The following is a 143,020-nucleotide window of genomic DNA, read 5'->3' as shown; positions in this document are numbered from 1 at the left end:
AGCTATGTTGTCTGTTTGTCTAAGGCAGAGGCAAAGCAGTAGGATACACACAAAGGAGGAGTGAGAATGCAATCATCCCCATCATTGAGGAGTGTCCCAGAGAAGTGATTTAAAACACTTAGGGAAGTTCGTCTGGGTCTTTGTTTCCCATTGGCCAAAGTTCTTATTTCATTTTGCACACCTGATCGGACCCAGGCCCTCCCCAATATGCATGCACATCTTTGGGTCAAGATGGATTCCTCACTGGCAGTAACATAGCCTAAGTTTTTATTGGCTGGTGACCCCTCCCTTTCTGACCCAGAGGAGTGTTTCTGTGCATGTGAAGTTGGTTCTCCTTCGCCCTAAGGATAGGAAGTGTGTGACCTCTTTATCTTTGACCCAAGCAGGGCTTAGGCCCTAAATGCCCATGATGTGTTCATTGCTTTAAGTGTCCAAAAAGGCCAATTCCACTTCTTTAACTTGTTCTTTGCATTTTTATCTTCAGGTATAAATAGGTGGCTGATAGGAAATGTTTATGCTCGATCCCATCTATCTCCTGACTCATGGAGAGGCTGATTTGGGAGGAAAGTGTCCTCCATACTCCCAGAGAGACACTGTGAATTCCCCTGTAAGGGATATGAGGCTTTATTATCTTCCCTCAGTAGAGCATTGGCATGAATCTACAAAGGCATAAGGCCATTGTCCTTAGTTACTATCCTCTTAGTTATTATTACCCAGGACTAAAGGATGACCTGGCCAGTGTCTGCACTTCATGGACAGTTACTGCTGAAGCACACCAGAGATTAGGAATACTCCATACAACATACCCATGGAGTCATCCTTGCTTGTGTGCTAAAAGGTGATCCATTTCTAGAATTGCATGTGTTTCTTAGGACTCTTCTCGTACCCAGTGCATTAGAGCAAGATCACCAGAAGCGAATCTTATAGATGGGGACACTTGGGAAAATCCTTGAAAATGTGCTCATGAACTGGGGACTGAGGAAAATAGGATAAGGCAGGGGAAGAAACAGAACCTTATCCTGGTCCTCAAGGGACCTCTCTCTGGAGCATGAAGAACACAGAGTTGGTCCCCCTGGAGATGAAAGGGCTCAATTTGACCCTACCCCCTGCCAGATACCAGTTTCTGCTGACAGCACAGGCTTGTGACTTCTTGAATAAGGAAGTATGTGCCTGGGTGTGGGTAATGCCCTGTGAAGGAAGCAGCTGTGAACCCTTAGCAACAACACTCAGCCACCAGGAAAGAGGCACCCCAGTGAAGGAAACCAGGTGCCACCAAGAGCCTCTGCCACAGACCTTTAAAGGGAAGGACAAAAACCATGGAGTTTGGAGTTCCCTCAGGCTCTGCAGGTTAAGGATCTGGTATTTTCACTGTTGTGGCCCTGGTTCCAGCTGTGGCCCTGGTTACAGCTGTTCAGGTTCAATCCCTAGCCTAGGAAATTCCGCATGCCATAAGAATGGAAAAAAAAAAGTGAAGGAAAGAAAGAAGAAAAAAAGTAAATTCCCATTGTGGTTAAGCTATAAGGAGCCAGACAGGTATCTATGAGGAGGTGGGTTCCACCCCTGGCCTCCCTCAGTAGGTAAAGGACCAGGCATTTCCATGAGCTATGGTGTAGGTCACAAAGGCAGCTTGGATCTGGCATTGCTGTGGCTGTGCTGTAGACCAGCAGCTGTACTTCTGATTCAACTCATAGCCCGAGAACTTCCATATGCAACAGGTCTGGCACTAAAAATAAAAATAAAGTAAAACAATGGAGCTCAAAAACTTAGAGGAAGGGCTAAGGGCAGGACTAGAAGGAGCAAGCACTGTCTCAAAGTTAGCTTAAGCCCCCCATTCTCAATCCCCACTGTGGGCCTGGACCTCTCATGCAAAGGAATGGTTCAGCCCCTGTAGCCATTGGAGTAAGAGATTCATGGTCTAAAAGCATAAATGAATACCCAATTCTTTCTCCAAAGCCTGCTATCCCCCCTTGTGGGAAACCCATGGGCCTCCTATATACTGGAGCTACATGTCCCTCTGTACCACCTCTTCTCCTCAGACCATTTCTTCAGAGGAGCCACGGAGGTAGGTGGCAGGGCAGGGTAGGTGCCATTCCTAACCCCCAGCCTCCCAAGAAGGAATAAAATGTGGCTTGGTGAGGAACCCAGAAACTTCCTACATAGACTGACCAGATAGACTGTTTATCCTGCCCTTGGCTGGGCACAGCCATAAACCAGGCATTACAGTGCCTCTAAAGGATTCTGCATATTTAACAGAAGAGTGTTGTTTCCTTTCATTCAACCATTTTAACAAAGAAGTTGACAGGGTTTTTGTTCCTTTGCTTGATTCCATATGGAAGACAATTATCACCACTTGCTTAGAAGAAAGAGATGCCACTTTCTCTTTGTATTGGCCCCAAAACACACCACACCACACATGCACAAGTATATACTAGCAAAGGGGTTCAAGTGCAGGTATACATGCATATAAGCGCACACACACACACACATCCCTTCCCTTTTAGCTCTGGCTCTGGGAGACATGACTAAAGCCAAGAGGCTTCATTGGAAACAGAGTGCCCCAGTCTCCATCTCCAGGTATTCCCAAGCTGCCCCCACCAAAGCTGGCCAAGGTCCACTCAAATTCTCCACAACTCCAGTTGAGGTACTAGAACCAGTGTTTCATCTGTTCTTCTGAAATCCATCCAGTCAAGATTTTCTAATTTCCCCAAACTACAAACTCTGCTTTTATTCCATGCAAATCCCCCTGTACCACCAAAGCCTTCAGGCCTGTGGAGATTGATCGTGCATGATCATTCAGGGCCCAAGGCAAAAGAAAGTGGCCAGTCCCAGACTGAGCACTGGGGCACTGGCTGAGGAGGCATGGCCTGAGCTGGATATAGGAGTGGGTATCCAGCTCCTTAGCCTGTGACTAGATGACTGGGGAGGGTTTGCCTGAGGTCCTGGGTCTGGGGGCTGGCACAGGGGCAAGACTCACAGGATGAGGCCAGTGATCACAGGGCTGGCAGTGGGGGAAGATGTCCTTCACTTGCGTTGTGGGAAGATGAGTGTGCAGCTTCTGGCTCTCATTTAGCTGTTGGAAGACTGAGGAAGTGTTGAGAATGAAGGCCATTTTAAGACATATCTCCCTTCACACAGGGCCAGCATTCAGAACAAAAACCCACTGATTCTTTTCATGTCTCCCAAGACAGCAAATACCATGGTGTTCTCAACAGTTGAGGGAATGAGTTATAGCAGTCTAAAAAAGGTGCTGAGAGGTGCGTGTTGGAAATGCCCTGGAAGGTTTTTCCTCCATCCTTAACAAGTATTTCCTAGAGGATTACATCCTCGGTTCTCGATCATGGCATGTGGACTAGGTAGAGAAACTCAGAGACACAGTCTAGGCCAGCAATCCCTTTAAGGATTTTGGTTTGTGGTGACCCCAGTCAATCTAAGATCCTCTCTTTTCTTTTCTTCCCTTTACAAATTATTGTAAATGGGAGAATTTCCAGGAGTCACATTGTGGCACAGCAAAAATGAAGCTGACTACTATCCATGAAGTTGTAAGTTCCATATATGGCCTTGCTCAGTGGGTCAGGAACTAATGTTGCCATGAGCTACTGTGTACGTCTCAGATGTGGTTTGGATCCTGCATGGCTGTGGCTATGGTATATGCCAACCTCTGTATCTCCAGCTCAACCCCCAGCCTGGAAGCTTCTATATGCCACAGGTGCAACCCTAAAATACAAAAGAAAAAGAAAAAGAAATAATATTTCCACCCAAAAAAAGCTCTTAAAGATATCAAATTTGCAGGCCTTGTTCCATTACACTGCTTTTTTTCACCCTAAGATGAGGAAAAATACTGTGAACTATAAGTGCAATATACCAGGCCTTGGCAGACGTACCTGACTCACCAAACATGAGATGTGTTTAATAAACACTACAAAAGTGGTCAGCAAAGTCCAATTAACCACGGGTTTTGTGAGTGGAGGTCTGTTGGACCACAGCCACACTTGATCTTTCTGTACTGTTTATGGCAGTTTTCACATACAACAGCCAAGGTGAGTGCTTGCAACACTGACAATAAAGACTACAACACCTAAAATGTTTACAATCGGGTCCTTTACAGAAAATTACTCCTCCCATCTGGGGAAAGACCCTAGCTACCAATACTAACAAGAAGAGCTTCCAGGAAACCCCTTCCTCCATTACCTCCTCGGCAAGCCATCCAGTAAACTTAGTTTGTGTCCTCCCTCCTCCCTTCCTCAGTGATTTCCTCTCTCTCTCTGTATATGTGTGTAGGTGTTGCTAGATCTAGAGGCTCCTGAGAAATGGCCCTGATAGTCATCCACAAGTGCTGGCCCTGCTGGACTTCCACTGGAACTGTGCAGGTCCTTTCAGTCTTGGTGTACAGATCTGGCCATCATGGGTCCCACCATGGCTGGTCTCTCAGCATTGAATGTGCTCTAGTTCAGCTCACTGAACTCTCAGGGAATTTCCTTGTTAAGCATGGCTGCCCACGTGTTCAGAACTCATGGCAGGTGTGTGCATTTCTGACCAGCAGGTTCCATACTTGGTTGTGATGCTAAGGTTCTGACAGCTGATCTTTCAGCATTTCACTCTTGTCTCCTTGTCTGTGATGTGATGGGAAGAGAAGAGCACCCACTGCCTTCCTCTTGGCTTGTTTTTATTCCCAGCTGGGTTACCAAAATCTAAGGTTAGCAAGAAACTACACATCATTGCAGACACCCTGTTCAGTGTCTTCTGTATTAAATATGGTGATGGGTTTAAATACAGCTAACACTGCCCTTCTGGGAGCCAAAGCTTCTAATCAGACTGTTCACTCCTCATCATTTTTGTCCTTACTTCACAGTGTGGCAAAGTTTAGCTAAAAGTGATTAAAAATGACAATATCCACTTTGGGAAACCCTAAACCTTAACACGGTTTTCCACATCCAGAAATTCCTCAATAAAAAGAGACATAAAAATAGTTTTCAGTTAATCATACCATTTTCCAGAATGTAGGAAAAAATCAATGTATAAACTCTGTTAAATAATCTAAAGCTGTTCTTGTACCAGTTGATATTTTCAAACCAATACGTACTTCAATAAATATACGTAATCTCAAATGTTCCAAACAAAAAGCAAAAAATATCCATGCCATTTGGCTCCTTAAAGACACATCTCCTTCTCTAGCTGCAATTGTAATTGTGAGGAACTGTATAGCAGTGAGTTAAATGAATGACCACAGCACTAGGTTACAATAAAATCAAGAATGCTGTGCATTCACTGCTGTAAAACACTTAAAAAATTTTAAGACTTGGTCTATAAAGGGAAACATTTTTAGTACTAGACAACTTTCATAATATATCTTCATGATTATATCATAGTGGAAAATATACTGAGCATAATATACGTTATAATAGATTCTGACCTATTTTCCCATGAAAAGCCTAATTAACCGAAATATATCAAATTTCCAACATATGTTTTTTTGCTCAGATAAAACAACAGCAAATTTAAGATAAAATGCAAATATGCCTTATAACTAATCAGAAAATCAGTGGTTCAGTGATTTGCAGTGAGTGGTACAAATCATATGACCTTATACAGCTTCTCTATAAACAGTGTATATGAATTCTAAAAGTGTGGCCTTAAAGATTTTAACATCAAAATTGACGTGTTGTTCTTTTTGAATTTGGAGATCCCTCTGTGGCACAATGGCTTCAGGATCTGGCATTGCCTCAGCAGGCATAGGTTTCCTAGGAAATTCTGTAAGCTGTGGGAGTAGCAAACATGTTTTTTTTTTAATTTAATATGAAAGGTTTTAATTGAAACCTTGAGAAATCCCTAATAATTGTATTTTAGCTAATGTTTCTTACGGAAATCAGAATTTTTAAATTTAGTAAACAAATATATGTAGTTGCCATGCAATCATTTTACTTCTATTCTTTCCTACAAATATCAGGGGTCAGCAAAAATGTTCTGTAAAATATTTTAGGCTTTAAAGACGATACCTTACCTGTCGCAAATAATCAACTCTGCTGTTGCAGCATGAAAGCAGGCACAGGCAACACCCAAACAAGTGTGACCATGTTACAGTAAAACTGTATGTACCAAAACAGATAGTGGGCCAGACTAGACCCACAGGCTGGCCTGTGCCAACCCCTATGTGCATCATCTTTTGTCTTTTTTTTTCTTGTCTTTTTGCCATTTCTTGGGCTGCTCTCATGGCATATGGAGTTTCCCAGGCTAGGGGTCCAATGAGAGCTATAGCCACCGGCCTACACCAGAGCCACAGCAACGTGGGATCCGAACCACATCTGTGACCTACACCATAGCTCAAGGCATTGCTGGATCCTTAACCCACTGAGCAAGGCCAGGGATCAAACCCACAACCTCACGTTTCCTAGGTGGATTCACTAACCACTGCGACACGATGGGAACTCCCATAATCTTTGTTCTTTAAAAGCTTAAATTCTGGAGTCCTACATTATCAATGCAGAATTTACATTTTCTTAATAAGTTTAAGTTTATTTATGATTAAAAATTAAAGTTTTACATATCTTACATCATTTATGCATGATTATAAATGCCTACATACACACATACACAGGAATGATGATAGAAGAAAAAAAAGGTGGCATATGAAAAAAGGAAGGACATGAATACTGTGACTTTGTGTATACTAGCTGTTCCCCATATGAAGAAATTAATACTGTTGGCTTTTGTACACTCAAGGAAAATAAGCTTAATTGTGGCTCACAGGCATACTTTCAATTTCCAGGAGTTGTTTTGGACTTTGATTCTGCCTGTAACCATATGCCTCAGAATTTGTGTTAGGTTTTCTAGCAGTATACTTTGCATTGGCTATGTTCCCAAGTTAAGAAGTACAGTTTCAGCAAGGTACAACTCTTGGCTCAGTTTTGCAGGATGAAGTCAGGAGTGACACAATGTCAAGATGATGAAAAACACCAAATTGGCTGAAGTTTATTGGAGCATCCTTACATCATACACATCTTCAAGAAATGCAACTGAGATTTGTTCTTGTGGAAATGGTAAGTAAGCCCACCACCTGTTGTGGTGGGGAGATCAGTGGTCCAAACACTCTGGCACCCAGCTCTTCAGTTACAGAGGATGTCCATGTGTCTTGGGGATTCCTCCAGGTGATGACCTCTCTGTCTGCTTCCAGCTAGCTGAGGTCTGTGTGCTCTTATCATAGCTTCAAACCCTCATTATATTCCAAAAGCCATACAGCTCTGATTCCAGTCTGTAACCCATGGATTGTGGAGACAGCTGATGTATGGAGAGAGCATTTAACTTGCTATCATCTAGCTGCACCCTTGTAATTTCCCTCAAGGGTAGGGATAATTCACACACTTGACAAAACTTGCAGCTACTACCACCTAATTCTTTTCATGATGTTTTTCACAAATCGAAGAACATGGGACTGAAAGAAAGGAAAAGAGGAGGGAGGGAGAGAGAGACCAAACTTATTAAGACCCTAGAATGTCAGTGCATCTCTATGCAGAGAGAGATAAAGCAGTGAGTGTTTCTGAAAGGGAAAGGAAAGAAAAAAGAGGGGGAAGGGCAGAAATATGAAGTGTATTGGTCAGGGTTCTCCAGAGAAGTTTCAACCAATAGAAATGTGTATAGGGATAGATATTGGTTCATTTTAAGGAACTGACTCATGAGATTTTGGAGGCACAGTTAACCCAAAATCTGATGGGGAGTCCAGCAGGCCTGCAGACTCAGGAAAGAATTTTGATGAGTCCAAAGGCTGTCTGCTGGCAAAATTCCTTTTTGCTCAGGGAAGATCATTCTTTGTTCTTTTACAGCCTTCAGCTGCTTTGATGAAACCCACCCATATCATAGAGGGTAATCTTTTTTACTTAAAGTGCCCAACCATTTAAATGTTAATCTCATCCAAAACATACCTTCACAGAAACATCCAGAACATCTGATCATGTATCTGGACACTGAGCCCCAGCCACATTGACACATAAATTAACCATCATATAAAGAGAACTCGTGGTGAGGAGAAAGGCATGTGCACAGAGAGAGATGAAGTATGTTTTTCTTCGTTTCTGGTTACTCTGTTCCATCATGTTGTAGCAGGAATACTTGAGTTCCAACTAACTCAAATACTGTAAAATTTACACAATGAAAATTTCCTGAAATATGTCATAAACTTTCTTTTCTAACCCTAAAGGGTTGGAAGATATGCAAGATCAAAGCAGGAGTCTCTATCTAGTTTTTGTACTTAAAATGTACCTTTCCTCTTTGAGAAATTTAAACTTAATTTTGAGATTGTTACATATCCACATACAATTGTAAGAAATTATAGCGCTCCTGTGTACCCTTCATGGTTTTCACCAGTGGCAACACCTTGCAAAATTATAGTACAAGAGTTTAACAAAATTATTCACGTTGATACAGTCCATCGATTATATTCAGGTTTCCAAGTTTCTCATATATGAATTTTGTGTGTGTATGTGTCTGTGTGTGTCTGTGCATGTATTTACCTCATGCAATTTTATCATATGGATGTATCCATGCATTCACCGCCAAAGTAAAGGCACAAAACAAGAGTTTCATTCCCATAAGGATCCCTCATGTTGCCCTTTTAGTCACACCCACTTTTCTTCTGTCCCCTTAACTTCATCTTTAATCAAAGGTAACCCTGACTATTTTCTTCTTAATTTTATCAGCTCGAGAGTATTATATAAGTGGAATCATACAGGATGTAACCTCTCGGGGTGGGCTTTTTCATTCAGTGTAACTTGCATGGTAATTTACCTAAGTTGTTATTTTTAGCAGCAGGGGCCTCTTTTTCATTGCCGAGTTCCTAATATTGAATCAACATTGCATATGAAGAATTAATTCTACTTGGTCATAAGGTATCATTCTATATATACATGATGGATTTAAAATGCTAAACTTTTTGAGAGAGCTTGTGTGTATCTTCATGAGAGATACTCATCTATACCTTTACAGTTTTGTACTTTCTTTGTCTGCTTTTGGTATCAAATTAGTACGGCCTCATAAAAGATTAGGAAAAGTTTCCTCTTCTAATTTCTGGAAGAGATGATGGACAGTTCTACTTCCAATGTTTTGTAGAATACTTCAGGGGAATCATCTGGACCAGGACATTTCTTTTTCAGAAAAATTTAAATTATGAATTTAGTTTCCTTAATGATTATGTAACTTTTCAGATTATCTATTTTATCAGGTATGTTGGTATCTGATTTTTGAGGGGTTGTTCCATTTTCTCTAGGACACAATCCATGAGAACAGTAAAACTGTTCATAGTAATCTCTCACTGGCATTTTAATGTCTACAGGATCTATCATGAGAGCCCATTTCCCGCCTGATATTAATGATTTGTATCATGTCTATTAGTTTTGTCATAATTACAACAGGTTAATGAATTGTATTTTACCATTTGAAGAATGAAATTTTTTCCATATTTGTTGTTTTTCTGTGTGAACTACATTGATTTCTGCTTTTATCTCTATTATTTCTATCCATCTCTTTTGAGTTGATTTTGCTCTTTCAATTTGCTTGAAGTACAAATTTAAACTACAGATTTGAAACATTTCTTAATTGCATAATGTGAGCATTTAGTGCTATAAATATTCCTCTCATCTTGGCTTCAGCAGGGTTCTACAAGTTTGATATGTTGCACTGTTTTCACTTAGTGCTATGTATTTTTTTGTTATTATCTTTGAAATGACTTCCTGCTTGACCCATCGTTTATGACTATGTGGTTAACTTTCAACGTTTTTAGAGGTTCTCCTGTTGTGTGTTATTTAAAAGTGTAGTTTGATTCCATTGTGGTTGAAGAATGTATTCTTCATGGTTTCATTTCTCTTGAATGGGTTGAAGTGTGTTTTATTGCTCAGGATAAGGCAGAAGATTCATGAGTACATTAAACAAAACATGTAGAAGTTCCTTCATGGCTCAGGAGGTGAGAGGATCTGGCATTGTCACTGTTAGTGTGTGTAGACATTCTATAATCATGCATAAATTATGTAAGCTATTTAAAGTTTACTTTTCAATCATAAATAAATTCCAACATAGGATATAAAGATAATGTAAATGCTACATTGATAATGTAAGATGCCAGAACTTAAGTTTTAAAAGACCAAGGATTGTGCATGTAGGGGGGAGTGAATACCAGCCTTTGTGTCCAGTCTGGCCAACAGCCTGTTTAGGTAAATACAGATTTGTTTTCACATGGTCACACTTAAAAATAAGTGTTGCCTGTGGCTGCTTTCATCCTACAACAGCAGAGTTGACAATTTAAAACAGATGAAGTATAGTCTTTAAAGCCTGAAAATATTTACATTGTGATCCTTTACAAGACATTTTCGCTGACCCCCAATATTTGCAGAAAAGAATAGAAGTAAAGTTACTGCATTGCAAATACGTACATTTGTTTACTAAAGCTAAAACTTGATTTCCACAAGAAACATTAGATAAAATATATTCAGATTTCACAAAGAATTGATCAAACACATTATGTATTAAATTAAAACCAATTTTTTCCCTCACTGACACTGTGGCATATGAAAGTTCCCAGGAAAAACCCTAGATCCTTAACCCTCTTCACTGAAATCAGAAAATAATCACTGGTTATATAAGGTCTTAGGACTTCTTTATCAAAAGCTACCTGGGGGTGGAAGCCAGTGGGCTGGTGAGGTTGGGACCACTGAGCTCAACATGATCTAAGTCTCCCCCAAATATATTAACGGGCCATGAAATCTGATTCACCCATTCCCCCCATTGTTTTGTCCTCACTGGGGTGAAGAGGCCGCTGCCTCCACCATTTAGCACATGGCAATAATCCCACCAAGACGATAGGATGGTCCCCCACCCACAAGGCACCAAAGCAGAAAGTCCTGTCCCTACAGGCAAGCCTTTTCCTCTCTGGACAGGCCACCCCCACGGGACACCCTGGAGGAGTGGAGGATCACCCCAGCCTGTCATGTGGCCACTTCAGAGAGGCAGAGAGAAACTCTCTAGAGGTAAGGGCTGCCTCCAGCCTCCATTCTCACGACTGGTGAGTGTCCAGAGGGCTGAACGGCACAAAAGCAGCTCTCTATCCCCAGAGTGTTCCGGGATGCAGCGCATGGAATCGATGCCCCAGAAGCCCCCTAGCCCAGCAGGCTGGAGAGACAGGGATGATGAGGCTGTCCCTGGGGCTAGTGAGAGCTGTGTACTCCCGGGAGCAGCCTGGGCATCCTTGTCTCTGTGGAGGAAAGACTTAGTCATTCACCTGTGGATCCAGACTGCCTGGGATCTCACACATGCTTCGTTCCTCTCAGATCCCCTCTCTGTCCTCAGACGACCCATGTCTGAGGACACAGGCACATGCAAGATGACAGTGGACCAAGTGCATTTCTCAACAGAATGATTTTATCCATGTTTTACATCCCCCATCGCAAAGGAGCTACTGTGCCCACCCACACACACCCAGACCCAAGTCCCCACCACCTACCCCACCCACCCCCACCCCCTCCTGGCTCTGGTCATTCTGTCCTTCCTCCCCACCCCTATGGCAGCCAGGATGGTTGCTAGGACCTGGAGGAGCCCAAGGCTTCCATGGGGGCTGCCCAGTTGGACTGGCCCTGGAGGGCTGGCCCACCGTTCCTTACTGGCTGCAGTGCCACTTCCTCCTCGTCCATGTGACACATGGGTCACACCTGCTCCTTTTGGGCTGGGAAGGGTCAACCAGCCCCAGAGCCAGGGTGTGCCTCCCAGAGCCTCACAGGTCAGCCCTAGGCCTGGCCAGGTCCTCAGCAGCAGCCAGGCCTCCACACCGAGCCTGCTTTCTAGACTTGGCAGCTTCCAGGGGGCCTGAGCTGAGGCCCATTCTCTGGGGAAAGGGGGCCTGGGAAGCTTTCTGGGCCCTCTGCCCTGCAGTGCAGACAAGACCCGAGGCAGGGACAGGGCTCTGTGGCAGCCCCCAGGGCAGCAGGCTGTGGTGAAGGCCCAAGAGGAAGGCCAGGCTGGGGAGCTCCTCCTCATCCTCACTGAACCCGTGACCCAGCCCTGGGGCTCCACTAAGAGGAGAGGCCTCCCTGAGAACCTTGCTGGCCCTGGGTCCTGATGGAGAGCCCGAGCGCTTGGTGCCCTGGCGAGGAAATGGCTGTGCTGTTCCCGCCTGAGTGGGCTCCTGATATCCTGGAGAGGGCACAGAGCCTTTGTGCCTGAACAGGCCCCTGTCTGTTTGGGGGTGCCTTAGATGGCCGTGGAAATCCATCTGGGGTGTACAGGTTTCATCTCTGACCCCAGGCTGTGGGCCTTGCTCGTTCCTCTGGGCATCGTGTTGGGCCACAGACTCTGAAGGTCTTGAGTCCAGGTGGGGTGCCCTGTGATTGGGAGTGGCTGGCACCCCGTCGTCCTCCTCCAAGTCCAGGACTTGTGTCTGCACCAGCTGGTGGGAGAGAGGTGGACAGTGACTGCTCTGCACCCTCCAGGGAGAGCCGGGGCTTATGGGCAGGGGGAGGTGACTTGGGACTCACATCCACAGACAGAGCCTGTGGCCCTCCTGCCTTCCTCCTGCACCTTCTCCCCAGCAGGGTCCTTGCCCTGTCCCCGGCTCCCCTCCTCTCCTTCCATTCCTCCTGCCCTGCACCCACCTGGGCAGCCTCCTGGGTGCAGGGCCTCTCTGTCAGGGGAGGGAGGGACAGAGCCTTCAGGGCCTCCTGCTCTAGGGCCCTCCCCGGCCCTGGCTGACCTGGGTCCTTTCCTCCTGGATTTCCAGGGTCACCTGGGTTCCCACCCTGCCCCCAGTCTCCCTAGTGTCAGTCCCTCCCCTGGCCACCTCTTCAGGGGAGAGTCCTTCCTCCTGCTGCAGCTCCTCAGCCAGGCCCGAGAGATCCAGCTCTGGTTCTGGGGAAAGCAACTCTGCCAGGAATCGGGGGTGAATGACCGCCTCCACCTGGAATGGAAGGAAGAGGCTGTGAACAACCTTGGCAGGAGTGCCCTGGGAGGCGGGAAGGCCTGGGAGAAATGTGACTAGCAGAGGCCAATCCAGAGCCCCCCTCACAAAGGGGGAGCTTTCAAACTCCCATAGGTATTGTCTACTCTCACATAAACACACACACACACTCACAAGCAGGTGCACATGCAGACACATGGGCTCCAAAGCACAAACACATAGGCACCGACACAGACACACAAAGGCCTACAAAGAGAGAGACACACACACACGTACAACTTTCACATCCACATATACACATCCTATGCACCAAAGTACACTCAGACACACAGGAAGACACACAGATGTCAGGGTCAAGGACCAGAGCCTAAATCCCATTATCCTGGGCCAAAGCCAGAACTGGGGTGCTAAGAGCATCTCGCCCTGGAATCCTGGAGTCTCAGACTCCAGGCCCAGCCCACCTTGGTGTCAAACTCCTCCTGGGAACACAGCTTGTCCACGTAGCTGAGGACACCCGGGTCTGGGAAGCAGCCGTCCTCATCCTGTGGCAGCTCATATCCATCCTCTCGACATTCCATATCTGACTCCCCTGTGGCTGAGGGGCCAGGACCCACCAGTGCCTGCGGGATGTCCCCATGCTCCCTGCGAGTCTCAGGGGGAATCTCCTTGGGGGCCTTGTTCTCCAGCAGCTGCCAGGCTCTGCGTGGCCTTGGGTGGGTGTGCTGGACCCTGGGGCCGTGTTTCCTTGGAGCACAGGCTGAGGCAGAGCAGGAGGAAGGGAAAGTGAGGGGACCCAGACCCAGTGCCCAGAAGCTGACCCCTGATCAACACAGGGGAGGGCATTGTTGTGGGGCAATGGATATGCCTGTGGGAAGGGGGAGGAGCAGCCAGAGCCTCAGGTTTTGTGGGAGGCCAGATTCAAGTCAGGGACAGGTAAAAGTCAGGTGTGAGAACGTGTGGAACATCTAATGATCAAGGGTCTCCCCACCAGCACACTTGTTAGGCAGATTTCACAGGGGCCCCTTAGACAGGGAGAAGGGTGATGAGGTTCTAAATGGACCAGGTCCACACCGCAGAGGGGTAAAGGGGGACTGAGACACCCTGGGGTCTATCCGTGTTGAAAGACCAATGCCCCCTTGAGGGAAAAGGACCAATCTGGGAACAGGGACCAGGCCTAGGCCTCTCTTACCTGTACCTTGACCTCCAGGGGGAAGGTGATTCACAGACTGAGTGCCCCTTTTGCGGGATGTGGGTTCCTGAGGAGCCAGCTTTGGTGGAGCTGGAGGAGGCATGCCCTGTGCCCACGTTGTGCAGGACACGTTCGCCATCCTGATCTCATCCTCTGCCTCAAATTGCATGAACCTGGGGGGTGTTGAGGGACAGGCCCCAGTGAGAAAACCACCTGGGCTCTGGAGCCCACCCAGGGCAGCAGGACCGAGGGGGTGAGGAGAGGGTGTCCTTAGGTCTGTCAGGGCCCTATGAGGTGCTGTCGCAGCAGGTAACTGCAGTGGCAGAGGTCCAAGATCTGGGCCTCCTCCTGCCTGACCATCCCTGGAGCTGGAGGGCATGGCCCAGCAGAGACCCAGGTCAATCTCTGGGACCAGGCTTAGGGACACATGGTGGGCATTGGGGGTCCCTGCTCATGTGCCCCCGGACCTTGTCTGACCCAAACAATGGAGATGGCCAGTGGCCTGGTCAGGCACGTATCTCCACAGAGCCGTTGCCTGAACCCAGAATCTGCGCCTGGGAGTGAGAGTGCCGGAAAGCACGCATGAGACAGGGCCCAGCACAGGCTGGAGTGGGGATCCTACCCTTAGAGGTGAGGCATCTCTTGCCACTGAGAGCTGGCTGCTCCTTTGGTTTTGTTTAGAAACTAGGAGGTTCACATGCAGAAATGACAGGGAGGGCCAGAGACCCATGGGCTTCCCCAGGGATGGCCGGTTGCCCATTCTAGCCACTGCTGATGAGGAGAGGCCTACCACACGCTAGGTCCGTGATGGCCAGGCACCCAGCATGAAGGGGTGCCACGCTGCCGGGTGGAGGCCTCATCCCTGCACAGCCCCCATGCCTTCAGGGGACCCCCTCCTGGGCTGCCGTGCTCCCCAAGGCCAACCTGAGGCCTCCCCACATCAGCATCACGGTAGGGCAGAGCTCCTGGGACAGGCAGGCTGGAAGAGCCAAGCTCTCCAGGTGGCAGACGGGATTCTGCAGGCCAATAGGATTTGGGGATTCAGGGAACAGGAGGTGTCAGGTGCCAGCCTCCTCTTGCATTCTCTCTGATTGCTAGCACCAGAGCCAGATCCTGCTCTGGGGCCTGCCCATCACCCACCACCCACCCCACCATGTCGCCCACGGCCCAGGACCCTGACTCACTTTGCTGCCATTTCATAAAAGGCCATCCTCTCAACGGTGCTCATGTGCTGCCATTCCTGCATGGCCTGCCGCATGCCCTCCTCCAGCGTCATGGTGGGCTTCAGGCGAGCCAGGGTGCGAAGCACTGGGCTGTAAGCCCTCAGGGTCAGTCTCTTGGTACAGCCCAGCCCCCAACTGCCCAACCCCACCCAGCTCCAAGGCCTCCATGGGCCCCAGCCCTGCCAAACCCAGGCTCAAGAGGGGGAGACGAGGGTGTCTGGAGAGCAAAGGCAAGCCTTCCTGGTGCCTGGTGCCACCACCTCCCACTCACCAGAGGATGCTTGTCCACTCCCTGGCTATAGCTGGGACACTCTGGCTGGGGGCGGGTTGCCATCTCATATAAAATGCAGCCCCATCAATGCGGGAGGGCAGGCGCCAGTCTACCAGCTAACAGGTCTGAGAAGCCCAAGGATTCTTCTGCCCAGGTCTCTGCACTAGATGGCCTAGTCCCACTTTTCGGAGGGACCTTCGGTCTAGGAGGGATGTTCCTGCCAGGTTCACAGCTCTAGGAGGATAGACCCTTGCCCTTAGGACAGCTCGACCACCTCCCCGTTCACAATGGACTTCTTCAGAACAACAAGGACTGGGCTTGTAGAAAGCTCCGTCCTGGGCCTGAATGTCCTAAGCCTTATCTGAAGTGATACCCACTGGCTGCCAGAGGCCCAGGTCCATGTTGAAAGGAGGTAGCACCAGAGAAGCAGGTCCCATTCAAACTCTGGCTCCTCACATCCGAGCAGGACCCTCTCAGACTGCTCTCCTGCACTCAATGTTATCATGGCAGTGCAGAAAGTGAGAGAACTGGTCTTGCATGGTGGTGGTAGCTGAGCTAAGGCACGGACGGGATGTCATGAACTGGACGTGGGACAGATCTGAGTGCAGACGTGCCTCCTCATAGCATGGACATTGCTGTCACCCCTCCTTCTCTCGAGGTGAAAGGATGCCTGGAAGCCTAAGCAGGGAGGCCATGCCAAGGTGCTGTATATGCGAAGGCTCCAGCTGAGCTAATGAGGGTCTGAGAGGTCACTTACATGAGAAAGCAGGAGAGAGCTTCCGCATCGGGGCTCTGGGGCAGGTGGCTGCGGGCCAGGGACTTGAAGCGCTGCCAGCGTCGGAAGTTCTGATAGATGCTCTTATGGTGAGAGGCGTCCTCCTGAGGGCCCGTGTGCTGGGAGGCATGCAGGCTGCCTGCCCCAGAGGTGCCATGTGGCCACGGCCCAGAGGTCCCTGGGGGCAGGATGAAGGCCATCTGGGCAGCTGGTGGTGCCGCTTGAGGAGGAAGGCCTGGGGCCAAGCCTCCCTTGCCAGCCTGAGCTGCTGCAATAGCTGGGGCAGCCACCCCGCTGTCCCCCACAGGGCTTGCTCTGCAAAGGGGTGCAGGACACAAAGCACTCCCCATGAGGGCCCTGGAAGCATTCCCATTGAGGGGGGCCTGAGGGCGCCCAAAGGCCTGAGACTGGTGGGGCAATGCTGACCTCCCTCCTGACCAGACTGGGACAGGGATGTTGCCAAGCCCTGGGGCAATGGGGCCATGGTCAGCAGGAGTCACCCGAGGTGTCATGGGGTGAGCTGGCTGCAATAGGGTGCTGCCAGGCAGGAGTAGTGGGGCCATGGGCGGTGGCAGGTGCTGCTCCCAAGCTGTCTGGGGTTGGGAGCCAGGAGTGGGGGGAGGATAGGAGCGTGAGGCCCCAGGGTGCATGACCACATCCGTGCCCAGCAGTGGAAATGCTGTGGAGAGAAAGGAAAGGGGTGAATGGAAGAGGAGAATGGGTGACATGGACAGAAGCTCTCTGGGGACTCAGAGGGCACACCTCAGTGGGAGAGGGCATTTGGCCCGAGGAAGCTGTGTGTTGTGCAGATATCGTGGAGGGATTTTCATGTTCTGACCTCAGTGAGAGAGGGCATTTGGCCCGAGGAACCTGTGTGTTGTGCAGATGTCGTGGCGGGATATTCATGGCCTTGACCCCTGCACCCAGTTCCCTGCCCCTGTCTACCGAGAAATGCTCAGCTCAGCAGCAGGGATTGGAGAGCCTCCCTGAGGAGCTCCCTGACACCTCGTCCTCACAGGCTGTCCCCACGTCCTGGACCTGAGAGGCCATCTACTCTGAGCATGCCCCTCAGCAAGGTCACTGGCAGGTAAGGGCCTTCTCCAAGGTCCTTCCAGGCACTGTGAGGCCTTTGATGGACCTCCACTGTCTAAAGTCGAAGGGCCTCACATCCTCCTCAACCCTTCCACTCGGGATGCTCAGCACACATCTGTTCTGTCTTTTTTTCCTGACCTCACACAACACCTCTCAAAGGCTGCAAAGATCGCTCTGCTCACAGAACCCTTAGACAAACACAGGACAGCCCCACCAAGCATGCACCTGCCTCTCCAAACCACCCAGAGTGGACACTTCACAAGGGCTAAGGTGTGCCACCCCATCCCGATGGCCCTGAATCCCTCCCACCATGCAGTTCTGCTCCTCAGAGAGAAGTCTGAGAAGTCGGTGTGTGTCCCCTGCATTTTTGCCACTTCCCATCCAGGGTTGGCTTCCAAAGATGAGCACGGGCCCAGGGTGGCTCATATGACAAGGGTCATGGGAGTAGAGGCTGCCTGGGGTCCTTCCCCTTCCAGCTGCCAATAATGGAAAGTGAGGACAAACTGAGAAGCAGGCAGGAGTCAGGTGCCATTGTGAGAAAACCGCCCATTCAGGAGAAGGAGGTACATACCACGAGGCACCGAATTGACCTCCATAGGTGTCCTTGGAGGTTTCAGAGTAGCAGACTAGATCATCTTCCTGCTTCTGTGCTACACTGCTTCACCCCCCCCCCTTTACAAAGGAAGCAGCCTTCCTAGGCATTCCACCTGCACCAGCCTCTCTCCACATGTAGTAGTAGTGACTTGAAATAGGAACACACTCTTCATCTCAAAGTCAGGCCTCAGCTTCTGCCGTGAGACACCTGACATGCTGCGCCATGTCTGCAGAGACGTATTTCCACAAAAGGGAAACCAATACAGAACACCTCAGGCCCACAAGTCCTAGCTTGGGTGAAGTCACCTGGTTGCCCATCCCTTGTGGGATCCAAGGCCACAGTTGCCTGACCTGAGAAGTGAGTTCTGGGCGGGATGGAGGGAAAGGTTCTGGGCCGTGGCAGTGAGAGTCACATCCTGCCCAGCTCAGAGCAGACCCTTTCCTGAGCATGTGGCCACAGACAACACCCACCAGCACTGAATCATTTTCTGACTATACCCTCCCATTCCACGCCCCCATTAGCCAGAGTATGCTCCAGTTCCAATCCCTTAGAGAGGTCTGGTGAGGCGAGCTTCAGATGCCTGAGGACCACAAGGCGGGGTAGGCTTTCCCCATGACCCACCCAGGGCCAGCCACAGGACACTGGCTCCACACACGTTCCAAGTGGCTTGTCTCCCTTCTAGAAACCGCCAACCTGCCTGCTGCCATCCTGTCTCCAAAGCCAGAGCAAGGCCTCTTGAACCACCTCCAAGCAGCTGTCCTCCCCAGGGCAGCCTCAGGGTTCTACAGGCTCCCCAGCTGAGATGTCCCTGGGGTGCAGTGCTCTCGCCTTCCTCTCCTTCAGTCCAACTCCATGTCCACAATGAAGGGTCCCAACGGAAACGCAGGCATTTGAGGGAGGCCCTTTCTCTTGGAAAACAGCCCCTGCCTAGGGGCTTACCGCCTTCTGAAGCCATTCCCACAGGCATGGGCCTGGACCACCACGGGCTGGTGGCCTCAACGTGGACAGTCAAGAGCAGGACCCAGCGAGGGACCTGCCCCAACAGATGCTGAGGACGCAAGTAAAGGAGCCCAAGTTTGAATCTCAACAGTAGAATGCGGGCCTCCAGTCATTCTGCAGTGGGGGAGGGGCCGAGGGCAGGTGAGCCTGGGTGGGGGTGGGGTGCCATTCCATGCTGGCCTCAGCAGGGAGGCAAGAACCAGACGTTTCTTCCACCTTATGCAGGGGCCAGACAATTGTTGAGTGCCTCCTCAGGCAATGTATGTGTTGGTTTTCAGAGTCACAGCACCAAGGTTTGTCTTGATGTTCCCTTTCCCTTTGTTATTCATCAACTTTTTATTGTCCTTCAACCCCCTCAGCTTCCGTCCTGCCTCCAGGCTCCCTTCCCCAGAGGCCACACTTTCTGAACAAAATTCACCTTTTATCATCTGATAACCACTTGGGTTTTCATGGCCACCTGGAACCCAATGTTTATGGTTTGGCTTCTCTCAGCAGACCCACCATGTGTGATTGGTGTGTGTCCGTCTTTCCTAAGGAAACCGTCCTTGTGTGCCAAGCAGCATCCAGCAGGACCCACCTTCCTCATGTTCCCTTGTGCTGGAAAGGCCCAGCCTATCCATAAAACCACTGCACAGCCCACGTGTCCAAGACCAGAGATCAGTCTGTGGTGTCTCCCATATGATGACATTGCTGGTAAGTCTTGGAGCTTTTCCCTGTTAAATGTTTGTGAATGTAACATTTTCCACAAATCCTCCCTTCTCAGGGATCACAGTCCACGTGTGCCGAATAGCATATGGAGTGCTGAGTCCTCCTCTCCCCTCTTTCCCCTGTCCACTCAGTCCTCGTTCCCACCAGGGATCAGAGATACCTGTTTCATTCACATCTTTTCAGAGATCTTTTGGGCAAGCAACTTTGAATGCCATCCGTTTGCCTTTGCAGGTAGTATTCCTTTGTCTCTGGTTGAAATGTACCATGTGCACAGGGAACTCCATCTTGGACTTGTGATGGAAATGGTTGGGGGATAATGCGAATACGTGATTACATATGCATCCTATATAGATATATATGTATCATATATCATATATACATACATCTGTCTGTACGACAGGGTCCTTTGGCTGCACAGCAGAAGTAGACCAAACATTGTAAATCAACTGCAGTGGAAAACCTAACCTCTTGTAAGATCAAAGAGTTCCTCTTGAGAAAAAGTAAAAAAGGAAACGAGAAAATTAAATTGCGTCCCCGTAGACCTGAGTATCTTTACTTTTGTTGCCTTCCTATTGATATCGTGGCTCTTCTGTTACTGGATGCATTTTTTACATGGGAGTTCCTCCATTCTCTTGAAATTCAATGTACTGAAAGGGCAGAGTGCTCAAAGCCAGGCAAAAACAATAGTAAATGTGCAGCTCCATTTGAGTTTTTCATTTCCCATACACAGTGCCTGCATTTAGCCCGACCTGTGTCCCGTGCACCATTTTGGACATATCTTTACTGCAAGCACTTTCCCTGTGTATCTGAAATTTACCTTTCCCTGGGAATCAGCATGCATCTGGCAAGACTCACCCATAAGGGTACCACATTAGGATACAGGGAGTGGGCAGTTCTTGAGGGGATGAGAACTTGGAGTGGAGACCAAAAGGTGCCTTTTGGTCCAACCCAAAAGAAAATGGCAAAGGGACCCCAAATCTGCAGGCTCTTTGGATGAAATGGCAATGGAAGAGCCAAGATATACTATTGCGTCTTTGAGCTTTATGTGGTTAAGGACAGAAGGGAGGAGAAGACAAAATCTTCTCTTTCCTTATGTGAAAGAACCAGATGTGTGTGTGTGGGGGGGGTCTCTTGGTTTAATTGCTTTCTCTTTGGGGGACACACGTGCTGCCTATGGATGTTCCTAGGCTAGGAGTCACATCAGACCTGCACGAGCAGGCCTCTGCCATAGCCAGAGCAATGTGGGATCCAAGCTGCATATGGGACCTAGAGCACAGCTCAGGGCAACCCCGGATCCTTATTCTACTGAAGGAGGCTGGCATGGAGTGTGCATCCTCACAGATCCTAGGGAGGTTGATGTCTGCTGAGCCATCATGGGAATTGCTGGCTTTTGTAGGTGTGAAAACAACGACTGCCCGTGATGTGGGTGTGCCCTTTGACACAGTGCCAGCTTTGTATCCACCAATGTCCAATCTCCACGTGTCCAAACCCACTCGCATCAACGTCTTCCTCAGCAAGCCCTGCTTAAAAGCTGGTGCATTTCCTGTCTGCATCCCATACCCTTGCTCTTGAGAATCGAGGCTCGTCCTTGCCTATAGTGCTGTCTGCATGGGAATCAACGTAGCATCCCTGACACAGCCAGAAACACACCTGAGGAAACGTTGAGATTGGGAGTTAAGGTCAGCTTTTCACGATGCAAATGATAGGAATGCGTATGTCCGTCTTGTGTGGTGAGAGGCAAGGTCTCGGGAACATCATCAAGGGAGGGGAGGGGTGAAAGCCTCCTAGGACTGCAAGCAAATCTCTTGGGAGGCAAGAGTCCCTGTGTGCAGTAGCAGAACTACAATTCCTCCTGCTATTAGGGTGTTGGGCAAGGAAGGAGAGGTTGAAAGGATTGTTGCAGATTGAGAAAAAGGACTTGTGTGGGTGCTTCCGAAGCTTCTTGCCCCTTGCAAAGGAACAAGGACTCCAAAGAGGGTGAGAAGCTGAGGCGAGAGGATCTCCTGCAATGCCATGGTGAGCTTTGTAGGAAGAAACTCTGGATGGGGCACTGCAAAACTGAGCACCATGGGAATAGGGCTCTCTATTGGAGCTTTTATACTGAAGAAACATTTCAAGAGTTTTCAAACAAGACCTTCATATGAGAAGATTGCTGAGGCACCCATTGTACCCAGGCATTCAGGAAGGCCAAGCTTCCTTGTTGCTTCCTCCCCTTCTTCAGCCACTCCTGCAATTTGTTACAAGATTCTCACGCATAGCTCAGATGTAGTATTTGTGGGGGTTTCTTGTTTGGTTGGTTTTGAATTGTTCTTCCCCCAAGACAATGGTTTTGCTACTGTACAGCATGGTGACCCAGGTACACACACATGTACACATTCTAGTCTCTCCCATGAGCATGCTCTATCACAAGTTCCCAGTGCTACACAGCAGGATCTCATTGCTAATCCACACCAAAGCCAATCCTTTGCATCCCTTCACCCCAAGCTCCCAATCTACCCCACTCCCTCCCCAGATGTCGTATTGGCATGAGTCTCCTCAAGGACACTGGTACAAAAGTTGCATTGTGGAAAGGAGGTGCTCCCAATTCTTCCATCCTTTTTGACTGACTTTGGACTTCTGAGGGCCGCATCCATGGCATCGGGAGATTGCCAGGCTAGGGGTCCAATCAGAGCTGTGGCCCCTGGCCTATGCCAGTGCCACAGCAATGCCAGATCCCAGACGTCATGGCAACCTACACCGCAGCTCACAACAATACCTGATCCTTAACCCACCGGGGAGGCCAGGGATGGAACCCACAACTTCATGGTTCCTAGTCAGATTCGGTTCTGATGCACCATGACATGAACTCCTTCTGTTCTTCATTATTTTATACTACCTCAGAACCCTACATCCCGACATCGGAGAGGCAGAGGTTGTCAAATCAGCGGCACTGTAATTAGGGAAGCCAGTCATGGAGGTGGGTGTCTCAACATCCTTTGGACCATGAGCTTTGATTGTTCCTGCAGAGAGCTTCGGGGCAGGCACTGGTGGCTGAGGAGAAACATCTCTGGAGATGGATCACTAGCATCAGGAGACAGTGAACCTTCCACTCCCACATGGAAATTGAAAGGCACCGAGAGATCCCAGGTTTGTGTCTTGTGGCTGTTTCAAGTCTGTGCCCTTGGGAGCTCTGGGTGTCATCAGAGAGATGTAAGGGTCTTGAGAGGTATCCTGTGGAGGAAGAAATGCTGTGATGTTGCCATGGACCAGAAGAGGGATCTGAGGGTTCAACTTTCTTTGGCGAGCATTCCCAAGTCAGGTGGGTATGTTGAATCTGCTGCTATTTCTTTGTGGGTGGATGGCCACCTGAACTTCCATGATGTCGTGCCAGACGTAGGGAGGGAGAGGAATAGTGTTCCCAAAGTACCTGCTGTCTTGTGACTGGCCAAGAGGGTCAAGTTCAGTTCACACACAGCCTATGGTACTGTGGCCCAAAGGGAATGAATGTCCTTGGCCCACTTTGAGGATTCTGTGCTTAGGCTGGATCTCTGCAAACTCTTGTATGCTGATCCTATCTAAATGCATGGGTTTCACCAATGCACTGCTGTCTTGTTACTGCCCAAGAGGGTCAAGTTTAGCTCACTAGCATAACCAGGACAACCAGAACCGTACAAAGGAGACACACCTGTGCACCAACCTTTATTGAACAAGCTCCATGTATTAAAGAAAGACATGAAGAACAAACATGCGTGGAGAATCGCGGCATTTGGAAATTCTCTAGGCATGGCGACAGGTGCACCATCTCTGAAGAGAGGTTCCCATATCTCCAATTGCGTGCTAGAATGGTTCTTTAAGGGATCCATCCAATTTGCAAGGGGAAAGACCCTTTTCTTTGTAGACAAGCAAATCCCAACCCAAAGAGTCCACACAGCCTAAGGTACTGTGGCCCAAAGGGCATGAATGTCCGTGGCCCACTTTGAGGATTCTGTGCTTAGGCTGGATCTCTGCAAACTCTTGTATGGGGATCCTATCTAAATGCATGGGTTTCACCGATGCAGTGTGACCGTGGGGGCTCATCTCCCAAGAGATAGGGTTTAAGAGGAGATGGGCACAGAAGCTCCCAGGGAGAAGACAGGAAGACAACCCCAGAGAGCTTTGCAGCGAATGCAAATCCTCCATGACATTCCTGTCTTGTAGGGAGCTCCTGGGCCAGCTCTTCTGATGCTTCCTTCCCTCCCTCCTCTTCCCACCTGTCCCCTGCTGACTGAGCTGTTGTGCACAGAGACTACCATCCCCCAACCGCTCCTAGTGTCTGTTGAGGAGGGTCCGCTTGGGTAGTCAGTAGCACACGTGGGAGAAAAGAGGGTGGTTTCCCAAGGGGTGGCCTGCCTGAGGGTGGGGCCCGTCCTGGTGGTCTTTAGCGTTCATTCCATGACAGCCCTGCTAAGGAATATAGGGAATCTTCAGCCATTGGGTGTGACCGCTCTGTGCTCTTGTGCACGCTGCAGACGCCTTGTGCCCTCCTCCATGTGGGTTCATGCCTGCATGGAGCGCAGGTCCGGAGCAGTGTTTCCAGCACAACTTTTAGCAGCACTGTGGATCAGGCTGCTGGGAGAATTGAGGGACTGTGCGGCCTATGGTGGCAGGGGACTAAAGTGTGTGAGTGATTAAAATGGGTGGCATTCCAGTGTGCCCGCCGTTCCAAAGCGTAGGAAAGCTCGAAGGAAGATTTCCAATTTGAAAACCCTCATGGGGTTCACAAGAAGTAGCTCAGGGCTCGGGAAAAGGAGTGAAGATGTACCATCCAGGCTGCTAGTTTCACTGGTGTCTTCCTTTTTCACATACCAATGTCGGTCAGCACTTCTGTTCAAAGGGCATGCTTGGGTCTCTGTTGGGGGCAGCCTAGCTGAATGTAGTGCTGACCACCTAGTTGTAGTCGGATGTAAATCGTGATGGATTTGCAAGCCTAGGGGGGATTGGTACATGGCCACCTGGATGTCGGGAATCTGGTAATCCATCAAATGTGAGGGTTGGTTGGGTTTTGTCTATGGATATGTGTGTAAGGGGAGATCATGCCTGTGTTTGGGTGAACGTTTGTCTTTTGAGGGTGCTGAGATGTAACAGAGGCATAGTCCAGGATCTGGCGTTTAGGTGTTCGTAAGTTGGTGTTCAGGGGCCTACTTTTCATGGATGTTTTCCGCCATGAAGTTGGGGATTGTGTGTCTCCTGGTGGACTTGGTAGGATTATCTGCCTAGGCCTTAGGGCAATGTTAGGGAAGTCCAGGGGCCGATCTGTGTGTGTGTCCCTTTGGGGCCTGTAGTGAAACTTCGTGGTTGGGACTTGACCCCAGCCAAAATTGAGAGTGGGACTGGAATCTACCTTGCCCTCAGCTTGGCACCTGAATCCAGGATCCCAGGTTCAGAGAAGATTCGAGCGCACAGACTTCTTCTTTTTGGTGGCATCTGCCCCATGTGGAGTTTCCCCATCCACGGACGGAGTGCCACAGCAGCAATCGGGACCACTGCAGTGAACACTCAGAATCCTTAGCCTTCCGTGCCACAAAGGAACGCCTCGACCTGCTCAAACCCACTATCTTGCACTGTCAGACCCCTCACTAGGTGTCAGGATTTGATGAAGCTCTGGTTCTTCTGCTTCGTGGCAGGAAGCATTTGGCATGAAGCGAAGCACCAGGTAAAGAGTGAGTTTAGGAGCATAAGACCCTGGGGGGAGATACACGCAAGCTGGCCAGGGAGCAGAGCAGCCCCAAGAATCAAGAGAGCTATATTTCTAGAATCCAAGGCCCAGTGGGGAGGGGAGAAGACTGCCTTCTTCCTCATTTGGGGGTGGATATCAAGGCTTCCATCTCCAGCTCCTCATTGTGCCCTATATGGATGGTGTGCCCTGAGCTGTCACAGTGCTTGTTCAAATCGGTGTGTATTGCCAGGAGTTTGGTCATATATCAACTGGGGTAATTCATCTCAGGTTTCCATCTCCTGTCCTCTTTTACCTAGGCGTGTCCCCTCTCCCCTGTGTTTCTGTCTGGGTGAGGTGCAGAAATGCTCCTTGTCCAGGACTCTTCTCTCCTTGACCTCATGCAGCAGGACTCGATCTCCACATCTGTTGTCTTGTGCTTGAAGTCTTGGGGGTTGTGTCTTGAGCGTGTCTGGCACTTCGATGCATCTGGTCTTCCTTCAAGTCGGGTAAGTCATGGCTGGGTTCCTTTTCTTGAGTGATCATCAGCTTTAGACCATTTTGAAGACCCCGTGAAAGCTTGTCTTTAACCCATCCCCCGTGGGCGGTTTCTGCTCTTTAAGGATCCTCCTCTGCCCTTCCCTTTAGGATGATTATTTGTGTGTTCATGGCCTGTCATATGGCTCTTTGCTTTTTTGTGTGTAGCACATGTTCCAGAGCCGTGCATGTGTCTTTTGATGTGTAGAGGGCAAGTCGGCCTATCTTCTGGGACAGGTGCATGCTATATAGGTCGGCGTGCCCTATTGGCATGCTTCTGGATTCTGCATGCTGGAAGAGTGCATGCCCTTGGATGGAGCCTTGGGGAGTGTGGGTTTATGGATATGCGGAGAGTGTGTTATATGCGTGTTTGGAGGAAAGGACGTAGGGTGCTAGGTTTGCAATTGTGTGGTGTACTGAGTAATTGCGGGTCTGCTTGGGTCTTTTGGAGAGTTGTGTGTAGAATGCGTTTGAGTGTGTATTCCAGGAGCATGGGCATTTGGAGGCATATTCGCTGGGGCTATGCACTTGTAGTTTTCAGGAGGGACATGTTAGGCTTATATATGTGGGGACGTGGGGAAGTGTGTGTCTGCTGGAGAGATGAGGTTCTGTGTTTCTACAGGGGCGTGGGAGATGTGCATTTCTTGGTGTGAGAAATATGTGCTGTGGTTATGTGTTACGAGTTTGCAGATGGATGAGCTGGGTCCTAGGATCATTGGATATGTGGAAGTCATTTCCTATGTGGTTTGCTGGCGATAGGTCCATGTGTCGTACGTGTGTCTACTCGTTTGTGTGTCTATCACCAGGTGCATGCATGACCAGGTTGTGTTCCTATGGTATGGAGGTGTTGGGAGCGTGCCACGTTGCTTCTTGGCAGAATGCCGAGGTGTTTCTACAGGTCCTAGGTACGAAGAGGTGGTGTGTCCACATTGAGGGTGAGGGCTGAAATACATATGCAGTTGACACCCACACAGGGGCAGTGTCCTGGCAGGGCGGTTGTCTTCTGGAGAGCACCATGTCTAGTGTTTGGGGCATCTGTATGTTCAAGGGTTGGGAATATTTGTCTGTGTGTGTCCATAGGTGTTTGAGACGTGTACATGTGTATTAGTACGTGTAGGCAGATTGTGGCTGTGTGTGTATTTGAGGTCCTGGGGCTTCTGTAGTATGTATTTGGAGGGATGTCAGAGGTAGGTGTGTGTGTTTGGAAACAAAGAAATCTCATAGGCGATGTGTGTGTGTTCTGGAATCCTGGCCTAGAAGTACTGTAGGGCTGTGGCCTTGCATATGGGCTGTGCGTGAGACGACTGTGTAGGAGCAGGTGGTAGTGAGCCTGTATACGTAGTAGTCATTGTGTACCACTGGTCGGTGATTTTGTTCAGGCCCCTGTTGGGTATGTGCATGTGAAGACCTCAGGTGGTATAGTTTTGTTTGTGGGGAAGTTGGTGGAGTGGGGGGGTTGGCCTTTTCTTGTCTTTTCAGGGCAGACCCATGGCATTTGGAAATGCCCTGGCTATGGTGGAATTGGCGCTGCAGCTGCAGCTGCCAGCCACGGCCACAGCAAAGCCACATCCGAGCTGCATATGGGACCTGCTCCATATCTGAAGGCAATCCTGGATCCAGGGATTGCACCTGCCTTCTCTCCTATACGGGTCAGGTTCATTCCAATGTAGCCACGACGGGAATGCCTGCTGGAAGTTTTTTCCTCACAACGTCATTTTCAGTTCTTGGCATCAGCGCAGTCATCTTTTCTAGATCATCGGAGTTTAGTCTTGGCAGATTGTACTTTGCTAGGGAGGTGTCCATTTCGTCTAGGAAGTCTGTTTTCTTGGCATAGAGTTGCTTTTAGTAGTCTCTTCTGATCCTCTGTATTCTGGGATGTCCATTGGAAGCTGGCGTGCATTTTGATGGTTATTGATTTGAGTCCACTCTTTTTTCCCTGATGAGTCTGGCTAAGGGTTTATCCATATGGTGGATGTATTCAAAGAAGCAGTTGTAGCTGCATTGATCTTTCCAATGGTTTTCTTCGTTGCTCTTTCCTTTCTGCTCTGATCATTAGGATGTCTTTCCTTGTGTTTGTCTTTCTCTGGTTGCTTTGGGCGTAAGGCCAGGTTGTTTGTTGGTGGTTTTCCTTGTTGGCTGAGGTAGGCTTGTATTGCTGGAAAGGTCCCTCTTCGATCTGCCTTTGCTGCATCCCATTGGCTTTGGATTGTTATGTCTTTGGTGTCACTTGCTCCTTGGGATCTTCAAATTTCCTCTTTGGTTTCTCCAGAACTCCCTTGTTTGTTGAGTAGCATGTTGTCGAGTTTCCGTGCGTTGGTGTTTGTTGCCATTGTTTCCTTGGTGGTTGATTTCGAGCCTCATAGCGTTGGGTTCATACAAGCTGTGGGATAGGATTTTAATTTCCATCCATGTACAGTGGCTTGCTTGGTGACGCAGCATGTGATCTGTCCTAGGGAATGTCGGGTGTGCCCTTGAGAGGAGTGTGTATGCTGCTTCATTGGGATGGAAAGCGCTCTACATATGGAGGAAGTGCCCTGTGGTCCAATGCATTATTGAAGGCCTGGGTTCCCTTGTTGATTTTATGTCTGGAGGACCGGTGCGTTGATGGGAGTCGGGTGTGAAGGCCCCCTGCTCTGACTGTGTTAGTGTCCATTTCTCCTTTTACGGTTGTAGCAGTTGCCTTCTACATTGCGGGGATCCTGTATTGGGTGCATATAGGTTTCCAATTCCCATCTCCTCTCCTTGGATTGATCCTTGACCGTTACGTAATGACCTTCTGTGTGTCTTATTAATATGCTTTATTTGAAGGTCTCTTTTGTCTGATGGGGGTGTTTCTACTCCGTCTCTCTTTTAATTCCCTCGTACGAGGAATATTTTCTGGCATCCTCTCACTTTCAATTTGTATATGTCCCTCAAACTGAAGGGGGTCTCTTGAAGACAGCAGGTCTACTTATCTGTCTATCCCTCTACCTATATGGATCGAGATCGAGATGGAGAACGAGACGGAGCTCTCGATCTAGACCCAGAGAGAAGGAGATGCGTCTTCTTTGTGTATGCATGCAGCCAGTCGATGTCTTTCGGTTGGGGCATTTTTTGCATTTCCATTGAAGGTGCTTCTTGATCTGTATGTTCTTATGGCCATGTTATTAGCTGTGTCAGATTGGGTTTTGTTGGTCTTTTCCCATCCTCCCTTGTTCTCTGCTCTTGTGGTTTGATGACTGCCTCTAGTGGGGTGTTTGTTGGGTGTTTTTTGATTGTTCTTTCCCCGAGACATTTTTTTCCACTGTCCAGCATTGTGACCCAGTTCCCCATACATGTATAATTCGTCTTTGTGCCATTATCATGCTCCAGCATAAGTGAGTCGACCTCGTTCTCAGTGCTACACAGCAGGATCTCCTTGCTAATCCCTTCCGAAAGCAGTCGTTTGCATCCAATAACCACAAGCTCCCCATCCATCCCACTCCCTCCCCTCGCTCTAGGAAACCACAAGTCTATTCTCCAAGTCCATGAGTTCCTTTAGGTGGAAAGGTTCCTTTGGGCTGTATATGAGACTCCTCATATGAGTGATGTCGTATGGTAGTCGTTCTTCTCTTTCGGACTTCCTTCCCTCAGGATGAGAGGGTCTCGTTCCATCCATGTTGCTGCAGATGGCATTAGGGTGCTCTATTTTATGGTGCAGGAGTATTGCATTGTGTGTATATACCGCTTCCTCTTTGGCTCTTAATTGTTATTTCCCCGATACAATCTTGTTTTCTACTGTACAACGTTGTGACCCAGTTACACATACCTGTAGGCATTCTATGTTCTCACATTATCATGCTCCGTCAAACGTGACTAGACATTTTACCCAGCGCTACACAGCAGGATCTCATTGCTAATCCATTCCCAAGGCAATAGTGGGCAGGCATTAACCCCAAGCTCCCCATCCACCCCACTCCCTCCCCCTCCCCTCCCTCTTGGCCACCACAAGTCTATTCTGCAAGTCCATGAGTTGCTTTTCTGTGGTATCCTCTTCTTGAATTGATCCCTTAACCGTGAACTAGTGTCCTTCTTTGCCTTTCTCGAAGGCCTTCGTTTTAAAGGCGATTTTGTTGGATATGAGCAGCGCTACTCCTGATCTCCTGTCTTGTCCATTGGCATGAAATATCTTTTCACATCTCCCTTTCAATCTATGCGTGTCCTTTGCCCTCGGGTGAGCTTCTCTAGGCAGCAGATTGAAGGTTTTTGCTTTGGTACCCAATCTGGCACTCTGTGTCTTTTGATGGCAGCATTTGGTCCTGGAACAATTCAGGTGGTCATTGATAGATGTTTCTTGATTGCCATTTGAAGCCCTGTTTTCCCGTTGAGTCTATGTTTCTCTTTTGCTCTTTCTTTTCCTTTGAGTGGATGGGTTCCGTTGATTCTCTGCTGGAGTCCTTTCCTTTTCCGATATTTGAATGCAGTTTTGGCTTTTGGTTTGTGGTTGCCCTGTTTTGTTGTTATGTTAACCCCTTCGTTTGTCTGCTCACTTTATCCTGACCATTACATAGGACCAAACGCATCACTGAACCAAGACAAAGGATCTACATTTTCTTCCATTCCTCGCCCTCATTGTATGATTTGATGTAGTTTATTTCATTTTATGTTTTTTACATCTTCGTGGTTAGATCTGTACGCTGGCTTCTCTAAGTCACTGCTTTCCAATGGTTTTTTTCTTTTTTCTTTTTTTGAATTGGAGAAGCCTTTGAGTATTTCTTTCAGAATGGGTTTTGTATTGCAGTACTCTTTCAGTGCTGGTTTGTCGGAGAAATTCTTGATTTCCCCTTCGATTTGAAATGATAGTCTCGCTGGATAGGGTATTTGGAGGAGGCAGATTATTTGTTCTTTCTTTCAGTGCTTTCAATGGGTCTCGCCACCCCCTTCTGGCCTGGAGTGTTTCTGTAGAGAAAACTGCTGATAACCTTATTGGGGTTCCCTCATCATGAATGCCTTGCTTTTCTCTTGCTGCCTTTGGCCTCCTCCCTTTCTGTTTACCTTTGGCCATATTTATCAGAATAGGTCTTGCTGCGTGCCTGTTTGGGTTCAACTTGTTTGGGGCTCTCTGTGCTTCCGGTATCTTGCTATCACTCTCCTGTAGTTGTTGCTTTAAAACCTCGATTGCAGGACTCCCTGTTGTGGTGCCCTGGAAAATGGCAATGGCCCCTGCCCCTCTCCCCCAGCCACAAGGACCAGACCCTCCCTTTGGCTGATGACATGAGGAGATTTCCCACCAGATGGCCCGGCCCTGAGCGCACTAACTCTAGGAAGTCCCAGCCACTCTGTTTCTAAGCCCCACTGACCCCCTGAGCAAGACCAGCTGCCTCCAACAGGCCTGGGTATGGGCATCTTCTGAAAAGGCTCAGCCAAGACCTTGAGAGAACACCAGATGTCTAAAGGAATGAGAAAGGAAGAGGGTCCCGGTTAGGGGTGTGCTGGTGCAGCCCAGGGCCTTGCCAGAGCTGAGGTCTGCAGGGGCTTGAGCTGGCCAGGCTCCACTCCCACACCAGCTCTCTTGGGCCCTGTTGGGACATATGTCCCTTCTCGGCCTTGGACAGTGCCTTCTTCTGGACCTCCAGGGGTTCTGCAGGCACAGAGGCCCATCTGCTGATAGATTGAAACCTCTGATTGTCCTGAGGGTCAGTCAGGAGCTTCCTCCATCAGGACGCCCGTGCCTGCCTGCATGGCTTACACAGGCTCATCAGCCATGGGATGCCAGGGTTTGGAACTTCCCAGAAGTACAACTGAGTGACCGTGCATGGCAGAGACTCCTCTGACCTAGCTCTGTTGCTTGCAGCCTAAGTCCCCTGTCCTCCGGAGGGTGGTCCCAGGGGGGTGCCCTCATCTGTGACCTCCCATTTTCAGGGTGTCTCGTGGGGATGGCCCGCTGGGGCTTAGACGGCTGACACGCCCCCTACCCCAGCATCTTCACCAATATCACCTGCTTCTCCCATGGGACCGATGAGATCCAGAACAACATGCCTCTCCCTCAGCCCACAGTCCCTCCTCCTCACACCCAGGTCCCATCGCAGTCTCTGCAGGCTGCTGGCTCTCCTGGGCCTGGCACAGGCTTTGTGCCCCCAGAGACTGGCCTCTGCTGCTGTTCATGCTCGAGGTCCTGCAGCAGGCCTGGTGCAGACCCCCCGAGCTCCTGTGCTCCTGTCTCTGCCTCAGACTCCAGTCTCCATTTGGCAAACAGCCACCCCTCCCCCACCAGCTCCATCAGCTTTCCAGGGCCCCATCTTGGCCTTCCTGTGCAGCAGTGGCCACCCCACAAACCAAGCCTGCATTCTCCAATAACCAAAGGAAAGTCTCCTCCTGCTGCTGCCTTGGGGCCCTATGGCCCCTCCTGTCGTCCATCCTTCCTTCTTCTGTTGGGGTCCTCCATCTGACTCCCTGGACAAGGGGAGAGGACATGAGAGGGAGAGTGTCCCAGGAGGAAGGTAGGAGTGGGGATGCTGGTGGAGCCCAGCTGGGGACAGAGAGGGTGTCTTCCCTTGAGACTCCTTCCTGCCCTGGGAGTGCCCAGGCCTTCAGAGGGAATCGGTCAGCTCCAGCTGCCCTCACCAATCCCATGGACAATGGGGCTTAAATAACAAGAATATATCAACTCACCGTTTTGGAGCCCAGCCTTCTGAGTTTCCGGTATAAACAAGCTGGGTTGGCCCTGAGGCCACTCTCCTTGGATTCCAGATGCCCATCTCCGGCCTGCGCCCTCACATCAGTTCCCTCTGTGGGACTCAGGGTCTAAATTTGCCCTTTCTATAGGGTCACCCATCCTATTGTATTCGGGGCCACCTTAGTGACCTGATTTCAGCTCTTTCTGTACAAACTCTGCTGCAGGGCTTGCGGTGGTGTTGCCCTGGAACTGAACCCGAGAAGGAACCATGAGTGTTCAGGTTCGATCCCTGGCCTCGCTCAGGAAGGGAAGGATCCAATGTGGCCATGAGCTGTGGTGTAGGTCTCAGACCCGGCTTGGATGTGGCATTGCGGTGGCTGTGGTGTAGGCCGGCTGCCAAAGCTCTGATCGATCGATGGATCTTTCGGATGCCAAGCCTGGGAACTTCCATATGCCGCCCCAGCAGCCCCATCCAAACAAACAAACGTAGGCAATGGAAAGACAAAGAAAAGACTGCTCCACCTAAGGTCATGTTCGGTGGTCCTGGGGGAGAAGCCTTCCACATATGAACTTCGGGTAATAAAGCTGTAACTCCTTTAGGCAGGTGTCTCCAGTGCCAGGGATGAAGGGTCTTTTGTAAAGTAAAGGAACATCAGTCCTGGGGTTGGGATGAAGGAGGATCGACTCCCCAAAGTGAGGGAGGGACGTTTCCAGAGTGCAGGGCACTCGAGCCGGATCAGAGCTCATGACCCAAGGCCATGGGGCAGGGGGTTCCAGCCCGTGGCATATAAGGCTCTTGAAGGAACGGAGTCTAGGCGAGTGAGAGGGAAGCTGAGAGAGGAGCTCCAGCGCCAGACTGTGAGATGAGGTCCAGGCCTCACAGCACTCTGCTCCTACATTGGATTCCCAGCACCCTCTTTCAGCATGCCCACGGCCCCGATCTCCATAGCCTGAAGGGGAGCAACTCACTGCCCACCTTTCTGGCCCCCACCCCCACATGAACAGCTGCCTTCGGTCCAAGGGCCCCAGCCAGCCTGGCCCAAGGGGTCCACCCGTCCAGCACTTGGAGCCTGATGTCTCCTTTTTGGCTTAGCTGGCTCAGGCCAACCCGAGGGAGTTCCTGGAAGCAGTGTTGTTGAAATCCTTCCTGCCCTCTGCCTGACCCAGTGTTCTCATGTATCCAGCAGGATCCCGGGAAGCCTCACAGTGGACCCAGCCTTCAGGACTCACAGTGCTGTGGTGGGTGACCCATGTCTTCCTATCGTTTGCCCATTTTCTGGTGGAATAGGTCCCGCTGTTATGGTCGTGTCTTGGCAGTGCCTTATTCCCTCGAGACACCAGACTTGGGTCAGATGTGTGGTTGGCAGGTAGTTTCTCCAAACCTGTAGCTTCTTTTCACCTAGGAAAATGTTTCCATTTGATGAGGTCTGTTTTTTGTCTGGGGTAGGGTTTTGGCTGTCATGGGGAAGAATGCTTATCTTTTCATTGTTGCTCATGTTGTTGTTGCCTATTCCCGCAGTATTGATGTAGTTATCTTCAGTTTGATTGAAAGGACAGTGAGGTACCATGTTGTGCTATTTCCTGCTGTGTCGCAAAGTGATTCGGTCATACATACACACACACCCCTTCTCCCTCAGATTCTATGCCCATATCGACTATCACTAACTGTGGGCTAGAGTTCCCTGGGCTGTACCGCAGGTTCCTGTTGGCCGGTCATTCCATGTACTCCGTGTGCAGAAGCCAGTCCCAAACCCCCAGTCCCTCCTGCTGTGGACTTGGCTCCTTTGGGACCCATCCGGTTTTCCAAGGCTGGGAGTCTGTTCCTGTTCCGTGCACACGTTCATTTGTGTCCTCTCTTTCGGTTCCACTTAGAAGTGGTATCATACGATGTTTGTCTTTCCCTGTCCACCTTCACTTAGGGTGATAATTTCCAGGTCCATCCTTGCTGCTGCAGCGTTCATGATTCCATTCTCTTGTATGATTGTGTGATGTCCCCCCCGTACATATGAACCTCATCTTCTTTATCCATACCTCGGCCGATGGACATTTAGCTTGCTCCCTTGTCTTGGCTATTGGAAATGGTGCTTCAGTGGACATTGGGGTGCATGTATGTTTTGAAGGGCCTTTCTTTCCTTTTGATGAAGTCCAACTTTCTGTTCTTTCCTTCCCTTTTGGGATAATGTTTTTCTTGTCATGTGGAAGACCCCTTTGCCAAGCCCGAGGACCCAGAGGTTTGCTCCAATTGTTTTTTCTTCGGTGTGGTAAATGTTGCATCGTTTGTATTTATACACATTTTACATTTGCACTGAATGTTCCATGATGAGTTCATTTTCGTTTCGGATAAAACCCCTATCCCTATTCCATTCTACTGCCCTTGAGCTTCCGTATTAGAACATCCCAAGTTGGTGTATTGCTATGGATCTATTTCTGCATTCTCTCTCTGTACACTGAACTCTGTCTGCCTCTATCCCGCCAGCAATGCCAAGCTGCCCTCCATAGAGCGTTCTCATAAGCCGAATCACCTCCCACTTTAATGTGCTTTCTCGAAATTATGTTTGATGTTCTGGCTCCTTTATCTTTTCTTTATACATTTTAGAATAATTTCATCCATTTGGGCCAAAAAAAAAAAAACATCAAAAAAAAAACTTCTGTTGGAATTTGGCCATATTCTGTGTTGAGTCTTCCCATCCATGAGTATAATAGGTGTCCGCATTGTTGTAGGCCTTGTTTCGTTTTATCATACAGATGCTCTATCCCAAATATGTATCCCCGGATTTCCCATTGTGGCTCAGTTTGTGATGAACCTGAAAGAGTGTCCAGGAGGATGTGGGTTCAATCCCTGACCTGGCTCAGTGGGATGAGGGTCCAGTGGTGCCACCAGTGGCAGTGTGGCTTGGACCTGGTGTTGGTGGGGCTTTGCTGTAGGCTGGTAGCTGTAGCTCCAGGTTGACCCCCTTGCCTGGAACCCTCCATATGCCATGGGTACAGCCATAGAATGACCGATGGAACCAAATGCTTCAAGGTTTTGGCAAATCTTGTGTATTGCATGGTGTTTTTCGTTTTGGTGCCATGTTCTTTTGTGGGATTTACACACATGATGAAGGTGTTTGTGTCGACCTTGTATACTGAGACTTTGATAAAGTGACCTCCATCTCTTCCGTGTGTCTTGGAGATTTGGTTGGCCTTCCCGTGGAAGTAGCCATGCTATCCATGAGCATGGAGAATTATGTTTGTGCCTGTCTCATCTGTAGGTCTTTCATTCTTTTTCCTGCCATGCTGCCCTGGCTCGTAGCTACAGTACTAAGTAGAAAAGGAGAAATGAGAAAGAACTTTCTGGCCTGTTTTGGATGGAGGAGGAAGACGTTCATTCTTTCACCATCACGCAGGAGGCTTGGTGTAGCTTTTTGTCGAGATGTTCTTTACGGGGTTCAAGGAGTGTCCTTCTCTTCCAAGATTTCTGAGCGTTTCTTACATGAATGGGTGTGGCACATGTTCTGCAAGTGCCATTGTGACCATGTAGGTTTTCCTCAGTAATGTCTTCATGCAGCCTATAAAGTTGATGGTTGTGCATAGTAAGCCAAGCTAGTGTTCCTTGGCTAGAGTCCCTCTGAACATAGGGTATTGTCGTGAGCTTCTTTGTTCCTGCGTTTGTTGTATTTTGTGATTAGTATTTTCTCGATGCCTTGTGTGAAAACGTAGGTTGTTGATAGGCAACCTGACATCTTTTGTATTCTGTAAGCATTTCGTGCCATTTGCTTCCCTCTTAACACCAGTTTGTCTAGATCCTACCACCTGTTAGGTACTGCACGTTCCTTTGCCTACCGTTCTATATATTTTCCAAGATCTCCTGGAGAGGCCTCTTTGAGCATGGAGTCGTTCGAAGGGTGCATCTCCATGTGCACATATCTGGATGCTTCCTTTCTTCTCATTCTCGTTGTTCTGCAATGGACAGCATATGCTTTGGACCCAGTGGAGTGAAATGCAGTGGCTCTTTGTTTCCTTATCGTATAGGTTCTCCAAACATCCCAGGCAGGAACGGCTCCAATATGACTGTGACAGAGGAGTTCTCTGCCTCTTTCCCTTACACTGTAACCATAAGGGGATTACCTGAACATGGAAATGCCAGGCTTCTGAAGATGTGTCTGACAGGGCCAGTTCACAGACACCCCTGCCCATTGTTGTCTGGATCAGCTTACAAGTAGAGAGAGAGCCAGGGTCCAGGAGGGGGCCCAGATGCAGCGCTCTGCTGCTTTCTATGGCCGTGGTCCCATGTGGGCATTGGCTACCACCAGAAGGCTGACATGCAGGAGCCGGGTGCAGTCCCTGGCAGAGGGATCAGCACTCCCAGTGGGCAAAGCTCCAGCCTCTCTCCTACTGCCCAGGACAGGTCTGAGCTGTGGGTGCATCCACCAGGCTCTGAAGGCCGATGACAGAGGCACCAGGAGGCACTCCCCAGCTCTGTCAGCCACAGTCCCTGGCTATTGGCAGGGACCGTGATGTCCCAAGGAAGAAGGCCCACCTCCCAGCTGCAGGGAGGTGGTCGTGAGCAAGTCAGAACTGCCCTTTCTCGTCTTCACCAAGCAACATTTCCATCCCTGCCTGTTGCTTCCCCCCAACCCATGCGGTTGCCAGGCTTTCTTTTTCAAACCTCTTCCAAAGCACTTCGTGAAAGGAAGGGCATCCTTACCCCGACTGACTAAGAAGCACCTCTTGAAAATAAGCAAGTTTCCCCTCACCCAAGACTCTTAGCTCCTTCCAAGGACCATCCTTGCTCTCTCCTGCATGCTGCTGAGTAGCAAAATGTTGGGGATCCAGAACTCCTCCAATGACTGGTATGCTAGCAATAGCTTCTGTGACAACAGGAAGCTCCTCCACCCCACCAGGCAGAGGCAGTCAGGAGACCGTAGGTGATGGCTCTGTCCTCTGTGCCCCCTTTCAAACCCTTTGCATCCCTGCCATCTGAGGAAGGAAGGCAGTGCCTGGGAAATCACCCTGGTTACAGATGCGTCACTTGGCCTGTCTGGCAAGAGGTCACCTGTGAGCCAGAGGGCCCGAATCCCCTCTGGAACACACTGCTGCGTCCCCACCACCCAAACAGGCCCTTCCAATAAGGCTCGATGGCCTGGCTGTTGGAATGGGTGGACACTGAAGGTATGCTGTCTGTGACTGGGACACAGGGGACTCGGTGCCTTGGTCTTGGAGACACATGGCATTGGAAAGGCAGAACCCAGGCCAGGGGCCCCACCTCCTAAGTCAAATGGGTTTCTTCAGCCAATGCTTTGACTCCCCCTTGAGGGGTTTGGAGATGAGCCTTTCCCTGGTATCAGAGGGTCAGCTTCCCCTTGGTGTCTGTCATAGACAAAGAGTGTCCAGCCACTGTCTCTGTCTCACACAAGCTGCACCAATCCAGCCCCTGAAATTGGGAAGATCCTTCACCCACCCTGGGCATGGCGGCCATTTCTGTGATGCAGTGAATGTGCCATCCATTAATCCACTGTTTCCTTGTTGGATGGAGGGATGCCTGGATAGATGGAGTCTCTGATTGGCATTGGAGGGCCCCACCTGCAGCATAGGGAAGTTCCCCGACTCGGGGTCGAATCAGAGCTGGCATTGCTGTTCTACGCTACAGCCACAGCAATGCCAGATCCAAGCCACATCCGTAGCCCACACCACAGCTCAAGGCAATGCTGGATTCCTTAACCCACTGCACAAAGCCAGGGATCAAACCCACGTACTCATGGATAGCAGTCAGATTCTTCATCTTCTGAGCCATAATGGGATCTCCCTAAAATACTATTTGGTGATGGTCTGTACATCTTTCCTTTCTGCAAATTCTATTGCATTCTTTTCTTTTCCATTTTGAGTCGGCTGCATTGGGGCCTGTGGGCTGTTCCAGGCCAGGGGTCGAGTCCAAGCTGCACCTGCTGGCCTATGGCACAGTCACAGCAATACAGGATCTGAGGCATGTCTCATACCTACACCACAGCTGACGGCAATGCCAGAACCTTAGCCCAGTAAGCCATGCCATGTCTCATACCCACGTCCCCATAGATCCTAATCAGTGTCCTTAGAGCCGAGCCACAGGAACTCCTGCTCTTTCATGTTTTAATGGATTGAAAAGCATGAGTGAATGGCTCACTTTCAGTGTGCCTGCACTTGGCATTAATCCTAGATTTTTGGCGCTTGGGGAATTTTTCTTTTTCTTTTTTTTGTTGGCTTGTTTTTTATTTTGTAAGTGGTGGCTGCCCCTGTGGCACATCGACGTTCCCAGGGACAACCCAAGATCCTTAACCCTCCTCACCCCAATCGAAAACTTATCCCTGATCACGTAAAGTCCCAGGTCTTCTTGTATCAAAAGCTCCCTGGGAGTGGATGCCAATGGGCTGATGAGGTTGGGACCACTGAGCTTCACATGATGGAACCTCCCCCCAAGCCATTAACAGGTCATGAGATTAAAGTCACTCACTCCCTCCTTTGTTTTGTCCTCACTGGGACTAAGAGGCCACTGCCTCCACCATTTAGCACATGGCAATAATCCCACTAAGACGATAGGATGGTCCCCCACCCACAAGGCACCGAAGCAGAAAGTCCTGTCCCTACAGCCAACCCTTTTCCTCTCTGGACAGGCCACCCCCACGGGACACCCTGGAGGAGTGGAGAATCACCCCAGCCTGTCATGTGGCCACTTCAGAGAGGCAGAGAGAAACTCTCTAGAGGTAAGGGCTGCCTCCAGCCTCCATTCTCATGACTGGTGAGTGTCCAGAGGGCTGAACGGCACAAAAGCAGCTCTCCATCCCCAGAGTGTTCCGGGATGCAGCGCATGGAACTGATGCCCCAGAAGCCCCCTAGCCCAGCAGGCTGGAGACACAGGGATGATGAGGCTGTCCCTGGTGCTAGTGAGAGCTGTGTGCTCCCAGGAGCAGCCTGGGCATCCTTGTCTCTGTGGAGGAAAGACAGTCATTCACCTGTGGATCCAGACTGCCTGGGATCACACATGCTTCGTTCCTCTCAGATCCCCTCTCTGTCCTCAGACGACCCATCTCTGAGGACACAGGCACATGCAAGATGACAGTGGACCAAGTGCATTTCACAACAGAACGATTTTATCCATGTTTTACATCCCCCATCGCAAAGGAACTACTGTGCCCACCCACACACACCCAGACCCAAGTCCCCACCACCTAACCCCACCCACCCCCACCCCCTCCTGGCTCTGGTCATTTTGTCCTTCCTCCCCACCCCTATGGCAGCCAGGATGGTTGCTAGGACCTGGAGGAGCCCAAGGCTTCCATGGGGGCTGCCCAGTTGGACTGGCCCTGGAGGGCTGGCACACCATCCATTACTGGCTGCAGTGCCACTTCCTCCTCGTCCGTGTGACACATGGGTCACACCTGCTCCTTTTGGGCTGGGAAGGGTCAACCAGCCCCAGAGCAAGGGTGTGCCTCCCAGAGCCTCGCAGGTCAGCCCTAGGCCTGGCCAGGTCCTCAGCCGCAGCCAGGCCTCCACACCGAGCCTGCTTTCTAGACTTGGCAGCTTCCAGGGGGCCTGAGCTGAGGCCCATTCTCTGGGGAAAGGGGGCCTGGGAAGCTTTCTGGGCCCTCTGCCCTGCAGTGCAGACAAGACCCGAGGCAGGGACAGGGCTCTGTGGCAGCCCCCAGGGCAGCAGGCTGTGGTGAAGGCCCAAGAGGAAGGCCAGGCTGGGGAGCTCCTCCTCATCCTCACTGAACCCGTGACCCAGCCCTGGGGCTCCACTAAGAGGAGAGGCCTCCCTGAGAACCTTGCTGGCCCTGGGTCCTGATGGAGGGCCCGAGCGCTTGGTGCCCTGGCGAGGAAATGGCTGTGCTGTTCCCGCCTGAGGGGGCTCCTGATATCCTGGAGAGGGCACAGAGCCTTTGTGCCTGAACAGGCCCCTGTCTGTTTGGGGGTGCCTTAGATGGCCGTGGACATCCATCTGGGGTGTACAGGTTTCAGCTCTGACCCCGGGCTGTGGTCCTTGCTCGTTCCTCTGGGCATCTTGTTGGGCCACAGACTCTGAAGGTCTTGAGTCCATGTGGGCTGCTCTGTGATTGGGAGTGGCTGGCACCCCGTCGTCCTCCTCCAAGGCCAGGACTTGTGTCTGCACCAGCTGGTGGGAGAGAGGTGGACAGTGACTGCTCTGCACCCTCCAGGGAGAGCCGGGGCTTATGGGCAGGGGGAGGTGAGTTGGGACTCACATCCACAGACAGAGCCTGTGGCCCTCCTGCCTTCCTCCTGGACCTTCTCCCCAGCAGGGTCCTTGCCCTGTCCCCAACTCCCCTCCTCCCCTTCCATTCCTCATGCCCTGCACCCACCTGGGCAGCCTCCTGGCTGCAGGGCCTCTCTGTCAGGGAGGGAGGGACAGAGCCTTCAGGGCCTCCTGCTCTAGGGCCCTCCCCGGCCCTGCCTGACCTGGGTCCTTTCCTTCTGGATTTCCAGGGTCACCTGGCTTCCCCCACTGCCCCCAGTCTCCCTAGTGTCAGTCCCTCCCCTGGCCACCTCTTCAGGGGAGAGTCCTTCCTCCTGCTCCAGCTCCTCAGCCAAGCCCGAGAGATCCAGCTCTGGTTCTGGGGAAAGCAACTCTGCCAGGAATCGGGGGTGAATGACCGCCTCCACCTGGAATGGATGGGAGAGGCTGTGAGCAGCCTTGGCAGGAGTGCCCTGGGAGGCGGGAAGGCCTGGGAGAAATGTGACTAGCAGAGGCCAATCCAGAGCCCCCCTCACAAAGGGGGAGCTTTCAAACTCCCATAGGTATTGTCTACTCTCACATAAACACACACACACACTCACAAGCAGGTGCACATGCAGACACATGGGCTCCAAAGCACCAACACATAGGCACCGACACAGACACACAAAGGCCTACAAAGAGAGAGACACACACACACATGTACAACTTTCACATCCACATATACACATCCTATGCACCAAAGTACACTCAGACACACAGGAAGACACACAGATGTCAGGGTCAAGGACCAGAGCCTAAATCCCATTATCCTGGGCCAAAGCCAGAACTAGGGTGCGAAGAGCATCTCTCCCTGGAATCCTGGAGTCTCAGACTCCAGGCCCAGCCCACCTTGGTGTCAAAGTCCTCCTGGGAACACAGCTTGTCCACGTAGCTGAGGAGATCCGGGTCTGGGAAGCAGCCGTCCTCGTCCTGTGGCAGCTCATATCCATCCTCTCGACATTCCATATCTGACTCCCCTGTGGCTGAGGGGCCAGGACCCACCAGTGCCTGCGGGATGTCCCCATGCTCCCTGCGAGCCTCAGGGGGAATCTCCTTGGGGGCCTTGTTCTCCAGCAGCTGCCAGGCTCTGCGTGGCCTTGGGTGGGTGTGCTGGACCCTGGGGCCGTGTTTCCTTGGAGCACAGGCTGAGGCAGAGCAGGAGGAAAGGAAAGTGAAGAGACCCAGCGCCCAGAAGCTGACCCCTGAGCAGGCACAGGGGAGGGCATTGTTGTGGGGCAATGGATATGCCTGTGGGAAGGGGGAGGAGCAGCCAGAGCCTCAGGTTTTGTGGGAGGCCAGATTCAAGTCAGGGACAGGTAAAAGTCAGGTGTGAGAATGTGTGGAACATCTAATGATCAAGGGTCTCCCCACCAGCACACTTGTTAGGCAGATTTCACAGGGGCCCCTTAGACAGGGAGAAGGGTGATGAGGTTCTAAATGGACCAGGTCCACACCGCAGAGGGGTAAAGGGGGACTGAGACACCCTCGGGGGCTATCCGTGTTGAAAGACCAATGCCCCCTTGAGGGAAAAGGACCAATCTGGGAACAGGGACCAGGCCTAGGCCTCTCTTACCTGTGCCTTGACCTCCAGGGGGAAGGTGATTCACAGACTGAGTGCCCCTTTTGCGGGATGTGGGTTCCTGAGGAGCCAGCTTTGGTGGAGCTGGAGGAGGCATGCCCTGTACCCGCGTTGTGCAGGATACGTTCCCCATCCTGATCTCATCCTCTGCCTCAAATTGCAGGAACCTGGGGGGTGTTGAGGGACAGGCCCCAGTGAGAAAACCACCTGGGCTCTGGAGCCCACCCAGGGCAGCAGGACCGAGGGGGTGAGGAGAGGGTGTCCTTAGGTCTGTCAGGGCCCTGTGAGGTGCTGTCGCAGCAGGGAACTGCGGTGGCAGAGGTCCAAGATCTGGACCTCCTCCTGCCTGACCAGCCCTGGAGCTGGAGGGCATGGCCCAGCAGAGACCCAGGTCAATCTCTGGGACCAGGCTTAGGGACACATGGTGGGCACTGGGGGCCCCTGCTCATGTGCCCCCAGACCTTGTCTGACCCAAACAATGGAGATGGCCAGTGGCCTGGTCAGGCACGTATCTCCACAGAGCCCTTGCCTGAACCCAGAATCTGGGGCTTGGAGTGAGAGTGCGGGAAAGCACGCATGAGACAGGGCCCAGCACAGGCTGGAGTGGGGATCCTACCCTTGGAGGTGAGGCATCTCTTGCCACTGAGAGCTAGCTGCTCCTTTGGTTTTGTTTGGAAACTAGGAGATTCACATGCAGAAGTGACAGGGAGGGCCAGAGACCCATGGGCTTCCCCAGGGATGGCCGGTTGCCCATTCCAGCCATCGTTGATGAAGAGAGGCCTACCACATGCTAGGTCAGTGATGGCCAGGCACCCAGTATGAAGGGGTGCCAGGTTGCCGAATGGGGTCCTCACCCCTGCACAGCCCCCATGCCTTCAGGGGACCCCCTCCTGGGCTGCCGTGCTCCCCAAGGCCATCCTGAGGCCTCCCCACATCGGCATCACTGTAGGGCAGAGCTCCTGGGACAGGCAGGCTGGAAGAGCCAAGCTCTCCAGGTGGCAGACGGGATTCTGCAGGCCAATAGGATTTGGGGATTCAGGGAACAGGTGTCAGGTGCCAGCCTCCTCTTGCATCCTCTCTGATTGCTACCAGCAGAGCCAGATCCTGCCCTGGGGCCTGCCCATCACCCACCACCCACCCCACCATGTCGCCCACGGCCCAGGACCCTGACTCACTTTGCTGCCATTTCATAAAAGGCCATCCTCTCAACGGTGCTCATGTGCTGCCATTCCTGCATGGCCTGCCGCATGCCCTCCTCCAGCGTCATGGTGGGTTTCAGGCGAGCCAGGGTGCAAAGCACTGGGCTGTAAGCCCTCAGGGTCAGTCTCTTGGTACAGCCCAGCCCCCAACTGCCCAACCCCACCCAGCTCCAAGGCCTCCATGGGCCCACCCCTGCCAATCCCAGGCTCAAGAGGGGGAGACGAGGGTGTCTGGAGAGGAAAGGCAAGCCTTCTTGGTGCCTGGTGCCACCACCTCCCACTCACCAGAGGATGCTTGTCCACTCCCTGGCTATAGCTGGGACACTCTGGCTGGGGGCGGGTTGCCATCTCATATAAAATGCAGCCCCATCAATGCGGGAGGGCAGGCGCCAGTCTACCAGCTAACAGCTCTGAGAAGCCCAAGGATTCTTCTGCCCAGGTCTCTGCACTAGATGGCCTAGTCCCCCTTTTCGGAGGGACCTCGGGTCTAGGAGAGATGTTCCTGCCAGGTTCACAGCTCTAGGAGGATAGACCCTTGCCCTTAGGACAGCTCGACCACCTCCCCGTTCACACTGGACTTCTTCAGAACAACAAGGACTGGGCCTGTAGAAAGCTCCGTCCTGGGCCTGAATGTCCTAAGCCTTATCTGAAGTGATACCCACTGGCTGCCAGAGGCCCAGGTCCATGGTGAAAGGAGGTAGCACCAGAGAAGCAGGTCCCATTCAAACTCTGGCTCCTCACATCCGAGCAGGACCCTCTCGGACTGCTCTCCTGCACTCAATGTTATCATGGCAGTGCAGAAAGTGAGAGAACTGGTCTTGCATGGTGGTGGTAGCTGAGCTAAGGCACGGACGGGATGTCATGAACTGGACGTGGGACACATCTGAGTGCAGACGTGCCTCCTCATAGCATGGACATTGCTGTCACCCCTCCTTCTTCCGAGGTGAAAGGATCCCTGGAAGCCTAAGCAGGGAGGCCATGCCAAGGTGCTGTATATGCGAAGGCTCCAGCTGAGCTAATGAGGGTCTGAGAGGTCACTTACATGAGAAAGCAGGAGAGAGCTTCCGCATCGGGGCTCTGGGGCAGGTGGCTGCGGGCCAGGGACTTGAAGCGCTGCCAGCGTCGGAAGTTCTGATAGATGCTCTTATGGTGAGAGGCGTCCTCCTGAGGGCCCGTGTGCTGGGAGGCATGCAGGCTGCCTGCCCCAGAGGTGCCATGTGGCCACGGCCCAGAGGTCCCTGGGGGCAGGATGAAGGCCATCTGGGCAGCTGGTGGTGCCGCTTGAGGAGGAAGGCCTGGGGCCAAGCCTCCCTTGCCAGCCTGAGCTGCTGCAATAGCTGGGGCAGCCACCCCGCTGTCCCCTGCAGGGCTTGCTCTGCAAAGGGGTGCAGGACACAAAGCACTCCCCATGAGGGCCCTGGAAGCATTCCCATTGAGGGGGGCCTGAGGGCGCCCAAAGGCCTGAGACTGGTGGGGCAATGCTGACCTCCCTCCTGACCAGACTGGGACAGGGATGTTGCCAAGCCCTGGGGCAATGGGGCCATGGTCAGCAGGAGTCACCCGAGGTGTCATGGGGTGAGCTGGCTGCAATAGGGTGCTGCCAGGCAGGAGTAGTGGGGCCATGGGCGGTGGCAGGTGCTGCTCCCAAGCTGTCTGGGGTTGGGAGCCAGGAGTGGGGGGAGGATAGGAGCGTGAGGCCCCAGGGGGCATGACCACATCCGTGCCCAGCAGTGGAAATGCTGTGGAGAGAAAGGAAAGGGGTGAATGGAAGAGGAGAAGGGGTGACATGGACAGAAGCTCTCTGGGGACTCAGAGGGCACACCTCAGTGGGAGAGGGCATTTGGCCCGAGGAAGCTGTGTGATGTGCAGATGTCGTGGCGGGATGTTCATGGTCTGACCTGCGGTTGAGAATGACTTCCCTGGGGACCTTGATCCCCCACACCAAGTTCCCTGCCCCTGACTACCGAGAAATGCTCAGCTCAGCAGCAGGGATGGGAGAGCCTCCCTGAGGGGCTCCTTGACACCTCGTCCTCACAGGCTGTCCCCACATCCTGGACATGAGCCTGCCCCTCAGCAAGGTCACTGGCAGGTAAGGGCCTTCTCCAAGGTCCTTCCAGGCACTGTGAGGCCTTTGATGGACCTCCACTGTCTAAAGTCGAAGGGCCTCACATCCTCCTTAACCCTTCCTCTCGGGATGCTCAGCACACATCTGTTCTGTCATTCTTTCCTGACCTCACACAACACCTCTCAAAGGCTGCAAATATCGCTCTGCACACAGAACCCTTAGACAAACACTGAACAGCCCCACCAAGCATGCACCTGCCTCTCCAAACCACCCAGAGTGGACACTTCACAGGGGCTAAGGTGTGCCACCCCATCCCGATGGCCCTGAATCCCTCCCACCATGAGGTTCTGCTCCTCAGAAGTCTGAGAAGTCGGTGTGTGTCCCCTGCATTTTTGCCACTTCCCATCCAGGGTTGGCTTCTGAAGATGAGCACGGGCCCAGGGCGGCTCATGTGACAAAGGTCATGGAGTGGAGGCTGCCTGGGGTCCTTCCCCTTCCAGCTCCCAATAATGGAATGTGAGGAGAAACTGAGAAGAAGGCAGGAGTCAGGTGTCATTGTGAGAAAACCGCCCATTCAGGAGAAGGAGGTACAGATTCCTCCACAGGTGTTGTAGGAGGTTTGAGAGTAGCAGACTAGATCATCTTCCTGCTTCTGTGCTACACTGCTTCACCCCCCACCCCTTACAAAGGAAGCAGCCTTCATATGCATTCCACCTGCACCAGCCTCTCTCCACATGTAGTAGTAGTGACTTGAAATAGGAACACACTCTTCATCTCAAAGTCAGGCCTCAGCTTCTGCCGTGAGACACCTGACACGCTGTGCCATGTCTGCAGAGACGTATCTCAACAAAAGGGAAACCAATACAGAACACCTCAGGCCCACGAGTCCTAGCTTGGGTGAAGTCACCTGGTTGCCCATCCCTTGTGGAATCCAAGGCCACAGTTGCCTGACCTGAGAAGTGAGTTCTGGGCGGGATGGAGGGAAACGTTCTGGCATGTGACAGTAAGAGTCACTTCCTGCCCAGCTCAGAGCAGACCCTTTCCTGAGCATGTGGCCACAGACAACACCCACCAGCACTGAATCATTTTCTGACTATACCCTCCCATTCCACGCCCCCATTAGCCAGAGTATGCTCCAGTTCCACTCCCTTAGAGAGGTCTAGTGAGGCGAGCTTCAGATGCCTGAGGACCACAAGGCGGGGCTAGGCTTTCCCCATGACCCACCCAGGGCCAGCCACAGGACACTGGCTCCACACACGTTCCAAGTGGCTTGTCTCCCTTCTAGAAACCGCCAACCTGCCTGCTGCCATCCTGCCTCCCCAACCAGAGCAAGGCCTCTTGAACCACCTCCAAGCAGCTGTCCTCCCCAGGGCAGCCTCAGGTTTCTACAGGCTCCCCAGCTGAGATGTCCCTGGGGTGCAGTGCTCTCGCCTTCCTCCCCTTCTGTCCAACTCCATGTCCACAGCGAAGGGTCCCAACGGAAACCCAGGCATTTGAGGAAGGCCCTTTCTCTTGGAAAACAGCCCCTGTCTAGAGGCTTACCGCCTTCTGAAGCCATTCCCACAGGCATGGGCCTGGACCACCACGGGCTGGTGGCCTCAACGTGGACAGTCAAGAGCAGGACCCAGCGAGGGACCTGCCCCAACAGATGCTCAGGACGCAAGTAAAGGAGCCCAAGTTTGAATCTCAACAGTAGAATGCGGGCCTCCAGTCATTCTGCAGTGGGGGAGGGGCCGAGGGCAGGTGAGCCTGGGTGGGGGTGGGGTGCCATTCCATGCTGGCCTCTGCAGGGAGGCAAGAACCAGACGTTTCTTCCACCTTATGCAGGGGCCAGACAATTGTCGATTGCCTCATCAGACAATGTATGTGTTGGTTTTCAGAGTCACAGCACCAAGGTTTGTCTTGATGTTCCCTTTCCCTTTGTTATTCATCAACTTGTTTGTTGTCCTTAAACCCCCTCAGCTTCCGTCCTGGCTCCAGGCTCCCTTCCCCAGAGGCCAGACTTTCTGAACAAAATTCACCTTTTATCATCTGATAACCACTTGGGTTTTCATGGCCACCTGGAACCCAATGTTTATGGTTTGGCTTCTCTCAGCAGACCCACCATGTGTGATTGGTGTGTGTCCATCTTTCCTAAGGAAACCGTCCTTGTGTGCCAACCAGCATCCAGCAGGACCCACGTTCCTCATGTTCCCTTGTGCTGGAAAGGCCCAGCCTATCCATAAAGCCACTGCACAGCCCACGTGTCCAAGACCAGAGATCAGTCTGTGGTGTCTCCCGTATGATGACATTGCTGGTAAGTCTTGGAGCTTTTCCCTGTTAAATGTTTGAATGTAACATTTTCCACAAATCCTCCCTTCTCAGGGATCACAGTCCACGTGTGCCGAATAGCATATGGAGTGCTGAGTCCTCCTCTCCCCTCTTTCCCCTGTCCACTCAGTCCTCGTTCCCACCAGGGATCAGAGATACCTGTTTCATTCACATCTTTTCAGAGATCTTTTGGGCAAGCAACTTTGAATGCCATCCGTTTGCCTTTGCAGGTAGTATTCCTTTGTCTCTGGTTGAAATGTACCATGTGCACAGGGAACTCCATCTTGGACTTGTGATGGAAATGGTTGGGGGATAATGCGAATACGTGATTACATATGCATCCCATACAGATATATATGTATCATATATCATATATACATACATCTGTCTGTATGACAGGGTCCTTTGGCTGCACAGCAGAAGTAGACCAAACATTGTAAATCAACTGCAGTGGAATTTTTCCATTTCTTCTAGGATTTCCCTTTTATTGGTATAGATTTATTGGTATGTAGTAGTCTCGTAGGATCCTCTGTATTTCTGTGATGTCCTTTGTAACTTCTCCTTTTTCATCTCTAATTTTATGGATTTGAGTCCCCTGGTTTTTTTTTTTTTTTTTTTTTTTTTTGATAAGTCTGACTAAGGGTTTTTCAATTTTGTTGATCTTTTCAAAGAACCAGTTTTTATTTTTATTGCTCTTTTCTATGTTTTTCTTCATTTCTATTTCATTCATTTCTGCTCTGATCTTTATTATTTCTTTCCTTCTTATATCTTTAGGTCTTGTCTGTTACACTCTCTCAGGCTGCTTTAGATGTGAAGTTAGGTTGTTTATTTGAGCTTTCTCTTGTTTCCTGAGGTATGCTTGTATTGCTATAAACTTCCCTCTTAGAACTGCTTTTGCTATAGTTTTCCTCTTTGATCTCTTGGATGATCCATTGGTTGTTTGGTAGCATGTTGTTTAGCCTTCATGTCTTTGTGTGTGTGTGGTTTTTGGCAATTTTTTTCTTGTTGATTTCAAGTTGAATAGCGTTGTGTTTGGAAAAAGATGCTGGATATGATTTCCATTTTCTTAAAGTTACCAAGGCTTGATTTGTGGCCCAGAATGTGATCATTCCTAGAGCAAATTCCATGTGCACTTGAGAAGAAGTGTATTCTGCTGCTTTTGGATGGAATGTCCTATAACTCTCTATTCAATCCATCTGGTCTAATGCTTCATTTAGGGCCTGAGTTTTCTTGCTGATTTTCTGTCCAGATGATCTGTCCATTGCAGTAAGTGGGGTATTAAAGTCCCCTGCTCTATGGTGTTGTTGTTAATTTCTCCTTTTAAGGTTGTTAGCAGTTGCCTTATATATTGAAGTGATCCTGGATTGGTCCTTTGATCATTATGTAATGCCCATCTTTGCCTCTTATCATATTCTTTATTTTCAGGCCTATTTTGTCTGATATGAGTATCATTACTCCAGCGTTTTTGATTGCCATTTGCATGGAATATTTTCTTCCATCCTCTCATTTTCAATTTGTATGTGTCCCTAGAAAGTGAAGTGGGTCTCTTGAAGACAGCATATGTATGGGTCTTGTTTTTGTATCCATTCAGCCAGTCTAGATCTTTTGGTTGGGGCATTTAGTCCGTTTACATGTAGGCTATCTACTGATTTGTATGTTCTTATTGCCATTTCATTAACTGTTTTGGATTGGTTGCTGTTGCTCTTTTTTCTTCCCTTCTTCTCTTGTTCTCTCCTTTTGTGGATTGATGACTACCTTTAGCGTTGTATTTGAGTTGATTGCTCTTATTTGTGTGTGTATCTATTGTAGGTTTTTGGCCTGTAGTTACCCTGAAGTTTTGAGATAGGCGTCTCTCTCTCTCTGATAGTTTTAAGTTGTTGGTCTCTTAATTGGAAGTGCATCTCCAGTGTCCTGCATTTGTACCCTCCTCTTCTCCCAATTTCTGGATTTGGTAGCATATTGAAGCGTGGATGATTTCCTACATTTACCGTGTCTATGCCTTTACTGAGTCTATGCCTTTACTGGTGATCCTTGTCATTTGTAGTGTTTTGGTTTCTAGTTGTGGCCTTTTCTTTGCCTCAGGAAGTTCTTTCAGTATTTGTTGTAAATCTGGGTTAGTGGTGCTGAAGGCTCTTAACTGTTGTTTTTCTGTAAAGCTTTTGCTTTCTCCTTCAAATCAGAATGAAAGCCTTGCTGGGTAGAGTAATCTTGGTTGGAGATTTTTCCTTTCATCTCGTTAAGTATATCGTGCCACTCCCTTCTGGCCTGCAGAGCTTCTGCTGAAAAATCAGCTGAAAAGCTTTTCAGGATTCCCATGTATGCTATGTGTTTGTTTTCCCTAGATGCTTTCCATATGTTCTCTTTGTCTTTAATTTTGTCCAGTTTCATGAATATGTGTCTTGGGGTGTTCCTCCTTGGGTTTATTTCATATGGTACTCAGTGTGCTTCCTAGATTTCAGTGAGTGATTCCTTCCCCATGGTAGGGAAGTTTTGGCCTATTATCTCTTCAAATAGGTTCTCTGGCCTTTTCTCTCTCTCTTCTTCTTTTGGCACCCCTATAATGCAGATGTTGGTGCATGTAATGTTGTCCTAGAGTTCTCTTAGACTGTCTTCCAATCTATTCAATCTTTTTTGTTTTTCTGTTCCACATCAGTGATTTCCAATAGTGTGTCCTCCACCTCACTTGTTCATTCTTCTGTCTCATGTATTCTGTTGTTGGCTGCTTCTAATGAATTTTATATTTCAGTTATTGTATTTTTCATCTCTGCTTGCTTCAGTCTTAAATTTCGTATTTCTTTGCTCAGTGTTTCCTGTAAATTATCAGTCTTTGCCTCCCATCTGTTTCCAATGCCCTGCAGCACATTATGATCATCAGTCTAAAGTCTTTTTCCTGGAGGCTGATACTCTCCAGATCACTTAGCTGTTTTTCTGGGGTTTTTCTCTCTCCTTCATCTGGGTTATGGTTCTCTGCCTTTACATTTTTATAGGTTTTTGGTGTGGTCTCCTTTTTCCAGAAAACAATGTGGTAGCCCCTCTTTCTTCTGAAGTCCACACCCTTTGTGGCTGAAGTTGGTATGGGGGCTTGCTATAGGCTTCCTGATGGAAAGGACTGGTGCCTGCCCACTGGTAGGTGGAGCTGCTTCTTATCCCTCTGGAGGATGGGTCTTTGCTCTGGGTGAGATTAGAGGCAGTTGTGTGATTAGGGTGTCTTTAGGCAGCCTGTTTACTGATGGGTGGGGCTGTGATCTCACCTGGATTCGTGTTTGACCTGGGGCTTCTCAGCGCTGATAGGTGGGGCCGGATTTTCCCAAAATGGCCACCTCTAGAGGAACACATGCCAGTGAGCACTCCTGAGACTTTGGCTTCCAGTGTCCTTCCCCAGCAGTGATCCACAGTCACTCCCTGTTTTCCCAAGAGATCCTCCAAGAACTGCAGTCAGGCCTGCCCCAGATTCCCATGGAGTCTCTACTTTGTCTGGGACCCCGTGGATATGAAAGCCTGTGTGTGCCTTTTGAGAATGGGGTTTCTGTCTCCCCCAGTCCCATGGAGCTTTAGCACCGAAGCCCTACTACCCTCAATGCCAGATGCTCTGGGGGCTCTTTCTCCCAATGCCATACCCCCAGGTATGGGGATCCAATGTGGGACTCAGAACTCTCGCTCCTGTAGGTGGGTCTCTGTGACACAGTTCCTTTCCAGTCTGTGTGCTGCCCACATGATGCTCATGGGCTTGTGTATATCACATAATAGGCCTTCCTACCATCTTGATGTGGTCTCCTCTTTGTTTCTTGGAGTAGGATATCTTTTTTGAAAGTTTCCAATCCATTTTGTTGAAGGTTGTTCAGCATTTGGTGGTAATTTTGTTGTTTTGAAGAGAGCAGGTGAACTCCATTCCTTCTGTCCCGCCATCTTAATCCAGTCCCCTTCTCCTCATTTTTCAACTGGGTTTTGTTTGTTTGTTTGTTTTGTTTTTGCTGTTGAGTTGTATAAGTTGTTTGTATGTTTTGGAAATTAAGCTCTTGTCAGTTACATTATTTGAAACTCTTTTCTCCCATTGCATAGATTGTCTTTTTGCTTTTTTTAAAGTTTTCCATTGCTGTGCAAATGCTTGTGGGCTTGATTAGCTCCCATTGGTTTATTTTTGTTTTTTCATTCTATTGCTTTGGGGGACTCACCTAAGAAAACCTTTCAATGTTTGATGTCAGGGAATGTTTCGCCTATGATCTCTTCCAAGAGTTTTATGATGTCTTCTCTTATGTTTAAGTTTTTAAGCCATTTTGAGTTTATTTTTGTGTACGGTATGAGAGTGCGTTCTAGTTCTAGTATGAGAGTGTGATTTACATGGAATTGTTCTGCTTTGTCCATACCACTTGGGGAGGAGACAATCTTTCCCTGATTTTGTATTCTTGCCTCGTTTGTCAAAGATTGTTTGACCATAGTCGTCTGGGGTTATTTCTGGGTTCTGTATTCTGTTCCATTGGAGTGTATGTCGTTTAGGTACCAGTACCACACTGTCTTGATGATTGTAGCTTTGTAACATTGTCTGACGTCTGAGAGAGTTATGCCTCCTGCTTGGTTTGTGTTCCTCAGGATTGCTTTGGCAATTCTGAGTCTTTTATGGATCCATATCAATTTTTGGATTGTTTGTTCTAGTTCTGTGAAAAATGGCATGGGTAATTTGATAGGGATTGCCTTGAATCTGTTGATTGATTTGGGTAGGAAGGTCATGTAAATGATATTAATTCTTCCAATCCAGGAGTGTGGAACATCTTTCTGTTTCTTTGAATCCTCTTTAAGTGTCTTGAGTGAAGTTGTAGAGTTCTCAGCATGGAAGTCTTTCACCTCCTTGGTCAGGTTAACAGCTGTTGCCTTATGTTTTGAGGTAACCCTCTTTCGGGTGCATATGTATTTACCATCCCTATGCATGCTTCTTGGATTGATCCTTTGATCATTATGTAATGACCTTGTTTGTCTCTTATAATATTCTTTATTTTAAGGTTTAATTTGTCTGAAAAGAGTATTGCTGCTCCAGCTTTCTTTTGACTCCATATGCATGGAATATTTTCTTCCATCCCCTTGCTTTCAATTTTCATATGTCCCTAGAACTGACGTGAGTCTCTTGGAGACAGCATATATGTGGGTCTTTAGTATCCATTCAGCCTGTCTATATCTTCTGGTTGGGGCATTTAGTCCAATGACGTTACCATTTTATGAACTGTTTTGTATTTGTTTTTGTTGGCCTCTTTTCCTTCCCTTCTTCTCTTCTCTTGTGGTTTGATGACTCTATACAGTGTTGTGTTTGGACTGCTTTTTGTTATTTTTGTGTGTATTGATTGTAGATTGTTGGTCACAGTTCCCATGAAGTTTTGATATAGGATTCTATCTGTATACAAATTGTTTTAAGTTGTTGGTCTCTTAGTTGCAAATGCAACTCTGGTATGCTGCATTTGTACCCTCTTTGGATGATTTCTGTATTTTTCAGCATATTTGTGTGTCGATGATTTCCTGCCTTTACTATATGTATATGTATATGTTTACCGGTAAGCTGTGTCGTTTTTAGTATTTTTTATTTTAGTGGTGGCCTTTTCATATCCACCTCTTGAAGTTCCTGTAGTATTTGTTGTAAAGCTGGTTTGGTGGTGTTGAAAACCTTCCTGGGCTTCGCTTGTATGTTATGTGTTTCTTTTCCCTAGCTGCTTTCAACATTTTCTGTTTGTCTTTAATTTTGGTCAGGTTCATGAATATGTGTCTTGGGGTGTTCCTCCTTGGGTTTGTTTTCTATTGTACTCGTTGTGCTTCCTGGATTTGAGTGAGTGGTTCCTTTCCCATGTTAAGGAAGTTTTTGTTATGTGCTCTGGCCCTTTCTCTCTCTCTTCTGCTTCTGTTACCCCTATAATGCAGATGTTGGTGCATGTCATGTTGTTCCAGAGTTCTCATAGACTGCCTCCATTTCTTTTCAATCTTTTTTTCTCTTCTGTTCCTCTTCAGTGATTTCCACCAGTCTGTCTTCCATCTCACTTATTCATTGTTCTGCCTTCTGCATTCTGTTACTGCTTCCTTTGATGTGAATTTTTTATTTCAGCTATTGTGTTTTTCGTCTCTGCTTGCTTAATCTTAAAATCTTCTATTTGTTGGGTTTTCTTGTAACTTGTCTCTCTTTGCCTCCAGTTTATTTCCATGTTCTTGAGCCATCTTGACTATCATTAGTCTAAGGTCTTTTGTGTGGAAGCTGATAATTTTCAGATCGTTTGTTTTTCTGTTTTTTTTCTTCTTCCTTTATCTGAGTCATAATTCTATGCCTTGTCATTTTGTAGAGCTTTTGAGTGTGATCTCCTTTTTGCAAACAATAGGGTTGTACACTCTCATACCTGAGGGTTCTCCCTACTATTCTTCCTGTTACTCAAATGTGACCTCAAGTGATTTCTGGTCTGTCTACTTTCCCTTCTATGTGGGACACAGTGCATGAGAAAGAGCCTTCCTGGCACTGAGAGGTGAAGACTTCTAAATTTGGAAAACCTGACTCTTGATCAGTGATGCTTTCAGAGAAAGATCTGGATCATTCCAGATCAAGGAGAACTGTGCCAGTTAAGAAAATGAAATCTTCATTAAACTTCAAGTTGTGAAGGCCTGTAGAGGGAGGTCTCACAACCTACTTCTCATGGTCAATAGCTTTTGTAAGCAGTGCTTCAGGGACATTTGGGGTGCATGTGCCTTTTGAAGGACATTTCAGCATAGGGAAATGTTTGATTTTGATGAAATATGATTTTAGATTTTTTTCTTTTTTTGGGTAATTTTTTTTTTTTTTGTCCTGTGTAAGACCTCTTTATCAAGCCCAACAACCCAGAGATTTTTCTCCTAGTTTTTTTTTTTTTTTTTTTTTTTGGTAAAAATTTCAAAGTCTCGAAATTTGCATTTGAATCTATGCCCCATTTTGTAGAATTTCAATATCCGTTAAAAACTATCCCTTTTCCATTCTACTTCTCTATAACTTTTGCATTAAGCCATTCCAGTTTGCTGTATTGGTATGTGTCTATTTCTGTATTCTCTATCCTGTACACCAAACTATGAATCTATTCCTCCACCAATGCTAATCTGTCTTCCATAGGGCTTTATATGGAGCCTAATAGCCTCAAATTTTAATTTTCTTTCTCTAAATAATTTTAGCTATTTTGGCTCCTTTTCTTTATACATGTTATAATAAGCTTGTCCATGTTGACAAAAGCAATTCTGTTGGAAGTGGACAGTTTATTATGTGGAGTCTTCCAGACTGTGAATATTATCTATGTATATGCATACACATTTGTTTAGGTCTTATAGGGTTTTATCATACAAATCAAATCCTCTATCAAAACATTTCTAACGAGAGTTCCCATTATGGGTCCCTGATGAAGAACCTGATATAGTGGCCATGAGGATGTGGGGTGACTCTCTGGCCTGGCTCAGTGGGGTAAGGTACTTTTATTGCCACAAGCTATAGTGTAGGGTGCAGATGCCAGTTGGATATGGTGTTGCTGTTGCTGTGGTGTTGGTTGCTAGCTGTAGCTCCATTTTGATCCCCTAGCCTGAGAACTTCCACAAGCTGCAGGAGCAGCCATAAACTTATATGTATAACCAAATATTTCATTTTTTGGAACTGCTCTGTATTGCATTGTGTTTTTGGTTTGGGCTACCAGATGTCCCTTTTTAGCATTTACAAATATGATGAATGTTTCTGTGTTGATCTTCTCTCCTGAGACTTTGGTAAAGGAACCTCCATCTCTTCAGTGTACCTTAAGAGAATTGTTGGGATTTTCTGTGGAGGTAGCCATGCTATCCATGAACATGGACAGTTATATTTCTTCATTTCTATTCTGTATGTCTTCATTTCTTTTTCTTGCCATGCTGCATTGGCAAGTCCCTGCAGTACTAAGTAGAATGGAAGAAATGAGAAAGGACATTCTGACCTTCTTTTGAGTTTAGGAGGAAAACATTCATTCTTTCACCTTTCAGTAGGATGCTTAGTGTAGGTATTTTGTAGATGTTCTGTACTGGGTTGAAGGAGTGTTCTTCCTGGTTTTCTGAGAGTTTCTAACATGCATGGGTTGTTGAACATTGCCAAATGCTTTTTCTGTAGTAATTGATGTGACCATGTACGTTTTCTTCTTTAATCTATTAATAACAGCAAACTACACTGATGATTTTTAAATACTAAACCAAGCTTGTATTCCTAGAATAAACTCCATTTGATTATAATGCATTGTCAGTTCATTTGTTCTTCAGATATTGGCTTAGTATTGCAATGTTTTTTTGTAGTTTCCTTTCAGGAAAACTTAAGCTATTGATTTTGAGACCTTTCTTCTTTTGTATTGCAGAAGCATCTAGTGCCATTTGTTTCCATCTTCACAATGGTTTATCTGGATCCAATCACATTTTATGGACTGTATCTTCCTTTGCATTCAGTTCTATTCATTTCAAAATTTTTCTTTGAGAGTCATCTTTAACCATGGGTTATTTAGAAGTGTGCCTCTCAATTTCCACATATTTGGAGGCTCACTTCTCATTCTCATTGTTATACAAGGGGAAGCTTATACTTTGGACACGGTGGAGTGAAATGTAATGACTATTTGTTTATCTTATAGGTTGCTCAAGTGTCATTGGTGTGAACCTTTTGAATATTAATTTTACATGGGAGTTCTCAGACTTTTCACTTATACAGTAACCATAAGGGAATTGCCTGAATATATGAATTCATGCTGCTGAAGTTGTGATTATCAAGGGAAGTTCACAGACAGAACAATAGTAGGAGAATTTGTGGGTCGCCATTGCACATTGTTTTCCGGGTCAGCACCCAGAGACTCTGTTCGGACCCAGCGTTCAGGAGAGGGGCCCAGATCTTGGGCTTGGTGCTTTTTATTGCATGATCAGAGAAGTCCAGGCCCCCTGTGGGCAGGGACTACAACCAGCATGGTGACATGCAGGATGCAGGTTGAGTAGCTGGCTGCGGGATGAGCGCTCAGGGTGGGGGAAGCTCCAGCCTCTTTCCTGCTGCTCAGGGTGGGTCTGAGCTGTGGGTGCAGCCATAAGTCTCAGAAGGCCAGTGGCTGAGTCACTAGGCGGCACTTCCCATTTCTGTCAGCCATAAGCCCTGGCTATGGGCAGTGACCCTGAAGTCCCAGGAAGGCCAGGCTTTCTCCTGCAGGGAGGTTGTCTTGCCCAAGTCAGCCCTGCCCTCTCACTACTTCAGAAACCGAAATCTCATCACTCCATCTTGCTACCTCCCAAAACATGGGATTGCCAAACTTTTGTTTTTGTCTTTTTGTATTTTCTAGGGCTGCACACATGGCATGTGGAGGTTTCAAGGCCAGGGGTCTACTCAGAGCTGTAGCCACTGGCCTATGCCAGAGCAACAGCAGCACAGGATCCGAGCCACTACTGCGACCTACATCACAGCTCTCAGCAATGCTCTCAGCGAGGCTAGGACTAGAACCTGCAACCTCATGGTTCCTAGTCAGATTTGTTAACCAATGAGCCATGGTGGTCACTCCCCAAACGTTCTTTTTCAAATATTAGTAACATCATTTTCTAGAAGAAGTACAACCGAACCCCAGTTAACCAGGAAGCAGCTACTGCAATTAAGCAAGTTTCCCCTAAGACAAGACCCTTAGCTACACCCATGGGCTATCTTTGATTTCTCCTATGTGCTTCTGAGAAGTAAAATGTTGATGTTCAAGATCTCCAATGATCGGTGTGCTAGCAATAATTTCTATGAAAGCAGGAAGCTCCTCACCCTGAAGCAGAGGAGGTAAGGAGGCAGTAGGTGATAGATCTTTGCTCTGCTCTCACTTTTAAACCCTCCATATCCCTGCCATTTGAGGAAGGAAGGCAGTGCCTTGGAACACTACCCAGCTTCCAGGTGTGTCACTTCCCCTGTCTGACAAGAGGTCACCTACAAGCCAGAGGGCCCAAATCCTCCCTCGTACACAACTGCTCCCTGCCCCCCACTTAAAAATTCCCTTCAGAGCCCTTTGCCTGCACAATTGTAATAGCTGTATTGTTAATATATGATGTATGTGACTTAGAAAAGTGTTACTCCTTGCCTTGTTCTTGAAGAAACATAGCCTTTGGTAGGGAGAACCCAGACCAGGCGGCCCACAGCCTCTGTCAGGTGTGTTCCTTCAGCCAATGCTCTGATTCCATGTTGAGAGTTTTGGAGATGAGACTTTCTGTGTTGTCAATGGGCAGGCTTCCCCTTGGTGTGTATCATATGCAAAGGTTGCCCAGCACCTGCCTCTCCCTCAGACAAGCTGCAGCCATGCTACCCCTGCAATTAGGAACCTCCTTTATCCACCCTGTGGATGGTAGTCAATTCTCTGATTCCATGAATGTATCATCCGTTAGACCACTATTGATTTATTTTATTTTATGTATGTATTTTTGGTCAAGTTTGGCTCCATCTGCAGCATGTAGAGGTTCCCTGACTAGGGGTCAAATGTAAGCTACAGCTGATTCTGTTGAATGAAAATTCCATTTAATTATTTTTAATTTCATTCTTTTTCTTTTTTTGTTCTTTTTTTCTTTCTTTTTCTTTTCTTTTTTTTTTTTGGTGGGGTTCATTCTGGACATATGGAAGTTCCCCTGCTAGGAATTGAATTAGAACTTGAGCTTCCATCCTATGCCACAGCCACAGCAATGCAGGATCAAAGCTACATGACACTACACCACAGCTTATGGCAACTCTGGAACTTTAACCAAATGAGCAAGGCTAGGTATCATACCCATGTCCTCACAGATAGCAGTTGTGTTCATTACCTCAGAGCCATGACAGGAACTCCTTCTATTTCATTCCTTTTATGGTTTGAAGAACATTAGTGTAATTTGTCATTTGCAGTCCATGCACCTTAATGTTAAACCTAGTCTATTTCATTTTTTGGTTTTGTTACTTTCCTTTTTTGGCCACACTCTTGGCATATGGGGGTTCCTTGGAACAAGGCAGGATACTTAGGCCTCTTTCCCAGAGCAGGAACTCTATTCCTGGTCTTTGTAAAGTCTTAGGTCTTGCTCTTTCTAAAGCTATCTGGGTGTTGATGCCATTGGGGTGGTGCAGGGATTTGACAAGGTGCCATACTCAGAGTTCCCATAGTGGCTCTCTGGAAATAAATCTGACTAGTATCCATGAGGATGCCAGTTCGATCCCTGACCTTATCAGGGGGTTAAAGATCCAGCATTGCTGTGAGCTCTGTGTAGGTTGAAGATGCATCTCAGATCTGGCATTGCTGTGGCATAGGCCAGTGTCTCCAGCTCTGATGTGACCCCTAGCCTGGGAACCTACTTAGGCCATTGGTGCAGCCTTAAAAAGAAAAAGTAAATAAATCACGATGGACTACTCCACTCAAGTCACTAGTCATCTACGAATTTCCTCTCAACCATTCCCATTTTTCTGTCCTCATTGGGACTAAGAGGCACCTGCCTCCACCATTTTGCCCATTGCAATAATCCCACTGAGAATAGTGGATTCTCCCCCATCGATGAGGCAGAGAAGCAGAAAGGCCTGTCCCTACAGCCAAGCCTTTTCCTCTCTGGCCAGGCCACCCACACAGGGCACCCTGGATGAGTGTAGGATCATCCCAGCCTGTCATCTGGCGACTTCGGGGAAGCAGAGAGAAACTCCCTAAAGGTACAGGCTGTCACCAGCCTCCACTCTAGGAACTGCTGAGTGTTCAGAGGGCTGAAAGGCACAAAAGCAGCTCCAAATCCCTTGAAGGTAGGGGGATGCAGATAATGGTAGAGATGCCCCAGATGCCCACTAGTCAGGCAGGCTTGAGAGACGGAGATGATGTGGGGGTTCCTGGGGATAGTGAAATCTGTGTGCTCCCAAGAGTAGCTTGATGAGTCCATGTCTCTGTGGAGGAAAGATTTCATGGTTCACCTGTAAATCCAGAGCACCTGTGACAGCCCTCATCCTTCTTTCCTCCAAAGAACACTCTGTGGAGCAACACAGACATGAGCAAGATGACAGTGGACCATGAATATTTCCCGTAAAACTATCTTGGTCCACATTTTACATACTTCATCCCAATGGTGCTTCTGTGCACACCCAGACCCAAATCCCCCACTACCTAACCCCCCGCAGGGCCACCCCTCTCCTGGCTCTGATAGCCTTGCCCTTCCTCCCTGCCCCCATGTCAGCCAGAATCAGTGCTGGGACTAACAGAGTCCCTAGGCTTCCTGTTGGGCTTGCACTGGAAAGCTGGCCCACTGTTCACTACTGGATGCAGTGGAACATCCTCTTCCCTGTGACAAATGTGTTACACCTTCTCTTTTTGGTCTGTCAGGGTAAACAAGCCCCTATCTAGGGCTGGTCTCCCAAAGACTCCGAGGTCAGTCCTGGGCATGGGCAGGTTCTCTGTGGTGGCCAGGCCTCCACACAGAGCCAGCTGCTGGGGAGGCTGGGCTGATGCCTATTCTCTGGGGGGTGGGGTGACCCAGTGAGCTCGAGGAGTCCCCCAGCCTGCAGAGTCCCCCAAGGCCTGTGGTGGGGAATTGGCTCTGGGGCAGCACCAAGGACAGCAGGTTGTGCTGAGGTTCCAGGAGGAAGGTCAGGGTGGGGAGATCCTCCTCCTCCTTACTGGAGCTGTTCCCCAGCCCTCAGGTCTCCCTAAGAGGACAGGTCTCCTCAAGAACCTCATTGGCCCTGGGTCCTGATCGAGGTCCCTGAGGAGGATGGAGGGATGTCCTGACCTCTTGGAGAGAGAACTGAGCCTTTGAGCTGTAAGGCCACTCACTGCTGGCTGTGCCTTAGAAGGGCCTTGAAATCAATCTCTGGTTTGCAGGATTCTTTGGTGACCCTAGTCTGACCCCAGCCTTAGGGAACACCAGAGTGCCTTGGTCTCTGGTGGCACTCCAGTGGCATGGCTGCAGTGTTTGGGTTGTGCCCCAGGGCTGGCCTTCCTAAGAGCACAGGCTGAGGGTGATCAGGTGGAAGGGAAAGTGAGAGACTCTAATGTCCATTTCCTAAGCCTAGAGCATGCAAATTGGAGGGCAGTGCTGGGGGGCCATAGACCTGTGTGTGGGTGGTTTTAGGTCCAGCTGAAGCCTCATGTGCCATGGGAGGGAGAGGAAAGTGGGCACATGTAAGAGTCACATGTGAGGAAGTGCAGAACCTTTAATTTCCCAGGGGTCTCCCCACCAGCCCACTTCTTAGGCATACCTCATGGGGCTGCTTAGGCATGGAGGAGGGAGAAGAGTTAGAAAACTGACCATGTCCATAACCCAGAGGGACAAAGGGCAGGTGAGACCCCCTTCAGGGGCTGTTCTAGTGGAAAGACTAATACCACAGTGTGGTTAAAGGAACAATGTTGGGACATTGGCCATCCCTAGGTCCCTATTTATTTTTTAAATGTATAAACTTTATTTTTTTCTTATCTTATTTATATATATATTTTATCAACTGTACAGCATTGTGACCCAGTTACACTTACATGTATACCTTCTTTTTTCTCACATTACATGTTCCATCATAAGTGACTAGGGCTGCACAGCAGGATCCCATTGCTAATCCATCCCAAAGGCAATATTCTGCATCGATTTACCCCAAGCTTCCAATCCAACCCACTCCCTCGCCCTCCCCCTTGGCAAACACAAGGCTATTCTCCAAGAGAATTATTTTCTTTTCTGTGGAAAGGTTTCTTTGTGCCGTATACTATATTCCAGATATAAGTGATATTGTATGGTATTTGTCTTTCTCTTTCTGACTTGCCTCACTCAGGATGTGAGCCTCTAGTTCCATCCATGTTGCTGCAAATGGCATTATATTTTATTGCTGAGTAGGATTCCATTGTGTATATATACCACATCTTCCCAATCCAATCACCTGTCGTTGGACAATTGAGTTGTTTCCATGTCTTGGCTATTGTGAATAGTGCTGTAATGAACATGTGGGTGCATGTGTCTTTTTTAAGGAGAGTTTTGTCTGGATAGATACCCAAGAGTGGGATTGTAGGGTCATACAATAGTTCGATGTACAGATATCTAAGGTACCTCCCTACTGTTCTCCCTAGTGGTTGTACCAGCATGCATTCCCATCAACAGGGCAGGAGGGTTCCCTTTTCTCCACACCCCCTCCAGCATTTGTTATTTGTGGACTTATGAATGATGGCCATTGTGACTGGTGTGAGGTGGTATCTCATATTCATTGTGATTTGCATTTCTCTAATAATCAGTGATCCTGAGCATTGTTTCAGGTGCTTGCTGGCCATCTGTATATCTTCCTTGGAGAAATGTCTCTTCAGGTCTTTTGCCCATTTTTCAATCGCATTATTGCTGTTCTTGCTGTTGAGTTGTATAAGTTGTTTGTCTATTTTAGAGCTGAGGCCCTTGACAGTTGCATCATTGGAAACTGTTTTCCCCCATTCTGTAAGTTGTCTTTTTTTTTTCTTTTTGGTTTCCTTTGCTGTGCAAAAGCGTGTATGTTTGATTAGGTCCCATTGGTTTATTTTTGCTTTTATTTCTATCGCTTTGGGAGACTAACCTGAGAAAACATTTGTAAGGTTGATTTCAGAAAATGTGCTGCCTATTTTCTCTTCCAGGAGTTTGATGGTGTCTTGTCTTGTACTTATGTTTTTCATCCATTTTGGGTTTATTTTGGTGCATAGTGTGAGAGTGTGTTCTAGTTTCACTGATTTGCATGCAACTGTCCAGGTTTCCCAGCAGTACTTGCTGAAAAAACTGTCTTTCTCCCATTTTGTATTCTTGACTCCTTTGTCAAAGATTAATTTCCCATAGGTGTTTGGATTTATTTCTGGATTCTCTGTTCTGTTCCATTGGTCTGTCTGTCTGTTTTGGTACCAGACGCACACTGTCTTGATGACTGTGGCTTTGTAATCGTGCCTGAAGCCTGAGAGAGCTATGCCTACTGCTTGGTTTTTGTTTCTCAGAATTGCTTTGGCAATCATGGGTCTTTTGTGGTTTCATATAAATATTTGGACTGTTTGTTCTAGTTCTGTGTAAAATGGAGTGGGTAATTGTATCAGGGTTGCATTGAATCTGTAGATAGCTTTGGGTAGTATGGCCATTTTTACAATATTAATTTTTTTTCCATCCAGGAGCATGGACTATCTTTCCATTTCTTTACATCTTTAATTTCCTTGATTAATGTTTTATATTTCTTGGCATATAAGTCTTTCACCTCCTGGGTCAGGTGTATACACAGGTATTTGATTTTTTGGGTTGCAATTTTAAAAGGTATTGTATTTTTTTATTCCTTTTCTAATATTTCATTGTTGGTATACAGAAATGCGACTGATTTCTGAATGTTAATCTTATATCCTGCTACTTTGCTGAATTTGCTGAGCAGTTCAGGTAATTTTGGGGTTCGTCCTTGGGGTTTTGTATTTATTGTATCTTGTCATCAGCATAGAGTCACAGCTTTATCACTTCTCTTCCGATTTGGATGCCTTTTATTTCTTTGTCTGTCTGATTGCTGTGGCTAGGACTTCCAATACTATGTTGAATAATAGGGATGAGAGTGTGCATTCTTGTCTTGTTCCAGATTTTTGTGGGAAGGCTTTCAGCTTTTCTCCATTGAGTATTATATTTTCTGTGGGTTTGTCTTAAATGGCTTTGATTATGCTAAGGAATGTTCCCTCTAGACCCACTTTGGTAAGGGCTTTTAATCATAAAATGATGTTGGACTGTGTCAAATGCTTTATCTGCCCCTATTGAGAGGATCATGTCATTTTTGAGTTTCGTTTTGTTAATGTGATGTATGATGTTGACTGATTCACCTCTTCTTTTTTGGCAGCATCTTTGGTTTTGGAATGAAGGTAATGGTGGCATCATAGAATGTCTTTGGGAGTATTCCTTCTTCTTCAACCTTTTGGAAAAGTTGTAGGAGTATGGGTATAGGTTCCTCCTTGTTTGTTTGGTAGAATTCACCTGTGAAATCATCTGGTCCTGGACTTTTATTTGTAGGGAGTGTTTTTATGACATATTCAATTTCATTTCTAGTGATAGGTCTGTTCAGTTGATCTATTTCTTCTTGATTCAGTTTTGGTGGGTTGTACATCTCTAGGAAGTTGTCCATTTCTTCCAGGTGGTTGAATCTGTTGGCACATAATTGTTGTGAGTATTCTCTCATGGTTTTTTTTTTTTTTTTTCTTCTGTAGTATCCATTGTGCCTTTTCCTTTTTCATTTCTGATTTTTGTACTTTGGGTTTTTTTTCTCTCCTCTTCTTGGTGAGTCTAGCCAGAGGTTTGTCCATTTTGTTTACCTTTTCAAAGAACCAGCTCTTGGCTTGATTGATTTTGTCTATTGTTTTTTGAATCTCTATTTTATTGATTTCCTCTTAGATCTTTATGATGTCCTTCTTTCTGCTGACTTTAGGTTTTTCTTGTTCTTCTTTTTCTAATGCATTGCGGTGGTGGATTAAATTGTCCATTTGAGATTTTTCTTCTTTTTGGAGAAAGGCCTGTATTGCTATGAACTTCCCTCTGAGCACTGCTTTTGTGGCATCCCATGGATTTTGAGTGATTGTGTCTTCATGATCATTTGTCTTGAGGTATTTTTTTTAATTTCCTTCTTGATTTCCTCATTGACCCATTGGTTTTTTAGTAGCATGTTATTTAGTCTCCATGTAGTAGGTTTTTTTCTCACTTCCTTTCCTGTGACTGAGTTCTAGTTTCATGCCATTGTGGTCAGAGAAGGTACTTGAAATAATTTCTATACTCCTAAATTTGTTGAGGTTAGCTTTGTGCCCCAAGATGTGATCAATTCTTGAGAATGTTCCATGTGCACTTAAGAAGAATGTGTATTCTGTTGTTTTGGATGTAATGTCCTCAAAATGTCGATTAAGTCTCACTTTTCTGGTATTTCCTTTAGGATCTCTGTTGCCTTATTGATTTTCTGTCCATAGGATCTGTCCATTGATGTGGGTGGGGTGTTATCTCCTACTATGATTGTATTCCCATCAATTTCTCTTTTATCTCTGTTGTATTTGTTGGAGGTATCTGGGTCCTCCAATATTAGGGGCATATATATTGATGATTGTAATATCCTCTTCTTGAATGGATCCTTTAACTATTCAATGCTATCCTTCTTTGTCTTTCTTGATGGCCTTGATTTTAAAGTCTCTTTGTCTGATATGAGTACTGCAACTCCTGCTTTCCTGTCTTGTCCGTTGGCATGAAATCTCTTTTCCCACCCCTCACTTTCAATCTGGAAGTGTCCTTTGCCCCAAGGTGAGTGTATGGTAGGCAGCAGATTGAAGGATTTTGCTTTTTTATCCCAATCTGCCACTCTGTGTCTTTTGATTGGAGCATTCAGTCCATTGACATTTCAGGTGATTATTGATAGATATGTATTTATTTCCATTTTAAGCCTTATTTTCCAGTTGATTTTATGTTTCTCTTTTCTTCCTTTCCTTGTTTGGTTGGGTGATTTCCATTTATTTTATGCTTGAGTATTTTCTTTTCAGTTTTTGTGAATGTAGTGTTCGGTTTTGATTTGTGGTTGCCCTGTTTCTTTAAGTATGTTAACCCCTTCCCATATCTGCTTACTTTAGCCTGATAGTCATATAGGCTAAACACATCATTAAAAAATTAAAAAAGAATCTATTTCTTCTTACTTCCCTTTCCCACAGCGTTTGATTTGGATGCCTTTTCTTTTTTTAACATCTTCATGTTGAGGTCTGTATGCTGACTTATTTAAGTGATGGCTTTCCAATTGTGGTTTCCTCCATCCTATATCTTCCTTTTTTTTTAAATTACAGAAGCCCTTTAAGTATTTGTTTTAGAATGGGTTTCGTGTTGCTGTACTCTTTCAGCTTTTGATTGTTGGAGAAATTCTTTATTTCTCCGTCTATTTTAAATGATTTTCTTGCTGGATAGAATATTCTAGTTTGCAGATTTTTTTCCTTTCAGTGGTTTAATTATATCTTGCCACTCCCTCCTGGCCTTTAGTGTACCTGTAGCAATATCAGCTGATTGCCTTATTTGGGTTCCCTTGTAATTAACGCTTTGCTTTTCTCTTGCTGCCTTTGGAATCTTCGCTTTATCTTTAACTTTTTGCCATTTTTATTATAATATGTCTTGGTGTGGGCCTGTTTGGGTTCCACTTGTTTGGGGCCCTCTGTGTTTCCTATATCTTGTTATCAGTATCCATTAGATTTGGAAAATTTTCAGCCAGGATTTCTTCAAATGTATTTTCAGTCTGCTTTTCTTTTTCTTCTCCTTCTAGAATCTGTATTATGCATAAATTTGCCTGCTTTATATTATCCCATAGGTCTCATATTTCTTTCATTTTTTTCCATTTGCTTTTCTGTCTGCTGTCCTGATTGGGTGATTTCCATTATTCTCTGTTCCACATCACTAATTCTTTCCTCTGCATTATTCATTCAGGTCTTTATTGCCTTTCCTTCAGTTTGTATCTCTGCAAATGAATTTTCTACTTTTCTTGGCTCCTCCTTATATGTTCTCATTCCTTTCTAAGGGAATCTGCATTCCTGTTCCTATCCTCTCTTAATTCCTTCCGTATTTTCACCCTGTCTCTTTTGAACTCCAAGTCTGTCAGACTGCAGAGGTCTGTTTCCTTGTTGACTGCTTTGGGTGAATTCTCCTGTTGTTTTAACTGGGAATTCATTTCTGAGGTTCTTCATCTTGCTTGTGTTTTTCTTTTTGTGTGAATTTGGGGAAGCCAAACTGTATTTTTGTAAGTCTGTGTCTATGCAAGAATACCCCTTTGTATCTTTTTTGGGGGGTTACTCTTTATTATTGGTGTGGGGGTTTGGGTCTTTGCTGTCTCTTTCTTCTGCATGAGAAGTCTGTTATCCCCATGATGCTCAGTATGTTTTCAGGGAGAAGAGGGCAATGAGTAGGGCCAGCATTCAGGGCCTGGTCATTGGGCTCTCAACAGAAGCAAAGACCTGCAGGAAGGCGGCACAGGTTACTCCTATTTACAGGGCCCTGGGAAGCAGTATTGAGCTCAAAAGTACCTTCAAGGTGGCCAGAGAATTTGGCTGTAGCTGCAGCAGGGTGTGTGAGTTCCCAGGGATGTGAGAACATCAATAGCTTGTGTTTGATTGCAGTGTCCTCCTCTGAGATGATTGGAATGGCAGGTGGTGCCTGTTCAGGGATCCCTAGTGGGAGTGGGCCATGACCATCTAGCTTCAGTGGTAACTGTGTTGGTTTGCATCCACCACCTGTAGACCATGCATGAGGTGATCTGTCTGTCTTAGCCCACATAGGAGGTGCTGCTCAGGCTGCTCCGAGTTGCAGGATCCTAGGAAGTGCCAGAGATCTGGCCTATGGGTACTGCCCTGAACATTCAGTAGTGGCAGCAGCAGGGCCAGTGTGTTCCCAAGGGTGCAAGAGAACCAAGAGTTGATTCGGTCACAATGCCTTCCTCTGTGATGCCCTTGAGGTGAATGGGGCTGCAGTAGATGCCTGTTCCCCAACCCCTAATGGTGTCAGCTCACTGCCACCGCTGGAGCTAGAGATAACTTTGGTGGTTTGCCCCATCACCTGTAAAATCATGCAAGAAGCACCTGGTCCTGCTTAGCCCTGACAGAATGTGGGAAGAAGGTGCTCTTAGTTGCAGCTTCCTAGGAAGGGACAGTGATCAAGCGTATGGGCACCTCTTGGAATGTTTGGCAGTGGTGGCTGCAGAGTGAGTGTGCCCCCAGAGGAGTGAGAGCACCATCAGGTGAGGTTCCATTGTAGTGTCCTTTTCTGTGATACCCTCTGAAATGGTTGGGTCTGCAAGTAATTTTTGTTCAGATATCCCCAGCTGTGGTAGGCCACACCACCTCTGGAGTCAGGGATAATTGCAGTGGTTTGCTCCTGCCACCCACAGGTCTGGTCCACCATGGGCTAGCAAGCAGCTTCTCACTGCTCCAGAGCCTAAGTCTCAGTGCTCAGCAACCCCCCCCCCGAGAATCTCAGGCTGTGGTGTCTGTGCCAGCAGTTCAGATGATCTGTGCTTCTCTCACTCTGCTTTTCAGTTCTCAGGCCTGCTGTTGTGCTTTCTTCAGTATGTTGGAGATCCCTCTGACTCAGCTGATCTTTCTGTTTGTTAGGTTGCTTCTCAGGGTGTGGGTTCCCTTTCTCCTTCACAGCTCCCTCTCAGGAAAGCGAGTCCTGTCCTGATTCCTTTTCTCTCTCTTTTTTCTTTTGTTCTACCTGGTTATGTCAGGAGTTTCTTGCCCATTTTGGAGGTTTAAGATTTTCTGCCAGCATTCAGTTGATGTCCTGTGTGAATCCTTTTAGATGGAGATGTGTGTTTTTTTTTTTTTTTGATGTGCTTGTGGGAGAGGGTGAGCATGTCCTCTTACCCTTGTGCCATCTTGCCTCTACCCCTAGGCCCCTATTAACTTTGTCTTTACCGCCATTGGGCAGGTGGGTAACTGACTAAGGCCCCACTTTGGGGGCTGAAGTCCCTGAGGAGCTGGACTCACTAGAGCTGGAGTAAGCAGACCCTGTTCCCCCTTCATCCACTGCAAGTTCTGAATCTGGAAGTCATCCTCCACTTCAAATTCCATGAACCTTGGGGGTGTTGAGGGACAGGCCTCAGTGAGAAAAAGGCCTGGGCTCTGGAGCCCACCGAGGGCAGCAGGACTGAGGGGATGAGGAGAGGGTGTCCTTGGGGCTGTCAGGGCCTGTGAGGTGCTATTCCAGCAGGGAGCCACTCTAGGGCAAGTACATGATCTGGGCCACCTCCTGCTTTACCAGCCCTGGAGGGCATGGCCCAGCAGAGACCATGCTTAATTGCTTAATTAAACCAGGTTGCTTAATTGAACCAGGACTACTGGACATATGGTGGCCCATGGGGGCCCCTGCTCATGCCCCCCCATCCTTGTGTGTCCCACAGGAATGGTGATGGCCAGCAGCCTTGTCAGGCAGGTATCCCCACAGTAGCCTTGCCCAAATCTAGGTCCTGGGTCTGGAAGTGAGAGTTCTGAAACACACACCTGACACAGGGCTCAGGAGAGGCTGGAGATGGGATGCTAAACTTAGCAGACAGGCCTCACGTTCCTCTGAGAGGTGCTTATTTGTTTGGTTTTGGTTTTGAAACTAGGGGATTCCCATGCAGAAAACACAGGGAAAGCCAGTCCACTGCTGATGAGGAGAGGGGTTCCAAGTGTTAGATCAGTGATCACTGGCCACCCAGCACACAGCTTGGGGTGGAGTGCATTTCCCTGCACACTCCCTGTGCCCAGAGTGGACCCTTCCTGGGCTCCTAGGGTTCCCAAGACCATCCTGAGGCCTTATGTCAGGACAGGGACAGGTCAGCCTCATGTGGGGGCAGTGCTCCTGGTGGAAGAAGGACAGAATAGCCAAGGTCTCCAGGTGAGGGGAGTAAGGCCTCTGGGATGCAGGGAACAGTATGTGTTGGGTGCCAGCCTCCTCTGTTCTCTCTGCTGGTCACCATCACAGTCATATCCTGCCCTGCGGTCTGGCCCTCACCCACCCCCTCGTCCACCATGTACCCCACAGCCCAGGATGCTGACTCACTTTGCCACCATCTCATAGAAGTTCATCCTGTCAAAGCTGCTTGTGTGCTGCCATTCCTTCATGGCCCAACACTGTCCCTTCTCCAATGTCATGGTTGGTTTCAGTGGGCCAGAGAGTGAAGCACTGGGCTGCAAGCCCTCAGGGTCAGTCTCCTCTTACAGCCCCACCTCCAGCTGCCTGAGCACCTCCATTCCTTCTCCTCCATGTTCCCCACCACAGCCTGACTGAGGGTCAGTAGTGTGAGGGGTGGGTGTCTAGAGCAAGACAGGCCTTCCTGGTTGCTATTGCCACCACCTCACACTCCCCAGAGGATGAGCATCCACTCCCAGGCCATAGCTGGAATGCTGTGCCTTGGGGAAGTCTTTCCTCTCCGGGACTGCAGTTTTATATAAAATTCAGCATCATCAATGAGGGAGGGCATGTGCCAGGATAGCTACTAACAGGTCAGATAAGCCCAAGGACTCTTCTGCCTGGTCCTCCCAACTAGGTGTCATTGTACCCCTTTTATGAAGGACCTTAAGTCTAGGAGAGAGATTCCTTCCAGGCTCACAGCTCTAGTAGGAAAGAACCTTGCCTTAAGAGAGCACTACCTCCTCCTTGTTGTAACTGGAAGTCTCCAGAACAACAAGGACCACATATGCATAAAACTCTCTCCTGAGCCTGCCTGTCCTATGCCTCCTCTGAAGTGATAGTCCCTGGCCACCATACACCCAACGTCTTGTTGAAAGGATGCAGCAGCACAGAAGATGGTGCCATTCACCTCTTGGCTCCTGACATTACAGAAGGACCCTCTCTGACTGCTAGTCTGTGTTAAATTTACCATGGAAACACAGAAGGTAATGTGGCTGGACCCACAGGGTGGGGGTCAGCTGAGAGAAGACACTGAAAGGATGTCATGGACTGGACATGTGACACATGTGAGTGACAACATGCCTCTTCATGGCATGGACATCACCCTCAACCTTCCTTCTGTCTAGGCTGAAGGATTCCTAGAAAGCTAGCCAGTGAGTCCATGGCCAGTTCCTCTTTAGTGAAGGCTCCAGGTGAGCTCATGAGCTCTCCAGAATGCACTCAGATGAGGAAGCAAGAGAAAAGTTCTGCATTAGGGCTCTGGGGCAGGTGCTTCTGGGCCAGAGATTTTAGGCACTGCCAGCCTTGGGAGTTCTCAGCTCTTGCTGTTCAAAGAGTCATCCTGAGGGACCCCATTCTTGGAGGAGGATAGGCTGTCTGCCCTGGATGCACCATGTGGCCATGGGCCAGAGCTCACTGGGGGCAGACTGGGGCCAGCTGGGCAGCTGATTGTGCAGCTTGAGGAGGAAGGCCTGTGACCCACTCTCCCTTGCAAGCCTGAGCTACTGCAACAGCCAGTGTGGCCACAACACTCTCCACTGCAGGGGTTGCTAGGAATAGGGTTACAGGACAAGCAACAAGCCCTCCCACTGAGGGCCCCAGGAGCTCCCTTTGGGGGTACCTGGGTAAGGCCAAAGATCTGAGTCTGGTGGGGCAATGCTGGCTTTCCTTCTGATCTGACTTAGACAGTGATTTTGCAAACCCCTGGGGCACTGAGGCCATGGTCAGTATTAGCCACCAGAGATGTCCTGGTGAAGGCTGGCAGGAATAATGTGCTGCCAGGTGGGAGTAATGGGGTCATGGGTGGTGGCAGGTGCAGCTCCAAGGGTGGCTTCAATGGGGGGCCAGGAGTGGATGGAGAAAAGTGGAGTGCTCTGAAATGGGACAGGGAGGCATGAGGCTTAATGAGGGCTGCTGTGTTGAGCATGCTGTGGAGATGCTCTTGAGACAAAGGAAAGTGGTGAATGGAGGAGAATGGGCAACTGGGAAGGGAGTTTCCTGGTGAATCAGACTGTACATCTCAACAGGCAAGGGCATTTGAACAGGGGAAACTGTGCAGTCTTGGAGGGTTTTTCATGTTCTCATCTCCAGTTGAGAATTATTCCACTGGTGAATTTGTTCCCATGCACCAAGTTCCCTGCCTCCTGTCTGCTGGGAAGAGGTTAGGCACAGCAGCACTCACTCAGAGAGCCTCACTAAGGAACTCCAACACTCAGCCCTCACAGACTGTCCCCAAGTCCTGGAGCTTGGAGCACATCTACTCTGAACAATGCTCCTCAGCAAGGTCATTAGCATATAGGGACCCTCTCCAAGCCAGTATCCACTCACTGTAAGTCCATTTTTGGACAGGCAGTGTATAAAGTCTTAGGGCCACACCTTCTGATAAGCAGTTCCTTTGCACTTGCCAATATAAATCTGCTCTTCCTTTCTTTCATGACCTCTCCTAACAAAACTGAAAGGCTGAGAAAGTCACTCTGCACACAGAACCTTGATACAATCGCATAACGCACCTGCCCATCATGCACCTGCCTCACAGAACCACCCATATTGGACTTTGAATAGGGGAGAGTTTCCACCATCCCATCCCCAGGACCCTGAGTCACTGCCATCATGCAGTTGTGTTCCTAGGAGAGGAGTCTAAGAATTAAGCATGTATCCCCTGGATTCTGTCATTTCACAGCCACTACTGGCTGCAGAGGATTAGCACAGGCTGAGGGAGTGTCATGTTGCATAGATCGTGGGAGTACAGGCTGCCTGAGGTCCTTCCCCTTCCAGATCCCAACAATGGAAGGTGAAGACAAACTGAGAAGCAGGCATGAGTCAGGTGCCATTGTGGTAAAGCTGTCTGTTCAGCAGAGGGAGGTACCTACCACTATGCACCTAATTAATCTCAACAGGGGAAAAGGAGTTTTCATGGTAGCACAGAAGATCGTCTTCCTCTTCTGGGCTACAACACATCCCCTCTTTAACAAGGAATCATCCTTCATAGACATTCCATCGCAACCACTCCCCCTCCACACATGTGATCCCTGTCCATGAAATGGTGATGTGAAATAGGAACATACTCTTCATCTCAAAGTCAGGCCTGAGCATCTGCTGTGAGATACCAGACAGGATGAAGTAGGTCTGAAGAAATGTGTTTCCACGAAAGGGAAAAATACAGAACAACTCAGAAACAGGAGTCTTAGCTTGGTTGAAGTCACATGGTTGCCCCTCCCTTGTGGAATCCAAGGCAACAGTTCCCTGACCTGAGGAGTGAGCTCTGGGCTGGAAGGAGTGGAAGAGGCCTGGGCTGTGGCAGAGTAACTTTGGGCCCAGCTTAGAGAGGACCACTTCAAGGTACATGTGGCCACAGTCACCCTTTCAGTGAACAGAGCGAGACTATTGGGACAATTGAAGATTTAGTCCAGGGCTACTCCACGGTGACCTCTGATTTCTCTGGCCCTCTCTCCCAGTTACTACTGCTCAGATGAGTGGAAGTGTCCTCTTCCTTGTGACTGTTGAGCACTGGGATCTCAAGTACCTTCTGATGATTCCCATCACATGGCACCCCACACTGGCCTCCACTTCAAGGCCATTGGAAGTTGAGTAAATACTGGATTTCTCCTCCACCACTCTCTCCCCAAACCCGGTCTGATGTCATTGCCATTTTTCTTTTCCTTTTTCTTTTTTGCTTTTTAGGGTGACACCCATGGCATGTAGGAGGTTCCCAGGCTAGGGGTCTAATGCAGCTTCAGCTGCTGGCCTACACCACAGCCATGGCAACACAGGATCTAAGCCACATCTGCAACCTACACCACAGCTCATGGCAATGCCAGATCCTTAGCTCACTGAACAAGTTCAGGGTTCAAACCTGTGCCCTCCTGGATGCTGGTGAGATTTGTTAGCTGCTGAGTCATGATGGAAACTCCCCTCCTTGCCATTTTTTATTTCCTCTTTAAAATCTGGATGTTGAGTCAGCTGGGTTTCCATGTGGTCGCAGGGAACAGGTACTCCCCCTTCTCAGCAAAGACATTTCCTGATCAGGCACAATCATCGTTCAGATCATAGACTTCACAGGGAGAACCCCTCTGACCATCTAGGTGGTCTATCTCGTTTAGATCTTAGGCCCTCTCAGGGGGATACCTCTCTGAGCACCTGTATGGGTTTTTAGACTCCTCTATTCCCAAATTAACACCACGGGGGCCTCCTCCTGTCAACCTCCACTAGATACAGCTTTAGGGTGATTTTGGACAATCTTTCATCTCTGAGACTCCACCAGATGTTAAGCACAAGTGTCTCATTTCCTTCTGTCACGTGGCTTGGCCCAAACATAAATTAGATAATGGGAGCCAATGGCCTGAGACTGGTCCATTCAATTTCAAAATCCCAGGAGATCTTGAGAATTTTTTTTCCAGCACAATGGGACATGGTCAGATGTTCCCTACATTAAAGCTTTTATCTATTTTATGTGTGTGTGTGTGTGTGTGTGTGTGTGTGTGTGTGTCTTTTTAGGGCTGTGCTCATGGCACGTGGAGGTTCCCAGGCTACGGGTTGAACTTGAGGTGTGGAAGTTGGGCCACAGCCATAGCAATGCCATATCTGAGCCATGTCTGCAACCTACAACACAGGTCATAGCAATGCCAGATCCTTAAGCCTCTGAGGAAGACCAGTGTTCAAACCTGTGTCCACATGGATCCTAGTCAGATTTGTTCCTTCTGAGCCAAGACAGGAATTCCAAGCTTTTATCTCTTTAAGATCTCAACCCTCTCTTTGCTCTGACTGTAGCTCATATCAGGTTCTTCTGTTAAATGAATGCCCTCCTCCCATTTCACCTCACCTGCCGGCAAAAACTAAACAGCCTCCCCCTTATGTTTCTTCAAACTCTGACTTTAATCCTAGTGATGCCTCAGCACCTCCTTCAATCCTGCACAACCATAAGCCTCCTCGTCCCCCTCCCACCAATTCCGTGCACCCAAGTACTACAGCCCCTACACCTTCTTCTCTCCCTCCCACCATTGTTCTTCCTCCTCTTCTTCCATGCCCCAAGAATCCTAATTCCCACTCCCAACATGCAGCCCCCTCCCATAGCAACAACCCCTTTTATGACCCCCTTGACAAGATCTTGATCAGCAATCCCCCCTGAGGCCCTAAACCTTCCTTTAAGAGAGGTTGCTGGAGTTGAAGGAAGAGTCAGGGTTCATGTGCCTTTGTCTTTGGGAGACTTATCCCAAATAGGGAAAATGTTTAGGTTCCTTCACCTCAGACTCAACTACCTACACAAAAGAGCTCCAGTATCTTATTCACTCCTACGACTTCACTTGGAAAGACATTTGTGTTATCCTTAGCTGTTTTCTGTCCCCTGAAGAAAGGGAATGAATTTGTCTGGCAGCCCAAGCCCATGCAGACACCTTACATACCAAGATCCTGCGAACAGTCCTGTTGGAACTCTAGCTATCCCTTGTGTGGATCCTAATTGGAACTATCAGATAGACTCCCAGGACAGTGGCTCGAGAGGCCACCTTAACTCTTGCCTAATAGAAAGAATGAAGTCCTCATTAAAAATAGTTACTTAGGATAAAATTAGAGAAATAATGCAGGAACCCCAAGAAAATCCAGCCATTTTTATGTCAAGGCTTATAGTACACTATCCTAAGTATCCTACCCTAAATCTAGAAAGTCAAGAGAGATAAATTCATTTGCATATGCATTTCATCTCCCAATCAGCACAAGATATTAAAAAAAATATGTGGAAACTAGAGGACGGTCTTTTGTTCCCACCAAGGGATCTCATTAAAGCTGCCTTTAATGGTCTTTAATAATGCTGAGGAAGAACATAAGGCCCCTAAACTAAAGAGGTCCATGACTGAATATCAGCTTCTTGCTTCTGCCATATAGGGAAATCCTCAAAAACAAACCATGGACCCCCTGAGGCATACAAACTTACAGAACAACCTCCCCTCCCAGGGCCTATTTCAAAGGTGGCTTAGAGGGGCATTGGGCAAATAAATGCCATAACCCAAAACCCTGCCAGGCCCTTCTCCAAAATTCAGTCAGAATGGACATTGGAAAGTGGACTGTGGGAAGCCAGGACAGCCCACCATCTCCTCCACAAAACCTACCTTGGAGACCATCAACATGAACAACCTGTTGGGCCTGGCCATGGAGGATAGGTGGGGCCTGAGGCCACCAGGCCCCAGCTTCCTACCACCACTCTGGAGCCTCAGGGAGCTCTGCCAGGAACAGATAAGATTATTTTGTTCTTATTGGACTTGGGGGCATTATACTCGGTATTACCTATTTTACAGGGTCTTACCTACACCTCCCCTACTTCTATCATGGGGTTACCCACTACACCCCAACAGACTGGACCTTTACTTTGCACACTTGTAAACACCACTTTCTGCCACCTAATTCCTAGGTATTCCCACATGTGCTATGCTTATAATAGGGATGAATATTTTAACTAAGTTCCAGGGATACATTGAATTTCCTATACAACCAAACACAAACTTCCTATATCTGGGCCAGTCAGATTTGGGGCCCACTCCCCCAGTCATTCCCACCTCCCCTCTGATGTCAGTGCCATTGTTTGGGACAGCCATATACCCTCCATTGCTAGACATCATTCTCCAATTCTCATAAGACTAAATGATCTTCCTAAATTTCCTATCCAATCTCAATATCCTATTAGCCTAGAAGCACAGAGAGAATGAAAGCCTATAATTCAGCTTCTCCTCAAGGCCAACGTCCTCAAACCTATTCACTTTCTGTTCAATATTCCTATCCTTCCTGTAAAAAAACTAGACAGATGCTTCCGATTAGTTCAGGATCTTGGCCTCATCAATCTGGTACTCCTTCCCATTAACACAGTGGTCCCAAATCCCTATACTCTTCTGTCTTGTATACCTCCTAACACTCCTCATTTCTCAGTTCTTGACCTAAAAGATGCCCTTTTTACCCTTCCTCTACACCCTTCATGCCAGGAATTATTTCCATTCACATGGACTGACCACAATATTCTTTCAGACCCTCAGTTAACCTGGACAGTCCTTCCTCAGGGTTTCAGAGACAGCCCACATTTCTTTGGCTAACCCTCAGCCACAGATCATAACCACTCAGGGTACTGGAGGGCCAACTCACCCACCAGTGGAGCAGACCCATCAGCCACAACTGGGGCCATTTAATTTCTGGGCTCCTCCTGAGATGGAGAACTGGCCAGAGGGCCCTGACCAGGTAGAGGGAAAAGAGACTTTGTTGGCCCTTTGCCTCTCCCTTTCCCATTTTTCTTTCTTTTTTTAATTAATTAATTTTTTTAAATTTTTTCTTCCACTGTACAGCACGGGGAGCAAGTTACTCTTACATGTATACAATTTTTTGCCACCCTTGGTTCTGTTGCAATATGAGTATCTAGACATAGTTCTCAATGCTCCTCAGCAGGATCTGCTTGTAAATCTGTTCTAAGTTGTATCTGATAACCCCAAGCTCCCGATCCCTCCCACTCCCTCCCTCTCGCATCAAGCAGCCCCACAAGTCTATTCTCCAAGTCCATGATTCTCTTTTCTGTGGAGATGTTCATTTGTGCTGGATATTAGATTCCAGTTATACGTGATATCATATGGTATTTGTCTTTGTCTTTCTGGCTCATTTCACTCAGTATGAGTCTCTAGTTCCATCCATGTTGCTGCAAATGGCATTATGTCATTCTTTTTTATGGCTGAGTAGTATTCTATTGTGTATATATACCACCTCTTCCAAATCCAATCATCTGTTGATGAACATGTGGGTTGTTTCCATGTCCTGACTATTGTGAATAGTGCTGCAATGAGCATGCGGGTGCATGTGTCTCTTTTAAGTAGAGTTTTGTCCGATCATATGCCCAAGAGTGGGATTGTGGGGTCATATGGAAATTCTATGTATAGATTTCTAAGGTATCTCCAAACTGTTCTCCATAGTGGCTGTACCAGTTTCCATTCCCACCAACAGGGTGGGAGGGTTCCCTTTTCTCCACAGCCCCTCCAGCACTTGTTATTTGTGGACTTATGAATGATGGCCATTCTGATTGGTGTGAGGTGGTATCTCATGGTAGTTTTGATTTGCATTTCTCTTATAATCAGCGATGTGGAGCATTTTTTCATGTGTTGGCTGGCCATTTGTATCTTCCTTGGAGAACAGTCTATTCGGGTCTTTTGCCCATTTTTCCATTGGTTGATTGGCTTTCTTGCTGTTGAGTTGTATAAGTTGCTTATATATTCTAGAGATTAAGCCCTTGTCGGTTGCATCATTGGAAACTGTTTTCTCCCATTCTGAAAGTTGTCTTTTTGTTTTCTTTTGGGTTTCCTTTGCTGTGCAAAAGCTTTTCAGTTTGATGAGGTCCCATGGGTTTATTTTTGCTCTAATTTCTATTGCTTTGGGAGACTGACCTGAGAAAATATTCATGCTGTTGATGTCCAAGAGTGTTTTGCCTATGTTCTCTTCTAGGAGTTTGATGGTGTCCTGTCTTATATTTAAGTCTTTCAGCCACTTGGAGTTTATTTTTGTGCATGGTGTGAGGGTGTGTTCTAGTTTCATTGCTTTGCATGCAGCTGTCCAGGTTTCCCAGCAATGCTTGCTGAATAGACTTTCTTGTTCCCATTTTATGTTCTTGCCTCCCTTGTCAAAGATTAATTGACCCTAGGTGTCAGGGTTTATTTCCGGGTTCTCTCTTCTGTTGCATTGGTCTGTCTGTCTGTTTTGATACCAGTACTACACTGTTTTGGTGACTGTGGCTTTGTAGTATTTCTTGAAGTCTGGGAGAGTTATGCCCCCTGCTCGGTTTTTGTTTCTCAGGATTGCTTTGGCAATTCTGGGTCTTTTGTGGTTCCATATAAGTGTTTGGATTGTTTGTTCTAGTTCTGTGAAAAATGTCCTGGGTCATTTGATAGGGGTTGCATTGAATCTGTAGATTGCTTTGGGTAGTATGGCCATTTTTACAATATTGATTTTTCCAATCCAGGAACATGGAATATCTTTCCATTTCTTTACATCTTCTTTGATTAAAGTTTTATAGTTCTTGGCATATAAGGTAAAGGTACCTCCTTGGTCAGGTGTATTCCGAGGTATTTGATTTTGTGAGGTGCAATTTTAAAAGGTATCGTATTTTTGGATTCCTTTTCTAATATTTCATTGCTGGTATACAGAAATGCGACTGACTTCTGACTGTTAATCTTATATCCTGCTACTTTACTGAATTTACTAATCAGTTCCAGTAGTTTTTGGGTTGAGTCCTTAAGGTTTTCTATGTAAAGTATCATGTCGTCTGCATACAGTGACAGTTTGATCTCTTCTCTTCCTAAATGGATGCCTTTTATTTCTTTTGTTTGTCTAATTGCTGTGGCCAGGACTTCCAAAACTATGTTTAAGAGCAGTGCTGAGAGTAGGCATCCCTGTCTTGTTCCAGATTTGCGTGAGAAAGCTTTCAGTTTTTCCCCACTGAGTATTATATTTGCTGTGGGTTTATCATAAGTGGCTTTGATTATGTTCAGGAATGCTCCCTTGATACCTACCAATGGACAGATCCTCTAGACAGAAAACCAATAAAGCAACAGAGATCCTGAAGGAAACAATAGAAGTTAGATTTAATTGATATCTTCAGGACACTACATCCAAAAGAATCAGAATACACATTCTTGTCAACAACACATGCAGCATTCTCAAGAATTGACCACATATTGGGACACAAAGCTAACCTCAATAAATTTAGGAGCATAGAAATTATCTCAAGTATCTTCTCTGACCACAATGCCATGAAACTAGAAATCAACCACAGGAAACGAAATGAGAAAAAACCTACTACATGGAGACTAAACAACATGCTACTAAAAAACCAGTGGGTCAATGAGGAAATCAAGAAGGAAATTAAAAATACCTTGAGACAAATGATAATGAAGACACAACCTCTCAAAATCTATGGGATGCCACAAAAGTAGTGCTCAGAGGGAAATTTATAGTGATACGGGCCTTTCTCAAAAAAGAAGATCCCAAATTGACAGCTTAACCTTCCATCTAAGCAAATTAGAAAAAGAACAAAAAAGACCCAAAGTCAGCAGAAGGAAGGAAATTATAAAGATCAAAGAAGAATTCAATAAAGTAGAAATTCAAAAAAACAATAGAGAAAATTAATAAAACCAAGAGCTGTTTCTTTGAAAAGGTAAACAAAATTGACACACCCCTGGCCAGACTCACTAAAAAGAGGAGAGAAAGAACTCAAATATAATTAAAAATGAAAAAGGAGAAATCACAACAGATACTGCAGTAATAAAAAAAAAAAACATACGAAAATACTATGAACAACTCTATGCCAAAAAAATTGACAATCTGGAAGAAATGGTCAATTTTCTAGACTCTTACAGCCTGCCAAAACTGAATCAAGAAGAAACAGACCAACTGAACAGACCAATCACTAGAAATGAAATTGAAGAAGTCATAAAAACACTCCCTACAAATAAAAGTCCAGGGCCATCTGGCTTCACAGGCGAATACTATCAAACATATAAAGAGGATCTAGTGCCCATCCTCCTTAAAGTCTTTCAAAAGGTTGAAGAAGAAGGAACACTCCCACCATTCTACGATGCCATCATCACCCTAATTCCAAAACCAGACAGAGATAACACCAAAAAAGAAAACTATCGGGCCAATATCTTTGATGAATATAAATGCAAAATTTCTCAACAAAATCTTAGCCAGCTGAATCCAACAACATATCCAAAAATTATACACCATGACCAGGTAGGGTTCATCCCAGGTTCACAAGGATGGTTCAACATATGCAAATCAATCAACATCATACACCACATTAACAGAAGTCAAAAATCATATGATCATCTCCATAGACGCAGAAAAAGCATTTGACAAAGTCCAACATCCATTCCTGATCAAGACCCTCTGTTTCTTTTTTGAAATAAATTCTATGTCTTTGTCTATATTCTTCGTTTATTCATTCACCACCTTCCACCTTGCTGACTTCCTTTTGTTAATTATGTGTGTTCTTCTTTTGCTATTTCAGAATACCTAAGGTAGTTGTTTAAAATGTTCATCTAGGAGTTCCTGTTGTGGCTCAGTTGTTAACAAATCTGACTAGGAACCATGAGGTTACGGGTTTGATCCCTGGCTTTGCTCAGGGGTTAAGGATCCAGCATTGCTGGTGAGCTCTGGTGTAGGTTGCAGATGTGGCTTGGATCCTGCATTGCTATGGCTCTGGAATAGGCCAGTGGCTATAGCTCCGATTAGACCCCTAGACTGGGAATCTCCATATGCCATGGGACCAGCCCTAGAAAAGGCAAAAAGACAAAAGAAAAAAAAAAGAAAAAAAGAAAAAGAAAAAGTTCATCTAGCCACTGTGAAGCCTATGCTTCTTTATGCTCATTCGCTTCAGATTTATTAATGTTCCTTTGAATGAGCCACATCTACCTTTTTATTTCTATATTTTGTGAGCATTTATCAAAAGTTGCATATGCAGGAGTTCCCGTCGTGGCGCAGTGCTTAACGAATCCGACTAGGAACCATGAGGTTGCGGGTTCGTCCCTGGCCTTGCTCAGTGAGTTAAGGATCCGGCGTTGCCGTGAGCTGTGGTGTAGGTTGCAGAGGCGGCTCGGATCCCACATTGCTGTGGCTCTGGTGTAGGCCGGCGGCTAGAGCTCCGATTCCACCCCGAGCCTGGGAACCTCCATATGCTGTGGGAGCGGCCCAAAGAAGTAGCAAAAAGACAAAAAAAATAAAAAATAAAAAAATAAAAAAATTTTAAAAAAGTTGCATATGCAGGAAAAAAAAAAAAAAAACCGCCACGTTACCCAGTCTTGTATCTTGGATATGTGCAAATGAAGACCTTTACTAAACAGACCAGTGCTCTCAGGTCTTTTCCGAGGATGTGCCTTCACTGGGAGTGTGTGTGTGCTTCCCCAGCGCCTTAATCCTCTCCCCCACACACAGTTGCTTTTAAGTATTTAATTTCCCTAAAAACCTCACCTTTGTCTTCTTGGCCCTTACATGTTTTATTGCATTCTTCTGTCAGTCATCTCTGACCTCCACATGTGTGCAGGTCTACAGTTGCCATGAACTTCTCCTGTGCCATTGAATCCATCATCATTTTACTGATATGTAAAATGTCCCACCATTCCTATCTCAGCTTCAAGTCATGTGAGACAGAAATCAGATTCTGGAGACAGTGCCTGGCCTGCCAAACCCTGCAATCAAGTTGCACTCTTGTGTTTCTCCCAATGGAGGACCAGTGGTTGGGTCCTCTACTGCACCATATTCATTCACAATGGGTGAGGAATAGAGGAGGCAGAATATCATGGAATTTGCTATCATTTTGAGTGTGACCCTTTCTCAATTGGCTATTCACTTGATTGCTTCAGATTACTCTTTGTCTTCTAGAGCTTCCACAAAGCTATTCTTACCTGATTGTTTCCTTGATATTTTCATGGGGTTAAAGACCTGGAGCCTCCTAATCTGCCATCTTGCCTATATCACTCCTCTCCTTCATTTCTGAAAGGTAGTTTTATCAGATACAGAATTCTTGGTTCATAGTTCTTCTTTTTCATTCCCTAAATATGAAAATCTACTAGGCTTTTTCCTTGATGCTTTCAAAATTCTCTTTGTCATGGGTTTTGTCAATTAACTATAGTATCTGTGTAGACCTGTAGTTTATCTTGTTGGATTTCATTGAGTTTCTTGGATGTATACATTCATGTATTTCATCATATTTGAGGAGTTGGGGCATTTTTCTCCCAATATTTTCCCTGACTTCTGATTCCCTTTTCTGGGTGTAATTCCTATTATATGTATCATGTGGATTCCTATTATATGTATGTTGGCCTACTTAATGGTGTCCTATATGTCTGTTACATTCTGCTCAATAGTGTCCATTCTTGCCTCTCTCCACTCCTCAGAGTGGATAGCCTCAGTCAGTTCTTCTTCAAATAGGCCAATTCATTATTCTGCCAGCTCAAATCTGTTAGTAATTCCCCCAATGCCTTTTTCATTCCCAGCTGTACTTTTCAACACTAGAATATACATTTGATTCCTTTTTGTAATTTCTGTCTCTCTATTAGCATTCTCCATTTGGTTAGGCACCAGTTTCCTGAGTTTTTTTAGTTCTTTGTCCCAAATTTCACTTTGTACTATGGGAATATATAAGAGAGTGACTAAAAGTCCTTGTAATGCCTCACCGCATGAATCATATTTCCTTTTTTAATTTCCATACCTCATAATTCTTTGTTGAAACCTTTTGTGTTAAAAAATGTAAGGAGACATTGTAGAAATCAGATTCTCCCTTCTCATCATGATTTGATGTTAATGCTGTTTGTCTGGTTGTTGTTGGTGGTGGTATGGCTCCTGTTTCTTCAAGTCCAGCTTGCATTTGGGAAGATGTAATGATTGTTACTGGTTGGAAGTTTTCTGATATGAGATGCCTATACTGCTTTTGGGAATTGATTGCAAATTAATATAAAGTGTTACTTTGAGATAAATTCTCATGTTCCATTCTACGAACATTTAAGATTCGAATATTTAACAAAGAGTATTAAATACATGGTGACCTAGGACTTTTCCTTTTAAAAGTATTTGATTGGGAGTTCCCCTCATGGCTCAGTAGAAATGAATCTGACCAGCATCCATGAGGACACAGGTTCAGCCCCTGGCCTTGCCCAGCAGGTGAAGGATTCAGCATTTCCATGAGCTGTGGTGTAGGTCACAGGTGTGGCTCAGAGCTGGCATTGCTGTAGCTGTAGTGGAGGCCAGCAGCTAGAGCTCTGATTCTACCCCTATCCAGGGAACCTCCATATTGGCCCTAAAAAGACAAAAAGAAAAACAAAAACACAGTGTTTGTTTGGAAGTATCCAATGGTGATATATTTTTAAAATGTATCTTATATTGTTATTTCCCCCAACACACTTTTTTCTCCCAATGTACAGCATGGGGACCCAGTTACACATACATATATACATAATTTTTCTCCCATTGTAAGTATCTAGACATAGTTCTCAATGCTACACAGCAGGATCTCATTGTTAATCCATTCCAAGAGCAATAGTTTAAACTCAAGCATCAGATCACCTCATACTCCCAATCCCTCCCACTCCCTTCCCCTCCCCCCAGGCAACCACAAGACTATTCTCCAAGTCCATGAATTTCTTTTCTGTGGAAAGGTTCATTTGTGCTGTATATTAGATACCAGATGTGAGTGATATCATATGGCATTTGTCTTTCTCTTATTTCACTCAGGGTGAGAGCCTCTAGTTCCATCCATGTTGCTGCAAATGGCATTATTTCATTCTCTTTTATATCCGAATAGGACTCCATTGTGTATATATACCACATCTTCCTTATCCACTCATCTGTTGATGGACATTTGGGATGTTTCCTTGTCTTGGCTATTGTAAATAGAGCTGCAGTGAACATGTGGGTACATGTGTCTTTTTGAAGGAACATTTTGTCCAAATATATGCCCGTGAGTGGAATTGCTGGATCATATGGTAGTTCTATGAATAGATTTCTAAGGTACTTCCATACAGTTCTCCATAGTGGCTGTACCAGTTTCCATTCCCACCAACAGTGCAGGAAGGTTCTGTTTTCTCCACACCTGCTCCAGCATTTGTTATTTGTGGACTGATGAATGATGGCCATTCTGATTGGTGTGATGTGGTATCTCATGGTAGTTTTGGTTTGCTTTTCTCTAATAATCAGTGATGAGTGGTGTTGATCATTTTTTCATGTGCTTGTTGGCCTTCTGTATATCTTCCTTGGAGATATTTTGAATAAATACACACACACTCACACACACACACACACACACACACACACACACACACACACACACACACAGCCACACCATACCTTGGGCTGTCGGTGACTGCTGTATCATATGACAGGTGTACATTTATTTTCTGAGGAACTTCCACACCGTTTTCCTTAGCGGTTGTACCAATTTACATTCCCACCAACATGATAGGAGGGTTCTCTTTCCTTATTTGTAGACTTTTTGATGATGGCTATTCTGACTGGTGTGAGGTGAGACCTCATGGTAGTTTTTATGTGCATTTCTCCCATAATTATTTACACTTAGCATCTTTTCATGTGCTTTTTGGAAATCATTCTGTCTTTGGAGGAATGTGTATTTAGGTCTTCTGCCCATTTTTCAATGGATTGTTTATTTTTTAACCTGAACTCTATGAACCATTTTTATATTTTGGAGGTGAATACCTTGTCAGTTGCTTCATTTTCAAGTACTTTCTCTCATTGTGTGGGTTGTTTTTCATTTTTTTATGGATTCCTTTTCTGTGTATAAGCTTTTGAATTTATGGGTCTATTGTTTTTCCTTTTAGGGCATGGTGGCATATGTAAGTTCCCAGGCTAGGGGTGGAATTGGAGCTGCAACTGCAAGCCTACAGCACAGAAACAGCAAAGTGGGATCCGAGCCTCATCTGTGACCTATACCACAGATGCTTAATTCACTAAGTGAGGCCGGAGATGAAACCCATGTCCTCATGAATACTAGTCAGTTTCATAACAGGCTGTGCCAAAAGGGCAATTCCCAATTTCTTTATTTTTGTTTTCTTTTTCATTATTCTCGAGGGGGCATCAAAAAGGGTTTGCTGCCATACTTATCGAAGAGTGATCTGCCTGTTTTCCTCCAAGAATTTTGATGTAAGTTTCTGGCCTTTCATTTTGGTCTTTAACCCATTTTGATTTTGTTTTTGTGCATGGTGTTATATTGCTTGTTTTCTTGATAAAGAATGACCCACCAGGAAATGGAGTTTCAAGGTGCAGACCTTGCTATATTAAACAGTCTGGATGGGGTAAGTATGAGAGAATATCCATTTGTTCTAGGCAAGAGAATTAGGGATCTAGGAGTTCCCACTGTGGCACAGTGGAAGTCAACAAACCCCTAGTCTGCGAATTTCCATATGTCATGTGTGCAGCCTTAAGAAAGGGAAAGAAGAAAGAGAGAAAAGAAGAAAGAAAAGAAAAATTAGAGATCTTTAATACAAGGTGATAAAGGTGTGATTGAACAGATACCTACTTATGTTAGGACATAAACTATCGGATAAAGAGAAATGTAGAAAAAGATCTAGAATTTTAATATAGCTTTGTAATATTTTCCTACTTTCTATGCTATCTTCAAAGTCCAGGATGACTTCAGACTTAGGGACCAATCTGCCTAACACATGGAAGAATGAAATATAGTTTTATCAAAAGAACATTCTGTAACTGAAGATTGCAGTCTGTATTTACTCAAGAGTAATGACTTGCAATAATAACAGCTAACATTATATGACACATCCTGCTTGCTGGACACTAATCAAAGCACTTTACCTTTATTAACATATGTTATTCTCACAGCATCCCTTGGAGATGGATGCCATTACTGCAACACTCTTACTCCATTTAAAGTTCTGTAAACAGCGTTGCAGAGAAGTTAAGTAACTTTCCCTTAAGCCATAGTTAAATAAGCCAGGATTTGAAGCCTACCTGTCTGGCTGCAGTTTCCATGCTTTCCAAACTTAACCTAAACCACTTCATATAACCCACAGTGAAAAGGTTACAGAGTAGCTACAACCATATTTACAGGGCCTAGGACGAAGCTGCCCAGCCCTTCTTAAGCAAATAGCTGGTATTTTTCAGAATTGCCCCATGGCAATTGGCTCAAGGGAAGAAGGGAAAGATCATAGAGACCAGCTGATAGATGCACAGGGTTAACCAGCTTCAAAGGGTTTAGCGAAACGTTGATGATCTTCACATGTGGGATGTACCATAAGTACAAACTGGAATCCCGCACATGAGTTTAACTCAGGTCCCATCTGGCCTGGATGGATGAGGATGCTGATGATTTTGGAGAGATGGCAGAGAGTGATGGCTTGAAGTGAGATCTTAATTCTCTGCTCAGGAATGGAAGCTGGGAAGCCTGGATGAAACAGGAATATTAGCCACTCGACCAGCTGGGGACTACCAACTGAACTGCCTTGATTCTCACCCCCTGTTGAAGGCAAGAATATTTAAAGCAAGCAAAGTCTGTGAAATCAGGTACAGAGTTTATTGTTAGAAACACAGTACACTTAGCTATGTTGTCTGTTTGTCTAAGGCAGAGGCAAAGCAGTAGGATACACACAAAGGAGGAGTGAGAATGCAATCATCCCCATCATTGAGGAGTGTCCCAGAGAAGTGATTTAAAACACTTAGGGAAGTTCGTCTGGGTCTTTGTTTCCCATTGGCCAAAGTTCTTATTTCATTTTGCACACCTGATCGGACCCAGGCCCTCCCCAATATGCATGCACATCTTTGGGTCAAGATGGATTCCTCACTGGCAGTAACATAGCCTAAGTTTTTATTGGCTGGTGACCCCTCCCTTTCTGACCCAGAGGAGTCTTTCTGTGCATGTGAAGTTGGTTCTCCTTCGCCCTAAGGATAGGAAGTGTGTGACCTCTTTATCTTTGACCCAAGCAGGGCTTAGGCCCTAAATGCCCATGATGTGTTCATTGCTTTAAGTGTCCAAAAAGGCCAATTCCACTTCTTTAACTTGTTCTTTGCATTTTTATCTTCAGGTATAAATAGGTGGCTGATAGGAAATGTTTATGCTCGATCCCATCTATCTCCTGACTCACGGAGAGGCTGATTTGGGAGGAAAGTGTCCTCCATACTCCCAGAGAGACACTGTGAATTCCCCTGTAAGGGATATGAGGCTTTATTATCTTCCCTCAGTAGAGCATTGGCATGAATCTACAAAGGCATAAGGCCATTGTCCTTAGTTACTATCCTCTTAGTTATTATTACCCAGGACTAAAGGATGACCTGGCCAGTGTCTGCACTTCATGGACAGTTACTGCTGAAGCACACCAGAGATTAGGAATACTCCATACAACATACCCATGGAGTCATCCTTGCTTGTGTGCTAAAAGGTGATCCATTTCTAGAATTGCATGTGTTTCTTAGGACTCTTCTCATACCCAGTGCATTAGAGCAAGATCACCAGAAGCGAATCTTATAGATGGGGACACTTGGGAAAATCCTTGAAAATGTGCTCATGAACTGGGGACTGAGGAAAATAGGATAAGGCAGGGGAAGAAACAGAACCTTATCCTGGTCCTCAAGGGACCTCTCTCTGGAGCATGAAGAACACAGAGTTGGTCCCCCTGGAGATGAAAGGGCTCAATTTGACCCTACCCCCTGCCAGATACCAGTTTCTGCTGACAGCACAGGCTTGTGACTTCTTGAATAAGGAAGTATGTGCCTGGGTGTGGGTAATGCCCTGTGAAGGAAGCAGCTGTGAACCCTTAGCAACAACACTCAGCCACCAGGAAAGAGGCACCCCAGTGAAGGAAACCAGGTGCCGCCAAGAGCCTCTGCCACAGACCTTTAAAGGGAAGGACAAAAACCATGGAGTTTGGAGTTCCCTCAGGCTCTGCAGGTTAAGGATCTGGTATTTTCACTGTTGTGGCCCTGGTTCCAGCTGTGGCCCTGGTTACAGCTGTTCAGGTTCAATCCCTAGCCTAGGAAATTCCGCATGCCATAAGAATGGAAAAAAAAAGTGAAGGAAAGAAAGAAGAAAAAAAGTAAATTCCCATTGTGGTTAAGCTATAAGGAGCCAGACAGGTATCTATGAGGAGGTGGGTTCCACCCCTGGCCTCCCTCAGTAGGTAAAGGACCAGGCATTTCCATGAGCTATAGTGTAGGTCACAAAGGCAGCTTGGATCTGGCATTGCTGTGGCTGTGCTGTAGACCAGCAGCTGTACTTCTGATTCAACTCATAGCCCGAGAACTTCCATATGCAACAGGTCTGGCACTAAAAATAAAAATAAAGTAAAACAATGGAGCTCAAAAAACTTAGAGGAAGGGCTAAGGGCAGGACTAGAAGGAGCAAGCACTGTCTCAAAGTTAGCTTAAGCCCCCCATTCTCAATCCCCACTGTGGGCCTGGACCTCTCATGCAAAGGAATGGTTCAGCCCCTGTAGCCATTGGAGTAAGAGATTCATGGTCTAAAAGCATAAATGAATACCCAATTCTTTCTCCAAAGCCTGCTATCCCCCCTTGTGGGAAACCCATGGGCCTCCTATATACTGGAGCTACATGTCCCTCTGTACCACCTCTTCTCCTCAGACCATTTCTTCAGAGGAGCCACGGAGGTAGGTGGCAGGGCAGGGTAGGTGCCATTCCTAACCCCCAGCCTCCCAAGAAGGAATAAAATGTGGCTTGGTGAGGAACCCAGAAACTTCCTACATAGACTGACCAGATAGACTGTTTATCCTGCCCTTGGCTGGGCACAGCCATAAACCAGGCATTACAGTGCCTCTAAAGGATTCTGCATATTTAACAGAAGAGTGTTGTTTCCTTTCATTCAACCATTTTAACAAAGAAGTTGACAGGGTTTTTGTTCCTTTGCTTGATTCCATATGGAAGACAATTATCACCACTTGCTTAGAAGAAAGAGGTGCCACTTTCTCTTTGTATTGGCCCCAAAACACACCACACCACACATGCACAAGTATATACTAGCAAAGGGGTTCAAGTGCAGGTATACATGCATATAAGCGCACACACACACACACACACATCCCTTCCCTTTTAGCTCTGGCTCTGGGAGACATGACTAAAGCCAAGAGGCTTCATTGGAAACAGGGTGCCCCAGTCTCCATCTCCAGGTATTCCCAAGCTGCCCCCACCAAAGCTGGCCAAGGTCCACTCAAATTCTCCACAACTCCAGTTGAGGTACTAGAACCAGTGTTTCATCTGTTCTTCTGAAATCCATCCAGTCAAGATTTTCTAATTTCCCCAAACTACAAACTCTGCTTTTATTCCATGCAAATCCCCCTGTACCACCAAAGCCTTCAGGCTTGTGGAAATTGATCGTGCATGATCATTCAGGGCCCAAGGCAAAAGAAAGTGGCCAGTCCCAGACTGAGCACTGGGGCACTGGCTGAGGAGGCATGGCCTGAGCTGGATATAGGAGTGGGTATCCAGCTCCTTAGCCTGTGACTAGATGACTGGGGAGGGTTTGCCTGAGGTCCTGGGTCTGGGGGCTGGCACAGGGGCAAGACTCACAGGATGAGGCCAGTGATCACAGGGCTGGCAGTGGGGGAAGATGTCCTTCACTTGCGTTGTGGGAAGATGAGTGTGCAGCTTCTGGCTCTCATTTAGCTGTTGGAGACCGAGGAAGTGTTGAGAATGAAGGCCATTTTAAGACATATCTCCCTTCACACAGGGCCAGCATTCAGAACAAAAACCCACTGATTCTTTTCATGTCTCCCAAGACAGCAAATACCATGGTGTTCTCAACAGTTGAGGGAATGAGTTATAGCAGTCTAAAAAAGGTGCTGAGAGGTGCGTGTTGGAAATGCCCTGGAAGGTTTTTCCTCCATCCTTAACAAGTATTTCCTAGAGGATTACATCCTCGGTTCTCGATCATGGCATGTGGACTAGGTAGAGAAACTCAGAGACACAGTCTAGGCCAGCAATCCCTTTAAGGATTTTGGTTTGTGGTGACCCCAGTCAATCTAAGATCCTCTCTTTTCTTTTCTTCCCTTTACAAATTATTGTAAATGGGAGAATTTCCAGGAGTCACATTGTGGCACAGCAAAAATGAAGCTGACTACTATCCATGAAGTTGTAAGTTCCATATATGGCCTTGCTCAGTGGGTCAGGAACTAATGTTGCCATGAGCTACTGTGTACGTCTCAGATGTGGTTTGGATCCTGCATGGCTGTGGCTATGGTATATGCCAACCTCTGTATCTCCAGCTCAACCCCCAGCCTGGAAGCTTCTATATGCCACAGGTGCAACCCTAAAATACAAAAGAAAAAGAAAAAGAAATAATATTTCCACCCAAAAAAAAGCTCTTAAAGATATCAAATTTGCAAGCCTTGTTCCATTACACTGCTTTTTTTCACCCTAAGATGAGGAAAAATACTGTGAACTATAAGTGCAATATACCAGGCCTTGGCAGACCTACCTGACTCACCAAACATGAGATGTGTTTAATAAACACTACAAAAGTGGTCAGCAAAGTCCAATTAACCACGGGTTTTGTGAGTGGAGGTCTGTTGGACCACAGCCACACTTGATCTTTCTGTACTGTTTATGGCAGTTTTCACATACAACAGCCAAGGTGAGTGCTTGCAACACTGACAATAAAGACTACAACACCTAAAATGTTTACAATCGGGTCCTTTACAGAAAATTACTCCTCCCATCTGGGGAAAGACCCTAGCTACCAATACTAACAAGAAGAGCTTCCAGGAAACCCCTTCCTCCATTACCTCATTGGCAAGCCATCCAGTAAACTTAGTTTGTGTCCTCTCTCCTCCCTTCCTCAGTGATTTCCTCTCTCTCTCTGTATATGTGTGTAGGTGTTGCTAGATCTAGAGGCTCCTGAGAAATGGCCCTGATAGTCATCCACAAGTGCTGGCCCTGCTGGACTTCCACTGGGACTGTGCACGTCCTTTCAGTCTTGGTGTACAGATCTGGCCATCATGGGTCCCACCGTGGCTGGTCTCTCAGCATTGAATGTGCTCTAGTTCAGCTCACTGAACTCTCAGGGAATTTCCTTGTTAAGCATGGCTGCCCACGTGTTCAGAACTCATGGCAGGTGTGTGCATTTCTGACCAGCAGGTTCCATACTTAGTTGTGATGCTAAGGTTCTGACAGCTGATCTTTCAGCATTTCACTCTTGTCTCCTTGTCTGTGATGTGATGGGAAGAGAAGAGCACCCACTGCCTTCCTCTTGGCTTGTTTTTATTCCCAGCTGGGTTACCAAAATCTAAGGTTAGCAAGAAACTACACATCATTGCAGACACCCTGTTCAGTGTCTTCTGTATTAAATATGGTGATGGGTTTAAATACAGCTAACACTGCCCTTCTGGGAGCCAAAGCTTCTAATCAGACTGTTCACTCCTCATCATTTTTGTCCTTACTTCACAGTGTGGCAAAGTTTAGCTAAAAGTGATTAAAAATGACAATATCCACTTTGGGAAACCCTAAACCTTAACACGGTTTTCCACATCCAGAAATTCCTCAATAAAAAGAGACCTAAAAATAGTTTTCAGTTAATCATACCATTTTCCAGAATGTAGGAAAAAATCAATGTATAAACTCTGTTAAATAATCTAAAGCTGTTCTTGTACCAGTTGATATTTTCAAACCAATACGTACTTCAATAAATATACATAATCTCAAATGTTCCAAACAAAAAGCAAAAAATATCCATGCCAATTGGCTCCTTAAAGACACATCTCCTTCTCTAGCTGCAATTGTAATTGTGAGGAACTGTATAGCAGTGAGTTAAATGAATGACCACAGCACTAGGTTACAATAAAATCAAGAATGCTGTGCATTCACTGCTGTAAAACACTTAAAAAATTTTAAGACTTGGTCTATAAAGGGAAACATTTTTAGTACTAGACAACTTTCATAATATATCTTCATGATTATATCATAGTGGAAAATATACTGAGCATAATATACGTTATAATAGATTCTGACCTATTTTCCCATGAAAAGCCTAATTAACCAAAATATATCAAATTTCCAACGTATGTTTTTTTGCTCAGATAAAACAACAGCAAATTTAAGATAAAATGCAAATATGCCTTATAACTGATCAGAAAATCAGTGGTTCAGTGATTTGCAGTGAGTGGTACAAATCATATGACCTTATACAGCTTCTCTATAAACAGTGTATATGAATTCTAAAAGTGTGGCCTTAAAGATTTTAACATCAAAATTGACGTGTTGTTCTTTTTGAATTTGGAGATCCCTCTGTGGCACAATGGCTTCGGGATCTGGCATTGCCTCAGCAGGCATAGGTTTCCTGGGAACTTCTGTAAGCTGTGGGAGTAGCAAACATGTTTTTTTTTTTTAATTTAATATGAAAGGTTTTAATTGAAACCTTGAGAAATCCCTAATAAATGTATTTTAGCTAATGTTTCTTACGGAAATCAGAATTTTTAAATTTAGTAAACAAATATATGTAGTTGCCATGCAATCATTTTACTTCTATTCTTTCCTACAAATATCAGGGGTCAGCAAAAATGTTCTGTAAAATATTTTAGGCTTTAAAGACGATACCTTACCTGTCGCAAATAATCAACTCTGCTGTTGCAGCATGAAAGCAGGCACAGGCAACACCCAAACAAGTGTGACCATGTTACAGTAAAACTGTATGTACCAAAACAGATAGTGGGCCAGACTAGACCCACAGGCTGGCCTGTGCCAACCCCTATGTGCATCATCTTTTGTCTTTTTTTTTCTTGTCTTTTTGCCATTTCTTGGGCTGCTCTCATGGCATATGGAGTTTCCCAGGCTAGGGGTCCAATGAGAGCTATAGCCACCGGCCTACACCAGAGCCACAGCAACGTGGGATCCGAACCACATCTGTGACCTACACCATAGCTCAAGGCATTGCTGGATCCTTAACCCACTGAGCAAGGCCAGGGATCAAACCCACAACCTCACGGTTCCTAGGTGGATTCACTAACCACTGCGACACGATGGGAACTCCCATAATCTTTGTTCTTTAAAAGCTTAAATTCTGGAGTCCTACATTATCAATGCAGAATTTACATTTTCTTAATAAGTTTAAGTTTATTTATGATTAAAAATTAAAGTTTTACATATATTACATCATTTATGCATGATTATAAATGCCTACATACACACATACACAGGAATGATGATAGAAGAAAAAAAAGGTGGCACATGAAAAAAGGAAGGACATGAATACTGTGACTTTGTGTATACTAGCTGTTCCCCATATGAAGAAATTAATACTGTTGGCTTTTGTACACTCAAGGAAAATAAGCTTAATTGTGGCTCACAGGAATACTTTCAATTTCCAAGAGTTGTTTTGGACTTTGATTCTGCCTGTAACCATATGCCTCAGAATTTGTGTTAGGTTTTCTAGCAGTATACTTTGCATTGGCTATGTTCCCAAGTTAAGAAGTACAGTTTCAGCAAGGTACAACTCTTGGCTCAGTTTTGCAGGATGAAGTCAGGAGTGACACAATGTCAAGATGATGAAAAACACCAAATTGGCTGAAGTTTATTGGAGCATCCTTACATCATACACATCTTCAAGAAATGCAACTGAGATTTGTTCTTGTGGAAATGGTAAGTAAGCCCACCACCTGTTGTGGTGGGGAGATCAGTGGTCCAAACACTCTGGCACCCAGCTCTTCAGTTACAGAGGATGTCCATGTGTCTTGGGGATTCCTCCAGGTGATGACCTCTCTGTCTGCTTCCAGCTAGCTGAGGTCTGTGTGCTCTTATCATAGCTTCAAACCCTCATTATATTCCAAAAGTCATACAGCTCTGATTCCAATGTGTAACCCATGGATTGTGGAGACAGCTGATGTATGGAGAGAGCACTTCACTTGCTATCATCTAGCTGCACCCTTGTAATTTCCCTCAAGGGTAGGGATAATTCACACACTTGACAAAACTTGCAGCTACTACCACCTAATTCTTTTCATGATGTTTTTCACAAATCGAAGAACATGGGACTGAAAGAAAGGAAAAGAGGAGGGAGGGAGAGAGAGACCAAACTTATTAAGACCCTAGAATGTCAGTGCATCTCTATGCAGAGAGAGATAAAGCAGTGAGTGTTTCTGAAAGGAAAAGGAAAGAAAAAAGAGGGGGAAGGGCAGAAATATGAAGTGTATTGGTCAGGGTTCTCCAGAGAAGTTTCAACCAATAGAAATGTGTATAGGGATAGATATTGGTTCATTTTAAGGAACTGACTCATGAGATTTTGGAGGCACAGTTAACCCAAAATCTGATGGGGAGTCCAGCAGGCCTGCAGACTCAGGAAAGAATTTTGATGAGTCCAAAGGCTGTCTGCTGGCAAAATTCCTTTTTGCTCAGGGAAGATCATTCTTTGTTCTTTTACAGCCTTCAGCTGCTTTGATGAAACCCACCCATATCATAGAGGGTAATCTTTTTTACTTAAAGTGCCCAACCATTTAAATGTTAATCTCATCCAAAACATACCTTCACAGAAACATCCAGAACATCTGATCATGTATCTGGGCACTGAGCCCCAGCCACATTGACACATAAATTAACCATCATATAAAGAGAACTCGTGGTGAGGAGAAAGGCATGTGCACAGAGAGAGATGAAGTATGTTTTTCTTCGTTTCTGGTTACTCTGTTCCATCATGTTGTAGCAGGAATACTTGAGTTCCAACTAACTCAAATACTGTAAAATTTACACAATGAAAATTTCCTGAAATATGTCATAAACTTTCTTTTCTAACCCTAAAGGGTTGGAAGATATGCAAGATCAAAGCAGGAGTCTCTATCTAGTTTTTGTACTTAAAATGTACCTTTCCTCTTTGAGAAATTTAAACTTAATTTTGAGATTGTTACATATCCACATACAATTGTAAGAAATTATAGCGCTCCTGTGTACCCTTCATGGTTTTCACCAGTGGCAACACCTTGCAAAATTATAGTACAAGAGTTTAACAAAATTATTCACGTTGATACAGTCCATCGATTATATTCAGGTTTCCAAGTTTCTCATATATGAATTTTGTGTGTGTATGTGTCTGTGTGTGTCTGTGCATGTATTTACCTCATGCAATTTTATCATATGGATGTATCCATGTATTCACCGCCAAAGTAAAGGCACAAAACAAGAGTTTCATTCCCATAAGGATCCCTCAGGTTGCCCTTTTAGTCACACCCACTTTTCTTCTGTCCCCTTAACTTCATCTTTAATCAAAGGTAACCCTGACTATTTTCTTCCTAATTTTATCAGCTTGAGAGTATTATATAATTGGAATCATACAGGATGTAACCTCTCGGGGTGGGCTTTTTCATTCAGTGTAACTTGCATGGAAATTTACCTAAGTTGTTATTTTTAGCAGCAGGGGCCTCTTTTTCATTGCTGAGTTCCTAATATTGAATCAACATTGCATATGAAGAATTAATTCTACTTGGTCATAAGGTATCATTCTATATATACATGATGGATTTAAAATGCTAAACTTTTTGAGAGAGCTTGTGTGTATCTTCATGAGAGATACTCATCTATACCTTTACAGTTTTGTACTTTCTTTGTCTGCTTTTGGTATCAAATTAGTACGGCCTCATAAAAGATTAGGAAAAGTTTCCTCTTCTAATTTCTGGAAGAGATGATGGACAGTTCTACTTCCAATGTTTTGTAGAATACTTCAGGGGAATCATCTGGACCAGGACATTTCTTTTTCAGAAAAATTTAAATTATGAATTTAGTTTCCTTAATGATTATGTAACTTTTCAGATTATCTATTTTATCAGGTATGTTGGTATCTGATTTTTGAGGGGTTGTTCCATTTTCTCTAGGACACAATTCATGAGAACAGTAAAACTGTTCATAGTAATCTCTCACTGGCATTTTAATGTCTACAGGATCTATCATGAGAGCCCATTTCCCGCCTGATATTAATGATTTGTATCATGTCTATTAGTTTTGTCATAATTACAACAGGTTAATGAATTGTATTTTACCATTTGAAGAATGAATTTTTTTCCATATTTGTAGTTTTTCTGTGTGAATTACATTGATTTCTGCTTTTATCTCTATTATTTCTATCCATCTCTTTTGAGTTTATTTTGCTCTTTCAATTTGCTTGAAGTACAAATTTAAACTACAGATTTGAAATATTTCTTAATCGCATAATGTGAGCATTTAGTGCTATAAATATTCCCCTCATCTTGGCTTCAGCAGGGTTCTACAAGTTTGATATGTTGCACTGTTTTCACTTAGTGCTATGTATTTTTTTGTTATTATCTTTGAAATGACTTCCTGCTTGACCCATCGTTTATGACTATGTGGTTAACTTTCAACGTTTTTAGAGGTTCTCCTGTTGTGTGTTATTTAAAAGTGTAGTTTGATTCCATTGTGGTTGAAGAATGTATTCTTCATGGTTTCATTTCTCTTGAATGGGTTGAAGTGTGTTTTATTGCTCAGGATAAGGCAGAAGATTCATGAGTACATTAAACAAAACATGTAGAAGTTCCTTCATGGCTCAGGAGGTGAGAGGATCTGGCATTGTCACTGTTAGTGTGTGTAGACATTCTATAATCATGCATAAATTATGTAAGCTATTTAAAGTTTGCTTTTCAATCATAAATAAATTCCAACATAGGATATAAAGATAATGTAAATTCTACATTGATAATGTAAGATGCCAGAACTTAAGTTTTAAAAGACCAAGGATTGTGCATGTAGGGGGGAGTGAATACCAGCCTTTGTGTCCAGTCTGGCCAACAGCCTGTTTAGGTAAATACAGATTTGTTTTCACATGGTCACACTTAAAAATAAGTGTTGCCTGTGGCTGCTTTCATCCTACAACAGCAGAGTTGACAATTTAAAACAGATGAAGTATAGTCTTTAAAGCCTGAAAATATTTACATTGTGATCCTTTACAAGACATTTTCGCTGACCCCCAATATTTGCAGAAAAGAATAGAAGTAAAGTTACTGCATTGCAAATACGTACATTTGTTTACTAAAGCTAAAACTTGATTTCCACAAGAAACATTAGATAAAATATATTCAGGTTTCACAAAGAATTGATCAAACACCTTATGTATTAAATTAAAACCAATTTTTTCCCTCACTGACACTGTGGCATATGAAAGTTCCCAGGAAAAACCCTAGATCCTTAACCCTCTTCACTGAAATCAGAAAATTATCACTGGTTATATAAGGTCTTAGGACTTCTTTATCAAAAGCTACCTGGGGGTGGAAGCCAGTGGGCTGGTGAGGTTGGGACCACTGAGCTCAACATGATCTAAGTCTCCCCCAAATACATTAACGGGCCATGAAATCTGAGTCACCCATTCCCCCCATTGTTTTGTCCTCACTGGGGTGAAGAGGCCGCTGCCTCCACCATTTTGAACATTGCAACAACACAACTAAGACGATAGGATGCTCCCCCACCCACAAGGCACTGAAGCAGAAAGTCCTATTCTTACAGCCAAGCCTTTTCCTCTCTGACCAGGCAAGCCACACAGGACACCCTGGAGGAGTGGAGGATCACCCCAGCCTGACATCCAGCCACTTCAGAGAGGCAGAGAGAAACTCTCTACAGGTAAGGGCTGCCTCCAGCCTCCATTCTCACGACTGGTGAGTGTCCAGAGGGCTGAACGGCACAAAAGCAGCTCTCCATCCCCAGAGTGTTCCGGGATGCAGAGCATGGAACCGATGCCCCAGAAGCCCCCTAGCCCAGCAGGCTGGAGAGATAGGGATGATGAGGCTGTCCCTGGGGCTAGTGAGAGCTGTGTACTCCCAGGAGCAGCCTGGGCATCCTTGTCTCTGTGGAGGAAAGACTTAGTCATTCACCTGTGGATCCAGACTGGCTGGGATCTCACACATGCTTCGTTCCTCTCAGATCCCCTCTCTGTCTTCGGAGGACCCGTCTCTGAGGACACAGGCCAATGCAAGAAGACAGTGGACCAAGTGCATTTCACAACAGAATGATTTTATCCATGTTTTACATCCCCCATCGCAAAGGAGCTACTGTGCCCACCCACACACACCCAGACCCAAGTCCCCACCACCTACCCCACCCACCCCCACCCCCTCCTGGCTCTGGTCATTCTGTCCTTCCTCCCCACCCCTATGGCAGCCAGGATGGTTGCTGGGACCTGGAGGAGCCCAAGGCTTCCATGGGGGCTGCCCAGTTGGACTGGCTCTGGAAGGCTGGCCCACCGTTCCTTACTGGCTGCAGTGCCACTTCCTCCTCCTCCGTGTGACACATGGGTCACACCTGCTCCTTTTGGGCTGGGAAGGGTCAACCAGCCCCAGAGCCAGGGTGTGCCTCCGAGAGCCTCGCAGGTCAGCCCTAGGCCTGGCCAGGTCCTCAGCAGCAGCCAGGCCTCCACACCGAGCCTGCTTTCTAGACTTGGCAGCTTCCAGGGGGCCTGAGCTGAGGCCCATTCTCTGCAGCATGGGGGCCTGGAAAGCTTGCTAGGCTCTCTGCCCTGCAGTGCAGACAAGACCCAAGGCAGGGACAGGGCTCTGTGGCAGCCCCCAGGGCAGCAGGCTGTGGTGAAGGCCCAAGAGGAAGGCCAGGCTGGGGAGCTCCTCCTCATCCTCACTGAACCTGTGACCCAGCCCTGGGGCTCCACTAAGAGGAGAGGCCTCCCTGAGACCCTTGCTGGCCCTGGGTCTTGATGGAGGGCCCGAGCGCTTGTTGCCGTGGCGAGGACATGGCTGTGCAGTTCCAGCCTGAGGGGGCTCCTGATATCCTGGAGAGGGCACAGAGCCTTTGTGCCTGAACAGGCCCCTGTCTGTTTGGGGGTGCCTTAGATGGCCATGGCAATCCATCTGGGGTGTCCAGGTTTCATCTCTGACCCCGGGCTGTGGGCCTTGCTCATTCCCCTGGGCATCATGTTGGGCCACAGACTCTGAAGGTCTTGAGTCCAGGTGGGCTGCCCTGTGATTGTGAGTGGCTGGCACCCCGTCGTCCTCCTCCAAGGCCAGGACTTGTGTCTGCACCAGCTGGTGGGAGAGAGGTGGACAGTGAAAGCTCTGCACCCTCCAGGGAGAGCCGGGGCTTATGGGCAGGGGGAGGTGACTTGGGACTCACATCCACAGACAGAGCCTGTGGCCCTCCTGCCTTCCTCCTGCACCTTCTCCCCAGCAGGGTCCTTGCCCTGTCCCCGGCTCCCCTCCTCCCCTTCCATTCCTCCTGCCCTGCACCCACCTGGGCAGCCTCCCGGGTGCAGGGCCTCTCCGTCAGAGGATGGAGGGACAGAGCCTTCAGGGCCTCCTGCTCTAGGGCCCTCCCCGGCCCTGGCTGACCTGGGTCCTTTCCTCCTGGATTTCCAGGGTCACCTGGGTTCCCCCCCTGCCCCCAGTCTCCCAAGTGTCAGTCCCTCCCCTGGCCACCTCTTCAGGGGAGAGTCCTTCCTCCTGCTGCAGCTCCTCAGCCAGGCCCGAGAGATCCAGCTCTGGTTCTGGGGAAAGCAACTCTGCCAGGAATTGGGGGTGAATGACTGCCTCCACCTGGAATGGAAGGAAGAGGCTGTGAGCAGCCTTGGCCGGAGTGCCCTGGGAGGCGGGAAGACCTGGGAGAAATGTGACTAGCAGAGGTCAATCCAGAGCCCCCCTCACAAAGGGGGAGCTTTCAATCTCCCATAGGTATTGTCTACTCTCACATAAACACACACACACACTCACAAGCAGGTGCACATGCAGACACATGGGCTCCAAAGCACAAACACATAGGCACCGACACAGACACACAAAGGCCTACAAAGAGAGAGAGACACACACATGTACAACTTTCACATCCACATATACACATCCTATGCACCAAAGTACACTCAGACACACAGGAAGACACACAGATATCAGGGTCAAGGACCAGAGCATAAATCCCATTATCCTGGGCCAAAGCCAGAACTGGGGTGCTAAGAGCATCTCTCCCTGGAATCCTGGAGTCTCAGACTCCAGGCCCAGCCCACCTTGGTGTCAAAGTCCTCCTGGGAACACAGCTTGTCCACGTAGCTGAGGAGATCCGGGTCTGGGAAGCAGCCGTCCTCGTCCTGTGGCAGCTCATATCCATCGTCTCGACATTCCATATCTGACTCCCCTGTGGCTGAGGGGCCAGGACCCACCAGTGCCTGCGGGATGTCCCCATGCTCCCTGCGAGCCTCAGGGGGAATCTCCTTGGGGGCCTTGTTCTCCAGCAGCTGCCAGGCTCTGCGTGGCCTTGGGTGGGTGTGCTGGACCCTGGGGCCGTGTTTCCTTGGAGCACAGGCTGAGGCAGAGCAGGAGGAAGGGAAAGTGAGGGGACCCAGCGCCCAGAAGCTGACCCCTGAGCAGGCACAGGGGAGGGCATTGTTGTGGGGCAATGGATATGCCTGTGGGCAGGGGGAGGAGCAGCCAGAGCCTCAGGTTTGGTGGGAGGCCAGATTCAAGTCTGGGACAGGTAAAAGTCAGGTGTGAGAACCTGTGGAACATCTAATGATCAAGGGTCTCCCCACCAGCACACTTGTTAGGCAGATTTCACAGGGGCCCCTTAGACAGGGAGAAGGGTGATGAGGTTCTAAATGGACCAGGTCCACACCGCAGAGGGGTAAAGGGGGACTGAGACACCCTCGGGGGCTATCCGTGTTGAAAGACCAATGCCCCCTTGAGGGAAAAGGACCAATCTGGGAACAGGGACCAGGCCTAGGCCTCTCTTACCTGTGCCTTGACCTCCAGGGGGAAGGTGATTCACAGACTGAGTGCCCCTTTTGCGGGATGTGGGTTCCTGAGGAGCCAGCTTTGGTGGAGCTGGAGGAGGCATGCCCTGTACCCGCGTTGTGCAGGACACGTTCCCCATCCTGATCTCATCCTCTGCCTCAAATTGCATGAACCTGGGGGGTGTTGAGGGACAGGCCCCAGTGAGAAAACCACCTGGGCTCTGGAGCCCACCCAGGGCAGCAGGACCGAGGGGGTGAGGAGAGGGTGTCCTTGGGGCTGTCAGGGCCCTGTGAGGTGCTGTCGCAGCAGGGAACTGCGGTGGCAGAGGTCCAAGATCTGGGCCTCCTCCTGCCTGACCAGCCCTGGAGCTGGAGGGCATGGCCCAGCAGAGACCCAGGTCAATCTCTGGGACCAGGCTTAGGGGACACCTGGTGGGTGGTGGTGGCCCCTGCTCATGTGCCCCCGGACCTTGTCTGACCCAAACAATGGAGATGGTCTATGGCCGCGTCAGGTATGTGTCCCTCAGAGCCCTTGCCCGAACCCAGAACCTGGGGCTGGGAGTGAGAGTGCGGGAAAGCACGCATGAGACAGGGCCCAGCACAGGCTGGAGTGGGGATCCTACCCTTGGAGGTGAGGCATCTCTTGCCACTGAGAGCTAGCTGCTCCTTTGGTTTTGTTTGGAAACTAGGAGGTTCACATGCAGAAATGACAGGGAGGGCCAGAGACCCATGGGCTTCGACAAGGATGGCCGGTTGCCAATTGCAGCCACCAATAATGAGTTGAGGCCTAGCACACGCTAGGTCAGTGACGGTCAGGCACCCAGCATGAAGGGGTGCCAGGCTGCCGGGTGGAGTCCTCACCCCTGCACAGCCCCCATGCCTTCAGGGGACCCCCTCCTGGGCTGCCGTGCTCCCCAAGGCCATCCTGAGGCCTCCCCACGTCAGCATCACGGTAGGGCAGAGCTCCTGGGACAGGCAGGCTGGAAGATCCAAGCTCTCCAGGTGGCAGAGGGGATTCTGGAGGCCAATAGGGGTTGGGGATTCAGGGAACAGGAGGTGTCAGGTGCCAGCCTCCTCTTGCATCCTCTCTGATTGCTAGCACCATAGCCAGATCCTGCCCTGGGGCCTGCCCATCACCCACCACCCACCCCACCATGTTGCCCATGGCCCAGGACCCTGACTCACTTTGCTGCCATTTCATAAAAGGACATCCTCTCAACGGTGCTCATGTGCTGCCATTCCTGCATGGCCTGCCGCATGCCCTCCTCCAGCGTCATGGTGGGTTTCAGGCGAGCCAGGGTGCGAAGCACTGGGTTGTAAGCCCTCAGGGTCAGTCTCTTGGTACAGCCCAGCCCCCAACTGCCCAGCCCCACACAGCTCCAAGGCCTCCATGGGCCCCAACCCTGCCAAACCCAGGCTCAAGAGGGGGAGACGAGGGTGTCTGGAGAGCAAACGCAAGCCTTCCTGGTGCCTGGTGCCACCACCTCCCACTCACCAGAGGATGATTGTCCACTCCCTGGCTATAGCTGGGACCCTGTGGCTGGGGAGTTTGCCATCTCATATAAAATGCAGCTCCATCAATGAGGGAGTGAAGGCGCCAGTCTACCTGCTAACAGGTCTGAGAAGCCCAAGGATTCTTGTGCCCACGTCTCTGCACTAGATGACCTAGTCCCCATTTTCGGAGGGACCTCGGGTCTAGGAGGGATGTTCCTGCCAGGCTCACAGCTCTAGCAGGATAGACCCTTGCCCTTAGGACGGCTCGACCACCTCCCCGTTCACACTGGACTTCTTCAGAACAACAAGGACCGGGCATGCAGAAAGCTCCGTCCTGGGCCTGAATGTCCTAAGCCTTATCTGAAGTGATACCCACTGGCTGCCATAGGCCCAGGTCCATGTTGAAAGGAGGTAGCACCAGAGAAGCAGGTCCCATTCAAACTCTGGCTCCTCACATCGGAGCAGGACCCTCTCGGACTGCTCTCCTGCACTCCATGTTATCATGGCAGTGCAGAAAGTGAGACAACTGGTCTTGCATGGTGGTGGTAGCTGAGCTATGGCATGGACGGGATGTCATGGACTGGACGTGGGACACATCTGAGTGCAGACGTGCCTCCTCATAGCATGGACATTGCTGTCAACCCTCCTTCTCTCGAGGTGAAAGGATGCCTGGAAGCCTAAGCAGGGAGGACATGCCAAGGTCCTGTATATGCGAAGGCTCCAGCTGAGGTAATGAGGGCCTGAGAGGTCACTTACATGAGAAAGCAGGAGAGAGCTTCTGCATCGGGGCTCTGGGGCAGGTGGCTGCGGGCCAGGGACTTGAAGCGCTGCCAGCGCCGGAAGTTCTGATAGACGCTCTTATGGTGAGAGGCATCCTCCTGAGGGCCCGTGTGCTGGGAGGCATGCAGGCTGCCTGCCCCAGAGGTGCCATGTGGCCACGGCCCAGAGCTCGCTGGGGCAGGATGAAGGCCATCGGGGCAGCTGGTGGTGCAGCTTTAGGGGTAAGTTCTGGGGCCAAGGCTCCCTTGCCAGCCTGAGCTGCTGCAATAGCTGGGGCAGCCACCCCGCTATCCCCTGCAGGGGTTGCTCTGCAAAGGCGTGCAGGACACAAAGCACTCCCCATGAGGGCCCTGGAAGCATTCCCATTGAGGGGAGCCTGAGGGCGCCCAAAGGCCTGAGACTGGTGGGGCAATGCTGACCTCCCTCCTGACCAGACTGGGAGAGTGATGTTGCCAAGCCCTGGGGCAATGGGGCCATGGTCAGCAGGAGTCACCCGAGGGGTCATGGGGCGAGCTGGCTGCAATAGGGTGCTGCCAGGCAGGAGTAATGGGGCCATGGGCGATGGCTGGTGCTGCTCCCAAGCTGGCTGGGGTTGGGAGCCAGGAGTGAGGGGAGGATAGGAGCGTGAGGCCCCAGGGTGCATGACCACATCCGTGCCCAGCAGTGGAAATGCTGTGGAGAGAAAGGAAAGGGGTGAATGGAAGAGGAGAATGGGTGACATGGACGGAAGCTCTCTGGGGACTCAGAGGGCACACCTCAGTGGGAGAGGGCACAAGGCCCGAGAAAGCTGTGTGTTGTGCAGATGTCGTGGAGGGATTTTCATGGTCTGACCTGCGGTTGAGAATGACTTCCCTGGTGACGTTGATCCCCCACACCAAGTTCCCTGCCCCTGTCTACCGAGAAATGCTCAGCTCAGCAGCAGGGATGGGAGAACCTCCCTGAGGAGCTCCCTGACACCTCGTCCTCACAGGCTGTCCCCACGTCCTGGACATGAGCATGCCCCTCAGCAAGGTCACTGGCAGGTAAGGGCCTTCTCCAAGGTCCTTCCAGGAACCGTGAGGCCTTTGATGGACCTCCACTGTCTAAAGTCGAAGGCCTCACATCCTCCTCAACCCTTCCTCTCGGGATGCTCAGCACATATCTGTTCTGTCTTCCTTTCCTGAACTCACAAACACCTCTCAAATGCTGCAAAGAACGCTCTGCACACAGAACCCTTAGACAAACACAGAACAGCCCCACGAAGCATGAACCTGCCTCTCCGAACCACCCAGAGTGGACACTTCACGGCGGCTAAGGTGTGCCACCCCATCCCGATGGCCCTGAATCCCTCCCACCATGCAGTTCTGCTTCTCAGAGAGAAGTCTGAGAAGTCGGTGTGTGTCCCCTGCATGTTTGCCACTTCCCATCCAGGGTTGGCTTCTGACGATGAGCACGGGCCAAGGGCGGCTCATGTGACAAGGTCATGGGAGTGGAGGCTGCCTGGGGTCCTTCCCCTTCCAGCTCCCAATAATGGAAAGTGAGGACAACCTGAGAATCAGGCAGGAGTCAGGTGCCATTGTGAGAAAACCGCCCATTCAGGAGAAGGAGGTACATGCCACGAGGCACCGAATTGACCTCCACAGGTGTCCTAGGAGGTTTCAGAGTAGCAGACTAGATCATCTTCCTGCTTCTGTGCTACACTGCTTCACCCCCCCCTTTACAAATGAAGCAGCCTTCATAGGCCTTCCACCTGCACCAGCCTCTCTCCACATGAAGTAGTAGTGACTTGAAATAGGAACACACTCTTCATCTCAACATCAGGCCTCAGCTTCTGCCGTGAGACACCTGACACACTGCGCCATGTCTGCAGAGACATATTTCCACAAAAGGGAAACCAACACAGAACACCTCAGGCCCATGAGTCCTAGCTTGGGTGAAGTCACCTGGTTGCCCATCCCTTGTGGAATCCAAGGCCACAGTTGCCTGACCTGAGAAGTGAGTTCTGGGCGGGATGGAGGGAAACGTTCTGGGCCGTGGCAGCGAGAGTCACACTCTGCCCAGCTCAGAGCAGACCCTTTCCTGAGCATGTGGCCACAGACAACACCCACCAGCACTGAATCGTTTTCTGAATATACCCTCCCATTCCACGCCCGCATTAGCCAGAGTATGCTCTGGTTCCAATCCCTTAGAGAGGTCTGGTGAGGCGAGCTTCAGATGCCTGAGGACTACAAGGCGGGGTAGGCTTTCCCCATGACCCACCTAGGGCCAGCCACAGGACACTGGCTACACACACGTTCCAAGTGGCTTGTCTCCCTTGTAGAAACTGCCAACCTGCCTGCTGCCATCCTGCCTCCCCAAGCAGAGCAAGGCCTCTTGAACCACCTCCAAGCAGCTGTCCTCCCCAGGGCAGCCTCAGGTTTCTACAGGCTCCCCAGCTGAGATGTCCCTGGGGTGCAGTGCTCTCGCCTTCCTCTCCTTCCGTCCAACTCCATGTCCACAGTGAAGGGTCCCAACGGAAACCCAGGCATTTGAGGGAGGCCCTTTCTCTTGGAAAACAGCCCCTGCCTAGGGGCTTACCGCCTTCTGAAGCCATTCCCACAGGCATGGGCCAGGACCACCACGGGCTGGTGGCCTCAACGTGGACAGTCAAGAGCAGGACCCAGCGAGGGACTTGCCCCAACAGATGCTGAGGACGCAAGTAAAGGAGCCCAAGTTTGAATCTCAACAGTAGAATGCGGGCCTCCAGTCATTCTGCAGTGGGGGAGGGGCCGAGGGCAGGTGAGCCTGGGTAGGGGTGGGGTGCCATTCCATGCTGGCTTCTGCAGGGAGGCAAGAACCAGACGTTTCTTCCACCTTATGCAGGGGCCAGACAATTGTCGAGTGCCTCGTCAGGCAATGTATGTGTTGGTTTTCAGAGTCACAGCACCGAGGTTTGTCTTGATGTTCCCTTTCCCTTTGTTATTCAACAACTTGTTTGTTGGCCTTCAACCACCTCAGCTTCCGTCCTGGCTCCAGGCTCCCTTCCCCAGAGGCCAGACTTTCTGAACAAAATTCACCTTTTATCATCTGATAACCACTTGGGTTTTCATGGCCACCTGGAACCCAATGTTTATGGTTTGGCTTCTCTCAGCAGACCCACCATTTGTGATTGGTGTGTGTCCGTCTTTCCTAAGGAAGCCGTCCTTGTGTGCCAACCAGCATCCAGCAGGACCCACCTTCCTCATGTTCCCTTGTGCTGGAAAGGCCCAGTCTATCCAAAAAGCCGCTGCACAGCCCACGTGTCGAAGACCAGAGATCAGTCTGTCGTGTCTCCCGTATGATGACATTGCTGGTAAGTCTTGGAGCTTTTACCTTTTAAATGTTTGAATGTAACATTTTCCACAAATCCTCCCTTCTCAGGGATCACAGTCCACGTGTGCCGAATAGCATATGGAGTGCAGAGTCCTCCTCCCCCATTTTTCCCCTGTCCACTCAGTCCTCGTTCCCACCAAGGATCAGAGATACCTGTTTCATTCACACCTTTTCAGAGATCTTTTGGGCAAGGAACATTGATTGCCATCCGTTTGCCTTTTCGGGTAGCATTCCTTTGTCTCTGGTTGAAATGTACCATGTGCACAGGGAACTCCATCTTGGACTTGTGATGGAAAAGGTTGGGGGATAATGTGAGAAAGTGATTACATATGTATCCTATATAGATATATATGTATCATATATCATATGTACATACATCTGTCTGTAGGACAGGGTCCTTTGGCTACGCAGCAGAAGTAGACAAAACATTTAAATCAACTGCAGTGGAAAACCTAACCTCTTGTAAGATCAAAGAGTTCCTCTTGAGAAAGAGTAAAAAAGGAAATGAGAAAATTAAATTGAGTCCCCGAAGACCTGAGTATCTTTCCTTTTGTTGCCTTCCTACTGATATTGTGGCTCCTCTGTTACTGGACGCATTTTTAACATGGGAGTTCCTCCATTCTCTTGAAATTCAATGTACTGAAAGGGCAGAGTGCTCAAAGCCAGGCAATAACAATAGTAAATGTGCAGCTAGCTCCATTTGAGTTTTTCATTTCCCATACACAGTGCCTGCATTTAGCCTGACCTGTGTCCCGTGCACCATTTTGGACATATCTTTACTGCAAGTACTTTCCCTGTGTATCTGAAATTTACCTTTCCCTCGGAATCAGCATGCATCTGGCAAGAGTCGCCCATAAGGGTACCATATTAGGCTACAGGGAGTGGGCAGTTCTTGAGGGGATGAGAACTTGGAGTGGAGACCAAAGGTGCCTTTTGGTCCAACCCAAAAGAAAATGGCAAAGGGACCCCAAATCTGCAGGCTCTTTGGATGAAATGACAATGGAAGAGCCAAGATATACTAGTGCGTCGTTGAGCTTTATGTGGTTAAGGACAGAAGTAAGGGAGGAGAAGACAAAATCTTCTCTTTCCTTATGTGAAAGAACCAGATGTGTGTGTGTGTGGGGGGGGGTCTCTTGGTTTAATTGCTTTCTCCTTTGGGGGACACACGTGCTGCCTGTGGATGTTCCTAGGCTAGGAGTCACATCAGACCTGCACGAGCAGGCCTCTGTCATACCCAGAGCAATGTGGGATCCAAGCTGCGTCTGGGACCTACAGCACAGCTCAGGGCAACCCCGGATCCTTATTCTACTGAAGGAGGCTGGGATGGAGTGTACATCCTCACAGATCCTAGGGGGATTTTTGTCTGCTGAGCCATGATGGGAATTGCTGGCTTTTGTAGGTGTGACAACATCGACTGCCCGTGATGTGGGTGTGCCCTTTGACACAGTGCCAGCTTTTTATCCACCAATGTCCAATCTCCACGTGTCCAAACCCACTCGCATCAACGTCCTCCCCAGCAAGCCCTGCTTAAAAGCTGGTGCATTTCCTGTGTGCATCCCATACCCTTGCTCTTGAGCATCGAGGCTCGTCCTTGCCTATGGTGCTGTCTGCATGGGAATCAATGTAGCATCCCTGACACAGCCAAATGGAAACACACCTGAAGAAACGTTCAGATTGGGAGTTAAGGTCAGCTTATCACTATGGAAGTGAAAGGAATGCGTATGTCCGTCTTGTGTGGTGAGAGGCGAGGTCTCGGGAACATCATCAAGGGAGGTGAGGGGTGAAAACCTCCTAGGACTGCAAGCAAATCTCTTGAGAGGCAAGAGTCCCTGTGTGCAGTAGCAGAACTACAATTGCTCCTGCTGTTAGGGTGTTGGGCAAGGAAGGAGAGGTTGAAAGGATTGTTGCAGATTGAGAAGAAGGAGTTGTGTGGGTGCTTCCGAAGCTTCTTGCCCCTTGCAAAGGAACAAGGACTCCAAAGAGGGTGAGAAGCTGAGGCGAGAGTATCTCCTGCAATGCCATGGTGAGCTTTGTAGGAAGAAACTCTGGATGGGGCACTGCAAAACTGAGCACCATGGGAATAGGGCTCTCTATTGGAGCTTTTATACTGAAGAAACATTTCAAGGGTTTTCAAACAAGACCTTCATATGAGAAGATTGCTGAGGCACCCATTGTACCCAGGCATTCAGGAAGGCCAGGCTTCCTTGTTGCTTCCTCCCCTTCTTCAGCCACTTTTGCAGTGAGTTACACAAGTTCCCAGTGCTACACAACAGGATCTCATTGCTAATCCACACCAAAGCCAATCCTTTGCATTCCTTCACCCCAAGCTCCCAATCCACCCCACTCCCTCCCCAGATATCGTATTGGCATGAGTCTTCTCAGGGACATTGATACAAAAGTTGCAATGTGGAAACGAGGTGCTCCCAATTCTTCCATCATTTTTGACTGACTTTGGACTTCTTAGGGCCGCATCCATGGCATCGGGAGATTCCCAGGCTAGGGGTCCAATCAGAGCTGTGGCCCCTGGCCTATGCCAGTGCCACAGCAATGCCAGATCCCAGCCGTCATGGCAACCTACACCGCAGCTCACATCAACACTCAATCCTTAACCCACCAGGCGAGGCCAGGAATGGAACCCGCAACTTCATGGTTCCTAGTCAGATTCGGTTCTGATACACCATGACACGAACTCCTTCTGTTGTTCATTATTTTATACTACCTCAGAACCCTACATCCCGACATCGGAGAGGCCGAGGTTGTCAAATCAGTGGCACTGTAATTAGGGAAACCAGTCATGGAAGTGGGTGTCTCAACGTCCTTTGGACCATGACCTCTGATTGTTCCTGCAGAGAGTTTCGGGACAGGCACTGGCGGCTGAGGAGAAACATCTCTGGAGATGGATCACTAGCATCAGGAGACAGTGAACCTTCCACTCTCACATGGAAATTGAAAGGCACCGAGAGATCCCAGGTTTGTGTCTTGTGGACGTTTCAAGTCGGTGCCCTTGGGAGCTCTGGGTGTTGTCAGAGAGGTGTAAGGGTCTTGAGAGGTATCCTGTGGAGGAAGAAATGCTGTGATGTTGCCATGGACCAGAAAAGGGATCTGAGGGTTCAAGTTACTTTGGCGAGCATTACCAAGTCAGGTGGGTATGTTGAATCTGCTCCTACTTCTTTGTGGGTGGATGGCCACCTGAACGTCCATGATGTCGTGCCAAACGTAGGGAGGGAGAGGCATAGTGTTCCCAAAGTACCTGCTGTCTTGTGACTGGCCAAGAGGGTCAAGTTTAGGTCACCAGCATAACCAGGACAAGCAGAACCGTACAAAGGAGACACACCTGTGCACCAACCTTTATTGAACAAGCTCCATGTATTAAAGAAAGACATGAGGAACAAATATGCGTGGAGAATCGAGGCATTTGGAAATTCTCTAGGCATGGCGACAGGAGCACCATCTCTGAAGAGAGGTTCCCAGATCTCCAATTGCGTGCTAGCATGGTTCTTTAATGGATCCATCCAATTTGCTAGGGGAAAGACCCTTCTCTTTCTAGACAAGCAAATCCCAACCCAGAGTCCACACAGCCTAAGGTACTGTGGCCCAAAGGGCATGAATGTCCTTGGCCCACTTTGAGGATTCTGTGCTTAGGCTGGATCTCTGCAAACTCTTGTATGGGGATCCTATCTAAATGCATGGGTTTCACCGATGCAGTGTGACCGTGGGGGCTCATCTCCCAAGAGATAGGGTTTAAGAGGAGATGGCCACAGAAGCTCCCAGGGAGAAGACAGGAAGACAACCCCAGAGAGCTTTGCAGCGAATGCAAATCCTCCATGACATTCCTGTCTTGTAGGGAGCTCCTGGGCCAGCTCTTCTGATGCTTCCTTCCCTCCCTCCTCTTCCCACCTGTCCCCTGCTGACTGAGCTGTTGTGCACAGAGACTACCATCCTCCAACCGCTCCTAGTGTCTGTTGAGGAGGGTCCGCTTGGGTAGTCAGTAGCGCACATTCGAGCAAAGAGGGTGGTTTCCCAAGGGGTGGCCTGCCTGAGGGTGGGGCCCGTCATGGTGGCCTTTGGCGTTCATTCCATGACAGCCCTGCTAAGGAATATGGGGACTCTTCAGCCATTGGGTGTGACTGCTCTGTGCTCTTGTGCACGCTGCAGACGCCTTGTGCCCTCCTCCATGTGGGTTCATGCCCTCATGGAGCTCAGGTCCGGAGCAGTGTTTCCACCACAGCTTTTAGCAGCACTGTGGATCAGGCTGCTGGGAGACTTGAGGGACTGTGGGGCCCATGGAGACAGGGGACTAAAGTGTGTGAGTGATTAAAATGGGTGGCATTCCAGTGTGCCCTCCGTTCCAAAGTGTAGGAAAGCTCAAAGGAAGAATTTCCAATTTGAAAACCCTCATGGGGTTCACAAGAAGTAGCTCAGGGCTCAGGAAAAGGAGTGAAGATGTACCATCCAGGCTGCTAGTATCACTGGTGTCTTCCCTTTTCACATCCCAATGTCGGTCAGCACTTCTGTTCAAAGGGCATGCTTGGGTCTCTGTTGGGGGCAGCCTTGCTGAATGTAGTGCTGACCACCTAGTTGTAGTCAGATGTAAATCGTGATGGATTTGCAAGCCTAGGGGGGATTGGTACAAGGCCACCTGGTTGTGGGGAATCTGGTAATCCGTCAAATGTGAGGGTTGGTTGGGTTTTGTCTATGGATATGTGTGTAAGGGGAGATCATGCCTGTGTTTGGGTGAGCGTTTGTCTTTGGAGGGTGCTGAGATGTAACAGAGGCATAGTCCAGGAGCTGGCGTTTAGGTGTTCGTAAGTTGGTGTTCAGGGGCCTACTTTTCATGGATGTTTGCCGCCATGACGTTGGGGGTTGTGTGTCTCCTGGTGGACTTGGTAGGATTATCTGCCTAGGCCTCAGGGCAATGTTAGGGAAGTCCAGGGGCCGATCTGTGTATTTGTACCTTTGGGGCCTGTAGTGAAACTTCGTGGTTGGGACTTGACCCCAGCCAAAATTGAGAGTGGGACTGGAATCTACCTTGCCCTCAGCTTGGCACCTCAAGCCAGGATCCCAGGTTCAGAGAGGATTCGAGCGCACAGACTTCTTCTTTTTGGTGGCATCTGCCCCATGTGGAGTTTCCCCGTCCACGGACGGAGTGCCACAGCAGCAATCGGGACCACTGCAGTGAACACTCAGAATCCTTAGCCTTCCGTGCCACAAAGGAACGCCTCGACCTGCTCAACCCCACTGTCTTTGCACTGTCAGACCCCTCACCAGGTGTCAGGATTTGATGAAGCTCTGGTTCTTCTGCTTCGTGGCAGGAAGCATTTGGCATGAAGCGAAGCCCCAGGTAAAGAGTGAGTTTAGGAGCATAAGACCCTGGGGGGAGATACACGTAAACTGGCCAGGGAGCATAGCAGCCCCAAGAACCCAGAGAGCTACATTTCTAGAATCCAAGGCCCAGTGGGGAGGGGAGAAGACTGCCTTCTTCCTCATTTGGGGGTGGATATCAAGGCTTCCATCTCCAGCTCCTCATTGTGCCCTATATGGATGGTGTGCCCTGGGCTGTCACAGTGCTTGTTCAAATCGGTGTGTATTCCCAGGAGTTTGGTTGTATATCAACTGCGGTAATTCATCTCAGGTTTCCATCTACTGTCCTCTTTTACCTAGGCGTGTCCCCTTTCCCATGTGTTTCTGTCTGGGTGAGGTGCAGAAATGCTCCTTGTCCAGGACTCTTCTCTCCTTGACCTCATGCAGCAGGACTCGATCTCCACATCTGTTGTCTTGTGCTTGAAGTCTTGGGGGTTGTGTCTTGAGCGTGTCTGGCACTTCGATGCATCTTGTCTTCCTTCAAGTCGGGTAAGTCATGGCTGGGTTCCTTTTCTTGAGTGATCATCAGCTTTAGACCATTTCGAAGACCCCTTTAAAGCTTGTCTTTAACCCATCCCCCGTGGACTGTTTCTGCTCTTTAAGGATCCTCCTCTGTCCTTCCCTTTAGTATGATTATTTGTGTGTTCGTGGCCTGTCATATGGCTCTTTGCTTTTTTGTGTGTAGCACATGTTCCAGAGCCATGCATGCGTCTTTTGATGTGTAGAGGGCGAGTCGGCCTATCTTCTGGGACAGGTGAATGCTATATAGGTCGGCGTGCCATATTGGTATGCTTCTGGATTCTGCATGCTGGAAGAGTGCATGCCCTTGGATGGAGCCATGGAGAGTGTGGGTTTATGGATATGCGGAGAGTGTGTTATATGCGTGTTTGGAGGAAAGGACGTAGGGTGCTAGGTTTGCACTTGTGTCGTGTACTGAGTAATTGTGGGTCTGCTTGGGTCTTTTGGAGAGTTGTGTGTATAATGCGTTTGAGTGTGTATTCCAGGGGCATGGGCATTTGGAGGCATATTCGCTGGGGCTATGCCCTTGTAGTTTTCAGGAGGGACATGTTAGGCTTATATATGTGGGGACGTGGGGAAGTGTGTGTCTGCTGGAGAGATGAGGTTCTGTGTTTCTACAGGGGCATGGGAGATGTGCATTTCTTGGTGTGAGAAATATGTGCTGTGGTTATGTGTTACTAGTTTGCAGATGGATGAGCTGGGTCCTAGGATCATTGGATATGTGGAAGTCATTTCCTATGTGGTTTGCTGGCGATAGGTCCATGTGTCCTACGTGTGTATACACGTTTGTGTGTCTATCACCAGGTGCATGAATGACCAGGTTGTGTTCCTATGGTATGGAGGTGTTGGGAGTGTGCCACGTTGCTTCTTGGCAGAATGCTGAGGTGTTTCTACAGGTCCTAGGTACGAAGAGATGGTGTGTCCACATTGAGGGTGAGGGCTGAAATGCATATGCAGTTGACACCCACACAGGTGCAGTGTCCTGGCAGGGCGGTTGTCTTCTGGAGAAGTGGCACCATGTGTAGTGTTTGGGGCATCTGTATGTTCAAGGGTTGGGAATATTTGTCCGTGTGTGTCCATAGGTTTTTGAGACGTGTACATGTGTATTAGTACATGTAGGCGGATTGTGGCTGTGTGTGTATTTGAGGTCCTGGGGCTTCTGTAGTATGTATTTGGAGGGATGTCAGAGGTAGGTGTGTGTGTTTGGAAACAAAGAAATCTCATAGGCAATGTGCGTGTGTTCTGGAATCCTGGCCTAGAAGTACTGTAGGGCTGTGGCCTTGACTATGGGCTGTGCGTGAGACGACTGTGTAGGAGCTGGTGGTAGTGAGCCTGTATACGAGGTAGTCAAAGTGTACCACTGGTCGGTGTTTGTGTTCAGGCCCCTGTTGGGTATGTGCATGTGAAGACCTCAGGTGGTATAGTTTTGTTTGTGGGGAAGTGGGTGGAGTGGGGGGTTGGCCTTTTCTTGTCTTTTCAGGGCAGACCCATGGCATTGGGAAATGCCCTGGCTATGGTGGAATTGGTTGTGCAGCTGCAGCTGCCAGCCACAGCCACAGCAAGGCCAGATCCGAGCTGCATCTGGGACCTGCTCCATATCTGAAGGCAATCCTGGATCCAGGGATTGCACCTGCCTTCTCTCCTATATGGGTCAGGTTCATTCCAATGTAGCCCCGACGGGAATGCCTGCTGGAAGTTTTTTCCTCACAACGTCATTTTCAGTTCTTGGCATCAGCCCAGTTATCTTTTCCGTGTCATCGGAGTTTAGTCTTGGCAGATTGTACTTTGCTAGGAAGGTGTCCATTTCGTCTAGGAAGTCTGTTTTCTTGGCATAGAGTTGCTTTTAGTAGTCTCTTCTGATCCTCTGTATTCTGGGATGTCCATTGGAAGCTGGCGTGCATTTCAATATGTATTGATTTGAGTCCACTCTTTTTCCCCTGATGAGTCTGGCTAAGGGTTTATCCATATGGTGGATGTATTCAAAGAAGCCGTTGTAGCTGCATTGATCTTTCCAATGGTTTTCTTCGCTGCTCTTTCCTTTCTGCTCTGATCATTAGGATGTCTTTCCTTGTGTTTGTCTTTCTCCGGTTGCTTTGGGCGTAAGGCCAGGTTGTTTGTTGGTGGTTTTCCTTGTTGGCTGAGGTAGGCTTGTATTGCTGGAAAGGTCCCTCTTCGATCTGCCTTTGCTGCGTCCCATAGGCTTTGGATTGTTATGTCTTTGGTGTCACTTGCTTCTTGGTATCTTCAAATTTCCACTTTGGTTTCTCCAGCACTCCCTTGGTTGTTGAGTAGCATGTTGTCGAGTTTCCGTGCATTGGTGTTTGTTGCCATTGATTTCTTGGTGGTTGATTTTGAGCCTCATAGCGTTGGGTTCATACAAGCTGTGGGATAGGATTTCAATTTCCTTCCATGTACAGTGGCTTGCTTGGTGACGCAGCATGTGATCTGTCCTAGAGAATGTACGGTGTGCCCTTGAGAGGAGTGTGTATCCTGCTTCATTGGGATGGAATGCGCTCTACATATGGAGGAAGTGCCCCGTGGTCCAATGCATTATTGAAGGCCTGGGTTCCCTTGTTGATTTTATGTCTGGAGGACCCGTGCGTTGATGGGAGTCGGGTGTGAAGGCCCCCTGCTCTGACTGTGTTAGTGTCCATTTCTCCTTTTACGGTTGTAGCAGTTGCCTTCTACATTGCGGGGATCCTGTATTGGGTGCATATAGGTTTCCAATTCCCATCTCCTCTCCTTGGATTGATCCTTGACCGTTACGTAATGACCTTCTTTGTGTCTGATTAATAGTCTTTCTTTTAAGGTCTCTTTTGTCTGATGGGGGTGTTTCTACTCCGTCTCTCTTTTAATTCCCACGCACGAGAACTATTTTCTTCCATCCTCTCACTTTCAATTTGTATGTGTCCCTCAAACTGAAGGGGGTCTCTTGAAGACAGCAGGTCTACCTATCTGTCTATCCCTCTACCTATCTGGATCGAGATCGAGATGGAGAATGAGATGGAGATCTCGATCTAGACCCAGAGAGAGGGAGATGCGTCTTCTTTTTGTATGCATGCAGCCAGTCGATGTCTTTCGGTTGGGGCATTTTGTGCCTTTCCATTGAAGGTGCTTCTTGATCTGTATGTTCTTATGGCCATGTTATTAGCTGTGTCAGATTGGGTTTTGTTGGTCTTTTCCCGTCCTCCCTTGTTCTCTGCTCTTGTGGTTTGATGACTGCCTCTAGTGGGGTGTTTGTTGGGTGTTTTTTGATTGTTCTTTCCCCGAGACAGTTTTTTCCACTGTCCAGAATTGTGACCCAGTTCCCCATACATGTATAATTCGTCTTTGTGCCATTATCATGCTCCATCATAAGTGAGTCGTCCTCGTTCTCAGTGCTACACAGCAGGATCTCCTTGCTAATCCCTTCCAAAAGCAGTCGTTTGCATCCAATAACCCCAAGCTCCCCATCCATCTCACTCCCTCCCCTCGCTCTAGGCAGCCACAAGTCTATTCTCCAAGTGCATGAGTTCCTTTAGGTGGAAAGGTTCCTTTGTGCTGTATATGAGACTCCTCATATGAGTGATGTCGTATGGTAGTCGTCCTTCTCTTTCGGACTTCCTTCACTCAGGATCGAGGATCTCGTTCCATCCATGTTGCTGCAGATGGCATTAGGGTGCTCTGTTTTATGGTGCAGGAGTATTCCTTTGTGTGTATATACCGCGTCCTCTTTGGCTCTTAATTGTTATTTCCCCGATACAATCTTGTTTTCTACTGCACAACGTGGTGACCCCGTTACACATACATGTAGGCATCCTATGTTCTCACATCATCATGCTCCGTCAAACGTGACTAGACATTGTACCCAGCGCTACACAGCAGGATCTCATTGCTAATCCATTCCCAAGGCAATAGTGGGCAGGCATTAACCCCAAGCTCCCCATCCACCCCACTCCCTCCCCCTCCCCTACCCCTTGTCCACCACAATTCTATTCTCCAAGTCTATGTGTTGCTTTTCTGTGGAAAGGTTCATTTGTGCCGTATATTAGGTTCCAGATATAAGTGTGTGGTATCCTCTTCTGGAATGGATCCCTTAACCGTGAACTAGTGTCCTTCTTTGCCTTTCTCGATGGCCTTCGTTTTAAAGGCGATTTTGTTGGATATGAGCAGCGCTACTCCTGATCTCCTGTCTTGTCCATTGGCATGAAATATCTTTTCGCATCCCCTCCCTTTCAATCTATACGTGTCCTTTGCCCTCGGGTGAGCTTGTCTAGGCAGCAGATTGAAGGTTTTTGCTTTGGTACACAATCTGGCATTCTGTGTCTTTTGATGGGAGCATTCGGTCCAGGAACAATTCAGGTGGGCATTGATAGATGTTTCCTGATTGCCATTTGAAGCCTTGTTTTCCCGTTGATTCTATGTTTCTCTTTTCTCCTTTCTTTTCCTTTGGGTGGATGGGTTCCGTTGATTCTCTGCTGGAGTCCTTTCCTTTTCCGATTTTTGAATGTAGTGTTGGCTTTTGGTTTGGGGTTGCCCTGTTTTGTTATTATGTTAACCCCTTCGTATGTCTGCTCACTTTAGCCTGACCGTTACATAGGACCAAACGCGTCACTGAACCAAGACAAAGGATCTACATTTTCTTCCATTCCTCGCCCTCATTGTATGATTTGATGTAGTTTATTTCATTTTATGTTTTTTACATCTTCGTGGTTAGATCTGTACGCTGGCTTCTCTAAGTCACTGCTTTCCAATGGTTTTTTTCTTTTTTCTTTTTTTGAATTGGAGAAGCCTTTGAGTATTTCTTTCAGAATGGGTTTTGTATTGCAGTACTCTTTCAGTGTTGGTTTGTCGGAGAAATTCTTGATTTCCCCTTCGATTTGAAATGATAGTCTTGCTGGATAGGGTATTTGGAGGAGGCAGATTATTTGTTCTTTCTTTCAGTGCTTTGAATGGGTCTCGCCACCCCCTTCTGGCCTGGAGTGTTTCTGTAGAGAAAACTGCTGATAACCTTATTGGGGTTCCCTCATCATGAATGCCTTGCTGTTCTCTTGCTGCCTTTGGCCTCCTCCCTTTCTGTTTACCTTTGGCCATATTGATCAGAATAGGTCTTGCTGCGTGCCTGTTTGGGTTCAACTTGTTTGGGGCTCTCTGTGCTTCCGGTATCTTGCTATCACTCTCCTGTAGTTGTTGCTTTAAAACCTCGATTGCAGGACTCCCTGTTGTGGTGCCCTGGAAACTGGCCATGGCCCCTGCCCCTCTCCCCCAGCCGCAAGGACCAGACCCTCCCTTTGGCTGATGACATGAGGAGATTTCCCACCAGATGGCCCGGCCCTGAGCGTACTAACTCTAGGAATTCCCTGCCGCTCTGTTTCTAAGCCCCACTGACCCCCTGAGCAAGACCGGCTGCCTCCACCAGGCCTGGGTATGGGCATCTTCGGAAAAGGCTCAACCAAGACCTTGAGAGAACACCAGATGTCTAAAGGAATGAGAAAGGAAGAGGGTCCTGGTTAGGGGTGTGCTGGTGCAGCCCAGGGCCTTGCCAGAGCTGAGGTCTGCAGGGGCTTGAGCTGGCCAGGCTCCACTGCCAGACCAGCTCTCTTGGGCCCTGTTGGGACATATGTCCCTTCTCGGCCTTGGACAGTGCCTTCTTCTGGACCTCCAGGGGTTCTGCAGGCACAGAGGCCCATCTGCTGATAGATTGAAACCTGTGATTGTCCTGAGGGTCAGTCAGGAGCTTCCTCCATCAGGGCGCCCATGCCTGCCTGCATGGCTTACACAGGTTCATCAGCCATGGGATGCCAGGGTTTGGAACTTCCCAGAAGTACAACTGAGTGACCGTGCATGGCAGAGACTCCTCTGACCTAGCTCTGTTGCTTGCAGCCTAAGTCCCCTGTCCTCTCTAGGGTGGTTCCAGGGGGCTGCCCTCATCTGTGACCTCCCATTTTCAGGGTGTCTCATGGGGATGGCCCGCTGGGGCTTAGACGGCTGACATGCCCCCTACCCCAGCATCTTCACCAATATCACCTGCTTCTCCCATGGGACCAATGAGATCCAGAAGCACATGCCTCTCCCTGAGCCCACGGTCCCTCCTCCTACACCCAGGTTCCATCCCAGTCTCTGCAGGCTGCTGGCTCTCCTGGGCCTGGCACAGGCTTTGTGCCCCCAGAGACTGGCCCCTGCTGCTGTTCATGCTCGAGGTCCTGCAGCAGGCCTGGTGCAGACCCCCCGAGCTCCTGTGCTCCTGTCTCTGCCTCAGACTCCAGTCTCCATTTGGCAAACAGCTCCCCCACCAGCTCCATCAGCTTTACAGGGCCCCATCTTGGCCTTCCAAGATGTGGCATTGCTGTGGCTGTGGTGTAGGCCAGCTGCCAACCGTGGCCACCCCACAAACCAAGCCTGCAATCTCCAATAACTAAAGGAAAGTCTCCTCATGCTGCTGCCTTGGGGCCCTACGGCCCCTCCTGTCATCCGTCCTTCCTTCTTCTGTTGGGGTCCTCCATCTGACTCCCTGGACAAGGGGAGAGGACATGAGAGGGAGAGTGTCCCAGGAGGAAGGTAGGGGTGGGGATGCTGGTGGAGCCCAGCTGGGGACAGAGAGGGTGTCTTCCCTTGAGACTCCTTCCTGCCCTGGGAGTGCCCAGGCCTTCGGAGGGAATCGGTCAGCTCTAGCTGCCCTCACCAATCCCATGGACAATGGGGCTTAAATAACAAGAATTTATCAAGTCAGCGTTTTGGAGCCCAGCCTTCTGAGTTTCCGGTATAAACAAGCTGGGTTGGCCCTGAGGCCTCTCTCCTTGGATTCCAGATGCCCATCTCCGGCCTGCGCCCTCACATCAGCTCCCTCTGTGGGACTCAGGGTCTAAATCTGCCCTTTCTATAGGGGCACCCATCCTATTGTATTCGGGGCCACCTTAGTGACCTGATTTCAGCTCTTTCTGTACAAACTCTGCTGCAGGGCTTGCTGTGGTGGTGCCCTGGAACTGAACCCGAGAAGGAACCATGAGTGTTCAGGTTCGATCCCTGGCCTCGCTCAGGAAGGGAAGGATCCAATGTGGCCATGAGCTGTGGTGTAGGTCTCAGACCCGGCTTGGATGTGGCATTGCGGTGGCTGTGGTGTAGGCCGGCTGCCAAAGCTCTGATCGATCGATGGATCGTTCGGATGCCAAGCCTGGGAACTTCCATATGCCGCCCCAGCAGCCCCTTTCAAACAAACAAACGTAGGCAATGGAAAGACAAAGAAAAGACAGCTCCACCTAAGGTCATGTTCGGAGGTCCTGGGGGAGAAACCTTCCACATAAAAACTTCGGGTGATAGAGTTGTAGCCCCTTTTGGCAGGTGTCTCCAGTGCCAGGGATGAAGGGTCTTTTGTAAAGGAAAGGAACCTCAGTCCTGGGTTGGGTTGGGATGAAGGAGGATCGACTCCCCAAAGTGAGGGAGGAACGTTTCCAGAGTGCAGGGCACTCGAGCCGGATCAGAGCCCATGACCCAAGGCCATGAGGCATGGGGTTCCAGCCCGTGGCATATAAGGCTCTTGAAGGAACGGTGTCTAGGTGACTGAGAGGGAAGCTGAGAGAGGAGCTCCAGCGCCAGGCTGTGAGATGAGGTCCAGGCCTCATAGAACTCTTCTCCTACATTGGATTCCCAGCACCCTCTTTCAGCACGCCCTTGGCCCTGCTCTCCATAGCCTGAAGGGGAACAACTCACTGCCCACCTTTCTGGCCCCCACCCCCACATGAACAGCTGCCTTCGGTCCAAGGGCCCCAGCCAGCCTGGCCCAAGGGGTCCACCCGTCCAGCACTTGGAGCCTGATGTCTCCTTTTCGGCTTAGCTGTCTCGGGCCAACCCGAGGGAGTTCCTGGAAGCAGTGTTGTTGCAATCCTTCCTGCCCTCTGCCTGACCCAGTGTTCTCATGTAGCCAGCAGGATCCCGGGAAGCCTCACAGTGGACCCAGCCTTCAGGACTCACAGTGCTATGGTGGGTGACCTATCTCTTCCTAACGTTTGCCCATTTTGTGGTGGAATAGGTCCCGCTGTTATGGTCGTGTCTTGGCAGTGCCTTATTCCCTCGAGACACCAGACTTGGGTCAGATGTGTGGTTGGCAGGTGGTTTCTCCAAACCTGTACCTTCTTTTCACCTAGGAAAATGTTTCCATTTGATGAGGTCCGTTTTCTGTCTGGGGTAGTGTTTTGGCTGTCATGGGGAAGAACGCTTATCTTTTCATTGTTGCTGATGTTGTTGTTGCCTATTGCAGCGGTATTGATGTAGTTATCTTCCGTTTGATTGAAAGGACAGTGAGGTACCATGTTGTGATATTTCCTGCTGTGTCGAAAGTGATTCGGTCATACATACACACACACCCCTTCTCCCTCAGATTCTATGCCCATATCGACTATCACTAACTGTTGGCTAGAGTTCCCTGGGCTCTACCACAGGTTCCTGTTGGCCGGTCATTCCATGCACTCAGTGTGCAGAAGCCAGTCCCAAACCCCCAGTCCTTCCTGCCCCGGACTTGGCTCCTTTGGTACCCATCCGGTTTTCCAAGGCTGGGAGTCTGTTTCTGTTCCGTGCACACGTTCATTTGTGTCCTCTCTTTCGGTTCCACGTAGAAGTGGTATCATACGATGTTTGTCTTTCCCTGTCTAACTTCACTTAGAATGATAATTTCCAGGTCCGTCCTTGCTGCTGCAGCGTTCATGATTCCATTCTCTTGTATGATTGTGTGATGTTCCCCCGTACATATGAACCTCATCCTCTTTATCCATGCCTCGGCCGATGGACATTTAGCTTGCTCCCTTGTCTTGGCTATTGGAAATGGTGCTTCAGTGGACATTGGGGTGCATGTATGTTTTGAAGGGCCTTTCTTTCCTTTTGATGAAGTCCAACTTTCTGTTCTTTCCTTCCCTTTTGGGGTACTGTTTTTCTTGTCATGTGGAAGACCCCTTTGCCAAGCCCGAGGACCCAGAGGTTTGCTCCAATTGTTTTTTCTTAGGTGTGGTAAACGTGGCATCGTTTGTATCTATACAAATTTTACATTTGCACTGAATGTTCCATGATGAGTTCATTTTCGTATGGGATAAAACCCCTATCCCTATTCCATTCTACTGCCCTTGAGCTTCCGTATTAGAACATCCCAGGTTGGTGTATTGCTATGGAGCTATTTCTGCATTCTCTCTCTGTACACTGAACTCTGTCTGCCTCTATCCCTCCAGCAATGCCAAGCTGCCCTCCATAGAGCGTTCTCATAAGCCGAATCACCTCCCACTTTAATGTGCTTTCTCGAAATTATGTTTGATGTTCTGGTTCCTTTATCTTTTCTTTATACATTTTAGAATAATTTCATCCATGTGGGCCAAAGACAAAAAAAAAAAAAAAACTTCTGTTGGAATTTGGCCATATTCTGTGTTGAGTCTTCCCATCCATGAGTATAATACGTGTCCGCATTGTTGTAGGTCTTGTTTTGTTTTATCATACAGATGCTCTATATCAAATATGTATCCCCGGATTTCCCATTGTGGCTCAGTTTGTGACGAACCTGAAAGAGTGTCCAGGAGGATGTGGGTTCAATGCCTGACCTGGCTCAGTGGGATGAGGGTCCAGTGGTGCCACCAGCGGCAGTGTGGCTTGGACCTGGTGTTGGTGGGGCTTTGCTCTAGGCTGGTAGCTGTAGCTCCAGGTTGACCCCCTTGCCTGGGACCTTCCGTATGCCGTGGGTGCAGCCATAGAATGACCGGTATAACCAAATGCTTCAAGGTTTTGGCAAATCTTGTGTATTGCATGGTGTTTTTCGTTTTGGTACCACGTTCTTTTGTGGGATTTACACACATGATGAAGGTTTTTGTGTCGACCTTGTATACTGAGACTTTGATAAAGTGACCTCCATCTCTTCCGTGTGTCTTGGAGATTTGGTTGGCCTTCCCGTGGAAGTAGCCATGCTATCCATGAGCATGGAGAATTATGTTTGTGCCTGTCTCATCTGTAGGTCTTTCTTTGTTTTTCCTGCCATGCTGCCCTGGCTCGTAGCTACAGTACTAAGTAGAAAAGGAGAAATGAGAAAGAACTTTCGGACCTGTTTTGGATGGAGGAGGAAGACGTTCATTCTTTCACCATCACGCAGGAGGCTTGGTGTAGCTTTTTGTCGAGATGTTCTCTACGGGGTTCAAGGAGTGTCCTTCTCTTCCTAGATTTCTGAGTGTTTCCTACATGAATGGGTATGGCACATGTTCTGCAAGCGCCATGGTGACCATGTAGGTTTTCCTCAGTAATGTCTTCATGCAGCCTATAAAGTTGATGGTTGTGCATAGTAAGCCAAGCTAGTGTTCCTTGGCTAGAGTCCCTCTGAACATAGGGTATTGTCGTGAGCTTCTTTGTTCCTGCGTTTGTTGTATTTTGTGATTTGTATTTTCTTGATGCCTTGTGTGAAAACGTAGGTTGTGGATGGGAGACCTTGCATCTTTTGTATTCTATAAGCATTTCATGCCAATTGCTTCCCTCTTAACACCAGTTTGTCTGGATCCTACCACCTGTTAGGTACTGCACGTTCCTTTGCCTACCGTTCTATATATTTTCCAAGTTCTCCTGGAGAGGCCTCTTTGAGCATGGAGTCGTTCGAAGGGTGCATCTCCATGTGCACATATCTGGAGGCTTCCTTTCTTCTCATTCTCGTTGTTCTGCAATGGACAGCATATGCTTTGGGCCCAGTGGAGTGAAATGCAGTGGCTCTTTGTTTCCTTATCGTAGAGGTTCTCCAAACATCCCAGGCAGGAACGGCTCCAATATGACTGTGACAGAGGAGTGCTCTGCCTATTTCCCTTACACTGTAACCATAAGGGGATTACCTGAACATGGAAATGCCAGGCTTCTGAAGATGTGTCTGACAGGGCCAGTTCACAGCCACCCCTGCCCATTGTTGTCTGGATCAGCTTACAAGTACAGAGAGAGCCAGGGTCCAGGAGGGGGCCCAGATGCAGCGCTCTGCCGCTTTCTATGGCTGTGATCCCATGTGGGCATTGGCTACCACCAGAAGGCTGACAGGCAGGAGCCAGGTGCAGTCCCTGGCTGCGGGATCAGCACTCCCAGTGGGCAAAGCTCCAGCCTCTCTCCTACTGCCCAGGGCAGGTCTGAGCTGTGGGTGCAGCCACCAGTCTCCGAAGGCTGATGACAGAGGCACCAGGAGGCACACCCCAGCTCTGTCAGCCACAGTCCCTGGCTGTTGGCAGGGACCGTGATGTCCCAAGGAAGAAGGCCCACCTCCCAGCTGCAAGGAGGTGGTCTTGAGCAAGTCAGAACTGCCCTTTCTCGTCTTCAGCAAGCAACATTTCCATCCCTCCCTGTTGCTTCCTCCCAACCGATGCGGTTGCCAGGCTTTCTTTTTCAAACCTCTTCCAAAGAACTTCGTGAAAGGAAGGGCATCCTTACCCCGACTGACTAAGAAGCACCTCTTGAAAATAAGCAAGTTTCCCCTCACCCAACACTCTTAGCTCCTTCCAAGGACCATCCTTGCTCCCTCCTGCATGCTGCTGAGTAGCAAAATGTTGGGGATCCAGAACTCCTCCAATGACTGGTATGCTAGCAATAGCTTCTGTGACAGCAGGAAGCTCCTCCCCTCCAGGCCGAGGCGGTGAGGAGACTGTAGGTGATGGCTCTGTGCTCTGTGCCCCCTTTCAAACCCTTTGCATCCCTGCCATCTGAGGAAGGAAGGCAGTGCCTGGGAAATTACCCTGGTTACAGATGCGTCACTTGGCCTGTCTGGCAAGAGGTCACCTGTGAGCCAGAGGGCCTGAATACCCTCTGGAACACACTGCTGCGTCCCCACCACCCAAACAGGCCCTTCCAATGAGGCACGATGGCCTGGCCGTTGGAATGGCTGGACACTGAAGGTGTGCTGTCTGTGACTGGGACACAGGGGACTCAGTGCCTTGGACTTGGAGACACATGGCATTGGAAAGGCAGAACCCAGGCCAGGGGCCCCACCTCCTAAGTCAAATGGGTTTCTTCAGCCAATGCTTTGACTCCCCCTTGAGGGGTTTGGAGATGAGCCTTTCCCTGGTATCAGAGGGTCAGCTTCCCCTTGGTGTCTGTCATAGACAAAGAGTGTCCAGCCCCTGTCTCTGTCTCACACAAGCTGCACCAATCCAGCCCCTGAAATTGGGAAGCTCCTTCACCCACCCTGGGCATGGCGGCCATTTCTGTGATGCGGTGAATGTGCCATCCATTAATCCACTGTTTCCTTGTTGGATGGAGGGATGCCTGGATAGATGGAGTCTCTGATTGGCATTGGAGGGCCCCACCTGCATCATGGGGAAGTTCCCTGACTAGGGGTCGAATCAGAGCTGGCATTGCTGTTCTACGCTACAGCCACAGCAATGCCAGATCCAAGCCACATCCGTAGCCCACACCAGAGCTCAAGGCAATGCTGGATTCCTTAACCCACTGCACAAGGCCAGGGATCAAACCCACGTACTCATGGATAGCAGTCAGATTCTTCATCTTCTGAGCCATAATGGGATCTCCCTAAAATACTATTTGGTGATGGTCTGTACATCTTTCCTTCCTGCAAATTCTATTGCATTCTTTTCTTTTCCATTTTGAGTCGGCTGCTTTTGGGCCTGTGGGCTGTTCCAGGCCAGGGGTTGAGTCCAAGCTGCACCTGCTGGCCTATGGCACAGCCACAGCAATATAGGATCTGAGGCATGTCTCATACCTATACTACAGCTGACGGCAATGCCAGAACCTTAGCCCAGTAAGCCATGCCATGTCTCATGCCCACGTCCCCATGGATCCTAATCAGTGTCCTTAGAGCTGAGCCACACGAACTCCTGCTCTTTCATGTTGTAATGGATTGAAAAGCATGAGTGAATGGCTCACTTTCAGTGTGCCTACACCTCGGCATGAATCCTAGATTTTTGGCGTTTGGGGCATTTTTCTTTTTCTTTTTTTTGTTGGCTTGTTTTTCATTTTGTAAGTGGTGGCTGCCCCTCTGGCACACAGACGTTCCCAGGGACAACCCAAGATCCTTCACCCTCCTCACCCCAATCCAAAACTTATCCCTGATGACGTAAAGTCCCAGGTCTTCTTGTATCAAAAGCTCCCTGGGGGTGGATGCCAGTTGGCTGGTGAGGTTGGGACCACTGAGCTTCACATGATGGAACCTCCCCCCAAGCCATTAATAGGCCATGAGATTAAAGTCACTCACTCCCTCCTTTGTTTTGTCCTCACCGGGACTAAGAGGCCACTGCCTCCACCATTTAGCACATGGCAATAATCCCACCAAGACGATAGGATGGTCCCCCACCCACAAGGCACTGAAGCAGAAAGTCCTGTCCCTACAGCCAAGCCTTTCCCTCTCTGGACAGGCCACCCCCACGGGACCCCCTGGAGGAGTGGAGGATCACCCCAGCCTGTCATCTGGCCACCTCAAAGAGGCAGGGAGAAACTCTCTAGAGGTAAGGGCTGCCTCCAGCCTCCATTCTTATGACTGGTGAGTGTCCAGAGGGCTGAATGGCACAAAAGCAGCTCTCTATCCCCAGAATGTTCAGGGATGCAGAGCATGGAACTGATGCCCCAGAAGCCCCCTAGCCCAGCAGGCTGGAGACACAGGAATGATGAGGCTGTCCCTGGTGCTAGTGAGAGCTGTGTGCTCCCAGGAGCAGCCTGGGCATCCTTGTCTCTGTGGAGGAAAGACTTAGTCATTCACCTGTGGATCCAGACTGCCTGGGATCTCACACATGCTCCGTTCCTCTCAGATCCCCTCTCTGTCCTCAGAGGACCCATCTCTGAGGACACAGGCACATGCAAGACGACAGTGGACCAAGTGAATTTCACAACAGAATGATTTTATCCATGTTTTACATCCCCCATCGCAAAGGAGCTACTGTGCCCACCCACACACACCCAGACCCAAGTCCCCACCACCTAACCCCACCCACCCCCACCCCCTCCTGGCTCTGGTCATTCTGTCCTTCCTCCCCACCCCTATGGCAGCCAGGATGGTTGCTGGGACCTGGAGGAGCCCAAGGCTTCCATGGGGGCTGCCCAGTTGGACTGGCCTGGAGGGCTGGCCCACCATTCCCTACTGGCTGCAGTGCCGCTTCCTTCTCCTCCGTGGGACACATGGGTCACACCTGCTCCTTTTTGGCTGGGAAGGGTCAACCAGCTCTAGAGCCAGGGTGTGCCTCCCAGAGCCTCGCAGGTCAGCCCTAGGCCTGGCCAGGTCCTCAGCAGCAGCCAGGCCTCCACACCGAGCCCGCTTTCTAGACTTGGCAGCTTCCAGGGGGCCTGAGCTGAGGCCCATTCTCTGGGGAAAGGGGGCCTGGGAAGCTTGCTGAGCCCTCTGGCCTTCAGTGCAGACAAGACCCGAGGCAGGGACAGGGCTCTGTGGCAGCCCCCAGGGCAGCAGGCTGTGGTGAAGGCCCAAGAGGAAGGCCAGGCTGGGGAGCTCCTCCTCATCCTCACTGAACCCGTGACCCAGCCCTGGGGCTCCACTAAGAGGAGAGGCCTCCCTGAGACCCTTGCTGGCCCTGGGTCCTGATGGAGGGCCCGAGCGGTTTGTGCCCTGGTGAGGAAATGGCTGTGCAGTTCCAGCCTGAGGGGGCTCCTGATGTCCTGGAGAGGGCACAGAGCCTTTGTGCCTGAACAGGCCCCTGTCTGTTTGGTGGTGCCTTAGATGGCCATGGAAATCCATCTGGGGTGTACAGGTTTCATCTCTGACCCCGGGCTGTGGGCCTTGCTCGTTCCTCTGGGCATCTTGTCGGGCCACAGACTCTGAAGGTCTTGAGTCCAGGTGGGGTGCCGTGTGATTGGGAGTGGCTGGCACCCCGTCGTCCTCCTCCGAGGCCAGAACTTGTGTCTGCACCAGCTGGTGGGAGAGAGGCGGACAGTGAAAGCTCTGCACCCTCCAGGGAGAGCCGGGGCTTATGGGCAGGGGGAGGTGAGATGGGACTCACATCCACAGACAGAGCCTGTGGCCCTCCTGCCTTCCTCCTGCACCTTCTCCCCAGCAGGGTCCTTGCCCTGTCCCCAGCTCCCCTCCTCCCCTTCCATTCCTCCTGCCCTGCACCCACCTGGGCAGCCTCCCGGGTGCAGGGCCTCTCCGTCAGGGGAGGGAGGGACAGAGCCTTCAGGGCCTCCTGCTCTAGGGCCCTCCCCGGCCCTGGCTGACCTGGGTCCTTTCCTCCTGGATTTCCAGGGTCACCTGGGTTCCCACCCTGCCCCCAGTCTCCCTAGTGTCAGTCCCTCCCCTGGCCACCTCTTCAGGGGAGAGTCCTTCCTCCTGCTGCAGCTCCTCAGCCAGGCCCGAGAGATCCAGCTCTGGTTCTGGGGAAAGCAACTCTGCCAGGAATCGGGGGTGAATGACTGCCTCCACCTGGAATGGAAGGAAGAGGCTGTGAGCAGCCTTTGCAGGAGTGCCCTGGGAGTCGGGAAGGCCTGGGGGAAATGTGACTAGCAGAGGCCAATCCAGAGACCCCCTCACAAAGGGGGAGCTTTCAAACTCCCATAGGTATTGTCTACTCTCACATAAACACACACACACTCACAAGCAGGTGCACATGCAGACACATGGGCTCCAAAGCACCAACACATAGGCACCGACACAGACACACAAAGGCCTCCAAAGAGAGAGACACACACACATGTCCAACTTACACGTCCACATATACACATCCTATGCACCAAAGTACACTCAGACACACAGGAAGACACACAGATGTCAGGGTCAAGGACCAGAGCCTAAATCCCATTATCCTGGGCCAAAGCCAAAACTAGGGTGCCAAGAGCATCTCTCCCTGGAATCCTGGAGTCTCAGACTCCAGGCCCAGCCCACCTTGGTGTCAACGTCCTCCTGGGAACACAGCTTGTCCACGTAGCTGAGGAGATCCGGGTCTGGGAAGCAGCCGTCCTCGTCCTGTGGCAGCTCATATCCATCCTCTCGACATTCCATATCTGACTCCCCTGTGGCTGAGGGGCCAGGACCCACCAGTGCCTGCGGGATGTCCCCATGCTCCCTGCGAGCCTCAGGGGGAATCTCCTTGGGGGCCTTGTTCTCCAGCAGCTGCCAGGCTCTGCGTGGCCTTGTGTGGGTGTGCTGGACCCTGAGGCCGTGATTCCTTGGAGCACAGGCTGAGGCAGAGCAGGAGGAAGGGAAAGTGAGGGGACCCAGTGCCCAGATGCTGACCCCTGAGCAGGCACAGGGGAGGGCATTGTTGTGGGGCAATGGATATGCCTGTGGGCAGGGGGAGGAGCAGCTAGAGCCTCAGGTTTGGTGGGAGGCCAGATTCAAGTCTGGGACAGGTAAAAGTCAGGTGTGAGAACCTGTGGAACATCTAATGATCAAGGGTCTCCCCACCAGCACACTTGCTAGGCAGATTTCACAGGGGCCCCTTAGACAGGGAGGAGGGTGATGAGGTTTTACATGGACCAGGTCCACACCCCAGAGGGGAAAAGGGGGACTGAGCCCCCCTCAGGGGTTATCCGTGTTGAAAGTCCAATGCCCCCTTGAGGGAAAAGGACCAATCTGGGAACAGGAACCAGGCCTAGGCCTCTCTTACCTGTGCCTTGACGTCCAGGGGGAAGGTGATTCACAGACTGAGTGCCCCTTTTGCGGGATGTGGGTTCCTGAGGAGCCAGCTTTGGTGGAGCTGGAGGAGGCATGCCCTGTGCCCGCGATGTGCAGGCCACGTTCCCCATCCTGATCTCATCTTCTGCCTCAAATTGCAGGAACCTGGGGGGTGTTGAGGGACAGGCCCCAGTGAGAAAACCACCTGGGCTCTGGAGCCCACCCAGGGCAGCAGGACCGAGGGGGTGAGGAGAGGGTGTCCTTGGGGCTGTCAGGGCCCTGTGAGGTGCTGTCACAGCAGGGAGCTGCTCTGGTGCAGGTCCAAGATCTGGGCCTCCTCCTGCCTGGCCAGCCCTGGAGCTGGAGGGCATGGCCCAGCAGAGACCCAGGTCAATCTCTGGGACCAGGCTTAGGGACACCTGGTGGGTGGTGGGGGACCCTGCTCATGTGCCCCCTGACCTTGTCTGACCCAAACAGTGGAGATGGCCAGTGGCCTGGTCAGGCACGTGTCCCCACAGAGCCCTTGCCCGAACCCAGAACCTGGGGCTGGGAGTGAGAGTGCGGGAAAGCACGCATGAGACAGGGCCCAGCACAGGCTGGAGTGGGAATCCTACCCTTAGAGGTGAGGCATCTCTTGCCACTGAGAGCTAGCTGCTCCTTTGGTTTTGTTTGGAAACTAGGAGATTCACATGCAGAAATGACAGGGAGGGCCAGAGACCCATGGGCTTCCCCAAGGATGGCCCTTTGCCCATTCCAGCCATCGCTGATGAGGAGAGGCCTAGGACACACTAGGTCAGTGACGGTCAGGCACCCAGCATGAAGGGGTGCCAGGCTGCCGGGTGGAGTCCTCACCCCTGCACAGCCCCCATGCCTTCAGGGGACCCCCTCCTGGGCTGCCGTGCTCCCCAAGGCCATCCTGAGACCTCCCCACATCAGCATCACGGTAGGGCAGAGCTCCTGGGACAGGCAGGCTGGAAGAGCCAAGCTCTCCAGGTGGCAGAGGGGATTCTGGAGGCCAATAGGGGTTGGGGATTCAGGGAACAGGAGGTGTCAGGTGCCAGCCTCCTCTTGCATTCCCTCTGATTGTTAGCACCATAGCCAGATCCTGCCCTGGGGCCTGCCCATCACCCACCACCCACCCCACCATGTCGCCCATGGCCCAGGACCCTGACTCACTTTGCTGCCATTTCATAAAAGGCCATCCTCTCAACGGTGCTCATGTGCTGCCATTCCTGCATGGCCTGCCGCATGCCCTCCTCCAGCGTCATGGTGGGTTTCAGGCGAGCCAGGGTGCGAAGCACTGGGCTGTAAGCCCTCAGGGTCAGTCTCTTGGTACAGCCCAGCCCCCAACTGCCCAACCCCACCCAGCTCCAAGGCCTCCATGGGCCCCAACCCTGCCAAACCCAGGCTCAAGAGGGGGAGACGAGGGTGTTTGGAGAGCAAACGCAAGCCTTCCTGGTTTCTGGTGCCACCACCTCCCACTCACCAGAGGATGATTGTCCACTCCCAGGCTATAGCTGGGACACTGTGTGGCGGGGAGCAGGTTGCCATCTCATATAAAATACAGTCCCCTCAATGCGGGAGGGCAGGCGCCAGTCTACCAGCTAACAGGTCTGAGAAGCCCAAGGATTCTTGTGCCCAGGTCTCTGCACTAGATGGCCTAGTCCCCCTTTTCGGAGGGACCTCGGGTCTAGGAGGGATGTTCCTGCCAGGCTCACAGCTCTAGGAGGATAGACCCTTCCCCTTAGTATAGCTCGACCACCTCCCCGTTCACACTGGACTTCTTCAGAACAACAAGGACCGGGCATGCAGAAAGCTCTGTCCTGGGCCTGAATGTCCTAAGCCTTATCTGAAGTGATACCCACTGGCTGCCATAGGCCCAGGTCCATGTTGAAAGGAGGTAGCACCAGAGAAGCAGGTCCCATTCACCCTCTGGCTCCTCTGGCTCCTCACATCTGAGCAGGACCCTCTCGGACTGCTCTCCTGCACTCAATGTTATCATGGCAGTGCAGAAAGTGAGACAACTGGTCTTGCATGGTGGTGGTAGCTGAGCTAAGGCAAGGACGGGATGTCATGCACTGGACGTGGGACACATCTGAGTGCAGACGTGCCTCCTCATAGCATGGACATTGCTGTCAACCCTCCTTCTCTCGAGGTGAAAGGATGCCTGGAAACATTAGCAGGGTGTCCATGCCAAGGTCCTGTATATGCGAAGGCTCCAGCTGAGCTAATGAGGGTCTGAGAGGTCACTTACTTGAGAAAGCAGGAGAGAGCTTCCGCATCGGGGCTCTGGGGCAGGTGGCTGCGGGCCAGGGACTTGAAGCGCTGCCAGCGTCGGAAGTTCAGATAGACGCTCTTATGGTGAGAGGCGTCCTCCTGAGGGCCCGTGTGCTGGGAGGCATGCAGGCTGCCTGCCCCAGAGGTGCCATGTGGCCACGGCCCAGAGCTCGCTGGGGGCAGGATGAAGGCCATCTGGGCAGCTGGTGGTGCAGCTTGAGGAGGAAGGCCTGGGGCCAAGCCTCCCTTGCCAGCCTGAGCTACTGCAATAGCTGGGGAGGCCACCCCACTGTCCCCCGCAGGGCTTGCTCTGCAAAGGGGTGCAGGACACAAAGCACTCCCCATGAGGGCCCTGGAAGCATTCCCATTGAGGGGGGCCTGAGGGCACCCAAAGGCCTGAGACTGGTGGGGCAATGCTGACCTCCCTCCTGACCAGACTGGGACAGGGATGTTGCCAAGCCCTGGGGCAATGGGGCCATGGTCAGCAGGAGTCACCCGAGGTGTCATGGGGTGAGCTGGCTGCAATAGGGTGCTGCCAGGCAGGAGTAATGGGGCCATGGGCGGTGGCAGGTGCTGCTCCCAAGCTGGCTGGTGTTGGGAGCCAGGAGTGAGGGGAGGATAGGAGCGTGAGGACCCAGGGTGCATGACCACATCCGTGCCCAGCAGTGGAGATGCTGTGGAGAGAAAGGAAAGGGGTGAATGGAAGAGGAGAATGGGCGACATGGGTGGAAGCTCTCTGGGGACTCAGAGGGCACACCTCAGTGGGAGAGGGCATTTGGCCCGAGGAACCTGTGTGTTGTGCAGATGTCATGGAGGGATTTTCATGGTCTTGACCCACGCACCAAGTTCCCTGCCCCTGTCTACCGAGAAATGCTCAGCTCAGCAGCAGGGATTGGAGAGCCTCCCTGAAGAGCTCCCTGACACCTCGTCCTCACAGGCTGTCCCCACGTCCTGGACCTGAGAGGCCATCTACTCTGAGCATGCCCCTCAGCAAGGTCACTGGCAGGTAAGGGTCTTCTCCAAGGTTCTTCCAGGCACCGTGAGGCCTTTGATGGACCTCCACTGTCTAAAGTCAAAGGGCCTCACATCCTCCTCAACCCTTCCTCTCGGGATGCTCAGCACACATCTGTTCTGTCATTCTTTTCCTGACCTCACACAACACCTCTCAAAGGCTGCGAAGATCGCTCTGCACACAGAAGCCTTAGACAAACACAGAACAGCCCCACCAAGCATGCACCTGCCTCTCGGAACCAACCACAGTGGACACTTCACGGGGGCTAAGGTGTGCCACCCCATCCCGATGGCCCTGAATCCCTCCCACCATGCAGTTCTGCTCCTCAGAGAGAAGTCTGAGAAGTCGGTGTGTGTCCCCTGCATTTTTGCCACTTCCCATCCAGGGTTGGCTTCCAAAGATGAGCACGGGCCCAGGGTGGCTCATCTGACATGGGTCATGGGAGTAGAGGCTGCCTGGGGCCCTTCCCCTTCCAGCTCCCAATAATGGAAAGTGAGGACAACCTGAGAAGCAGGCAGGAGTCAGGTGCCATTGTGAGAAAACCGCCCATTCAGGAGAAGGAGGTACATGCCACGAGGCACCGAATTGACCTCCACAGGTGTCCTAGGAGGTTTCAGAGTAGCAGACTAGATCATCTTCCTGCTTCTGTGGTACACCTCTTCACCCCCCCCTTTACAAAGGAAGCAGCCTTCCTAGGCATTCCACCTGCACCAGCCTCTCTCCACATGTAGTAGTAGTGACTTGAAATAGGAACACACTCTTCATCTCAAAGCCAGGCCTCAGCTTCTGCCGTGAGACACCTGACAAACTGCACCATGTCTGCAGAGACGTATTTCCACAAAAGGGAAACCAATACAGAACACCTCAGGCCCACGAGTCCTAGCTTGGGTGAAGTCACCTGGTTGCCCACCCCTTGTGGGATCCAAGGCCACAGTTGCCTGACCTGAGAAGTGAGTTCTGGGCGGGATGGAGGGAAACGTTCTGGGTGGTGGCAGCGAGAGTCACATCCTGCCCAGCTCAGTGCAAACCTTTCCTGAGCATGTGGCCACAGACAACACCCACCAGCACTGACTCGTTTTCTGACTATATCCTCCCATTCCACGCCCCCATTAGCCAGAGTATGCTCCGGTTCCAATCCCTTAGAGAGGTCTGGTGAGGCGAGCTTCAGATGCCTGAGGACCACAAGGCGGGGCTAGGCTTTCCCCATGACCCACCCAGGGCCAGCCACAGGACACTGGCTCCACACACGTTCCAAGTGGCTTGTCTCCCTTCTAGAAACCGCCAACCTGCCTGCTGCCATCCTGCCTCCCCAACCAGAGCAAGGCCTCTTGAACCACCTCCAAGCAGCTGTCCTCCCCAGGGCAGCCTCAGGTTTCTACAGGCTCCCCAGCTCAGATGTCCCTGGGGTGCAGTGCTCTCGCCTTCCTCCCCTTCCGTCCAACTCCATGTCCACAGTGAAGGGTCCCAAGGGAAACCCAGGGATTTGAGGGAGGCCCTTTCTCTTGGAAAACAGCCCCTGCCTAGGGGCTTACCGCCTTCTGAAGCCATTCCCACAGGCATGGGCCGGGACTACCACGGGCTGGTGGCCTCAACGTGGACAGTCAAGAGCAGGACCCAGCGAGGGACTTGCCCCAACAGACGCTCAGGACGCAAGTAAAGGAGCCCAAGTTTGAATCTCAACAGTAGAATGCGGGCCTCCAGTCATTCTGCAGTGGGGGAGGGGCCGAGGGCAGGTGAGCCTGGGTGGGGGTGGGGTGCCATTCCATGCTGGCTTCTGCAGGGAGGCAAGAACCAGACGTTTCTTCCACCTTATGCAGGGGCCAGACAATTGTCGAGTGCCTCGTCAGGCAATGTATGTGTTGGTTTTCAGAATCACAGCACCAAGGTTTGTCTTGATGTTCCCTTTCCCTTTGTTATTCATCAACTTGTTTGTTGTCTTTCAACCTGCTCAGCTTCCGTCCTGGCTCCAGGCTCCCTTCCCCAGAGGCCAGACTTTCTGAACAAAATTCACCATTTATCATCTAATAACCACTTGAGTTTTCTTGGCCACCTGGAACCTAATGTTTATGGTTTGGCTTCTCTCAGCAGACCCACCATTTGTGATTGGTGTGTGTCCGTCTTTCCTAAGGAAGCCGTCCTTGTGTGCCAACCAGCATCCAGCAGGACCCACCTTCCTCATGTTCCCTTGTGCTGGAAAGGCCCAGCCTATCCAAAAAGCCGCTGCACAGCCCACGTGTCCAAGACCAGAGATCAGTCTGACGTGTTTCCAATATGATGATATTGCTGGTAAGTCTTGGAGCTTTTACCCTTTAAATGTTTGAATGTAACATTTTCCACAAATCCTCCCTTCTCAGGGATCACAGTCCAGGAGTTCTGAGTAGAAGATGGAGTGCAGAGTCCTCCTCCCCCATTTTTCCTCTGTCCACTCAGTCCTTGTTCCCACCAAGGATCAGAGATACCTGCTTCATTCACATCTTTTCAGAGATCTTTTGGGCAAGGAACATTGATTGCCATCCGTTTGCCTTTGCAGGTAGTATTCCTTTGTCTCTGGTTGAAATGTACCATGTGCACAGGGAACTCCATCTTGGACTTGTGATGGAAAAGGTTGGGGGATAATGTGAGAAAGTGATTACATATGTATCCTATATAGATATATATGTATCATATATCATATGTACATACATCTGTCTGTAGGACAGGGTCCTTTGGCTGCACAGCAGAAGTAGATCAAACATTGTAAATCAACTGCAGTGGAAAACATAACCTCTTGTAAGATCAAAGAGTTCCTATTGAGAAAAAGTAAAAATGGAAGCTAGAAAATTAAATTGCAGCCCCGTAGACCTGAGTGTCTTTCCTTTTGTTGCCTTCCTACTGATATCGTGGCTCCTCTGTTACTGGATGCATTTTTAACATGGGAGTTGCTCCATTCTCTTGAAATTCAATGTGCTGAAAGGGCAGAGTGCTCAAAGCCAGGCAATAACAATAGTAAATGTGCAGCTCCATTTGAGTTTTTCATTTCCCATACACAGTGCCTGCATTTAGCCTGACCTGTGTCCCGTGCACCATTTTGGACATATCTTTACTGCAAGTACTTTCCCTGTGTATCTGAAGTTTACCTTTCCCTCAGAATCAGCATGCATCTGGCAAGACTTGCCCATAAGGGTACCATATTAGGCTACAGGGAGTGGGCAGTTCTTGAGGGGATGAGACTTGGAGTGGAGACCAAAGGTGCCTTTTGGTCCAACCCAAAAGAAAATGGCAAAGGGACCCCAAATCTGCAGGCTCTTTGGATGAAATGGCAATGGAAGAGCCAAGATATACTAGTGCGTCGTTGAGCTTTATGTGGTTAAGGACAGAAGTAAGGGAGGAGAAGACAAAATCTTCTCTTTCCTTATGTGAAAGAACCAGATGTGTGTGTGTGTGGGGGGGTCTCTTGGTTTAATTGCTTTCTCCTTTGGGGGACACACGTGCTGCCTGTGGATGTTCCTAGGCTAGAAGTCATATCAGACGTGCACGAGCAGGCCTCTGCCATAGCCAGAGCAATGTGGGATCCAAGCTGCGTCTACAGGGCCTACAGCACAGCTCAGGGCAACCCCGGATCCTTATTCTACTGAAGGAGGCTGGCATGGAGTGTGCATCCTCACAGATCCTAGGGCGGTTTATGTCTGCTGAGCCATGATGGGAATTGCTGGCTTTTGTAGGTGTGAAAACATCGACTGCCCATGATGTGGGTGTTCCCTTTGACACAGTGCCAGCTTTTTATCCACCAATGTCCAATCTCCACGTGTCCAAACCCACTCGCATCAACGTCCTCCCCAGCAAGCCCTGCTTAAAAGCTGGTGCATTTCCTGTCTGCATCCCATACCCTTGCTCTTGAGCATCGAGGCTCGTCCTTGCCTATGGTGCTGTCTGCATGGGTATCAACGTAGCATCCCTGACACAGCCAAACGGATACACACCTGAAGAAACATTCAGATTGGGAGTTAAGGTCAGCTAATCACGATGCAAATGATAGGAATGCATATGTCCGTCTTGTGTGGTGAGAGGCGAGGTCTCGGGAACATCATCAAGGGAGGTGAGGGGTGAAAACCTCCTAGGACTGCAAGCAAATCTCTTGGGAGGCAAGAGTCCCTGTGTGCAGTAGCAGAACTACAATTCCTCCTGATGTTAGGGTGTTGGGCAAGGAAGGAGAGGTTGAAAGGATTGTTGCAGATTGAGAAAAAGGAGTTGTGTGGGTGCTTCCGAAGCTTCTTGCCCCTTGCAAAGGAACAAGGACTCCAAAGAGGGTGAGAAGCTGAGGCGAGAGTATCTCCTGCAATGCCATGGTGAGCTTTGTAGGAAGAAACTCTGGAATGGGGCACTGCAAAACTGAGCACCATGGGAATAGGGCTCTCTATTGGAGCTTTTATACTGAAGAAACATTTCAAGGGTTTTCAAACAAGACCTTCATATGAGAAGATTGCTGAGGCACCCATTGTACCCAGGCATTCAGGAAGGCCAGGCTTCCTTGCTGCTTCCTCCCCTTCTTCAGCCACTCCTGCAATTTGTTACAAGATTCTCACGCATAGCTCAGATGTAGTATTTGTGGGGGTTTCTTGTTTGGTTGGTTTTGAATTGTTCTTTCCCCAAGACAATGGTTTTGCTACTGTACAGCATGGTGACCCACGTACACACACATGTACACATTCTAGTCTCTCCCATGAGCATGCTCCCTCACAAGTTCCCAGTGCTACACAGCAGGATCTCATTGCTAATCCACGCCAAAGCCAATCCTTTGCATCCCTTCACCCCAAGCTCCCAATCCACCCCACTCCCTCCCCAGATGTCGTATTGGCATGAGTCTTCTCAGGGACACTGACACAAAAGTTGCCTTGTGGAAACGAGGTGCTCCCAATCCTTCCATCATTTTTGACTGATTTGGACTTCTGAGGGCCGCATCCATGGCATCGGGAGATTGCCAGGCTAGGGGTCCAATCAGAGCTGTGGCCCCTGGCCTATGCCAGTGCCACAGCAATGCCAGATCCCAGCCGTGATGGCAACCTACACCGCAGCTCACCTCAACACCCACCGGGCGAGGCCAGGGGTGGAACCCGCAACTTCATGGTTCCTAGTCAGATTCGTTTCTGATGCACCATGACACGAACGCCTTCTGTTGTTCATTATTTTATACTACCTCAGAACCCTACATCCCGACATCGGAGAGGCAGAGGTTGTCAAATCAGCTGCACTGTAATGAGGGAAACCAGTCATGGAAGTGGGTGTCTCAACGTCTTTTGGACCATGAGCTCTGATTGTTCCTGCAGAGAGCTTCGGGGCAGGCACTGGCGGCTGAGGAGAAACATCTCTGGAGATGGATCACTAGCATCAGGAGACAGTGAACCTTCCACTCCCACATGGAAATTGAAAGGCACCGAGAGATCCCAGGTTTGTGTCTTGTGGACGTTTCAAGTCTGTGCCCTTGGGAGCTCTGGGTGTCATCAGATAGATGTAAGGGTCTTGAGAGGTATCCTGTGGAGGAAGAAATGCTCTGAGGTTGCCACGGACCAGAAAAGGGATCTGAGGGTTCAAGTTTCTTTGGCGAGCATTCCCAAGTCAGGTGGGCATGTTGAATCTGCTGCTACTTCTTTGTGGGTGGATGGCCACCTGAACTTCCATGATGTCGTGCCAGACGTAGGGAGGGAGAGGAATAGTGTTCCCAAAGTACCTGCTGTCTTGTGACTGGCCAAGAGGGTCAAGTTTAGCTCACCAGCATAACCAGGACAACCAGAACCATACAAAGGAGACACACCTGTGCACCAACCTTTATTGAACAAGCTCCATGTATTAAAGAAAGACATGAAGAACAAACATGCGTGGAGAATCGAGGCATTTGGAAATTCTCTAGGCACGGTGACAGGAGCACCATCTCTGAAGAGAGGTTCCCAGATCTCCAATTGCGTGCTAGAATGGTTCTTTAAGGGATCCATCCAAATTGCTAGGGGAAAGACCCTTCTCTTTGTAGACAAGCAAATCCCAACCCAAAGAGTCCACACAGCCTAAGGTACTGTGGCCCAAAGGGCATGAATGTCCTTGGCCCACTTTGAGGATTCTGTGCTTAGGCTGGATCTCTGCAAACTCTTGTATGGGGATCCTATCTAAATGCATGGGTTTCACCGATGCAGTATGACCGTGGGGGCTCATCTCCCAAGAGATAGGGTTTAAGAAGAGATGGCCACAGAAGCTCCCAGGGAGAAGACAGGAAGACAACCCCAGAGAGCTTTGCAGCGAATGCAAATCCTCCATGACATTCCTGTCTTGTAGGGAGTTCCTGGGCCAGCTCTTCTGATGCTTCCTTCCCTCCCTCCTCTTCCCACCTGTCCCCTGCTGACTGAGCTGTTGTGCACAGAGACTACCATCCTCCAACCGCTCCTAGTGTCTGTTGAGGAGGGTCCGCTTGGGTAGTCAGTAGCGCACGTGGGAGCAAAGAGGGTGGTTTCCCAAGGGGTGGCCTGCCTGAGGGTGGGACCCGTCATGGTGGCCTTTAGCGTTCATTCCATGACAGCCCTGCTAAGGAATATGGGGACTCTTCAGCCATTGGGTGTGACCGCTCTGTGCTCTTGTGCACGCTGCAGACTCCTTGTGCCCTCCTCCATTGGGTTTATGCCCGCATGGAGCTCAGGTCCGGAGCAGTGTTTCCACCACAGCTTTTAGCAGCACTGTGGATCAGGCTGCTGGGAGACTTGAGGGACTGTGCGGCCTATGGAGGCAGGGGACTAAAGTGTGTGAGTGATTAAAATGGGTGGCATTCCAGTGTGCCGTCCATTCCAAAGCATAGGAAAGCTCGAAGGAAGAATTTCCAATTTGAAAACCCTCATGGGGTTCACAAGAAGTAGCTCAGGGCACGGGAAAAGGAGTGAAGATGTACCATCCAGGCTGCTAGTTTCACTGGTGTCTTCCTTTTTCACATACCAATGTCAGTCAGCACTTTTGTTCAAAGGGCATGCTTGGGTCTCTGTTGGGGGCAGCCTTGCTGAATGTAGTGCTGACCACCTAGTTGGAGTCGGATGCAAATCGTGATGGATTTTCAAGCCTATGGGAGATTGGTACAAGGCTACCTGGTGGTCGGGAATCTGGTAATGCGTCAAATGTGAGGGTTGGTTGAGTTTTGTCTATGGATATGTGTGTAAGGGGAGATCATGCCTGTGTTTGGGGGAGCGTTTGTCTTTGGAGGGTGCTGAGATGTAACCGATGCATAGTCCTGGAGCTGGCGTTTAGGTGTTTGTAAGTTGGTGTTCAGGGGCCTATTTTTCATGGATGTTTTCCGCCATGAAGTTGGGGATTGTGTGTCTCCTGGTGGACTTGGTAGGATTATCTGCCTAGGCCTCAGGGCAATGTTAGGGAAGTCCAGGGGCCGATCTGTGTATTTGTACCTTTGGGGCCTGTAGTGAAACTTCGTGGTTGGGACTTGACCCCAGCCAAAATTGAGAGTGGGACTGGAATCTACCTTGCCCTCAGCTTGGCACCTCAAGCCAGGATCCCAGGTTCAGAGAGGATTCGAGCGCACAGACTTCTTCTTTTTGGTGGCATCTGCCCCATATGGAGTTTCCCCGTCCACGCACGGAATGCCACAGCAGCAATCGGGACCACTGCAGTGAACACTCAGAATCCTTAGCCTTCCATGCCACAAACGAACGCCTCGACCTGCTCAAACCCACTGTCTTTGCACTGTCAGACCCCTCACCAGGTGTCAGGATTTGATGAAGCTCTGGTTCTTCTGCTTCGTGGCAGGAAGAATTTGGCATGAAGCAAAGCCCCAGGTAAAGTGTGAGTTTCGGAGCATAAGACCCTGGGGGGAGATATGCGTAAGCTGTCCAGGGAGCAGAGCAGCCCCAAGAACCAAGAGAGCTACATTTCTAGAATGCAAGGCCCAGTGGGGAGGGGAGAAGACTGCCTTCTTCCTCATTGGAGGGTGGATATCAAGGCTTCCATCTCCAGCTCCTCCTTGTGCCCTATATGGATGGTGTGCCCTGGGCTGTCACAGTGCTTGTTCAAATCGGTGTGTATTGCCAGGAGTTTGGTCGTATATCAACTGGGGTAATTCATCTCAGGTTTCCATCTCCTGTCCTCTTTTACCTAGGCGTGTCCCCTCTCCCCTGTGTTTCTGTCTGGGTGAGGTGCAGAAATGCTCTTTGTCCAGAACTCTTCTCTCTTGACCTCATGCAGCAGGACTCGATCTCCACATCTGTTGTCTTGTGCTTGAACTCTTGGGGGTTGGGTCTTGAGCGTGTCTGGCACTTCGATGCATCTGGTCTTCCTTCAAGTCGGGTAAGTCATGGCTGGGTTCCTTTTCTTGAGTGATCATCAGCTTTAGACCATTTCGAAGACCCCTTTAAAGCTTGTCTTTAACCCATCCCCCATGGGCGGTTTCTGCTCTTTAAGGATCCTCCTCTGCCCTTCCCTTTAGGATGAATATTTGTGTGTTCATGGCCTGTCATATGGCTCTTTGCTTTTTTGTGTGTAGCACATGTTCCAGAGCCGTGCATGTGTCTTTTGATGTGTAGAGGGTGAGTCGGCCTATCTTCTGGGACTGGTGAATGCTAAATAGGTCGGCGTGCCGTATTGGTATGCTTCTGGATTCTGCACGCTCGAAGAGTGCAGGCCCTTGGATGGAGCCTTGGGGAGTGTGGGTTTATGGATATGCCGAGAGTGTGTTATATGCGTGTTTGGAAGAAAGCACGTAGGGTGCTAGGTTTGTAATTGTGTCGTGTACTGAGTAATTGCGGGTCTGCTTGGGTCTTTTGGAGAGTTGTGTGTAGAATGCGTTTGAGTGTGTATTCCAGGGGCATGGGCATTTGGAGGCATATTCGCTGGGGCTATGCCCTTGTAGTTTTCAGGAGGGACATGATAGGCTTATATTGTGGGGACGTGGGGAAGTGTGTGTCTGCTGAAGAGATGAGGTTCTGTGTTTCTACAGGGTCGTGGGAGACGTGCATTTCTTGGTGTGAGAAATATGTGCTGTGGTTATGTGTTACGAGTTTGCAGATGGATGAGCTGGGTCCTAGGATCATTGGATATGTGGAAGTCATTTCCTATGTGGTTTGCTGGTGATAGGTCCATGTGTCGTTCCTGTGTCTACTCGTTTGTGTGTCTATCACCAGGTGCATGAATGACCAGGTTGTGTTCCTATGGTATGGAGGTGTTGGGAGCGTGCCACGTTGCTTCTTGGCAGAATGCCGAGGTGTTTCTACAGGTCCTAGGTACGAAGAGATGGTGTGTCCACATTGAGGGTGAGGGCTGAAATACATATGCAGTTGACCCCCACACAGGTGCAGTGTCCTGGCAGGGCGGTTGTCTTCTGCAGAGGTGGCACCATGTGTAGTGTTTGGGGCATCTGTATGTTCAAGGGTTGGGAATATTTGTCTGTGTGTGTCCATAGGTGTTTGAGACGTGTACATGTGTATTAGTACGTGTAGGCGGATTGTGGCTGTGTGTGTATTTGAGGTCCTGGGGCTTCTGTAGTATGTATTTGGAGGGATGTCAGAGGTAGGTGTGTGTGTTTGGAAACAAAGAAATCTCATAGGCGATGTGTGTGTGTTCTGGAATCCTGGCCTAGAAGTCCTGTAGGGCTGTGGCCTTGCCTATGGGCTGTGCGTGAGGCGACTGTTAGGAGCTGGTGGTAGTGAGCCTGTATACGAGGTAGTCATTGTGTACCACTGGTCGGTGTTTGTGTTCAGGCCCCTGTTGGGTATGTGCATGTGAAGACCTCAGGTGGTATAGTTTTGTTTGTGGGGAAGTGGGTGGAGTGGGGGGTGGCCGTTTCTTGTCTTTTCAGGGCAGACCCATGGCATTTGGAAATGCCCTGGCTATGGTGGAATTGGCGCTGCAGCTGCAGCTGCCAGCCACAGCCACAGCAAGGCCAGTTCCGAGCTGCATCTGTGACCTGCTCCATATCTGAAGGCAATCCTGGATCCAGGGATTGCACCTGCCTTCTCTCCTATACGGGTCAGGTTCATTCCAATGTAGCCACGACGGGAATGCCTGCTGGAAGTTTTTTCCTCGCAACGTCATTTTCAGTTCTTGGCATCAGCCCAGTCATCTTTTCTAGGTCATCGGAGTTTAGTCTTGGCAGATTGTACTTTCTAGGAAGGTGTCCATTTCGTCTAGGAAGTCTGTTTTCTTGGCATAGAGTTGCTTTTAGTAGTCTCTTCTGATCCTCTGTATTCTGGGATGTCCATTGGAAGCTGGCGTGCATTTTGATGGTTATTGATTTGAGTCCACTCTTTTTTCCCTGATGAGTCTGGCTAAGGGTTTATCCATATGGTGGATGTATTCAAAGAAGCCGTTGTAGCTGCATTGATCTTTCCGATGGTTTTCTTCGCTGCTCTTTCCTTTCTGCTCTGATCATTAGGGTGTCTTTCCTTGTGTTTGTCTTTCTCTGGTTGCTTTGGGCGTAAGGCCAGGTTGTTTGTTGGTGGTTTTCCTTGTTGGCTGAGGTAGGCTTGTATTGCTGGAAAGGTCCCTCTTCGATCTGCCTTTGGTGCATCCCATAGGCTTTGGATTCTTATGTCTTTGGTGTCACTTGCTTCTTGGGATCTTCAAATTTCCTCTTTGGTTTCTCCAGCACTCCCTTGGTTGTTGAGTAGCATGTTGTCGAGTTTCCGTGCGTTGGTGTTTGTTGCCATTGTTTTCTTGGTGGTTGATTTCGAGCCTCATAGCGTTGGGTTCCTACAAGCTTTGGGATAGGATTTCAATTTCCTTCCATGTACAGTGGCTTGCTTGGTGACGCAGCATGTGATCTGTCCTAGGGAATGTCCGGTGTGCCCTTGAGAGGAGTGTGTATCCTGCTTCATTGGGATGGAAAGCGCTGTACATATGGAGGAAGTGCCCTGTGGTCCAATGCATTATTGAAGGCCTGGGTTCCCTTGTTGATTTTATGTCTCGAGGACCCGTGCGTTGATGGGAGTCGGGTGTGAAGGCCCCCTGCTCTGACTGTGTTAGTGTCCATTTCTCCGTTTACGGTTGTAGCAGTTGCCTTCTACATTGCGGGGATCCTGTATTGGGTGCATATAGGTTTCCAATTCCCATCTCCTCTCCTTGGATTGATCCTTGACCGTTACGTAATGACCTTCTTTGTGTCTTATTAATATGCTTTATTTGAAGATCTCTTTTGTGTGATGGGGGTGTTTCTACTCCGTCTC

General features: G+C 48.8%; 1 protein-coding gene across 3 annotated transcripts; it reads right to left on the bottom strand.

Annotated features, from left to right (window-relative positions):
* Positions 1-39,704: 39,704 nt before the first annotated feature.
* LOC146396372 (NUT family member 2G-like) lies at positions 39,705-133,532 on the bottom strand. 3 transcript variants are annotated; one of them, XR_014827205.1, is made up of 8 exons: positions 133,376-133,532; positions 130,809-131,505; positions 129,731-129,859; positions 128,547-128,719; positions 127,823-128,118; positions 127,247-127,363; positions 125,914-126,856; positions 39,705-39,800 (listed from the first exon to the last, which is right to left on the bottom strand). XR_014827205.1 is itself a non-coding variant. In XM_084995962.1 (7 exons), the coding sequence occupies exons 1-7, from the start codon at positions 133,401-133,403 to the stop codon at positions 126,071-126,073; spliced, it is 2,226 nt and encodes a 741-aa protein (XP_084852088.1). In that variant the 5' UTR covers positions 133,404-133,498; the 3' UTR covers positions 125,814-126,070. The 3 variants fall into 3 exon arrangements, 2 of the variants coding, with proteins under 2 accessions (XP_084852088.1, XP_084852089.1); XM_084995962.1 differs by lacking the exon at positions 39,705-39,800 and having other exon boundaries at positions 125,814-126,856; positions 133,376-133,498; XM_084995963.1 differs by lacking the exons at positions 39,705-39,800; positions 127,823-128,118 and having other exon boundaries at positions 125,814-126,856; positions 133,376-133,521.
* Between the last annotated feature and the right edge of the window lie 9,488 nt (positions 133,533-143,020).

Source organism: Sus scrofa, chromosome 14 (genome assembly GCF_054392235.1).
Source record: "Sus scrofa isolate SSC_HxYL_T2T_F1_AM1 chromosome 14, Sscrofa_HxYL_maternal_Yorkshire_Landrace_v2.0, whole genome shotgun sequence".
Classification (NCBI taxonomy): domain Eukaryota; kingdom Metazoa; phylum Chordata; class Mammalia; order Artiodactyla; family Suidae; genus Sus; species Sus scrofa.
The sequence above is the reverse complement of the archived record's forward strand: the minus strand, read 5'-3'. Positions and strand labels throughout refer to the sequence as shown.

What these genes read in the sequence shown, in the direction of transcription:
- LOC146396372 (XM_084995962.1), bottom strand. Translation starts at nt 133,403, where the DNA reads ATGCCTGTGGGAATGGCTTCAGAAGGCG. An exon ending in GGGAATGGCTTCAGAAGGCG is followed by an intron (nt 131,506 to 133,375) that starts GTAAGCCCCTAG and finishes TTCTCTCCACAG; the next exon opens with CATCTCCACTGCTGGGCACG. An exon ending in CCCTGGACGTCAAGGCACAG is followed by an intron (nt 128,119 to 128,546) that starts GTAAGAGAGGCC and finishes GCTCTGCCTCAG; the next exon opens with CCTGTGCTCCAAGGAATCAC.